The following is a 123,509-nucleotide window of genomic DNA, read 5'->3' as shown; positions in this document are numbered from 1 at the left end:
AAATTATCACGCAATGTTCACAATCACAACATATCTAAGTTATCACAGAAATAAATAATTTGAAAACATTGTACTATAAATACTACAAATAAGACATACATGGGAACTTGAAAACAAAAGGAAAAAAATATAATCACATGTAGATTGGCTTAAGGGAAATTTGAAAACACTTCAGCCAAGAGCAGCCAATTTTCCCATTACTGTATCCTTCAGTCAAGAAGTAATTATAACTTCAGCAAATTAAATCGTTACAGATGAAAGATTTCGGTTCTTGTTTTTCGAGAGAAAAAGATTTGAGTAAAACAAATCTCAGTCGTATCGAAACGATGACAAACGGGTTATTCTCTGAAAGCTGGTTTCTACATTAACTAATCTTATCGTCTGAGTCTTGAATAGAGATGTTTGCGTAAAAATGTTTTAAGAATTTTATTTTAGTTTCTAGATTGATTCAAACTTCAGATCAATATTACTTATCTTTAGTGTAGATTGTTAACACTGTTCTCTCTTATATATGTAAAAACGGCTCGTTTCTCAACCCAAACCAGCCGTTTTTACATATATATTTTTCTCTACAAGTTGGTTTTCTCGACATTACTGACTGTTCTCTTGTGCTCTTCAAAGAGATTGCTGTAATCATTTAACATGTAGTCCTGATCCTGAAGGACCTGACATGGCCAAGTGTTTAAGGGACTCGACTCGTAATCCGCGGGTTCGAATCCCTGTCACTCCAATCAGGCTCACCCTTTCAGCCTTGGGGGTGTCATAAAGTAATAGTCAATCCCACTATTAGTTTGTAAAAGAGTATCCCAACAGTTGGCGGTGAGTGTTGATGACTATCTGCCTTCCCTCTAGTCTCACATTGCTAAATTAGACAGCTAGGGCAGATAGCCCTAGTGTAGCTTTGCGCGAAATTCAAAAGCAAACAAAAAAACAAACCTAATCCTGAAAAAAATAAAGTATGTTATTCAATAGATATTGACATAGATTAAACAAAACTGGAGTTTCTTTGTAAACACTATGGAAAACCATGTTTTTTTTACAATTCTATATGTTTTGTACATGAAAGATATCTGACCTTTAGAGTAGTTGAGAAAAGTGTCGTCCACTGTATTAATAAAAAGAAACGTTAAATGTTTTAAGTAAATCATATCGATGATATAATTTTATATTTCTCAGGTACCCAGTGACTGATAGTTCGAAGTTTGTTTGTTTTGTTAAAAAATCTGTTTATGAGTTATATCTCTTTGAGAGATCCAGACGGATGGAACGTCGTGAGTTAAATGCTTTAGTTGTTTACGTTATGATGTTGGGAAGCAGACACGTATGTTTATGGAAAAGCTAACAGAACTGTTTTTTCAACTATTGTTTGTTTGTTTGAATTAAAGCACAAAGCTATCTGAGCTCTGCCCACCACTGGTATCGAAACCCGGTTTATAGCATTCTAAGTATAAAAACGCTGTGTACCCCGTGTTTGGTTACCAATTTAGAATAAAATCAAATCTGTAGCGATTAATTGACTACGAATAAAGTTACAAATAGAGAAATTTTAAAGTCCAATCTGACAGAAGGTTAAGGTAGAGGTTGTTTAACCATGCCACGACAGAGTATCTGTGATAATCTTAACGTGTCATTAGTTCAAACACACAGAAACTATAGCGCCACATGGTGGCACTAAATGAAATAATAATTAAAATGTTTTAACTGTAATAGCGCCTGAAACACAGAGAAAAATACACACAATATGTCACTGATAGTATAAACGATATCCTAATTTTTGATACTTGTGTATGTTGCACAGAACCTGGTTAATGTCACTCTATTTGTCGTTAGTTATGTACAAATGAATGTTGTAACTTGTTGTTGTTTTGAATTAAGCACAAAGCTACACAATGGGCTATCTGTGCTCTACCTACCACGGGTATCGAAACCCGGTTTTTTAGCGTTGTAAGTCCGCAGACATATCGTTGAGCCACTGGGGGGCTGAATGTTGTAACAGACTAAAACATTAAAGATCTCAGTGTGCGGACTCCAACAGTTGTGAAAGGTGTAAATATATTGTTAGGAACACGAGATTTGTAATTATGTAAGAGCGACTGAGCCCACCTGCCACCGTCTCCTAAATTTTAAATCAATGATCCAAAGCAGTCAGCAACAACTTACCATGCGCCACCTAGTTAATGGATTGACTGCTACTCTTATGACGTATGGATATGAAACTGACTCGCCAGCTTTGAAATTCAGAGCTTTACTATATATTTAGCACGTATTCCATTAGATTAGTGATTTTCAGGTTTTGCATATGTATGGGCTTTATTTTTTACAGTAGGTATCTGTGACTTGTTGGCGATAAATTTCAACAATAAACAAACAGCACACAGTTTACTTGTTTAAAATTACATATTAAAACAAGTCAAACGTATATAAAAATGTTCGTTATGTTATTGATTATTAAAAATTGTCTTTTTTTTGTCGAGTCCACACAAACTGTTTCAATTTTTTTAGGATATAATTTGATTAGACGAATCATTCTCTTCTGCTCTGTTATTACAATACAATCAGTGATAATTCACTTTGCAACTTGACACTATAAATCTTTATTTATCTTTTCTCTCTATCCAACTGTGTGACTTTTTCTAATCAACTCGAACTGCGTTTTGTACACGTATTTATAAACTGACACAGATCTAGAACGCTCCGCACACTATGCGATACCATAACGCAGTAATGCTCCTTTGAAAAAACAAACAAAAAACACGAGATGTTTTTAGTGTGTTTGTGTGTTTTATAGCAAAGCCACATCAGGCTATCTGCCACCGAAGGGAATCAAACCCCCTGATTTTAGCGTTGTAAATCTGTAGACTTACAGCTGTACTAGATAGGGGCAAGTTTTTAGTAACATGAGGCAATAACAATCAGTGATTATATACAAGAAAAGAACAGGAAATGAAAGATTCATATATAATTATATATCTTCTGTTTATCAACTTTAATTTGTTCACATGTTTTTGATAAGTTATTGTTTCTTTATTTTGAATTTCGCGCAAAGCTGCTCGAGGGCTATCTGCACTAGCCGTCCCTAATTTAGCAATGTAAGACTAGAGGAAAGGCAGCTAGTCATCACCACCCACCGCCAACTCTTGGATTACTCTTTTACCAACGAATAGTGGAATTGATTGTCACATTATAACGCCCCCACGGCTGAAAGGGCGAGCATGTTGGATTAGAACTCGCAACCCTTGGATTTCATCTTAACACGGTTGGCCATGCCTTTGATAAGTTATGTGTAATTTTTTCGTAGCTTTATATGACGAACAGTTCCTTTAAACATGTCATTTAATATTTTACGCCCTCCGCTCGTACAGCGGTATGTCTACAGATTTACAACGCTAAAACTTGGGGTCCGATTCCCCTCGGTGGGCTCAGCAGGTAGCCGATGTGGCTTTGCTGAAAGAAAACATACACACATAATATTTTACGCTACGGCTAATTCAACTTTTAGGACGTGTAGTAATCACAAGCATTCAAAGTGAATAGTTCTCATAAAACATTTAACTTTTCTTTCTCAGAACTGTGACATCAAATGCATTTCAAGGTGATTTTGTTTAAGTGCTGGTATAGTAGGATATACGAGGAGAATACATAGAGGGAATAGAGCAAAATTTAAAACCTTACAAAGAAAAATTCCCGAAACTTCTCTCAAGGAAGAAAAATGATTGAAAATTATGTCAATTGAACGAATGCAATTCCAAATACTGTTTATTAGTGTGTGATACTTATATATAAATAAATATACCAGCAACGACGAATAAACCTCTATTTTATATAATATATCATAATCGAAATCCCAGATGTCGCTTCTTAAAGTTAACTACTTTTTCTGTTTACGAACTTGTACATAAACAGTGTTGTTTCCGATATCTTTATGATCCATCCAGGAAATAACTTGAAACAGTTAAATTGACTGTGATCTTCCTGAACTTGAGTTATGATACTCATAATAAGAAAGACTAAGTAATCCATCCATTGTTATTTGTACCGTGTGCATAAACACATAACTTCATGTTCTAGTCTAGCTCATGTTACTGCTATTTCACGCCAGTTCTAAACGTAGGAAAATAAGTAATCCATCCATTGTTATTTGTACCGTGTACATAAACACATAACTTCATGTTCTAGTCTAGTTCATGTTACTGCTATTTCACGCCAGTTCTAAACGTAGGAAAAACTAGAAATACTTAAATAGAATAATTTTGAAAGTGAACACACTTCATATTGGAAAACAACTTTATTATATTCAAAATCACGACTTTATACTTGGGAAAATATTTTCTCATCACACTTTTAGCTGCTATGAATAACTAACTTCTAAGCTAACTTTCGGTATAACGGCTGCTATGAATATTCTAATTAGACTACACATATTAATCCATAATCATAATATATATAAACACATCTGAGCGTCTGCAAGGAAACAAAACTATAAACCATTGTAGTTTATGTTGTATTTTACCCACAACAAATAGGGTTATTCTTTCCAACGCTTCGCCGTTTCAACAACAAGTTTTATATTCTTATGTTACATGGTTAAATGGAGTTTCAGAAAAGCCTTTATTTCTCATCTTCCAGTTTAACTGGTATGTTCTGAAAACAAGTGAAATCAGTGAACTTCAACGACATAAATATCAGAGTTCGTATTTACGTATTATGATCCTGTGTCACATTAAATTATCATGTTTTTTTAATGTACTTGGGATAATTTCATCTGTTCTCAAAATGTCAAATAACAACAGAGAACATCTTGAAATAAAAACAAGACGTTTCCTGGACTTATGTGTCTACTCACCTGCTCTCAGTAACTTAAAGTGTAAACTACTTTAAACTGTCATGCAATAAACATTTATAAACTAAATAGCTAAACCACTACACACAGAACGTAAATAACATCACGAAACTCAATCATTACAGTGAATCAAGTTATGTTCATAAAATTAAACAAATAAAAAATATGTGACATATTATATTCGTCATTACCAAAAGTTCCATGATTATATATGGAGCAGTCACAAAATACAAAGTAATGAACAAACATTACCACACGGTACCGTCCAAGTAAGATGTAGAAAATAAGATTGTTCGTATGACGAGCCTGTTTCGCGAAATTCTTATTTTTTATTGAAATGACAAAATAACAATGATGTACTTCCAACTGTTACCTGATAACAATGATGAACTTCCAACTGTTACCTGACAACAATGATGAACTTCCAACTGTTACCTGTAAACAATGATGAACTTCCAACTGTTACCTGATAACAATGATGGACATACAACTGTTACCTGATAACAATGATGTATTTCCAACTGTTACCTGATAACAATGATGTACTTCCAACTGTTACCTGATAACAATAATGAACTTCCAACTGTTACCTGATAACAATGATGAACTTCCGACTGTTGCCTCATAATAATAATAATAAACTTCAAATTGTTACTTGACTACCATGATAAAAAAATAATCTTTGAAAGTTTCCAAAATCAGTATTTTATCCATAAAAGATAACGTTTTTAAATTAAGAGTTCCATGAAAAATATTTAACGTTTATCCATGAACGTCGTATTAATAATAAACAAAATCTTGAAATAATAGAAAAAAACATCTATATTACTTTAGAAATAGATGAAATAAAACTGAAAGGTATTTAACTAGTTTTTATACAAAATATTTGAATCTAATCACCAAAATTACTGCCAAACGCATGGAGTGATCGGATATCGATAAACTTAAGTTCAAACTTCAAAATATTTTAATGACATGGAAGATCATAGTTCCACAATTAACGTCTGTTTATGATGACGGCGGGAAAGATGTTTCAAACTTCAGGATAAGAAAGTTCAGCTTTTGGGACTCAAATAATTTAAGTTCTAAGAAACGTCGTGACAAGACATGATACACAAGACGATGAGTAAAAAGTAATTAAAAATGTTAACAAGATGATGAGTAATTATTATTAATCTCAAAGCTTTATAACGAGTTACTGGCTGTGAGTCATAAAAATGTACACACAACTTGATAGCAGTTTATTATAACTTACGTTATTGACCAAAAGGTGTGTTAACACTAAAAGTGACGTCTGTCATATGACCTCTTCTTGAGTTCAATTTTGTCATATTCACTTCACATTCCGTCTCCTTGACATTTCGAGAGGGACACTTCGTAAGATCATTAACTTTTCACATCAAGCATTTCATGGTATCTTTAGCGAATACGTTTGTTATTTAAATGCCACTGTTCCTGACTGTTGGTCACTATTAACCCTAAAGTAACTAATTGCTTCTCAAGCACAAACTCGCCGCTTCACATCTTGTTAATTGAGAACAGTAATAATGTTATATTATTATTTAAGAAAATTAGAAACAATTGTATTTGTTTAACCAGAATAAAAACGGACCGAAAAACCAACACGGGCAAGATATATTCTTCATATCTTCTAGTATTCTCTCTTGTATTCCTGTAGAGGACGCTTACTTTTCAATTTTATTTTTAAACTTGTCAAAAGTTTGGTCTTCGTCGTTGTGGCTCGCTACAAGTACCTGTAATCGTTCATAAACATGGTAATGATTGCCAAGTAATGCGATGTTAATAAAAACAGTAAACTAAACGATAGATATTTACATAGTCATCAGTATTTAATGTCACAAGATTAATTAATTTAGATTTTGTTTTTAATGCGACATCGACTTTAAGTCGGTGATATGTTAACCAAATAACTATTTATATTTTTATCAATTACTCGAAACATGAATTTTTATATTAGATGTACCACGACTTTTATATGATTGTTTGGTCTTCTAAGCAGATAGATAAATAGTGAACCGTTGGAACAAAAGATAAAAACAAAAATAATACAGTATTTATACGTACAATCCGCGAGCCGTTCCTCGAGCATCGAAATTTGTTCACTCAGTGAGTGAACTCTCTCCCAGGGGGAACCGTAGAAGGGATACGTGTACTCTTTGGTGTTGCCCTCCAGGGCTGAAGAATAACTTGGCGTTTCAGTACTTTTCTCGGTCATGCTCGACACTGCTTCAGCGATCTTCTGCACGCGATGTTCCAGGTCTGTCAGATTGTGTTGCGCTTGCATCTAGAAAATGAAACAAAATATATATATCAAAAAATTATCACATCGATAAAGAAAACATTAAATTAAACACAACATTAGCATCACACTGATAAAAATACATTCAGTTAAACACAACATTAGTATCACACAGATAAAAATACATTCAGTTAAACACAACATTAGCATCACACTGATAAAAATACATTCAGTTAAACACAACATTAGTATCACACAGATAAAAATACATTCAGTTAAACACAACATTAGCATCACACAGATAAAAATACATTCAGTTAAACACAACATTAGCATCACACAGATAAAAATACATTCAGTTAAACACAACATTAGCATCACACAGATAAAAATACAACATTAGCATCACACTGATAAAAAATACATTCAGTTAAACACAACATTAGTATCACACAGATAAAAATACATTCAGTTAAACACAACATTAGCATCACACCGATAAAGAAAACAATCATGTGTTTACTCTAGGTCTTTTATGGACAAATTATACCGCGTTTTACTTTAGGTTATAAGAGCCAATATTAACAGTTTGTATTTCAAGTTTTGGAATCTCAATATTACCTTGTTTTGTTTGTGAGAGCCACTATTACGATGTTTTACTTTATAAGTGTCAGTAATGACATGTATTTATCATAGTTTTTGAAAGCCAACATTACAATGTTATTAAACTACATAAACATTACTCTCATCATGTTTATATTTTCAATTCTATTGGATGTCGACAAAATTAGCAACAAAATATTATCTGAGATCTTAAATTACTCCTGTCTGTGAATATTTTATTGTATTATATTGTGATGTTGGGTTTCATTATTATTTTATTGTATTATATTGTGATGTTGGGTTTCATTATTATTTTATTGTATTATATTGTGATGTTGGGTTTCATTATTATTTTATTGTATTACATTGTGACGTTGGGTTTTATTATTATGTTATTGTATTATATTGTGATGTTGGGTTTCATTATTATTTTATTGTATTATATTGTGATGTTAAGTTTCATTATTATGTTTTTGTATTGTATTGTAATGTTGGGTTTCATTTCATATCTTATATTCAAAGCTAACAAGACATTTTAAGAACAATGATTCATTTTAAGTATCTGTTCATAGATATTATCTAGGTTTACTACGGATGTTCAGTGTAATAAAACAATGAGAAATGTAATAATTTAGCCTACTATCGCGAGTTAGAAGTCTATTCGAAATGTTTAGGTCTCTTCAGGTTTCATCCCTTCCACAGATTATCTGAATAGTGTAACAAATTTACTGTTATACGTTTATTTTAATACCTATGGTTGTTTCAGTATAGTTTACTTTCTCGCATGTAACATATACACTGCTGGCCAAAATGTTAAGGCCAATGAACATAAAGAAAAAATATGCATTTTGCATTGTTAGACTCAACCACTTATTTGAGTAGAGCTTTGAAAGATGAAAATAAGAAAAGGAAAAATAAAAATTAAAAAAGAATTAGCATTTGATAGAGAAAATGTAAACACTATGAAATTAGGTTAAATACTAACTGGTCAAAAGTTTAAGACAATACTGAAACAAAGCGTTAATCGCTAAACACGTAACAAAATTTAGTCATTTGTGTTCAAGTATTAGCGTTATCAACATCTCCCACTGAAATTTCTTATGTTACATGGCAGAAGCTAAAAAGTTGACAGAGTTTGAACGTGGCAGATTTGTCGAGCTGCAAGAAATGTCTCTCTCAGCGTGTCATCGATGGTGAGATTGGGTGTAAAAAAACTGCCGTTGCAAATTTCTTAAAGACACTGAGGGATATGGAACGAGAATTCTAAGTGGTCAGCTAAAGAAAATTTCGCCGGCGTTGAGCAGAAGGATTTGACGGGTTGTCCGGCAAGACACCAGCAGATCGTCGAACCAGATTAAGATCCTTACAAATGCAGAATGCAACTCAAGAACAATAAGACGGAATCTACGAGAAAAAGGCTTTAAAAATCGTAAACGTCTTTAAAGGCACCGCCTCCTTCCACACCACGAAATAGCTCGGTTAAACTTTGCTGAGAAGTTTCAAACATGGGACGTAGAAAAGTGAAGAAGGTTTTGTTCTCTGATGAGAAAAAAATTAACCTGGATGGTCCAGATGGCTTTCGACGACACTGGCACGATGAAGATGTCCCATTCTAGGGAACAATCGAGCTTCAGGTTATACAGTGGCGTGAAACAGAAGCTGGCTACATTGGCATGTTGAGAGCATCCTTATTCACTGAAGGCCCTCGCTTATGTGTAAATGACTGGATCTTTAGCAGGACAATGCTGCAATCCATAGTGCCCGCAGGACAAAGGACTTTTCATGACGAATAACGTGATTCTTTTGGACCATCCAGCGTGTTCGCCCGAACTGAAACCCACTGAAAATTTTGGGGTTGGATGGCAAGGGAACTCTATAGAAATGGACATCAATTCCAAACACTGCATGATCTTCGTGAAGCCATCTTCACCACTTGGAATAACATTCCAGCCAGCCTTGTGCAAACGCGTCTATCGACCATGCCAAAGCGAATGTTTGAAATTATTCGCAATAACGGCCGTGCAAGTCACTACTGAGATCTCTTGTTGGGCATTTCCTACCCTGTTTAGGACTTCTCGTTGATATGGTCCTAAACTTTTGACCAGCTAGTATTTATGCTAATTTCATAGTGTTGACGTTTTCCTATTACATGCTAAAAGTTTTTTATTTTTATTTTCCCTTTCCTTATTTTCATCTTTCGAAGCTCTATTCAAATAAGTGGTTGAGTCTAAGAACGCAAAATGCATATTATTTCTTTATGTTCATTGATCTTAAGATTTTGGCCAGCAGTGTATTGTTGGCTGTGCATTCCGTATGTCACGCCTGTTCTTTAATTTTGTAAATGATTCTTGAGAGTAACAATCAACAACATTTGTTTTACTAAAATGCACTAGAACATTGTTGAAACTTCGAGAAACTGGCATGTTTCATATAATAGCATTTAGTCGAGAGACAGTAATAGATGATTATTACTGGACAGTTAACGTAACTGTGCTATAATCCTCGGAAGTTATAATTATGATAAACGCCTATTAACCAGAAAACTACAGAGCTAGACCAAGGATTTACAGAAGTAGAACAATAAAAACCTTCAGTGAATTATTTCAGACGTTAGTGTTTCTACGAAGACATTAAATATCATCACTGAGAAAAGCCAGCTTGTTATGAAAAGCCAGCTACCGAGTCAAACTAGGTAGCTTTAACAAAATATGTGACAATATCAACTCAGCTACCGAGCCAAGCTAGGTAGCTTAAACAAGGTGTGTGACAATATCAACTCAGCTACCGAGCCAAGCTAGGTAGCTTTACCAAGGTTTGTTATAATATCAACTCACAATTAATGTACTCGTCGTGGACTTGGATCGTTAATAAAGTATACATTTCTAGACCGGATATAAGACCCAGTATTGTTTGTAAACATTTGTATACAAACCATTGTTTTTCTTTTTGTATATATATATATATATAATAAAGTATACAGTTCTAGACCGGATATAAGACCAAGTATTGTCTGTAAACATTTGTATACAAACCATTGTTTTTCTTTTTGTATATATATATATATATAATAAAGTATACAGTTCTAGACCGGATATAAGATCCAGTATTGTCTGTAAACATTTGTATACAAACCATTGTTTTTCTTTTTTGTATATATATATATAATAAAGTATACAGTTCTAGACCGGATATAAGACCCAGTATTGTCTGTAAACATTTGTATACAAACCATTGTTTTTCTTTTTGTATATATATATATATAATAAAGTATACAGTTCTAGACCGGATATAAGACCCAGTATTGTCTGTAAACATTTGTATACAAACCATTGTTTTTCTTTTTGTATATATATATATATAATAAAGTATACAGTTCTAGACCGGATATAAGACCCAGTATTGTCTGTAAACATTTGTATACAAACCATTGTTTTTAATTTTGTATATTAAAATACATTTGTGTCCAAAAGGAAACTTTATTGAAAAATATTAACATTTAATTAACTACTGAATTCAATCAAATTTCCAGTTATTTTAAATAGTAACATGTAAAATACGTGATATAATAAATCAGAAACTCGTTGTGCGCCAGTGGCATACAACGCTAAACACCAGGATTCGATACCCGTGGTGGACAGTGCACAGATAGCCCTGTGTGCTTGATTGAAAAACAACAACGCAGATTCGTTCGAAATAAATTACAATACGTTACAATATGGATCTAGTGGATTATTTTATTTTATTATTGTTACATGTGTTTGAATCTTTCCATTGGTCATTACTTGTCGTGAAATGTATTACACAAAACGTTAAATCACGTAAAATACTATGAAAAACAGCTTAAACTGAAGTGATGGTGAGCAGTATAATCTAGAATGAAACCAACAAAATTAACTGAAATTTCCAAACAAGAAATGCCTTAGTTTAAAACATGAAAAATATTAATTATTGAAATAACTTGGAACTCATAGAAGTCGACAAATGATAACAAAAAAGATTAGCTTATTGAAACAGGGAAATTATACATAAATCTCATAAATTGACTCGTCTGAAGAAAATGAAAGTGCCTAGGGATTGACACGTCATAATAAAATTGACACACCTAAACAGAAGTTATAGTCCTAGAGTTTGACACGTGATAATAAAACTGACACACCTAAACAGAAGGCGAAGTCCTAGAGTTTGACAAATACCAAATAAAATAGTGTGAAGCATGACCGAAATAAAACAAGAGGGAACCCTCAGTAGCCGCGGTACTTGAAATTCTTTCAGACAGTATTAAAGTAAACTAATGTATAAGACATAGGCATGGTGAAATAGAGCAACTTAAAGAGTTTGACATTCTAAGTCCAATATTGTAATCGGCCAAGGAATGAGGGAGCTATGAGTGAGTTAAAAAGTTTGCACTTGAGAAAGAAGACAACAAAAAGAAGTTGAGAGCCATTTTGCCGCAGCTGAAAAAGTACTGCCAGGCTTGGAAATGTTACTCAAACATTAAAATCTAATACATAAAGCAAATGTTTGTCTGTTTCTTTGCAAAAATCAGCATACTCAACGTTGTTACATGAAATGTGAAATTCTTATCCTTTATAATGATTAGGTATCTGTTTAGGTGATATCCCGAGCAACGCTGCGTAAGGGTGGTAGTAATAAATAAAGAACAGGACCTACCATAGTTTGACTAGTGAACTAAAAAATGAAGGGTGGGTCCCTACTCAAACTAAGAGGAAATCTAATTATTACTGTTCGTTATTAATGAGTAACTGTAATGATCTTTGTTATAACATTTCATACGTAAATGTAATGATCTTTGTTATTTTCCTTATAATAACATTTCATACGTAAATGTAATGATCTTTGTTATTTTCCTTATAATAACATTTCATACGTAAATGTAATGATCTCTGTTATTTTCCTTATAATAACATTTGATAGCATATTAAACTAAAATCAAGTCTAATTAGTATGGCCGATACAAATGTAAATATTTTATACAATATCAAACATTCACTTAATAAGTTGACAAGAACTCACTAAAGTTTATTTGTCCTTTTCTATTACGAACACACCAGACTTCAGAACCTGTAGATCATGTTACGATACTTTACTGACTTATTTTTACATATTTAGTGCACAAATATAGTCAACATGAGTCTATCAAAACTTGAAAAGCTCGAGAATGTATAGTTTCCACACTACTAGTAGACAAAACTTGAGTTTTTATTTAGTTTCTATTTGTTTCAAATCGATAAAGATTAACCTTGCATTATGGTATCACATATTTTAAATTTTGTTTTAAAGTTAAAAGTTTAAAGATATATCTGTAACGTTAAATTTACAATGCTTGAGTTTAACGGGTTGTTTAAAATATATGATAGAAAACACAACATAACAAAAATTTATTATGACAAAAATCTACGACATGAAGAATTACAATTCTCTTCTCTGAAACACAATGGTAAAAAAATATATGACATGAGGAACTATAATTCTGTTCTCTGAAACACAACGGTTAAAAGAAATTAAGAGGGTAAGAGGTAATGTTTAAAACACAACGTAATACTACGACTTGTTAATGAAGAGGTTAAGAGGTAATGTTTAAAACACAACGTAATGCTACGACTTGTTAATGAAGAGGTTAAGAGGTAATGTTTAAAACACAACGTAATACTACGACTTGTTAATGAAGAGGTTAAGAGGTAATGTTTAAAACACAACGTAATACTACGACTTGTTAATGAAGAGGTTAAGAGGTAATGTTTAAAACACAACGTAATACTACGACTTGTTAATGAAGAGGTTAAGAGGTAATGTTTAAAACACAACGTAATACTACGACTTGTTAATGAAGAGGTTAAGAGGTAATGTTTAAAACACAACGTAATACTACGACTTGTTAATGAAGAGGTTAAGAGGTAATATTTAAAACACAACGTAATACTACGACTTGTTAATGAAGAGGTTAAGAGGTAATATTTAAAACACAACGTAATACTACGACTTGTTAATGAAGAGGTTAAGAGGTAATATTTAAAACACAACGTAATACTACGACTTGTTAATGAAGAGGTTAAGAGGTAATGTTTAAAACACAACGTAATACTACGACTTTGTTAATGAAGAGGTTAAGAGGTAATGTTTAAAACACAACGTAATACTACGACTTGTTAATGAAGAGGTTAAGAGGTAATGTTTAAAACACAACGTAATACTACGACTTGTTAATGAAGAGGTTAAGAGGTAATGTTTAAAACACAACGTAATACTACGACTTGTTAATGAAGAGGTTAAGAGGTAATGTTTAAAACACAACGTAATACTACGACTTTTTTTAAAAGCACGAGTGTATAAATGTGCTGTTCTCGGAGTTTGATCATATTACTTGTTTAAATCCTTCCACATGGAGATATTATTCTGATGCACAAATGTTTGAAACCAAATTACCATCTGACAAAGTTTCTGGTTCTTTTTGACCAACTGATTCTAAAATCTTAAGAAATTCCAAGCAGTCCTCAATTTTCCTGTTATTGTCTTTCTATCATTTATGGGTAATCAAAGTATTTCTATCATTTGTGTATTATTAAAGTCGTTCAACAATTCTCGAGTTATCAAATTCTTTCTATTATTTGTGGAGAATCAAAGTATTTCTATCATTTGTGTATTATCAAAGTCGTTCAACAATTCCCGAGCTATCAAATTCTTTCTATCATTTATGGGTAATCAAAGTATTTCTATCATTTGTGTATTATCAAAGTCGTTCAACAATTCCCGAGCTATCAAATTCTTTCTATCATTTATGGGTAATCAAAGTATTTCTATCATTTGTGTATTATCAAAGTCGTTCAACAATTCCCGAGCTATCAAATTCTTTCTATCATTTATGGGTAATCAAAGTATTTCTATCATTTGTGTATTATCAAAGTCGTTCAACAATTCCCGAGTTATCAAATTCTTTCTATTATTTGTGGAGTATCAAAGTATTTCTATCATTTGTGTATTATCAAAGTCGTTCAACAATTCCCGAGTTATCAAATTCTTTCTATTATTTGTGGAGTATCAAAGTATTTCTATCATTTGTGTATTATCAAAGTCGTTCAACAATTCCCGAGCTATCAAATTCTTTCCATTATTTGTGGAGTATCAAAGTATTTCTATCATTTGTGTATTATCAAAGTCGTTCAACAATTCCCGAGCTATCAAATTCTTTCCATTATTTGTGGAGAATCAAAGTATTTCTATCATTTGTGTATTATTAAAGTCGTTCAACAATTCCCGAGTTATCAAATTCTTTCTATTATTTGTGGAGTATCAAAGTATTTCTATCATTCGTAAGCTATCAACGTTTACAGATTATGAGAGAAAATATCTAGCTTGGTAAGAAAACAACTTGTATTATTAATAAACAAACAACCTCTACCCCCAGGTTCGACTCACACTGACTTATCCCTTGGCCTGTTTTCTTTTTGTACAAGAGCCGCCTACCAACACTTGTTGTAACTGTAAGAACCATTTAAAGATTAGTCAATAAATACCCACAGATCTTCCTTCAATAACACGAAAAAGAACAACAAACACACATCAGTTACACATTACCCCGGACTTTGTAGGCCTTCAATCTGCAGTTGGTGAAGACCACTCTTATGTAAGTAAGCAACAGACACCCTTACTGTTAAAATTGTTTTAATTAGTATAATAAACCATCGCTTTGTTTTTCATATGTACGAAACTGTGAATGATATATTTTTATTTTATTCTTTTAGCATGACTTTCATGTACAAATGTGTTTGTGTTATTTTTCATCCATGTTAATATTAAATTTTAATTGTGTAATACAACTCAGTTTATATGTGTTTATATGTGTTTATTCTGCTCTTTACTTCTATCGCTGTTGTCGAAGGTATTAAACATCATCCGGAATTTACTTATTTTGCACGAGGAACATTTGGAGGGTCTCTAGCCTGATCCTGTTAAATATATGTCAGAACACAACGTTTGGGGTGTCCCTAGCTTGGTTCTGTTAATCATATCTCGGAACACAACGTTTGGAGTGTCTCTAGCCTGGTTCTCTTAATGATACGTCAAAGTACAACATTCGGAGCATCTCTAGCCTGGTTCTGTTTATGATATGTCAAAACACAATATTTGGAGCGTCTCCAGCCTGATCTTGTTAATGATACGTCAAAGCATAACGTTTTGGAGCGTCTCTAGCCTGATTCTGTTTATTATATGTCAGAGCACAACGTTTGGAGCGTCTCTAGCCTAATCCTGTTAATGATACGTTAGAGCACAACATTTGGAGCGTCTCTAGCCTGATCCTGTTAATGATATGTCAAAACACAACAATTGGAGCGTCTGTAGCCTGATTTTATTAATGATACGTCAAAGCACAACGTTTTGGAGCATCTCTAGCCTGATTCTGTTTATGATATGTCAGAACACAATGTTCAAAGTGTCTCTAGCCTAATCCTGTTAATGATACGTCAGAACACAACGTTTGGAGCGTCTCTAGCCTAATCCTGTTAATGATACGTCAGAGCACAACATTTAGAGCGTCTCTAGCCTCGTTCTTTTAATAATATGTCAGAACACAACGTTTGGAGTGTCTCTAGCCTGGTCCTGTTAAATATATGTCAGAACACAACGTTTGGGGTGTCCCTAGCTTGATTCTGTTAATCATATCTCGAAACACAACGTTTGAAGTGTCTCTAGCCTGGTTCTGTTAATGATACGTCAAAGCACACCATTTGGAGCGCCTCTAGTCTGGTTCTGTTTATGATATGTCAGAACACAACATTTGGAGCGTCTCCAGCATGATCCTGTTGATGATACGTCAGAGCACAACGTTTTAAGTGTCTCTAGCCTAATCCTGTTAATGATATGTCAAAACACAATGATTGGAGCATCTGTAGCCTGATCTTGTTAATGATAGTCAAAGCACAACGTTTGGAGTGTCTCCAGTTTGGTTCTGTTAATGATATGTCAGAGCAGAACATTTGGAGCGTCTCTAGCCTAATCTTGTTAATGATACGTCAGAGCAGAACGTTTTGGAGCGTCTCTAGCCTGATTCTGTTTATGATATGTCAGGGCACAACGTTTGTAGCGTCTCTAGCCTGATCCTGTTAATGATACGTCAGAGCACAACATTTTGGAGCGTCTCTAGCCTGATTCTGTTTATGCTATGTCAGGGCACAACGTTCGGAGCGTCTCTAACCTGATTCTGTTAATAATATGTCAGAACATAACGTTTGGAGCGTCTCTAGCCTGATCCTGTTAATGATACGTCAGAGCACAACATTTGGAGCGTTTCTAACCTGGTTCTTTTAATGATACGTCAGAGTTCAACGTTTGAAGTATCTTTAGCTTGGTTCTGTTAATAATATGTCAGAACACAACGTTTGGAGTGTCTCTAGCTTGGTTCTGTTAATGATACGTCAGAAAACAACGTTTGGAGCTTCTCTATACTGATCCTGTTAATAATATGTTAGAACACAACGTTTGGAATGTCTCTAGCCTTGTTCTGTTAATAAGATGTGAAACACAACGTTTGGAATGTCTCTGGTATTATCCTGTTAATGATACATCCCAGCAATTTCTTTTATCAAAGTATGGACATTTCGGTGTGCTTCGTTGTTATGAACTATTTGTTTTATCTTTAAAAGAACTTTTACGAGAACGTGTCAAGTTATTTGGCCAATGAAGATATGAAAAATGCAGAAGAAAGAAGTCAAAGCGGTTATTATGCATACACACGACAAAGGCTTGACCTCCTCAAAACAAACGCGAGGACATTCGTAGCTGCACTGGGGAAAAATGTTCCTTTCTGTCACGCAGTAAATAATCTGATGATGGAATGAGTGTATTCTCGAAATAGCATACTATACTTATAAATTAAAATTTAATGTGTTACTGCGACAACATGTTCAAACCTGAACACAGACTTTAATTTCCTCACATAAAACTGAACACAGACTTTAATTTCTGTTCATTTCAATAAACTATGACGAACTTTATAAGCACAAGAAACATGCAACTTTTAACATTTATTTTTCTGTAACACACCGACAGATGAAAACGGAATAATGACATTCTAAACCAAACTACTGTAAAAAATAACATGAGTAGGAGCTTAACAAATTTGAAAAAATCTGAAATCTTGTTTGAAAGAGACTTTAATCAGATTTCAGTCAGACTAGTCCAAGATCCAGAAGATATAAACTTGCTAATTTCTTTCAAAATAAACAAGTATATAATGGTATAAATGAAAAGGGACAGAGACTGAATTTTATGCCTACAGAGTTTAGAAGATGTAACAGTGGCAAATTTATTTGAATACATCACTTAAAGCTAAACAAGGTAAACCTGATGAGTTTAAAAACAAATGGAACATTTATTAACAGAAACTCTCCTCTTGTAGTACATCTAGTAAGGCATGTTTATTTTCTTGTAGCAAAGTCACATTGGGTTATCTGCTGTATCCATCGAGGGGAATCTAGCCCCTGATTTGAGCGTTATAAATCCGTAGACTTATCGCTGTATTAGCTGAGTGCTAATACACTCAAGGAAAGATATTTCGAGGATCATGGTTATATTTCTATTATAATGTATGCGAGTCTACTGAAAATAAAATCAGAAACTATTTTATGTTCTATCTTTTTCTAACAAATCAAATAAAACTTGGTACTTGAAACTTACTACACATATGAATTCATCTGAAAGCCCAATAGAAGAAAATTAAAAACAAAGACTTTACTTTTCCAGGATATTGCATAGAAGGTTATCTTTCTGTAATATTCCCAAGTCACCATAAATAAAATTACCTTTTCTAATACGACAATCCTCTGGTTCAGTTCCTGGTAGTCTTGTACAAACTTCTGATATTCAGGCACCGTGTGAAGATTCACTAAATAGACAAAAATATATCCTGAGAGGTTTCAGAGAAATACATATTGAAACGAAATATTGAGGAAAAAAATTGAAAACGTATTCTTTATAATAGTTTTGAATGAAGAATGAACTTTTTAAAAATAATTCAATATTAGTACAATTTATTTACTTAATTCCAGCTGGCTAAATCCATGAATTATCAACTGTTTCTTACACAATTTACTACCAGTGGAGTCCATATTTACATAATAACAAAACCATGGAATAGTAAGTTTTGTGGCACATAAATAGCTTAGAAAAATAAGATGTATTTAAAATAGTGATGTAGCGTGGGTTTCATTTAAAATAGTGATGTAGTGTGGGTTTCATTTAACATAATGATGTAGTGTGGATTTCATTTAAAATAGTGATATAGTGTGGGTTTCAATTAATTTAGTGATGTAGTGTGGGTTTCATTTAACATAATGATGTAGTCTGGGTTTCATTTAACATAGTGATGTAGTCTGGGTTTCATTTAACATATTGATGTAGTGTGGGTTTCATTTAATTTACTGATGTAGTGTGGGTTTCATTTAATATAGTGATGTAGTGTGGGATTCATTTAAAATAGTGATGTAGTCTGGGTTTCATTTAATATAGTGATGTAGTGTGGGTTTCATTTAATATAGTGATGTAGTGTAGGTTTCATTTAATATAGTGATGTAGTCTGGGTTTCATTTAATATAGTGATGTAGTATGGGTTTCATATAATATAGTGATGTAGTCTGGGTTTTATTTAATAGAGTGATGTAGTCTGGGTTTCATTTAATAGAGTGATGTAGTGTGAATTTCATTTAATATAGTGATGTAGTCTGGGTTTCATTTAATATAGTGATGTAGTATGGGTTTCATATAATATAGTGATGTAGTCTGGGTTTCATTTAATATAGTGATGTAGTCTGGGTTTCATTTAATAGAGTGATGTAATGTGGATTTCATTTAATATAGTGATGTAGTCTGGGTTTCATTTAATAGAGTGATGTAGTGTGGATTTCATTTAATATAGTGATGTAGTCTGGGTTTCATTTAATATAGTGATGTAGTGTGGGTTTCATTTAATATAGTGATGTAGTGTGGGTTTCATTTAACATAATGATGTAGTATGGGTTTCATTTAAAATAGTGATATAGTGTGGGTTTCATTTAATTTAGTGATGTAGTGTGGGTTTCATTTAACATAATGATGTAGTCTGGGTTTCATTTAATATAGTGATGTAGTGTGGGTTTCATTTAAAATAGTGATGTAGTTAATAAATTTAACTGTCTGTAACAACGATACAGTTTACAAAAGATGTTAATAAAAGTAACTGTCTGTAACAACGGTACAGTTTACAAAATATGTAAATAAATGTAATTGTCTGTAAGAACGGTACAGTTTACAAAATATATTAATAAATGTAACTGTCTGTAACAACGGTACAGTTTACAAAATATGTTAATAAATTTAACTGTCTGTAATAACGGTACAGTTTACAAAATATATTAATAAATGTAACTGTAACAACGGTACAGTTTACAGAATATATTAATAAATGTAACTGTCTGTAACAACGGTACAGTTTACAAAATATATTAATAAATGTAACTGTCTGTAATAACGGTAACACTAGTATGGTTATTACTGCGATTTTTTTCACATTTTCAGATTACTTTGAGAACGTCTTCGATGTAACGTTCGTGTATTAGATGAAAATACCAATTTTGACTTCTTGTCACATTTTATGTAGGATTGTACACTAAGTTATGAGTGGTATTTCACAAAGCCTTCGAATGATGTCTTTACAGGAAACAAAGAGACGTTACTTTTGCAGGATTTTCCGTCCTTCTGTAGGATAAATCCGTCGTGACACTCGCAGCTGTAACTGCCTGGAGTGTTAACACACTTGTGTTCACAGTTCCCGTTGTGTTTCAAACATTTATTCTCAACTATAGGAAAACAGAGAAGGAATCCAAAAGCTATACAAACATAAAACAATTAAACCTCACACACAAACACATTTCGCCGTTTTTAATGACTAATGTGTCGAGAAATATGCAGGATTTATTTTTAAAGATACCTCAAAGGTCTATAAATATTACGATGCACTATAATATACCATAGTGAAAACAGAGACTTTAAATCAACACGACTCAACTTTTATTATACCTAAATATCATCATAAGCATCAAATATTTATGTAATGTATTTTAGTTAAATCACAAAAACCTAATTATCAGTAGATGTTAACACACGAGGAAAACCAATAAACAAACTAAAAAAAATGCTCCCATAATATTCATGAATTTTAAATATTGTTTTATAATACGTGTATCATGACAGCTTTGTTGATTTCTTGCTTTTATAATACGCACATACTTATAAAACTTTCAAACTCAAAGTGCTGACGTAATACATTATAGCCACCTTGATTCTGTTCTCTACTTAGATGTGTGTCTATATTCTTTAAGTTTTCTGTAATTTAAATATTGCACGTGTGATTACTAGTGACAAGAAAAAAATACAATGAGAAAAAATAATGTAAATGTTTGTTTGTTTTGGAATTTCGCGCAAAGTTACACGAGGGTTATCTGCGCTACTTGTCTCTAATTTAGCGGTGTGAGACTAGAGGGAAGGCAGCTAGTCATCACCACCCACCGCCAACTCTTAGGCTTTTTTTTTTACCAATGAATAGTGGGATTGCCCATCACATCATAACGATCACACGACTGAGAGGGCGAGCATGTTTCGTATGACGGGTATTCGTACCAGTGACCCTCAGATTAAGAGTCGAGCGCTCTAACCACCAGGCCGTGTGAATGCATTTGTTTGGACGTGGATTTCGTGTTGTTGTTGTTTTTCAGTTAACACAAGCGTATGCTTGTAAAAAGCACATAACGTAGATAAGCAATGTCCTATGCTTGAAATACATGAGAGATGGACTTCATCAATTTAGTACTTAATTACTGGAAGAGTCTGAGATGTCATGAAGTTTGTTTTAAAAGACCTGGAAATTGTATTTCTCGTTGTGAATCCACAGACACTTCATGCGTAAGGGGGCTAAACTATCAGTTCGTCAGAGATCTCTACAATGCAAATATAACTGTTTTTAATTTGTAACAACTGAACTGGTGAAAAGTAGCCAGGCTGGAGCACTACCAAAGTTTTTCCATCTTCTTAAACCGATTAAATAGATCAACCGTCAATTTTATAACGCATATGTGGCTGGAATTTCAGAGCAAATTCAAAACAGTCATATTTTGAACGCCAGATCTTGCAATCCGCAGCCTCACAAGGCCATATCCAGCCCATTAAATGAAAGTATCGTTAATGTGAGCGTATTGAACATTTGTTTAAGAATTTAAAACATCTTTACGGTTTAAATAAATTATGTGACAAAATACCATAGTCTATATATGTAATAAATTATGTGACAAGATACCATAGTCTATATATGTAATAAATTATGTGACAAGATACCATAGTCTATATATGTAATAAATTATGTGACAAGATACCACAGTGTATATATATAATAAATTATGTGACAAGATACCACAGTGTATATATATAATAAATTATGTGACAAGATACCACAGTGTATATATGTGATCTTGAAAATGTTTCGTTTTTCTTGATGAATGAAGTTATTTTTGCAATATATAAATTAACAACCCTCCAATTAAGCTTCAGTTACCTTTTTCACAGGTTCGCCCGGTCCAGCCAGGCAGACAAGAGCACTGGTTTGGCCTCGAACAGGTTCCTCCATTTTTACAAGAATGTGAACAAATTGCTAATTAAAAAAAAAAAAAAAGTGTTAAAAGTGTAACCGGTTAGGAGTTTTTCCTTACGAAACATTTAATATTTCTGTTAGGTGTTAATATGCTACACAGAAAATTCAATACGACTTCTCGGTAATAAAAGGTACTAGCACAAACAGACAACTGCAATTAACCATCAGGAATTCTGAACTGGTAAATCTAAGGGCAGACAACCCCCTCTTCACCACTCCAACTCTTAGTTACTCCCGTCTCAATGTCTAGGGACATTATTCTTCTTCATTAACGACATACGAACTGTGGATGTATTCGTAGCAGGTTAACCATGAAGCTACACCCGGCCACTTGCAGAGCGTCGTCTAGTCTTGCCCAGTACATTTAACCGTATTTTCACAACTAATCTCTTCTATACTGACTTACTGATGTTGATTTATGTTGAAACATCAACTTGTAGTCACTAAATCATCCGTTTTCAAGAAGATAACAAACTATTTAAAAAAATAAACACAGATGGAACACGCAGTGGGTAAGTTAGAGACTCTCATGGGTCAAAGAAACAGCACGACGTTAGTATGATTACTTTGTCTATTTACAAACAGCACGACGTTAGAATGATTACTTTGTCTATTTACAAACAGCACGACGTTAGTATGATTACTTTGTCTATTTACAAACAGCACGACGTTAGTATAATAACTTTGTCTATTTACAAACAGCACGACGTTAGTATGATTACTTTGTCTATTTACAAACAGCACGACGTTAGTATGATTACTTTGTCTATTTACAAACAGCACGACGTTAGTATGATTACTTTGTCTATTTACAAACAGCACGACGTTGGTATGATTACTTTGTCTATTTACAAACAGCACGACGTTAGTATGATTACTTTGTCTATTTACAAACAGCACGACGTTAGTATGATTACTTTGTCTATTTACAAAGAGCACGACGTTAGTATGATTACTTTGTCTATTTACAAACAGCACGACGTTAGTATGATTACTTTGTCTATTTACAAACAGCACGACGTTAGTATGATTACTTTGTCTATTTACAAACAGCACGACGTTAGTATGATTACTTTGTCTATTTACAAACAGCACGACGTTAATATGATTACTTTGTCTATTTACAAACAGCACGACGTTAGTATGATAACTTTGTCTATTTACAAACAGCACGACGTTAGTATGATTACTTTGTCTATTTACAAACAGCACGACGTTAGTATGATTACTTTGTCTATTTACAAACAGCACGACGCTAGTATGATTACTTTGTCTATTTACAAACAGCACGACGCTAGTATGATTACTTTGTCTATTTACAAACAGCACGACGCTAGTATGATTACTTTGTCTATTTACAAACAGCACGACGTTAGTATGATTACTTTGTCTATTTACAAACAGCACGACGTTAGTATGATTACTTTGTCTATTTACAAACAGCACGACGTTAGTATGATTACTTTGTCTATTTACAAACAGCACGACGTTAGTATGATTACTTTGTCTATTTACAAACAGCACGACGTTAGTATGATTACTTTGTCTATTTACAAACAGCACGACGTTAGTATGATTACTTTGTCTATTTACAAACAGCACGACGTTAGTATGATTACTTTGTCTATTTACAAACAGCACGACGTTAGTATGATTACTTTGTCTATTTACAAACAGCACGACGTTAGTATGATTACTTTGTCTATTTACAAACAGCACGACGTTAGTATGATAACTTTGTCTATTTACAAACAGCACGACGTTAGTATGATTACTTTGTCTATTTACAAACAGCACGACGCTAGTATGATTACTTTGTCTATTTACAAACAGCACGACGTTAGTATGATTACTTTGTCTATTTACAAACAGCACGACGTTAGTATGATTACTTTGTCTATTTACAAACAGCACGACGTTAGTATGATTACTTTGTCTATTTACAAACAGCACGGCGTTAGTATGATTACTTTGTCTATTTATAATTATTTCAAGTTTTATTAATTATATTTATTTATCACACACACAAAACAGGAAATGTTTGGTTCCAATTACAAGACGTTCATCACGTACAGGTTTCTTGGAAAATCATGTTCTATAAGAACATCATAAGCAAGGGTGTTTCTTAGCATTGACCCACAAGGGTCCCTACTAGAAAAAAAACAACAAAAAACGTTAAAGTAAATAACTAGAAAATATTTTATTTAGGTTTCAAGCACTGCGTACTGAATATTTAACGAGGTGCTTGTCCATAATCCCATCATGTTTTTATGAGCACGCTGGAGTGAATATTTTTATAAAACCCCTGCAGTACTAAAGTTTACCTATCGTCTTTCACTGTGGTTAATTGCTTCCTAGGCCTTAGCAGTCCTGAGGTTTTGTTTTTACTTCCTGTATCCAGAAGAACTCCTAAACGTAGCTGAACCATATTATACAGTTTTAAATTCCAGTTTCTATTTTTAAAACTCAGTGATATTTGTTCCAAAGACAGAACCACAATGATTATAACATTTCGATGATATAATTAAATATATTTTACCTTCCATACATCCGTGTGCAGCAGGGCTTCTCCGAGTCCATCCTGGACAACATTCGTACGTTGTTTCAGTGCGAGGAACAGATTTGTAAACAGTACGATATGCAGTTTCATAAATTATACTGAAATAAAAACAGTTATACTAAAAAAAGTCTATACATGTAGTTTGTTTGTTTTAAATTTTGCACAAAGCTACACAACAGCTATCTGCGTTAGCCATCCCTAATTTAGCAGTGTAAGACTAGAGGGAAGGCAGTTAGTCATCACCACCCACCACCGACTCTTGGGATATTCTTTTACCAATGAATTGTGGGATTGATTATTACATTATAACGCCTCCAAGACTGAAAGGGTGAGCATGGTTGGTGTGACGGGTATTCAAACCCGCGATCCTCGGATTACGAATCGAGTGCCTTAACCACCTGGCCATGCCGAGCCCTAGACCTGTAGACAGTGTGATATGTCGGTTTGTAAACTATAGCAAACTTGAAACAAATACTCTGACATTTACACTGAAATAACAATGATTGCAGAATGAATATTTAAATCCATATTTCAAGCTGGTAACCTTATAATATTTATATTATTAATTACGTCCTAAATTAGAAACTTTACATCAGTTTCTCCATAATTCTTGCATATTTTAATTAACTTATTAATAAGATCAAAATTATTAAAAGGAAAAGTGATTTAAAATAGTGTTGAAACAAAGTTCCAGTAATCTATGATGTAATTTTTAGAATGCACTCACTAAGCCTTCACTACTTTGTTATTTAAAATAAACTCTGCACAATAATAATAACAAGATATGGCTGGAGTAAAATGCAAGGTTTTGTAATGTTTATGTTATTTAAGGTGATAGATAAGTCTCTTGTTACCCTTAAATTATATGTGTTTGTTACGTGTTTATAACATCAACAAGTGTATATGTACATAAATATCAAAATTAATAAAGTTGTTTTGAATTAAGCACAAAGCTACACATGGGTTATCTCTGCTCTGCTAACCACGGGTATCGAAACCTGGTTTTTAGCGTTTTAAGTCCGCAGACATACCGCTATGCCACTGGGGGACACTTAATAAATTAGTGAGTGACTCAGCTTCTCTCCCACATTGAACAATGTTTCCAAGTTACTGTGAGGCAGAGTTAAAATCAGTGTATCACAAAGTCTTCGGGTTAGAAAAAACAATTTCCTAACAAAGAATATTTTCTAAAAGTAAATACTCAACCAACTGTTCTCTGTATGTGTATATCTACTGTAACAGTTGTTATGGTGTACGCTCAGTGCATATCCTGTAACATTCTGAGAATATATATTTTTTTAATTTAGCGTAAAACTACACAACAGCTATTTGCATTAGCTGTACCTAATTTAGCAGTGTAAGACTAGAGGGAAGGCAGCAAGTAATCACCACCCACCGCCAACTGTTGGGTTTTTAGAATGCATTTTACCAACGAATAGCGGGATTGATCGTTACATTATAACTCTCCCACGGCTGAAAGGGCGAGTGTGTTTGATGTGACGGGGATTCGAACCCGCTACCCTCGGATTACGAGTCGAGGGCCCTAACCACCTGGCCATGCCAGGGCCCATTCTGTGGTAAGAAATCAACTATTATAGTGTTCTAATATAAATCTGGTTTATTACCAAGTGTGGTCCGTGGTAGGTCATGGATAAGTTTACTGACTTATAACACTAAAATCCATGGTTCGATTATCGGAGTGAACAGATAGTCAATTGTTTAGAGTTTCACTGGAAACCACGAAACAAACAACTGAACAAACCACGAAACAAACTGAAAAAACAGATATAACAACAACGTTCAGTAAACCTAGCGTGTTATCAATTAGTTCTCTTTCCGAACAAATACATGACATTTCTTCTTCTCTACAACTAATATACAGCTTTAAATTCTGATCTAGTTTTGTTTATGCATAACAGGTGTCAGGCAAGTAAAAGTCACTGAAACCTAATCAGTTGCGAAGAGTTGAACGTATTGTGAGCACAAAGCGAAGACTCGTATTTCACACACACACACACACATACATTTATATAGTTGTGACGTAATTTTTCTTTACAACTTCACGGGATTGTAGTGCACGCGATAGTCTACACGTCGTAATGATTATTACAGTCCTTCTATATATACACTCAGATTTTATAATTAAGCACCTCACTAAAGTTATGATACACTATTTGCTTGGTAAAATCACGAGACATATTTATAGTAAGTTTGGGCCAAAAATGTTCATATAGGAACATTTGTTATCCATTACTGCTCTTTTTAAATGCAAGCTATATTTAATAACACGTTATATCTGCACTCTATTTCCTGATTATATGAAAGTTAACACAAGACTTTTAACCACTGAATAGCCTACTTAACAAATGTATCACACAGAGATAGTGAAACCCTGACAAATGTATCACACAGAGATAGTGAAACCCTGACAAATGTAACAAACAGATATAGTGAAACCCTGACAAATGTAACAAACAGAGATAGTGAAACCCTGACAAATGTATCACACAGAGATAGTGAAACCCTGACAAATGTATCACACAGAGATAGTAAAACTCTGACAAATGTATCACACAGAGATAGTGAAACCCTAACAAATGTATCACACAGAGATAGTGAAACCCTGACAAATGTATCACACAGAGATAGTGAAACCCTGACAAATATATCACACAGAGATAATGAAACCCTGACAAATGTATCACACAGAGATAGTAAAACTCTGACAAATGTATCACACAGAGATAGTGAAACCCTGACAAATGTATCACACAGAGATAGTGAAACCCTGACAAATATATCACACAGAGATAATGAAACCCTGACAAATGTATCACACAGAGATAGTAAAACTCTGACAAATGTATCACACAGACATAGTAAAACTCTGACAAATGTATCACACAGAGATAGTAAAACCCTAACAAATGTATCACACAGAGATAGTAAAACTCTGACAAATGTATCACACAGAGATAGTGAAACCCTAACAAATGTATCACACAGAGATACTGAAACCCTGACAAATGTATCACACAGAGATAGTGAAACCCTGACAAATGTATCACACAGAGATACTGAAACCCTGACAAATGTATCACACAGAGATAATGAAACCCTGACAAATGTATCACACAGAGATAGTAAAACTCTGACAAATGTATCACACAGAGATAGTGAAACCCTGACAAATGTACCACACAGAGATAGTGAAACCCTGACAAATGTAACAAACAGAGATAGTGAAACCCTAACAAATGTATCACACAGAGATAATGAAACCCTGACAAATGTATCACACAGAGATAGTGAAACACTGACAAATGTATCACACAGAGATAGTGAAACACTGACAAATGTATCACACAGAGATAATAAAACTCTGACAAATGTATCACACAGAGATAGTGAAACCCTAACAAATGTATCACACAGAGATAGTGAAACCCTGACAAATATATCACACAGACATAGTAAAACTCTGACAAATGTATCACACAGAGATAGTAAAACCCTAACAAATGTATCACACAGAGATAGTGAAACCCTGACAAATGTATCACACAGAGATAGTAAAACTCTGACAAATGTATCACACAGAGATAGTGAAACCCTGACAAATGTATCACACAGAGATAGTGAAACACTGACAAATATATCACACAGAGATAGTGAAACCCTAACAAATGTATCACACAGAGATAGTGAAACCCTGACAAATGTATCACACAGAGATAGTGAAACACTGACAAATATATCACACAGAGATAGTGAAACCCTAACAAATGTATCACACAGAGATAGTGAAACCCTGACAAATGTAACAAACAGAGATAGTGAAACCCTGACAAATGTATCACACAGAGATAGTGAAACCCTGACAAATGTAACAAACAGAGATAGTGAAACCCTGACAAATGTAACAAACAGAGATAGTGAAAAACTGACAAATGCATCACACAGAGATAGTGAAACCCTGACAAATGTATCACACAGAGATAGTGAAACACTGACAATTGTATTACACAGAGATAGTGAAACTCTGACAAATGTATCACACAGAGATAGTGAAACCCTGACAAATGTATCACACAGAGATAGTGAAACCCTGACAAATGTATCACACAGAGATAGTGAAACCCTGACAAATGTATCACACAGAGATAGTAAAACTCTGACAAATGTATCACACAGAGATAGTGAAACCCTAACAAATGTATCACACAGAGATACTGAAACCCTGACAAATGTAACAAACAGAGATAGTGAAACCCTGACAAATGTATCACACAGATATAATAAAACACTGACAAATGTATCACACAGAGATAATGAAACCCTGACAAATGTATCACACAGAGATAGTAAAACTCTGACAAATGTATCACACAGAGATAGTGAAACCCTGACAAATGTACCACACAGAGATAGTGAAACCCTGACAAATGTAACAAACAGAGATAGTGAAACCCTAACAAATGTATCACACAGAGATAATGAAACCCTGACAAATGTATCACACAGAGATAGTGAAACACTGACAAATGTATCACACACAGATAGTGAAACACTGACAAATGTATCACACAGAGATAATAAAACTCTGACAAATGTATCACACAGAGATAGTGAAACCCTAACAAATGTATCACACAGAGATAGTGAAACCCTGACAAATATATCACACAGACATAGTAAAACTCTGACAAATGTATCACACAGAGATAGTAAAACCCTAACAAATGTATCACACAGAGATAGTGAAACCCTGACAAATGTATCACACAGAGATAGTAAAACTCTGACAAATGTATCACACAGAGATAGTGAAACCCTGACAAATGTATCACACAGAGATAGTGAAACACTGACAAATATATCACACAGAGATAGTGAAACCATAACAAATGTATCACACAGAGATAGTAAAACTCTGACAAATGTATCACACAGAGATAGTAAAACTTTGACAAATGTATCACACAGAGATAGTGAAACCCTAACAAATGTATCACACAGAGATAGTGAAACCCTGACAAATGTAACAAACAGAGATAGTGAAACCCTGACAAATGTACCACACAGAGATAGTGAAACCCTGACAAATGTAACAAACAGAGATAGTGAAACCCTGACAAATGTAACAAACAGAGATAGTGAAAAACTGACAAATGCATCACACAGAGATAGTGAAACCCTGACAAATGTATCACACAGAGATAGTGAAACACTGACAATTGTATTACACAGAGATAGTGAAACTCTGACAAATGTATCACACAGAGATAGTGAAACCCTGACAAATGTATCACACAGAGATAGTGAAACCCTGACAAATGTATCACACAGAGATAGTGAAACCCTGACAAATGTATCACACAGAGATAGTAAAACTCTGACAAATGTATCACACAGAGATAGTGAAACCCTAACAAATGTATCACACAGAGATAGTAAAACTCTGATAAATGTATCACACAGAGATAGTGAAACCCTAACAAATGTATCACACAGAGATAGTGAAACCCTGACAAATGTATCACACAAAGATAGTGAAACCCTGACAAATGTATCACACAGAGATAGTCAAACCCTAACAAATGTATCACACAGAGATAGTGAAACCCTGACAAATGTATCACACAGAGATAGTGAAACCCTGACAAATGTATCACACAGAGATAGTGAAACCCTGACAAATGTAACAAACAGACATAGTGAAAAACTGACAAATGTATCACACAGAGATAGTGAAACCCTGACAAATGTAACAAACAGAGATAGTGAAACCCTGACAAATGTAACAAACAGACATAGTGAAAAACTGACAAATGTATTACACACAGATAGTGAAACACTGACAAATGTATCACACAGAGATAATGAAACCCTGACAAATGTAACAAACAGAGATAGTGAAACCCTGACAAATGTATCACACAGAGATAGTGAAACACTGACAAATGTATCACACAGAGATAGTGAAACTCTGACAAATGTATCACACAGAGATAGTGAAACACTGACAAATGTATCACACAGAGATAGTGAAACCCTGACAAATGTATCACACAAAGATAGTGAAACCCTGACAAATGTATCACACAGAGATAGTGAAACCCTGACAAATGTATCACACAGAGATAGTGTGAAACTCATATTTAATGAGATAAATTTAGTTCCTTTTCCATTCTCACGGTTTCAACAGAACCGTTTAAATATATTTTGTTCTGTAACTGAAAACATTACTTAGAGCAGTAATAAATGGCATGACTTTTCACCATTTTAAACCAACTTTTGTGTTTATTAAATAATAAGGAAACAATAGTTAAGGTCTATTAATGAACGGCATAATTCTAGCTAGGTTGTAAGTAAAATATTCTGTTTATTAGACGAAAAGATCACAATATTTAAGTTCCAGTGATTAAAAGTACGAATTCTGACATAATAACTACCAGGTTGTAAGTAAAATATTCTATTTATTAGACGTATTTTAACATGTTAAAATCCCTTCATTAGAATACTATTTTTAACAAAAAATATTTCCCTCTATAGTTTTTTCAATTTAATTAGTGACACAATGCAAATCTTGTGAAAGTTACAAAACGTAGGAGTGTAAACTGGTCATTCAAGTCTACAAATGAAACGAGAATTTGTTGTTTTATCATTGGCTTCGAATCATGTTCATGGATGCGTATCAGGTCAGATAATTCATACATTAAATACGTACAATCTTATCTTGAAAATGCTGGTATTAACATCAGGTCAGATAATTCATACATTAAATACGTACATTCTTATCTTGACGATGCTGGTATTAACATCAGGTCAGATAATTCATACATTAAATACGTACAATCTTATCTTGAAAATGCTGGTATTAACATCAGGTCAGATAATTCATACATTAAATACGTACATTCTTATCTTGACGATGCTGGTATTAACATCAGGTCAGATAATTCTAACATTAAATACGTACATTCTTATCTTGAAGTTGCTGGTATTAACATCAGGTCAGATAATTCATACATTAAATACGTACATTCTTATCTTGAAGTTGCTGGTATTAACATCAGGTCAGATAATTCATACATTAAATACGTACATTCTTATCTTGAAGTTGCTGGTATTAACATCAGGTCAGATAATTCTAACATTAAATACGTACATTCTTATCTTGAAGTTGCTGGTATTAACATCAGGTCAGATAATTCATACATTAAATACGTACATTCTTATCTTGAAGTTGCTGGTATTAACATCAGGTCAGATAATTCATACATTAAATACGTACATTCTTATCTTGAAGTTGCTGGTATTAACATCAGGTCAGATAATTCATACATTAAATACGTACATTCTTATCTTGAAGTTGCTGGTATTAAGAATTGTTCACAATTATTTCTGCCATCTGGCAGTTTGTCATAGCAACAATACGTTAAGTATTATATTTTTAATTACTAAATGTATTTATTATCAGATTGTTGTTGTCATGGTTTATTCAGACTTGTTCTTATAGCTAGGTCAGTAGCTAACCGATAACATCTTAGGTCACTATTTCATGTAGCTTCATGGGTATAACTGTAACTTATTGATACAATGTATGTATAGTTGTCTTCGCAAACACACCTGTAAATTACCGATACAATGTGTGTACCTTGTAATGGTTGACTTCACAAACACAACTATAACTTACCGATATGATGTGTGTACCTTGTAAGGGTTGTCTTCACAAACACACCTGTAACTTACCGATATGATGTATGTACCTCGTAAGGGTTGTCTTCACAAACACACCTGTAACTTACCGATACGATGTGTGTACCTTGTAAGGGTTGTCTTCACAAACACACCTGTAACTTACCGATATGATGTATGTACCTTGTAAGGATTGTCTTCACAAACACACCTGTAACTTACCGATACGATGTGTGTACCTTGTAAGGGTTGTCTTCACAAACACACCTGTAACTTACCGATATGATGTGTGTACCTTGTAAGGGTTGTCTTCACAAACACACCTGTAACTTACCGATATGATGTGTGTACCTTGTAAGGGTTGTCTTCACAAACACACCTGTAACTTACCGATATGATGTATGTACCTCGTAAGGGTTGTCTTCACAAACACACCTGTAACTTACCGATATGATGTGTGTACCTTGTAAGGGTTGTCTTCACAAACACACCTGTAACTTATCGATATGATGTATGTGCCTTGTAAGGGTTGTCTTCACAAACACATCTGTAACTTACCGATATGATGTATGTACCTTGTAAGGGTTGTCTTCACAAACACAACTATAACTTACCGAGATGATGTACATATTTTGTAATGGTTGTCCTCACAAACACACCTGTAACTTACCGATATAACACACATATATTGTAATGGTTGCCCTCACAAACACTCCTGTAACTTACCGATACGATGTACATATTTTGTCAGAGTTGTCTTCACAGGCACGTCTGTAACTTTTGTAAGCAGGCTTATTATAGGATTCGCGCTGTTTTAACGGAGTGTTGACCACACTGTTACGGGCACACACGTGTCGCCTAAAAAAAAGTGTTAATACAATTAAATTTTCGTAATGAATAAGCTCAAAATAGAATGTTGAATAAGAATTACATGAAAATAAATATTTTAATACAAAAATCTCCCAAAGAGAAGATGTAGTTCCTTACTTAAAAATCTTAGGTAAAGAACTGTTCGCTATGTAGTCAACATTTCTAGTTATATGTCGGTCAACACTACTAAACAGACAGTCAACACTATTAAATAGACCGTCAACATTATTAAATATACAGTCAACACTACTAAACAGACAGTCAACACTGTTAAATATACAGTCAACACAACTAAAGAGACATTCAACAATATTAAATAAACAAACAACATTATTAAATAGACAGTCAACACTATTAAGTAGAGAGTCAACGCTATTAAATAGACAGTCAACACTATTAAGTAGAGAGTCAACGCTATTAAGTAGACAGTCAACACTATTAAGTAGACAGTTAACACTACTAAAAAGACAGTTAACACTACTAAACAGAAGTCAACACTACTAAAAAGACAGTTAATACTACTAAATAGACAGTTAACACTATTAAGTAGACAGTCAACACTACTAAATAGACAGTCAACACTACTAAAAAGACAGTTAACACTATTAAATAGACAGTCAACACTATTAAGTAGACAGTCAACACTACTGAACAGACAGTCAACATTTATTCATATCTCTCTCTCTCATTATATACTGGCTGGTAAAGAACTGTTGAAAACAAAGTAAACATTTTTATTTACGTTTTTCTCATTATATACTGGCTGGTAAAGAACTGTTGAAAACAAAGTAAACATTTTTATTTACGTTTTTCTCATTATATACTGGCTGGTAAAGAACTGTTGAAAACAAAGTAAACATTTTTATTTACGTTTTCTCATTATATACTGGCTGGTAAAGAACTGTTGAAAACAAAGTAAACATTTTATTTACGTTTTTCTCATTATATACTGGCTGGTAAAGAACTGTTGAAAACAAAGTAAACATTTTATTTACGTTTTTCTCATTATATATTGGTTGGTAAAGAACTGTTGAAAACAAAGTAAACATTTTATTTACGTTTTTCTCATTATATACTGGCTGGTAAAGAACTGTTGAAAACAAAGTAAACATTTTATTTACGTTTTTCTCATTATATACTGGTTGGTAAAGAACTGTTGAAAACAAAGTAAACATTTTATTTACGTTTTTCTCATTATATACTGGTTGGTAAAGAACTGTTGAAAACAAAGTAAACATTTTTATTTACGTTTTTCTCATTATATACTGGTTGGTAAAGAACTGTTGAAAACAAAGTAAACATTTTTATTTACGTTTTTCTCATTATATACTGGCTGGTAAAGAACTGTTGAAAACAAAGTAAACATTTTTATTTACGTTTTCTCATTATATACTGGCTGGTAAAGAACTGTTGAAAACAAAGTAAACATTTTATTTACGTTTTTCTCATTATATACTGGCTGGTAAAGAACTGTTGAAAACAAAGTAAACATTTTATTTACGTTTTTCTCATTATATACTGGTTGGTAAAGAACTGTTGAAAACAAAGTAAACATTTTATTTACGTTTTTCTCATTATATACTGGCTGGTAAAGAACTGTTGAAAACAAAGTAAACATTTTATTTACGTTTTCTCATTATATACTGGCTGGTAAAGAACTGTTGAAAACAAAGTAAACATTTTTATTTACGTTTTTCTCATTATATACTGGCTGGTAAAGAACTGTTGAAAACAAAGTAAACATTTTTATTTACGTTTTTCTCATTATATACTGGCTGGTAAAGAACTGTTGAAAACAAAGTAAACATTTTATTTACGTTTTCTCATTATATACTGGCTGGTAAAGAACTGTTGAAAACAAAGTAAACATTTTATTTACGTTTTCTCATTATATACTGGCTGGTAAAGAACTGTTGAAAACAAAGTAAACATTTTATTTACGTTTTTCTCATTATATACTGGCTGGTAAAGAACTGTTGAAAACAAAGTAAACATTTTATTTACGTTTTCTCATTATATACTGGCTGGTAAAGAACTGTTGAAAACAAAGTAAACATTTTATTTACGTTTTTCTCATTATATACTGGCTGGTAAAGAACTGTTGAAAACAAAGTAAACATTTTATTTACGTTTTTCTCATTATATACTGGCTGGTAAAGAACTGTTGAAAACAAAGTAAACATTTTATTTACGTTTTTCTCATTATATACTGGCTGGTAAAGAACTGTTGAAAACAAAGTAAACATTTTTATTTACGTTTTTCTCATTATATACTGGCTGGTAAAAAACTGTTGAAAACAAAGTAAACATTTTTATTTACGTTTTTCTCATTATATACTGGCTGGTAAAGAACTGTTGAAAACAAAGTAAACATTTTATTTACGTTTTTCTCATTATATACTGGTTGGTAAAGAACTGTTGAAAACAAAGTAAACATTTTTATTTACGTTTTTCTCATTATATACTGGCTGGTAAAGAACTGTTGAAAACAAAGTAAACATTTTTATTTACGTTTTTCTCATTATATACTGGCTGATAAAAACACACACCTTTCTTAAAGAGTCATGAAACAACTGTAACCCCCGTTTTCAATGAGATGTCAGTTTCATAAGGAACTGATTTTGCTTAATGTGTTTTCACAGTTGTCCTATTAATTTAATAACTATTTGTTGCCAATTTGTAACACAAAGAGATCAAAATAACATCACCTTCTTTAATTTTAAAACTTCACCAGCCTTTTATGGACTGAAATAAGTACCTTCTGAAACCCGATTCAGTTGCGTTGTTTTATAATCACTTCACTGTTGAAAAAACAAGTCAGTTAGGAGTCAACAAGATACCGACGGAAATAAATGAATTGTATAATTAAAGATCACTATAGTTTCTATGATTTAGAGTAAGTCATAAATTAAGTGATAAATTTGTTTGTTTTTTTAATTTCGCGAAAAGTTACATGAGGACTATCTGTGCTGGCCATACCTAATTTATCAGCTAGTCATCACCACCTACCGCTAACACTTGGGCTACACTTTTCCCAACGAATAGTGGGATTGATCGCACTAAAGGGCGAGCATGTTTGGTGCGACGGAGATTCGAACCCGCGACCCTCAGATTACGAGTTGAATGCCTTAACCCACCTGGCCAAGTGATATGTAAAAAGAAAGGTAGTCTTGAACTTGAAAGAGGAAATAAGCACGAAAAATAAAACTTCGTCCCCGCTGTTAACCCTTTTAGGTATACAACAAACTTCCCGCTGTTAACCCTTTTAGGTATACAACAAACTTTGAATTGTCTTATAACACGCGGAGTTTTAGACGCAAAGCGTTTTTTTCTTAATCCTTAATGTAAAATATCCGAAGCTTTAATGTTTCGTGATTTTAGTTACAAGCATACAAAAAACCAGGAAAGAAATTTAAGGTACTAGACACACGTAATGTATTACGTTATCATATACAAGATAAAATATAATCATATAAATAACGTGGCGACATATGTTTAGAAAGATTTAAACTTCCGTTAAGAAACAAAACTACGTGAACAGGATTGCTTTTTTTTAAATCAGAAATGGCGCTTATAGGGTTTTTTCGGTTATATTAAAAGTAATTCCAAACGTAAAGAGCTGTTTCGTGATTTAAACGAGCGTATTACGTGAAAATAAACTCATCGGGCTGCAGTGGTCTACAGTCACATATACATCGTGTCTAAGAAAGAATCCATCATATTCAGAGCAAGTATAGCTCATCTCATTAATCCATCCTCCAACTGTTATGTTTAGGGATAAGTACAACAGTGATTCCACTAAGCCTCGTTCTCTCTTTACTACATCCTCAAACTATGTTTAGGGATAAGTACAACAGTGATTCCACTAAGCTTCGTTCTCTCTTTACTACATCCTCAAACTATGTTTAGGGATAAGTACAACAGTGATTCCACTAAGCCTCGTTCTCTCTTTACTACATCCTCAAACTATGTTTAGGGATAAGTACAACAGTGATTCCACTAAGCCTCGTTCTCTCTTTACTACATCCTCAAACTATGTTTAGGGATAAGTACAACAGTGATCATCCTTAGCCTCATTGTTATTTCTTCTACAAACTGTGACCGTCACTAATAACTTTTCACAATAATGTTTTATTGTGGGGTAAATACGACGGTGACTTCCTTCCAAATAATGTGGTTTCCTTCTACCCTCCCCCACTCTACATATATTTGTGTATATATGGATGAATCAACATTTTCCCAAACTGTTTGTTTCTTAAAAATAAAATAAAAAATAAACCCTTTACTCTGCTTTATTGTTTCGAAGATGTCTTTGTTATATCAGCTTAAACAAAGATAGGAATGTACGTACATATGACTCACATGTACAGCTAATAACAAACAAAATCACTAAGAAGCTAAAACACTCACAGTTTAGAAAAGGTTTAAGTTTAACACAGTTCAAGTGAGCTACTCAGAAAAATAATATAAGCAAAGAAACAATGTTTAACCCGAAGAAAGAACAAGTTTTCTGTTGTTGTTGTTTTTTTTACAGTGGATTACATGCGACTCTTTAACAAGATATATTTATCTCCATTACATTATAGGTGTTCCTGAGTTTTTTGATAATATGTCAGCGCCCTCTTTTAGGTTTCCATGAAGATAATTACACGTTGTCCTCTTATTTGACAGCGATAAATGCCATTACTTAAATTTTGTTAAAATGAACCGCACTAACGATTACAAATGACACAACATATTTCGTTATGTACACGTGAGCCCCAGGGATAAAATGAGAGATGGATAAATGATAAGTTAAATAAAAATACGCTGGGGTGGAGACAATTTCCTAAAAAGCGCTGTTCCTTCATTATTTCTTTGTTGGAACTTTTATTAATTGTGATTACAACGGAGAAGGTTTCACTGCTCTCCTGGGCTGTATGACGTCAGACGTGACGAACATGTTCAGAACGTCTGTTTCACCACGTTACTAGGAAACATGGCTGCAAGAGCAGCAGACGATTGAGTGATAAAAATTGGTACAAATTTGAATGGTTTGTGAAAGCAAAACCATTTTATGCTCATTGATAAATCTCGTAACGTACATTATGATTTAAATTAAATATTTTATTTAAATATTGTTCAGTATATACTCATTGAGTGCCATCTTTGAGTGGCTTACTGGACTTAAAATCCGTTAAAATGTTTACAGCTCAGTAAATAAATCTATCGTTCGTCGAACTCAATTCTACTGATAGTAGGTTATCATGGACTACATAAGAGGTTATAGAATTCTAAAATCGTGATGAATTTATTAGGACTAATAAAAAATTTGTTTCCATAATAAGATATCCTATTCTACCAGTACTTACTGACCAATCACAGCACTCAACTCTTAATAAATTGCGGTCAAACTCCTTGTTTCGTGTACTCCAAGACTAATTTTTCTAGGTGTTTAGAAACCGGTTACCTACAAAGTTCGGTTCACTCGAACATGTGACGAAAGATTCAGTTCATTGAAGACACGAACTGTGCAATCTGCAAACACCTCTTTCGAGAAACTATTGCAAAAACAATGATACACTACAAAGAAAGTGCACATTTGAAACTTTGACGTACGGTACACAAATAAAGTGTGACTTTTGTTCAAATGTTATATGATTATTGAAAGCAAAATCAGGACGAATATTATAAATTATCATTAGAATAAAAACTTCCAGACCTTGAGAGCAATAAAATTCCAAAGTGTTATAAAAGTAACAGTAAAATGTCAAGGATTTATATTATTATAATGAAAATAAAATTGTGAATGTTTTATATTATTATTATCACAATAAATTTATCAAGGCTTTATATTATTATAAGGACAATAAAATTATCAAGGATTTATATTATTATAATGAAAATAAAATTATCAAGGATTTATATTATTATAATGAAAATAAAATTGTGAATGTTTTATATCATTATTATGACATAAATTTGTCAAGGCTTTATATTATTATAAGGACAATAAAATTATTAAGGATTTATATTAGTATAATGAAAATAAAATTGTGAATGTTTTATATTATTATTATGACAATAAATTTGTCAAGGATTATTATTATGACAATAAATTTACCGAGGTTTTCTACAAGTTTTAGCCATGTTGATTTGTTCAGACCTGCACTTCAGAAGGTGAGCATGACTTAGTGGGGCTGGTTTTAACAAATTACAAACATTTGAATTAACCACAAATAATACGATAACAATAGCTTCTATTTCACAAAGTGTGATTAGAATCTGTCACGTAGAACTCTGATAAAACTAGACACACCAACATCAGATTACACGTATTATGAAAGAACTATTTATCCTAGTAAATGAGTGACTTTCACACTATTGAAACGACAGCCATCTTTTTTTACACAACTGTTTTCACATAGTATCAGTTTATATCGCTGAATTTAATATATTTCTTTTGTCCAGTCAATCGACAATAATTTTTTGTTCTTATCATTATTATAATACGGAATACGAACATTAACCATTGGATTCACAGTATTTTACGTATTTTAACACGTATTTTAACACCTGTGGTATCTATTTTACTAATAGATTACAGTCACGTATAAATGCGAAGATTAACACGTATTTTACCACCTGTGGTAGGTTATACTAATAGATTACAGTCACGTATAAGTGCGAAGCTTAAAACGTATTTTACCACCTGTGGTAGGTTATACTAACAGATTACAGTCACGTATAAATGCGAAGCTTAACACGTATTTTACCACCTGTGGTAGGTTATACTAATAGATTACAGTCACGTATAAGTTTCAAGCTTAACACGTATTTTACCACCTGTGGTAGGTTATACTAATAGATTACAGTCACGCATAAATGCGAAGCTTAAGACGTATTTTACCACCTGTGGTAGTTTATACTAATAGATTACAGTCACGTATAAGTTTGAAGCTTAACACGTATTTTACCACCTGTGGTAGGTTATACTAATAGATTACAGTCACGTATAAATGCGAAGCTTAACACGTATTTTACCACCTGTGGTAGGTTATACTAATAGATTACAGTCACGTATAAGTGCGAAGCTTAACACGTATTTTACCACCTGTGGTAGGTTATACTAATAGATTACAGTCACGTATAAATGCGAAGCTTAACACGTATTTTACCACCTGTGGTAGGTTATACTAATAGATTACAGTCACGTATAAGTTTGAAGCTTAACACGTATTTTACCACCTGTGGTAGGTTATACTTATAGATTACAGTCACGTATAAATGCGAAGCTTAACACGTATTTTACCGCCTGTGGTAGTTTATACTAATAGATTACAGTCACGTATAAGTTTGAAGCTTAACACGTATTTTACCACCTGTGGTAGTTTATACTAATAAATTACAGTCACGTATAAGTTTGAAGCTTAACACGTATTTTACCACCTGTGGTAGGTTATACTAATAGATTACAGTCACGTATAAGTTTGAAGCTTAACACGTATTTTACCACCTGTGGTAGATTATACTAATAGATTACAGTCACGTATAAGTGCGAAGCTTAACACGTATTTTACCACCTGTGGTAGGTTATACTAATAGATTACAGTCACGTATAAATGCGAAGCTTAACACGTATTTTACCACCTGTGGTAGGTTATACTAATAGATTACAGTCACGTATAAATGCGAAGCTTAACACGTATTTTACCACCTGTGGTAGGTTATACTAATTGATTACAGTCACGTATAAATGCGAAGCTTAACACGTATTTTACCATCTGTGGTAGGTTATACTAACAGATTACAGTCACGTATAAATCCGAAGCTTAACACGTATTTTACCACCTGTGGTAGGTTATACTAATAGATTACAGTCACGTATAAGTTTGAAGCTTAACACGTATTTTACCACCTGTGGTAGGTTATACTAATAGATTACAGTCACGTATAAGTTTGAAGCTTAACACGTATTTTACCACCTGTAGTAGGTTATACTAATAGATTACAGTCACGCATAAATGCGAAGCTTAACACGTATTTTACCGCCTGTGGTAGATTATACTAATAGATTACAGTCACGTATAAGTGCGAAGCTTAACACGTATTTTACCACCTGTGGTAGGTTATACTAATAGATTACAGTCACGTATAAATGCGAAGCTTAACACGTATTTTACCACCTGTGGTAGGTTATACTAATAGATTACAGTCACGTATAAATGCGAAGCTTAACACGTATTTTACCACCTGTGGTAGGTTATACTAATTGATTACAGTCACGTATAAATGCGAAGCTTAACACGTATTTTACCATCTGTGGTAGGTTATACTAACAGATTACAGTCACGTATAAATCCGAAGCTTAACACGTATTTTACCACCTGTGGTAGGTTATACTAATAGATTACAGTCACGTATAAGTTTGAAGCTTAACACGTATTTTACCACCTGTAGTAGGTTATACTAATAGATTACAGTCACGCATAAATGCGAAGCTTAACACGTATTTTACCGCCTGTGGTAGTTTATACTAATAGATTACAGTCACGTATAAGTTTGAAGCTTAACACGTATTTTACCACCTGTGGTAGTTTATACTAATAGATTACAGTCACGTATAAGTTTGAAGCTTAACACGTATTTTACCACCTGTGGTAGTTTATACTAATAGATTACAGTCACGTATAAATGCGAAGCTTAACACGTATTTTACCACCTGTGGTAGGTTATACTAATAGATTACAGTCACGTATAAGTGCGAAGCTTAACACGTATTTTACCACCTGTGGTAGGTTATACTAATAGATTACAGTCACGTATAAATGCGAAGCTTAACACGTATTTTACCACCTGTGGTAGGTTATACTAATAGATTACAGTCACGTATAAATGCGAAGCTTAACACGTATTTTACCACCTGTGGTAGGTTATACTAATTGATTACAGTCACGTATAAATGCGAAGCTTAACACGTATTTTACCATCTGTGGTAGGTTATACTAACAGATTACAGTCACGTATAAATGCGAAGCTTAACACGTATTTTACCACCTGTGGTAGGTTATACTAATAGATTACAGTTACGTATAAGTTTGAAGCTTAACACGTATTTTACCACCTGTAGTAGGTTATACTAATAGATTACAGTCACGCATAAATGCGAAGCTTAACACGTATTTTACCGCCTGTGGTAGTTTATACTAATAGATTACAGTCACGTATAAGTTTGAAGCTTAACACGTATTTTACCACCTGTGGTAGTTTATACTAATAGATTACAGTCACGTATAAGTTTGAAGCTTAACACGTATTTTACCACCTGTGGTAGTTTATACTAATAGATTACAGTCACGTATAAGTTTGAAGCTTAACACGTATTTCACCACCTGTGGTAGTTTATACTAATAGATTACAGTCACGTATAAATGCGAAGCTTAACACGTATTTTACCACCTGTGGTAGGTTATACTAATAGATTACAGTCACGTATAAGTGCGAAGCTTAACACGTATTTTACCACCTGTGGTAGGTTATACTAATAGATTACAGTCACGTATAAATGCGAAGCTTAACACGTATTTTACCACCTGTGGTAGGTTATACTAATAGATTACAGTCACGTATAAGTTTGAAGCTTAACACGTATTTTACCACCTGTGGTAGGTTATACTAATAGATTACAGTCACGTATAAATGCGAAGCTTAACACGTATTTTACCGCCTGTGGTAGTTTATACTAATAGATTACAGTCACGTATAAGTTTGAAGCTTAACACGTATTTTACCACCTGTGGAAGTTTATACTAATAGATTACAGTCACGTATAAGTTTGAAGCTTAACACGTATTTTACCACCTGTGGTAGGTTATACTAATAGATTACAATCACGTATAAGTTTGAAGCTTAACACGTATTTTACCACCTGTGGTAGGTTATACTAATAGATTACAGTCACGCATAAATGCGAAGCTTAACACGTATTTTACCGCCTGTGGTAGTTTATACTAATAGATTACAGTCACGTATAAGTTTGAAGCTTAACACGTATTTTACCCCTGTGGTAGTTTATACTAATAGATTACAGTCACGTATAAGTTTGAAGCTTAACACGTATTTTACCACCTGTGGTAGGTTATACTAATAGATTACAGTCACGCATAAATGCGAAGCTTAACACGTATTTTACCGCCTGTGGTAGTTTATACTAATAGATTACAGTCACGTATAAGTTTGAAGCTTAACACGTATTTTACCACCTGTGGTAGGTTATACTAATAGATTACAATCACGTATAAGTTTGAAGCTTAACACGTATTTTACCACCTGTGGTAGGTTATACTAATAGATTACAGTCACGTATAAGTGCGAAGCTTAACACGTATTTTACCACCTGTGGTAGGTTATACTAATAGATTACAGTCACGTATAAATGCGAAGCTTAACACGTATTTTACCATCTGTGGTAGGTTATACTAATAGATTACAGTCACGTATAAGTTTGAAGCTTAACACGTATTTTACCACCTGTGGTAGGTTATACTAATAGATTACAGTCACGCATAAATGCGAAGCTTAACACGTATTTTACCGCCTGTGGTAGTTTATACTAATAGATTACAGTCACGTATAAGTTTGAAGCTTAACACGTATTTTACCACCTGTGGTAGTTTATACTAATAGATTACAGTCACGTATAAGTTTGAAGCTTAACACGTATTTTACCACCTGTGGTAGGTTATACTAATAGATTACAGTCACGTATAAGTTTGAAGCTTAACACGTATTTTACCACCTGTGGTAGGTTATACTAATAGATTACAGTCACGTATAAGTGCGAAGCTTAACACGTATTTTACCTCCTGTGGTAGGTTATACTAATAGATTACAGTCACGTATAAATGCGAAGCTTAACACGTATTTTACCACCTGTGGTAGGTTATACTAATAGATTACAGTCACGTATAAGTTTGAAGCTTAACACGTATTTTACCACCTGTGGTAGGTTATACTAATTGATTACAGTCACGTATAAATGCGAAGCTTAACACGTATTTTACCGCCTGTGGTAGTTTATACTAATAAATTACAGTCACGTATAAGTTTGAAGCTTAACACGTATTTTACCACCTGTGGTAGTTTATACTAATAGATTACAGTCACGTATAAGTTTGAAGCTTAACACGTATTTTACCACTTGTGGTAGTTTATACTAATAGATTACAGTCACGTATAAGTTTGAAGCTTAACACGTATGTTACCACCTGTGGTAGTTTATACTAATAGATTACAGTCACGTATAAGTTTGAAGCTTAACACGTATTTTACCACCTGTGGTAGGTTATACTAATAGATTACAGTCACGTATAAATGCGAAGCTTAACACGTATTTTACCACCTGTGGTAGGTTATACTAATAGATTACAGTCACGTATAAGTGCGAAGCTTAACACGTATTTTACCACCTGTGGTAGGTTATACTAATAGATTACAGTCACGTATAAATGCGAAGCTTAACACGTATTTTACCACCTGTGGTAGGTTATACTAATAGATTACAGTCACGTATAAGTTTGAAGCTTAACACGTATTTTACCACCTGTGGTAGGTTATACTAATAGATTACAGTCACGTATAAGTGCGAAGCTTAACACGTATTTTACCACCTGTGGTAGGTTATACTAATAGATTACAGTCACGTATAAGTTTGAAGCTTAACACGTATTTTACCACCTTTGGTAGGTTATACTAATTGATTACAGTCACGTATAAGTTTGAAGCTTAACACGTATTTTACCACCTGTGGTAGGTTATACTAATTGATTACAGTCACGTATAAGTTTGAAGCTTAACACGTATTTTACCACCTGTGGTAGGTTATACTAATTGATTACAGTCACGTATAAATGCGAAGCTTAACACGTATTTTACCACCTGTGGTAGGCTATAGTAATGTTCCTCCTTTTGTTACATTTGTCGTTATTTCCAGAATTTTAGAAAAAAACAATAAAAACAAGACCTACTGAAGAAGAGAGATTTCAGTTTATGATTTATAAACAGACTGATGAATCTGTTTCCATAAACAAACAAACATTATTAGTGTAGATTTCCTGAAACTAACAACCTAAGTTAAAAATGATGAATCAGTTTTGTTTTCTTTACGACGGTAGAATTCTGGCTATTTTTATTTCTATATAACATTAACTACGAGTACTGTTTTATTTTTATGTTTTTCACACGCACTTTTCGATACTCGATCTGTTTGTCCTTCGGAACAAATTTCTACACATTCTCTGAGCCACATTTTAAACTTATTTTGTTGCTGAGATTACTTGAAAACATGTGACGTAGTAAACAGTGACCCGACCTAACATCATTCGTCAGTAATACATCGGTAGGCCTAATACCGAGTTAATAAAGAAATACATCAATAAATGATAGATCCAGGTCAGTTGCATTGCCTTTTCACACACACCCATATGCTGAACTTATGCTACAATTGTGGAGATATTGATGGATAAGAATGCTAGTCCTGACGACAGATGTAAAAAGAAAGCTATAATTTTTCTACTTGTAAATATAAATCAAAGATATTTATTACGGCCGAATCAACTCATGGAACACATTGTGGTGTTATCAACAGCTAGCCCTTGTTCTTTATAGTGACTAACCTGTCTGATCATTGTATCTTTACAGTGACTAACTTGTCTGATCATTGTATCAACAGCTAGCCCTTGTTCTTTATAGTGACTAACCTGTCTGATCATTGTATCTTTACAGTGACTAACCTGTCTGATCATTGTAGCTTTATAGTGACTAACCTGTCTGATCATTGTATCAACAGCTAGCCCTTGTTCTTTATAGTGACTAACTTGTCTGATCATTGTAGCTTTATAGTGACTAATCTGTCTGATCATTGTATCTTTATAGTGACTAACCTGTCTGATCATTGTATCTTTATAGTGACTAACCTGTCTGATCATTGTATATTTATAGTGAATAACCTGTTTGATCATTGTATCTTTATAGTGACTAACCTGTCTGATCATTGTATCTTTATAGTGACTAATCTGAGTGAAAAGCAATATCTGAGTGTATTAATTTTATTTTTATATGATAAATACATACAAAACATTAAGTTACTAATTATTGACGTTAACGCACACATGCATAGAGTCAGGTAAATATGACAGTGTAGTGTACATTAATTTCTTTGTTTGGTATTATAAGTTGTTTATTAAACCGAACAAAGCGAGGAAATATGAGTCTTACGGCATTGGAAACTGTTTAGTTTCGGTTCAATTTTATTTGTTCTTCTGTTTTTCCCGACAGTAAGTTTCCTAATTTTGATGCATATTTACAGAGAGAGATTGAAGAGTACGGGGCTATGTCCTCTTGTTTCCCACACTACGATAGAAATATAAACAGAAGTAAAAGAGTACGGGGCTATGTCCTCTTGTTTCCCACACTACGATAGATATATAAACAGAAGTAAAAGAGTACGGGGCTATGTTCTCTTGTTTCCTACACTACGATAGATATATAAACAGAAGTAAAAGAGTACGGGGCTATGTCCTCTTGTTTCCCACACTACGATAGATATATAAACAGAAGTAAAAGAGTACGGGGCTATGTCCTCTTGTTTCCCACACTACGATAGATATATAAACAGAAGTAAAAGAGTACGGGGCTATGTCCTCTTGTTTCCTACACTACGATAGATATATAAACAGAAGTAAAAGAGTACGGGCTATGTCCTCTTGTTTCCCACACTACGATAGATATATAAACAGAAGTAAAAGAGTACGGGGCTATGTCCTCTTGTTTCCCACACTACGATAGATATATAAACAGAAGTAAAAGAGTACGGGGCTATGTCCTCTTGTTTCCCACACTACGATAGATATATAAACAGAAGTAAAAGAGTACGGGGCTATGTCCTCTTGTTTCCTACACTACGATAGATATATAAACAGAAGTAAAAGAGTACGGGGCTATGTTCTCTTGTTTCCCACACTACGATAGATATATAAACAGAAGTAAAAGAGTACGAGGCTATGTCCTCTTGTTTCCCACACTACGATAGATATATAAACAGAAGTAAAAGAGTACGGGGCTATGTCCTCTTGTTTCCCACACTACGATAGATATATAAACAGAAGTAAAAGAGTACGAGGCTATGTCCTCTTGTTTCCTACACTACGATAGATATATAAACAGAAGTAATTAACAAACCCGGAGTCTACCAACTATTATATTATCAAATCATATGTAAAATTGTCCTAAAATAATAAACTTCACATTGCTTTGAGTTGGGGTTGAAATACACGTGTTAATTCCGTGTTACCCAAGGATATCGCGTACAATAGTATAGAAAGGAAAAAAATATTTTCTTTTAAGGATTAAATATACATATTTGAATGATCTTCATACTTGATAGCTTAAATACAAGTATGGTTAATGTATATTAAAACAACTACTTGTCAATCTAATCAGAGTTCCTTCGAAAGGAAAAACAACACTTTGTCACATGTGAAACATCCGCTTTGTCGTGACATCCAGAAGTTGTCATTATGCTATTCAAAATACGTCATTGTCTTGAGAACTGAGAAACTGGTTTCTCCCGGTCCTCCATAGAATCACGTCAGCAACCCGCCATGTGACTCGAATACCCGGGTCTTTTATCTAAATTAGCGGAAGAAACACTCGTCATGGTATTAGCCTACAAAAAATTACAATAACTGTAAGAACGTGTAAGACGGCACGTAGCCTTTTCATACTTACAATCTCGATGCTGTGGTTTACTGCACTTTTACACCATAATAAGTCAAAAAGACAGCATTGCGTTTGAACATTACCACTGTTAGGTGTTTAGGAAAAAAAAAGACATTGATTTTAAGAAATATTGTGGGAAAATGCCACCTTGCTATATGTGTTCACGAGATTGTAACTAAATATTTTTAGGGACAATAAAAATTTGTCTTCCTTACTTTACGCCCCTTTGTTGTCTTCCTGGTCAACACTGACATTCAACTGTGACACGATCTGTTCTTTGAGTGATTTTCTAAGATTGTTGGCTCAGCACGTACGACTACACAAAACACCATTGAGACCAACAGTTTCATAAGGGTGAGATGCACAGTTTACCGGAAATATGGAAGTAACAACGTTTAAAATAAAATTACTGTAAGAACACGACGTTTGAATAAAACCAGATTTGTTTATATTTTCTTCTCACAGTGATTTCAATTCATTACATGAATTCAAACTCTTTTAAAAGCTTACTTTCATTTGGCGTAACTTCCAAACTTCCGTCTTAAAAATGACAAAGCATATCAAACCAACCACGACGTCATGGTAGATCCAATTCTGATTGGTATCGTTAAATTTTGAAATGTGCCGTATTTGTGATCATGCAGCACGCGCAAGTACACACATATTAATCAATTATTTAATATTACATACGCGTGTGTTTCTTACAGCAAAGTCACAACTGACTATCTGCTGAGTCCACCGCGGGGAATCGAACCCCTGATTTTAACGATGTAAATCCGTAGACCTACCGCTGTTCCAGCGGGGAACTTTTAATATTTCATAGTAATTCAAATATACACAGAATAAAAAGTAAGTCCACTGGGAGTTGAGATTATATTTACTATTGAGCTTAAGAGTAGTGCCAATTAACATCTGCTTTCAATCCACTGATAAAGAGGGTAATTTTACAGTTATAGTACCTGTTTGTGCTGTTAGGTGAAGCACGTTCCGTTACAACTTCAGAAAATAAACTCACTTAAACTAAGCTGTAAAATTAGAATTTACAGATTTATGTATTATCTACTCTTTACCGTACAGTGTTTCTATACGTAATTTACAGATTTATGTATTATCTACCCTTTACCGTACAGTGTTTCTATACATAATCTACAGATTTATGTATTATCTACTCTTTACCGTACTGTGTTTCTATACATAATTTACAGATTTATGTATTATCTACTCTTTACCGTGCAGTGTTTCTATGCATAATTTACAGATTTATGTATTATCTACTCTTTACCGTGCAGTGTTTCTATGCATAATTTACAGATTTATGTATTATTTACTCTTTACCGTGCAGTATTTCTATACATAATTTACAGATTTATGTATTATCTACTCTTTACCGTGCAGTGTTTCTATACATAATTTACAGATTTATTATCTACCTTTACCGTACAGTGTTTCTATACATAATTTACAGATTTATGTATTATCTACTCTTTACCGTGCAGTGTTTCTATGCATAATTTACAGATTTATGTATTATCTACTCTTTACCGTGCAGTGTTTCTATACATAATTTACAGATTTATGTATTATCTACTCTTTACCGTGCAGTGTTTCTATACATAATTTACAGATTTATGTATTATCTACTCTTTGCCGTGCAGTGTTTCTATACATAATTTACAGATTTATGTATTATCTACTCTTTACCGTACTGTGTTTTTATACATAATTTACACTTGTAATGGAATCAGAGATGAAAGGCTACTACTAAGTACTGAGGGAAGGCAGTTAGCCAACAGCACCCACGGCCATATCTCGGGCAACCCTTTTACCAACGAATAGTGAGATTGACTGTAGATTAATAGCGTTCTAACGGCTGATATGGCGAGCATGTGTGATATGAGAGTGAATCGAATCTCCGACCCTTACATTACGAGTCGAGCGCCATAGCCACCTGACCATTCTAGGCCTCATATAGGTGGCATCACAGTGAATAAATACTCTGATATTCGATACTGGTGACAAGTTCAATGGTGATGACAGCGACCATGAGAGAAGAGATAAGAACTGTAAGGTACAAAAATTCATCCTCACAATTGTATTTTTTTTCTTAAAGCAAAGCCACATCGGTTTATCTGTCGTGTTCACCGTACCCTGATTTTAGCGTTGTAAATCCAAAGACTGACCGCCGTCTAAGCGGGGAACGATGAGCCACAATCACTCTTGCTTTGCTAACTTATACCCATCCTGCTAAGAAATGATTTACACCTATACAATATTTTATAGTCTTTGATACTGCCATGGGTTAAGAGACTTGGGATATCACTATGGTATTGTTACAGCATCTGGGATCTGATCATGGTGAGACAAGTCATCGACGTAAATAGTTGCCCAGGCCACCTGTCGAATAATATACGGATAAAAACAACAGAATTATCCATTTAAGTTATTTCGACTTATTTTAAGCCATTTTTGGCATATTTTTCAAGATTCAAAACGTATTCACTGGTATTATCTTCACCATAGCTACAAAACACTGGACTTTGGGCTCGACGTACAAAATGGCGGATGCCCGTGTTAAGCTTCCCAGAGATCATGTGATCTGCAAAACTACACTAATACCACCTAATGGAAACTAAATAAATCTAAATTTTATGGGTCCAAAATTCCAGCAAATTTACATGTATAATTATGACAGTTAATTCACTTTAGAAAATTACGTTCATAATTAGCATATTGTGAACATTCCATGATGTAAACACATGTCGTAAAATATTTACAATTCTGGTAAATTGTAATTACTTTTAAACATATGTTGTTCATAACATTAGTCTTTATACTGAATTGATGGAATTTTTGGTTTTGTTTCTGTTCAAACTTCCTAGTTGCTGTCACAAAATTTAGCATCCTTGTTTCCGAACCTGATCATGGTTAGTTATCTACGAAAGTAGGTAGTATCACTGTTGGCCCTACTAAGTACAGCTCAGGAAGCATTTCAACAGTTCAATAATCGGCTCTTATCGAAGCACATACACAGTTCTAGAGCGATTTTGATTGCTATGGATACTTTAGACTTTGTGAAATCATGAGAAATCCAATAAGGTTTGGTTTGTTTTCAATTTCGCGCAGAGCTACACGAGGGCTATCTGCGCTAGCCGTTCCTAATTTACCAGTATAAAACTAGAAGGAAGGCAGCTAGTCATCACCACCCACCACTACTCTTTTACCGACGAATAGTGGGATTCATCATCACATATACCGCCCCTATGATTGAAAGGGCATGTTTGGTGCGATGGAGATTCAAACCTGTGACCCTCAAATTGCCTTCCAATAAGAAAAGGCTGTCTTAAATTGCTGTTTTGGCTGTTTGCACATTTACCTTGTATTTTATTAACTCAACATATGGAACTGTGTAGTAATACCACAATTAATTCCTCAAACCTAAAGTATGTGCCGTTAGGGTTGTTTTCATTTTCTAAACAAAACAAACAAACTTATGTATGAGTCATTTTTTGTACACATTATTTATGGTCACGTAACCTACATTCAGGAATACAAAGTTCCACAGTGTAATATTGGTGTCTTAAAAATTGTTTTTACAAGCAAGTGTTTCTTAACTTATTGTTTAACTCTTAACTGAAAATCTGATTATTATTGTTCTCTTAGTGCAAAGCTACACAAACACAATGGGTTATCTGCATTCTGTCCACCGTTGTGAATCGAACCCAGGATTTTAACATTGTAAATCAGTAAATTTACCGCTTATCTGCTTGGGAAACAACTGAAACTGAAATATAAAACCCGATTCACCTAGGTGATTGATATAACTTCTTAAGTAACGGAAGATAACTAATTGATAATTAATGGATGACTATATACAAATTTAATAAAAGTAATATATCATCTCCTTGAGCCATCAACGGGTTGATTTATTGAAAGTCCAAGGGATTTATCGTTTTTGAAATTGATTCACCGAACATGTTTTACGTTATCTTTATAATGAATATCACTAACGTACTCTTCATAGCTTCCTTTCTTTCCCTCTCTGCTAAGTCACCGTATTTTAACTTATTCAAGTTGTTCAAAAGTACGTTTAACCCTCTGAACTAAAACATTAACGTTATATTGGGTTTGCTAAGAAGCTTCTCCACTCCGATAGGATATGTAACCTTTAACCCTCTGAACTAAGACATTAACGTTGTGTTTGGTAAGAAGCTGCTCCACTCCGATTGGATAAGTAACCTTTAACCATATTTAAAACTTTTCTTGTCCTTCAATCAGACAATAGTAAAAGAAATACACCACACTTTAACAGTTAAACTGTAACTGAATAACACGTAAAACACGAGATGTTCTCTTTACGTTACTGACAGTTAGAGACAGACAGATGTAGGGTCCTTCTTCCTTTCCGCTGATGTATCATCTTACGTATTCCTAAGAGTTTTCAAGAGCCGCTTTCTAGTTTTGGGTTTTAAAGAAATAACCAAACATTAAAACTGAGACGATAGAATCTGTAAACTTGATTAAGACTTAGAAACGAAATATGGTGAATAGTTCATTATGGTGATCATAATTAAAGCTTTCGACTTTTTCATCTGCTTTCCTTATCTGATTGACAAGTGCCGCCTAGTGGAAGAGAACTCACCTATTTTCAGAGGTTGGCCTTGTACTGTTTCATACAAACATATTACAACTGTAAAAAATACATACCACTTAAGGCTCCCTTGAAGGCATACCAGATTTAAAAATCGACTTTTAAAAAGCGAAATTGTTACTATACAACCAGGACTTGAAACGGTGATAATATGGGTGAAAAAAATAGTTTCTAACAGATGATTAATATCAAAGAATAGGTAATAGGGCATTAGACTTGATAAATCAGATAATAAGTAATTATGTTTTAGATTTACAAGCCTGCGTGAAAGTCTTGTATCAATATACAAGAATAATTTAAAGCGTAACCAGTAGTTCTCTGACATAAAATGAGCTGCCATCTATAACGCTAAAGGTTTGTTCTTGGTCTAAGAAAATCAAAAGCAGTATTTCAATATAGTGTGAAAAGATAGAAATATTAAACAATGACAGGAAACTTAAATTGAAATCAGAGTCGTGTTACCAATGTTTAATGTGATGAACTAGTATTTTTAAAGCGTACCTAACAATCACAAACGATCATATATTGCAAAATGTTTCGTTTCTTTTCACGGAGTCGGGAACAGGGGATCCTGGTCCCTTATAAGTTTTGAGTGGGGATAAATGAATCTTTTGGGCCCACATATAAGAAAAAGTATTTCAAAGAAAGCGAAAGACAAGGACTAAAAACGTAGTGCAGCAGCTGAGTAATGTGTATCAAGCATGTTACACTCAACCACTGTTTCATCTCAACAGTAGTAATAGTGGCATGACTACGTACCATAGCTGAGTAATGTGTATCAAGCATGTTACACTCAACAGCAGTAATAGTGGCATGACTACGTACCATAGATGAGTAATGTGTATCAAGCATGTTACACTCAACAGTACTAATAGTGGCATGACTACGTACCATAGCTGAGTAATGTGTATCAAGCATGTTACACTCAACAGCAGTAATAGTGGCATGACTACGTACCATAGCTGAGTAATGTGTATCAAGCATGTTACACTCAACAGTAGTAATAGTGGCATGACTACGTACCATAGCTGAGTAATGTGTATCAAGCATGTTACACTCAACAGCAGTAATAGTGGCATGACTACGTACCATAGCTGAGTAATGTGTATCAAGCATGTTACACTCAACAGTAGTAATAGTGGCATGACTACGTACCAAAGCTGAGTTATGTGTATCAAGCATGTTTCATCTCAACAGTAGTAATAGTGGCATGACTATGTACCATAGCTGAGTAATGTGTATCAAGCATGTTACACTCAACAGTACTAATAGTGGCATGACTACGTACCATAGCTGAGTTATGTGTATCAAGCATGTTACACTCAACAGTAGTAATAGTGGCATGACTACGCACCATAGCTGAGTAATGTGTATCAAGCATGTTACACTCAATAGTAGTAATAGTGGCATGACTACGTACCATAGCTGAGTTATGTGTATCAAGCATGTTACACTCAACAGTAGTAATAGTGGCATGACTACGTACCATAGCTGAGTTATGTGTATCAAGCATGTTACACTCAACAGTAGTAATAGTGGCATGACTACGTACCATAGCTGAGTAATGTGTATCAAGTATGTTACACTCAACAGTAGTAATAGTGGCATGACTACGTACCATAGCTGAGTAATGTGTATCAAGCATGTTACACTCAACAGTAGTAATAGTGGCATGACTACGTACCATAGCTGAGTTATGTGTATCAAGCATGTTACACTCAACAGTAGTAATAGTGGCATGACTACGTACCATAGCTGAGTAATGTGTATCAAGTATGTTACACTCAATAGTAGTAATAGTGGCATGACTACGTACCATAGCTGAGTTATGTGTATCAAGTATGTTACACTCAACGGTAGTAATAGTAGCATGACTACGTACCATAGCTGAGTTATGTGTATCAAGCATGTTACACTCAACCACTGTTTCATCTCAACAGTAGTAATAGTGGCATGACTACGTACGATAGCTGAGTAATGTGTATCAAGCATGTTACACTCAACAGTTGTAATAGTGGCATGACTACGTACCATAGCTGAGTTATGTGTATCAAGCATGTTACACTCAACAGTAGTAATAGTGGCATGACTACGTACCATAGCTGAGTTATGTGTATCAAGCATGTTACACTCAACAGTAGTAATAGTGGCATGACTACGTACCAAAGAGTATTTTTATTTAGTCATCAAGTCTAAAGCTCATTAAATCTATAATTAAAAATAAAATTATTTTAATTATGTATTTGTCATCGTCACACTTTAACTATGATCTTACAAACCGTATAATTCGCTCCTGTAGAGACACTTCCAACAACGACCTCTACTAACGTTCGATTTTTTGTTTACTACCAATATTAACCTTTGAAAATTATTTACTTTTCTAGATGCAACTAATATTCTAATATACAGTAGATAAAAGTAGAATTCTACACATTTCTGTTAAACATTATTAAAACAGAAAAATTATAATCTAGCAATGTTTAGTTTTGTGCGTTAGACAACGTTTCCTTTTACCAAGTAATGAGGCGGTGATTGTTATCAGAGTTGGGTTCTGGTTACGTAGATCAGAGCAAAGAGATTAGATTGTTTGTTTAAGATTCAGGAAAATACTGAATGTTACAGAAAGTGACATACGATCCAGTATATGAAAGACATTCAATCATGTTTAGCTAAATCCTAACCAATAACTTGTACAGTCTCGTAACGCTGATGGGAAAACTGTTGACAAACAATAGTTCGTGTTGATATTGGTTAAACACAAACGTTCCTCTACTTTGGTCTTTGTGCCGTATATTAACACTAAAAATACAATCATTCATTGTTCGATAGATCAACATTGGAAAAATAATACTTTATAACGACTGTCACAGTTACAAAACAAACACAAAACAATGTTCACGTGAACCCAACCAACAGAAAGTGGACCTCAAATGTTTTATTTTTATATTTTAAAAAAACATATTTTCAAAGATTGCAGTAAAAGTTAAGTACAGCTCAAATTAATATAAAATCTGGAAAAATTTATTCCGTATCAGACGTATATATAAACACATAAAATATACATTCTCACCAAGTTATAACCAAAAACATTCTCTGAAGAAATGAGCATCTAATTACAGTTATTTCTCTCTGTAGTATTCTACAAGTGATATAATATAGCATAACGACATTTTTGTAATAAACATGATTCTGAAAAAAGAAACCAATGCATGTGGATGATTATTAATTAGATATGCTTCGTTTGGTTTGTTTTGAATTTCGTGCAAAGCTACTCAAGGGCTATCTGCGCTAGCCGTCCCTAATTTATCAGTGTAAGACTAGAGGGAAGGCAGCTAGTCAACACCACCCACCGGAAATACTTGGGCTACTCTTTTACCAACGAATAGTGGGACTCACCGTCACATTATAACGCCCCTACGGCTGAAAGGGCGAGCATGTTTGGTGTGACGGAGATTCGAACCAGCGACCCTCAGATTAAGAGTCGAGCGCCCCAGCTATCTGGCTATGCTGGGCCTCAGATATGCTTTCACATAAAGTTACGACTAAATACTTCTATTGTGAACTAAAACTTACCACTATTCCCCACTATGTATTTTATAACTGTCACTAGAATATAAGTTATTTATTTTTACCCATCTTAAGTGTGAATCATGAGTTTTATGACAGTTACAAAGACTGTTAACTCTTAAATTACCGACTTGATTTTATAGGGTTTGCTATCACTGAGACTCATATTGTATTATAATGAATATATTTATGCTTTCATCCTTTAACAACATCTAGTGTAAAAATATGAAACTAAAATATTGAATTAAATTACTTGTTTTATTACGTAAAACAAAATAATCAAAATTGTTAGTTTAGAAAGGGGAATAGGGATCGTTTAAAAAGTACAGAACTATTTAAAATGTAAAGATTATATTTTCAAACCTATAAGTAGGGACTCTGAAAAGTAAACATAATAGGCTGGAAATAGTGTAAATTGACAAAATAATGTAAGACACTATTTACAACTCAGTTTGTTTATTTTTTAGAGTCCTCAGTTGTAGGTTTGAAAATAGAATCTTTGTAATTTGAATCAACTTCTTTCTGTACTTATTTGACGTTCCATATTGTAAATTTGTAAATTTAAAATTTTTAATTATCTTGTTTCTTAAGTTTTTATGTTCATTTATGGAGAATAAGCTACATATGTAGAAATGCATTCAGTTGAATATTAAATGTTTTTCAACAATTTCCTGATGAATTAACTTTTATCCCTACACAACCATTATTTACTGAGCTCGAAGGTTTTGTGCCTGAAGGTTCGTGTAAACACGCGAAAAGAAGTAACAATATTACTACAATAAACCACCACTCACAAGGTTAGAGAAATCTATACTGGTAATCGTCTACTGTTAGAAAACTCACAGAACACCACGTAGAGTGTGTTTGTATATGTTATTCTTGTAGCAAAGATACATCTGGCTATTTGCTTTGTCTACCGAGAGGAATTGAACCCGTAATTTTAGCGTTGTAAATTCGAAGACTCATTGCTGTTCCACTGAGGGACAGCACGTGGAGGCGAAGTACAGCAGTGAGCTCGAGAAATGATGAATCCTCAACGTGACATTTTCCAATTAATGCGCTAAAAATTGCACAAATTATTTTCCAGTCAATGCTCGTTAGGAAAACACCAGATTTGATTTACAGAGCAGAAAGTAAGGACTTCGTGAAATTCTTTAGGACGAAAAAGCAGAGTCACGTGAATTAACTTTAAAAGTACCCCAAGACATGCTCAATATTGTATTCACTAAAATAATTGTCATCGTTCTTTTCTGTAGCGACTTGTGAAACTATAATCGATAATAATAAGGCGAGAGATATTGTTATAAGTACACACGTTGTTTACTTTAATAAAACGAAGCATTTCTGACTAATATAACGATAACGGTGTTCAAAATTATTCAACATTTCTGCGAAGCTTGGATAACTTTCAAAAGTTTATATTGGTAGGGAAGAATAAGTTGAAAAATTTTAGAGGGCATAAACCTCGACATTTAAGTATCAACCTTAAAATACCCTACAACCTTCGCAGGAGTTTGTTTAACAGCTGTGCATAGATTTTGGTGCAGTATATCTAATCGTTTATGCTGCGGACTTCCGTGCTTGGATGAAGTTAAAGAGAAACTTGACCAGTAGCGATGAAAAACTGATAAAATCTCTCCTCGTCTTTCAAGAATCAACATAAAAATAGTTCTATGACCTGTAGAGGAACTTATTAGGCTTGAATAAAATATTCACATCAATTTGTTTCTGTAGGCTTGTGAAACACTAATAGTAATAATATGAAGAAGGAAGGGGTGAATTGATGGAAGTTCTTGAGTTTCCTTTCTAGAACAAAACTGCTTTTAAAGACAGTTTCTGCCCATATGTTATATCAGAATTTTTTTGAAATTCCCAGGCGATCCCTAATTTTAACCCTTTTTCACGATGATTGATTATCGTTGATGTTTCGGGCAGTAAGTCCAGCGCATGTCTTATATACATATATGGTCAAACTTTTAGTATAAGATATTTCATGATTTACCTGAGGTTTTTAATAGTGGCTTCGCTGGTGCTACACATAACTTATCATTCAGACAAGGTGGAAAGCTACGGCACACATAGAATAAAGCTGATTTCTTTATTTCTAAACACTGAATTGTTATCCCTTCCACTTATTTCTCAACATTTTTAACGTTCATTAGAATTTACAAAATGTGGAAATAAGAAGCGGTATTTAAAAACGAGACAGAGCGAAAACGAAAGTATTATGGAAGACAGTTAAAAGGTGTCTCATACTGTCTACAGAGTTATGATGCTCAGGGTATCATACTGTCTACACAGATAGTGTGGTCAGTGTCTCATACTGTTTACAGAGATATGATGGTCAGTGTCTCATACAGTCTACAGAGATATGATGGTCAGTGTCTCATACAGTCTACAGAGATATGATGGTCAGTATCTCATACTGTCTGCACAGATATGATGGTCAGTGTCTCATGCTGTCTACACAGATATGATGGTCAGTGTCTCATACTGTCTACAGAGATATGATGGTCAGTATCTCATACTGTCTACAGATATGAAGGTCAGTGTCTCATACTGTCTACACAGATAAGATGGTCAGTGTCTCATACTGTCTACAGAAATATAATGGTCAGTGCCTCATACTGTCCACACAGATATGATGGCCAGTGTCTCATACTGTCTACAGAGATATGATGGTCAGTGTCTCATACTGTCTACACAGATATGATGGTCAGTGTCTCATACTGTCTACACAGATAAAATGGTCATTGTCTTATACTGTCTACACAAATATGATAACCAGTGTATCATACTGTCTAAAGAAATATGATGGTCAGTGCCTCATACTGTCTACAGAGATATGATGGTCAGTATCTCATACTGTCTACAGATATGAAGGTCAGTGTCTCATACTGTCTACACAGATAAGATGGTCATTGTCTCATACTGTCGACGCAGATATGATAACCAGTGTCTCATACTGTCTAAAGAGATATGATGGTCAGAGTATCATACTGGCTACAGAGATATGATGGTCAGTGTCTCATACTGTCTACAGATATGATGGTCAGTGTCTCATACTGTCTACAGAGATATGATGGTCAGTGTCTCATACTGTCTACAGAGATATGATGGTCAGAGTATCATACTGTCTACAGTGATACGATGGTCATAGATCATACTGTCTACAGAGATATGATGGTCAGAGTATCATACTGTCTACAGAGATACGATGGTCATAGATCATACTGTCTACAGAGATATGATGGTCAGAGTATCATACTGTCTACAGAGATATGATGGTCAGAGTATCATACTGTCAACAGATATGATGGTCAGTGTCTCATACTGTCTACAGAGATATGATGGTCAGAGTATCATAGTGTCTACAGAGATATGATGATCAGAGTATCATACTGTCTACAGTGATACGATGGTCATAGATCATACTGTCTACAGAGATATGATGGTCAGAGTATTATACTGTCTACAGAGATATGATGGTCAGTGTCTCATACTATCTACAGAGATATGATGGTCAGTGTCTCATACTGTCTACAGAGATATGATGGTCAGTGTCTCATACTGTCTACAGATATGATGGTCAGTGTCTCATACTGTCTACACAGATATGACGGTCAGTGTCTCATACTGTCTACAGAAATATAATGGTCAGTGCCTTATACTGTCCACACAGATATGATGGCCAGTGTCTCATACTGTCTACAGAGATATGATGGTCAGTGTCTCATACTGTCTACACAGATATGATGGTCAGTGTCTCATACTGTCTACACAGATAAAATGGTCATTGTCTCATACTGTCTACACAAATATGATAACCAGTGTATCATACTGTCTAAAGAAATATGATGGTCAGTGCCTCATACTGTCTACAGAGATATGATGGTCAGTATCTCATACTGTCTACAGATATGAAGGTCACTGTCTCATACTGTATACAGATATGATGGTCAGTGTCTCATACTGTCTACACAGATATGATGGTCAGTGTCTCATACTGTCTACACAGATAAGATGGTCATTGTCTCATACTGTCTACGCAGATATGATAACCAGTGTCTCATACTGTCTAAAGAGATATGATGGTCAGAGTATCATACTGGCTACAGAGATATGATGGTCAGTGTCTCATACTGTCTACAGAGATATGATGGTCAGTGTCTCATACTGTCTACAGAGATATGATGGTCAGAGTATCATACTGTCTACAGTGATACGATGGTCATAGATCATACTGTCTACAGAGATATGATGGTCAGAGTATTATACTGTCTACAGAGATATGATGGTCAGTGTCTCATACTATCTACAGAGATATGATGGTCAGTGTCTCATACTGTCTACAGAGATATGATGGTCAGTGTCTCATACTGTCTACAAAGATACGATGGTCAGTGTCTCATACTGGCTACAGAGATATGATGGTCAGTGTCTCATACTGTCTACAGAGATATGATGATCAGTGTCTCATACTATCTACAGAGATATGATGGTCAGTGTCTAATACTGTCTACACAGATATGATGGGCAGTGTCTCATGCTGTCTATAGAGATATGATGGTCAGTGTCTCATACTGTCTACACAGATATGATGGTCAGTGTCTCATACTGTCTACAGATATGATGGTCAGTGTCTCATACTGTCTACAGAGATATGATGGTCAGTGTCTCATACTGTCTACAGAGATATGATGGTCAGAGTATCATACTGTCTACAGAGATATGATGGTCAGAGTATCATACTGTCAACAGATATGATGGTCAGTGTCTCATACTGTCTACAGAGATATGATGGTCAGTGTCTCATACTATCTACAGAGATATGATGGTCAGTGTCTAATACTGTCTACACAGATATGATGGCCAGTGTCTCATACTGTCTACAGAGATATGATGATCAGTGTCTCATACTATCTACAGAGATATGATGGTCAGTGTCTAATACTGTCTACACAGATATGATGACCAGTGTCTCATGCTGTCTATAGAGATATGATGGTCAGTGTCTCATACTGTCTACACAGATATGATGGTCAGTGTCTCATACTGTCTACAGAGATATGATGGTCAGAGTATCATACTGTCTACAGAGATATGATGGTCAGAGTATCATACTGTCAACAGATATGATGGTCAGTGTCTCATACTGTCTACAGAGATATGATGGTCAGAGTATCATAGTGTCTACAGAGATATGATGATCAGAGTATCATACTGTCTACAGTGATACGATGGTCATAGATCATACTATCTACAGAGATATGATGGTCAGTGTCTCATACTGTCTACAGAGATATGATGGTCAGTGTCTCATACTGTCTACAGATATGATGGTCAGTGTCTCATACTGTCTACACAGATATGACGGTCAGTGTCTCATACTGTCTACAGAAATATAATGGTCAGTGCCTCATACTGTCCACACAGATATGATGGCCAGTGTCTCATACTGTCTACAGAGATATGATGGTCAGTGTCTCATACTGTCTACACAGATATGATGGTCAGTGTCTCATACTGTCTACACAGATAAAATGGTCATTGTCTCACACTGTCTACACAAATATGATAACCAGTGTATCATACTGTCTAAAGAAATATGATGGTCAGTGCCTCATACTGTCTACAGAGATATGATGGTCAGTATCTCATACTGTCTACAGATATGAAGGTCACTGTCTCATACTGTATACAGATATGATGGTCAGTGTCTCATACTGTCTACACAGATATGATGGTCAGTGTCTCATACTGTCTACACAGATAAGATGGTCATTGTCTCATACTGTCTACGCAGATATGATAACCAGTGTCTCATACTGTCTAAAGAGATATGATGGTCAGAGTATCATACTGGCTACAGAGATATGATGGTCAGTGTCTCATACTGTCTACAGATATGATGGTCAGTGTCTCATACTGTCTACAGAGATATGATGGTCAGTGTCTCATACTGTCTACAGATATGATGGTCAGTGTCTCATACTGTCTACACAGATATGATGGTCAGAGTATCATACTGTCTACAGTGATACGATGGTCATAGATCATACTGTCTACAGAGATATGATGGTCAGAGTATTATACTGTTTACAGAGATATGATGGTCAGTGTCTCATACTATCTACAGAGATATGATGGTCAGTGTCTCATACTGTCTACAGAGATATGATGGTCAGTGTCTCATACTGTCTACAGAGATATGATGGTCAGTGTCTCATACTGTCTACAGATATGATGGTCAGTGTCTCATACTGTCTACAGAGATATGATGGTCAGTGTCTCATACTGTCTACAGAGATATGATGATCAGTGTCTCATACTATCTACAGAGATATGATGGTCAGTGTCTAATACTGTCTACACAGATATGATGGCCAGTGTCTCATGCTGTCTATAGAGATATGATGGTCAGTGTCTCATACTGTCTACACAGATATGATGGTCAGTGTCTCATACTGTCTACAGATATGATGGTCAGTGTCTCATACTGTCTACAGAGATATGATGGTCAGTGTCTCATACTGTCTACAGAGATATGATGGTCAGAGTATCATACTGTCTACAGAGATATGATGGTCAGAGTATCATACTGTCAACAGATATGATGGTCAGTGTCTCATACTGTCTACAGAGATATGATGGTCAGAGTATCATAGTGTCTACAGAGATATGATGATCAGAGTATCATACTGTCTACAGTGATACGATGGTCATAGATCATACTGTCTACAGAGATATGATGGTCAGAGTATTATACTGTCTACAAAGATATGATGGTCAGAGTATTTTACTGTCTACAGAGATATGATGGTCAGTGTCCCATACTGTCTACAGAGATATGATGGTCAGTGTCTCATACTGTCTACAGAGATATGATGGTCAGTGTCTCATACTGTCTACAGAGATATGATGGTCAGTGTCTCATACTGTCTACAGATATGATGGTCAGTGTCTCATACTGTCTACAAAGATACGATGGTCAGTGTCTCATACTGTCTACGGATATGATGGTCAGTGTCTCATACTGTCTACAAAGATACGATGGTCAGTGTCTCATACTGTCTACAGATATGACGGTCAGTGTCTCATACTATCTACAGATATGATGGTCAGAGTATCATTCTGTTTACAGATATGATGGTCAGTGTCTCATACTGTCTACAGAGATATGATGGTCAGTGTCTCATACTGTCTACAGTGATATGATGGTCAGAGTATCATACTGTCTACAGAGATATGATGGTCAGTGGCTCATACTATCTACAGAGATATGATGGTCAGTGTCTCATACTGTCTACAGAGATATGATGGTCAGAGTATCATACTGGCTACAGAGATATGATGGTCAGTGTCTCATACTATCTACAGAGATATGATGGTCAGTGTCTAATACTGTCTACACAGATATGATGGCCAGTGTCTCATGCTGTCTATAGAGATATGATGGTCAGTGTCTCATACTGTCTGCACAGATATGATGGTCAGTGTCTCATGCTGTCTACACAGATATGATGGTCAGTGTCTCATACTGTCCACACAGATATGATGGTCAGTGTCTCATACTGTCTATACAGATATGATGGTCAGTGTCTCATACTCTCTACAGAGATATGATGGTCACTGTCTCATACTGTTTACAGAAATATGATGGTCAGTATCTCATACTGTCTACACAGATATCATGATCAGTGTCTCATTCTGCCTACACAGATATGATTGTCAGTGTCTCATACTGTCTACAGAGATATGATGGTCAGTGTCTCATAGTGTCTACACAGATATGATGATCAGTGTCTCATACTGTCTACAGATATGATGGTCAGAGTTTCATACTGTCTACAGAGGTATAATGGTCAGTGTCTCATACTGTCCACACAGATATGATGGTCAGTGTCTCATACTGTTTACAGAAATATGATGGTCAGTATCTCATACTGTCTACATAGATATCATGATCAGTGTCTCATTCTGCCTACACAGATATGATTGTCAGTGTCTCATACTGTCTACAGATATTATGATCAGTGTCTCATACTGTTTACAGATATGATGATCAGTGTCTCATACTGTCTGCACAGATACCATGGTCAGTGTCTTATACTGTCTACACAGATATAATGGTCAGTGTTTGATATTGTCTACACAGATATGATGGCCATAAAATCCAAATGGAATCTAATACAACGTGACTATAGAACCATATACGAGAAACAGTTCATCGATAATTTTAAGATGATTTAGTGAAACCAAAATATAAACATTATTTGACTAGGATAAAGATTAAACTTACTAGTTCAACACAAAGTTTGTGAATGATTTTATGAATAAATAAACTGCTTAATTTTGAGATTATTTATTGTGAAGCCTAAATGTCTCGATTGATTGGTTTGAATTTCGTGAATACCTACATGAAGTCTATCTGTTCTAGTCGTCCCTAAAGTTACTAGTGTGAGACTAGATGGAAGGCAGCTAATCGACACAACCCACCGTCACACTATAATAACCCCTTGGCTGAAAGGACGAGCACTTTCGGTGACAGGGGTGCGAACCCGTATCTCTCAGTTGTGTGAGTCGAGCGCTTTAACCACGAGGCCATGCCAAGCCCAAAAGTCTGCATAATGAAGTATGAAACATGGTAACATTGTAAATATTCTAGCATGATTCAGGTAGAAACAAATGAACAAGGAATAAACCAGACAGAAACGAAAATGAGATTTGGTTAACGACCGAACGATACGAGGCCTCACACTTGAACAAATACCACTATGTAACACAGATTTTGTTCCTAGGTAGTATGTGTTATTTCTTAATTGCTTATGTTGTAAAAGTACAGAAAATGGCCATTATTCCCTTTAAACTTTGCTTTTGTGACCTGAATAACGAAATTTAGAAATTAACATATTTTATATGTAAAAATGGGCACATTTGCACATTTTCATTTACATAAGATCTGAATAAAACAACATATGAATCAAGATTTACATGCATTTATACTGAAGTTATACAAAAATGTTTAGAAGTGAGTAGTTTTTCGAGATTTGCGACTGTAATGTAAATCACTTTCACGTATCAGACCCCAAATATTGTTTCCCATCATGTTTTCGTTATACGCTCCCAGATCACAAAAGCAAAGTTTGAAGAGAAAATAGGTCTTTTCCATTTACTTTAGGCATAAGCAATAACCTAGATGTTAGGTACTTCTTTGAACTAGATGTTAGGTATTTCTTTAAACTAGGTGTTACGTATTTCTTTGAACTAGATGTTAGGTATTTCTTTGAACTAGATGTTAGGTATTTCTTTGAACTAGGTATTAGGTATTTCTTTGAGCTAGGTGTTAGGTATTTCTTTGAACTAGGTGCTAAGTATTTCTTTGAACTAAACTTTAGGTATTTCTTTGAACTAGGTTTTAGGTATTTGTTTGAACTAGTTGTTACGCATTTCTTTGAACTAGATGTTAGGTACTTCTTTGAACTAGGTGTTAGGTATTTCTTTGAACTAGATGTCAGGTATTTCTTTGAACTAGGTGTTAGGTATTTCTTTGAACTAGATGTCAGGTATTTCTTTGAACTAGGTGTTAGGTATTTCTTTGAACTAGGTATTAGGTATTTCGTACACTAACCGTTCAAAATAATTTTCACACGAGATTACTTTCGAAACATCAGGTATTTCTAAAGTCACTTTCACTGTTCATGTGACTGTGCGGAAAAAAACAGTGTGAAATTTGGTGCGAAAACCACCCTGATCGAGCAGAAGACAACATACACAGTGGTTCTATCATGATAAAGACAACATACACAGTGGTTCTATCAGGATAAAGACAACATACACAGTGGTTCTCTCATGATAAAGACAACATACACAGCGGTTCTATTATGATAAAGACAACAGCTTTGGAGCGTTATTTGTATGTGTACGCTGTCTTCCGTACGATCAGCTGGATCTGCACTCCGAAGTTCACAGCTTCCCGAATGTAGTCGTCTAAACAGCGGGGGTGACTTGAAACACTCGTCGAATGTTAACCTACCCGAGACGATGTCTGTGGGGTCTTGAATGATGAGCAGCCAGGGTCTGTTGGGCCTCACGTGTTTTTTCTAACGCTTCTCTATAAGAAACCAAACTGTTAGCCCGAGCATTGGACTGTAGAGGCATTACCATCACCAACACAAACGACACAGCCAGGACCATCAAAGCCTTCTCACACCACTTCCAAGGCTGTAAAATGCTTTTGGTTTTCTGCATGATATGTCGAACTGAGAGAAACCCAACTTAGTTCTTTCCACGGATTACAAACAATCTAAAAACACAAGAAAACGAAGAAGAGTTCTCTGAGAATCCATGTTAGAGTAAAGGTTTATTTACCATGTCAGAGTAAAGGTTTATTTCCTATGTTAGAGCAAAGGTTTATTTACTATGTTAGAGTACAGGTTTATTTACTGTGTTAGAGTAAAGGTTTATTTACTATGTTAGAGTACAGGTTTATTTTCTATGTTAGAGTAAAGGTTTATTTACTATGTTAGAGTAAAGGTTTATTTACTATGTTAGAGTAAAGGTTTATTTACTATATTAGAGTACAAGTTTATTTACTATTAGAGTAAAGGTTTATTTACTACGTTAGACTACAGGTTTATTTACTATGTTAGAGTAAAGGTTTATTTATTGACATAAAATATTTATTTATTACTAATATTTCTAATTCAGTTCACGGTTACAAGAAGTTATAAAAGGCAACTTTTAACGCTATCACCAGTTGGCTGACTTCAAACTCACTGGTGTCAAATTGGAGTTTCGTCTCACACCTGGACTGTTTACTCTGAAGCAGTTTTGTTAAGCGGTTTATTAAATTATTACAGTAAGTAGTTGTTGTCTAAATTTACACATAATAAATAACTTTGTTCTGCGTTAATTACAAAGTCAGCTCGGGAAAGTTCTTAATTAAAATACAGGAAATTGCTTCCACTTCAAACTTTTGATAAAGAGGATTGTTTTTGTTGTTGTTTTTTATTTTCGCGCAATGCTACACGAGGACTATCTGCGTGTGTTTTCTTATGGCAAAACCACATCGGGCTATCTGTTGAGTCCACTGAGGAGAATCAAACCCCTCATTTCAGCGTTGTAAATCCTTAGACTTATCGCTGTACTAACGGGGGACGACTATCTGCACTAGCTGTCCTTAATTTAGCAGCGTAATACTAGAGGGAAGGCAGCTAGTCATCCCACCCACCGCCAACTCTCGGCCTACTATTTTACCAAAGAATAGTGGGCTTGTCTGTCAATTTATAATGCCCCAACGCATTAAAGTTCGAGCATGTTTAGTGTGACGGGGATTCGAACCCATTAGTGTGTGGGTTTGTTTTAGTTTTAAACCATAAAATTAATTATTTTCAGTTTACATTTATTACACTCAGAAGTTAATACTGCTTAATTTTAACATGCAAATTAAGTAGTGACGTAATTTAGTAATACGAAATACGATCACAATTACAATATTTTATAAAACAATCGATAATGTTATTACCCACCAGGTGGCGAGTAAGGATAGATGTCTAAAGAGAGTAGTGTAGCTGGAAGGACGTTTGTTGGTCATTCTTGTTGTTTGTAACTGAACACAAAGCTAATTAAAGGGCTCTCACTGCTTTGTCCACCACGGGTATCGAAACCCGGTTTTTAGCACTGTAAGTCCGCAGACATACCGTTGTGCCACTGGGAAGCGATCGTTCTTGTATCGATTTAGCATAGTTACATATATAAAAATGCAATCAAAGTTCATAACCACGAATCATAAACACAGACAGAACATACCTTTCAAAACTGGTAATTGCTTATCTTTATATAAACATAATATCATGCATTTAAATACGAAATAAAATCAATAAAATCCTTTGGAAAAAAATTCTCCAATTAAGAAGTTGAAGGCGCAGAAATAAATGAAAGGTCTATTGTTTCAACTTCGTTTACGATTGGACTGTAAAATAGCACTACATACGTTCAAGTGAGAAATTGGTTTCGTGGATTTGAGTTTTCTTTGTTTCAGTTTTAAAATATTTTTGAATTTTAGTTTAGATTTTCATTGAACTAATAATATTATTCACGTACGTAGATTTTCAGATATCAATAGCCGAGTTCTCCGTCTACAGGTGAGAAACTTGTCAATGCTTTTTACTGTGTTGTTCGGTTACAGTCACACAAAGAGTTGGAAGAAATCCATTTCAAGAATAATATAAAGTGTGTAGTGAAAAAGAGAATAAACGTAAATGTTCTAACGTTCTAATTGTTTTACCTCGGAACACTTACTGTTTTATCTCTCTGTACCAACTGTTTAATAGCACTCTTTTAACTGTTCGTCTGTGTTCTCAAGACGGCTGGTATGGTATTAAAATTTTAACTACAATAAAGTACAGAACAAAGTTTTGATCTGCTTAGGTTATCTTCAGGTTAACAAAGAGAGTTTGCAACTAGCCGTCGTCGGGCACGTGTCTTAGGGACGAGATTGTAAACAGGTACGTGATTTTAGAGGGGGCGCTGCAGGTAGATGTTTATTAATTAGTAAGAGTTTAAAAGTGTTCCTTTATATTGGTTTAATTTTGGTTTTAGTTGCTGCATAGGTAGGGCTTATTTGATTTTGCATTTGTTTATATTTGTGTCTGGGCGTTTTCTATGGTTATGTTGTGTTTATTTGATTTGCAGTGTTCAAAAACGTGTGAAGGTGTTTTCTTTGTGTTCTTTGAATCTAGTTTCCATTTTTCTTTTTGTTTCTCCAACACAGAAGTCGTGGAAGTAGTTGCATTATGTTTTATGAATTATGTCAGTGTTGTGTTTGTCAGAGTAGTTTTAACAGTATGGACATTTTCTAAATACGTAACGTCAACCGGCTCCTTTTCAAGGAATCTTTTAACTTTAAATCTATTCTTAATTAACTAAATCATCAAGTCTTAATGAACAGTTTTGATGTGATCTCTCTCTTCACAGAAGTCCTAACGACTGAAGCCTGCAAGACAGCTTTAGAACTTTATATTCAAGAATTCAATCCATTGATAAACATCCGCAACAACCAATTAGCAACACTTATAGAATCTACTACCACCAAAATAACTTTATTTTTAATGACCAAAACTACTAACAAATGAATGGCTTAAGTATGCGGAGTTCCGTGTTACCAGTTGAAGCAAACATTTTCAGACTGAATCTCAAGCGATCAATGCAGCCTTACACCCACTACTATACCTGTACAGGTATGTTGATGATACAATTGTTGGGTTCACAGAACAAACACTTAATATTATCAACCACAGCAACTGTATTCACCCCAACATTAATTTCATCTGTGAATAGGAAAAAACTAACTAAATAGCATTTCTTAACCTCAAGATAATCAGAACCGATACACAAATCAAAACAGAAATCCACAGAAAAATCCCCAATACTGGATTAAACATTCCCTTGGACTCAGCATACAAAACAAAACAAAAACTCAAGATATTAATAAACCAAATAAACACAGTCACAAAACTATGTTCACCTGATAAAAGTAACGATGAAATCAACAAAATAAAACAACACTTCATTAACAATAACAAATTTTCTCAAAACCGTGAAACAAATATGCGCACACATCTAGACCAACAACAATTAAACAAGAATAAATCCCAAGATACAACAAACTACAAAACCTTACACTGCTGTATACCTTATGTTCCTAACATCAGCAAAAAAACAACCAACATTTTGAAAAAACTGATAACAAAACACAACATTCCAGTAAACACCAAATTTATTCAAGAACCAAGTACAAAACTAAAGTCCGTACTATGTAAAAACTACACTGACAAACACAACACAAACATAATTTATAAAATACAATGCAACAACTGCCACAACTTTTATATTTGAGAAACAAACAGAAAAATGGAAACTAGATTCAAAGAAAAAAAAACATCTTCACACGTTTTTGAACACTGCAAATCAAATAAACACAACATAACCATATAAAACACCCAGATATAAAGTAGGGAAACAAATATAAACAAATGCAAAAACAAAAGAAGCCCTACGTATACAGCAACTAAAACCAAAATTAAACAAATATAAAGGAACACCTTTATACCTATATCAATTACTAACCTAACATCTAACTGCACCCTACAATCCCGTACTCGTTTATAGTCTTGTCCCAAAGAGATGTACTTTGCAACGGTCAGTTGCAAATTCTCTCTTTGTTAACCTGAAGATGACCTAAGATGGTCGAAACATGGTTCTCTACTTATCAGTAAAAGTGTTAATACCCATATCAGCCACAATTTTACTTCAAGTGTTTCTCGTCACCAAGAATTACTGTTCTTCTGTATCAATAGTTTTATCTCTCTGTATTAACTGTTTTATAACACGATTACTGTTCTTCTGTATCAATAGTTTTATCTCTCTGTATTAACTGTTTTATAACACTACTGTCTGTTCTTCTGTATCAATAGTTTTATCTCTCTGTATTAACTGTTTTATAACACGATTACTGTTCTTCTGTATCAATAGTTTTATCTCTCTATATTAACTGTTTTATAAAACAACTGTCTGTTCTTCTGTATCAATAGTTTTATCTCTCTGTATTAACTGTTTTATAACACTACTTTCTGTTCTTCTGTATCAATAGTTTTATCTCTCTGTATTAACTGTTTTATAACACTACTGTCTGTTCTTCTGTATCAATAGTTTTATCCCTCTGTATTAACTGTTTTATAACACTACTGTCTGTTCTTCTGTATCAATAGTTTTATCTCTCTGTATTAACTGTTTTATAACACGATTACTGTTCTTCTGTATCAATAGTTTTATCTCTATATTAACTGTTTTATAAAACAACTGTCTGTTCTTCTGTATCAATAGTTTTATCTCTCTGTATTAACTGTTTTATAACACAACTGTCTGTTCTTCTGTATCAATAGTTTTATCTCTCTGTATTAACTGTTTTATAACACTACTGTCTGTTCTTCTGTATCAATAGTTTTATCTCTCTGTATTAACTGTTTTATAACACTACTGTCTGTTCTTCTGTATCAATAGTTTTATCTCTCTGTATTAACTGTTTTATAACACTACTGTCTGTTCTTCTGTATCAATAGTTTTATCTCTCTGTATTAACTGTTTTATAACACTACTTTCTGTTCTTCTGTATCAATAGTTTTATCTCTCTGTATTAACTGTTTTATAACACTACTGTCTGTTCTTCTGTATCAATAGTTTTATCTCTCTGTATTAATTGTTTTATAACACTACTGTCTGTTCTTCTGTATCAATAGTTTTATCTCTCTGTATTAACTGTTTTATAAAACAACTGTCTGTTCTTCTGTATCAATAGTTTTATCTCTCTGTATTAACTGTTTTATAACACAACTGTCTGTTCTTCTGTATCAATAGTTTTATCTCTCTGTATTAACTGTTTTATAACACTACTGTCTGTTCTTCTGTATCAATAGTTTTATCTCTCTGTATTAACTGTTTTATAACACTACTGTCTGTTCTGTCTGTTCTTCTGTATCAATAGTTTTATCTCTCTGTATTAACTGTTTTATAACACTACTTTCTGTTCTTCTGTATCAATAGTTTTATCTCTCTGTATTAACTGTTTTATAACACTATTAACTGTTCTTCTGTATCAATAGTTTTATCTCTCTGCCATTGTTGTTTGGATACATATTACTGAATGTTTTAATTAACATGTATATATTACTGAAGTATGTATATATTACTGAATGTTTCAGTTCGTACTGAAGTATGTATATATTACTGAATGTTTCAGTTCGTACTGAAGTAACATGTATATATTACTGAATGTTTCAGTTCGTACTGATGTAACATGTATATATCACTGAATGTTTCAGTTCGTACTGAAGTATGTATATATTACTGAATGTTTCAGTTCGTACTGAAGTAACATGTATATATTACTGAATGTTTCAGTTCGTACTGAAGTATGTATATATTACTGAATGTTTCAGTTCAGTTCGTACTGAAGTATGTATATATTACTGAAGTATGTATATATTACTGAATGTTTCAGTTCGTACTGAAGTAAGTATATTCACACTAATATTGGTTCTAGTACTTGATTTTATACATCATTTAAAGCTCCCTGAAAATAATAGTGTTTTGATTATTAGTATTACCGTTACGACACCTACAATACCATATGTAATTAATTTTAGAATAAATAAAAACACTTTAAACCTTGAAATCATTGCTTGTTTGGTTTTGAATTTTGCGCAAAGTTATACGAGGGCTATCTGCGCTAACCATTCCTAAATTAGAGGTGTAAGACTAGAGGTAAGGCAACTAGTCATCACCACCGACCGCCAATTCTTGAGCTACTCTTTTACCAATGAATAGTGGGATTGACCGTACCATTATAACGTTCCCACGGCTATAAGGGCTAGTATGTTTGGTGTGACGGGGAATAAAACCCGCGACCCTCAAATTGAGAGTCGAGTATCGTAACCACCTGACTATGCCGGGACGCCTTGAGAGAAAACAAATGACTTAGCATTACTGAAGCTGTGACTTGCGTTAACACGTCCAGACACAAGAGTGTTGTCGCATTGCATCAGAAAGTTGTAGCTCAAGTGCACCAAAAAGGTTTTATTTCAGATATTCGTGCGCAGCTTCACAATGGCTTTCCGTGTTGCACGTTCGTAAGTTTGAAATTGTACACTTGAGGAAGCGCATCTGCCGCCACCGGCAACGTTTGGCTACACTAATTCAATAATTGGATGTGATCATCACTCTTATAACGCACTCACGGCTCCAAAGCGCGAAACGTGAATTTTTGAGCTAAGTGCCAGATTTATCACAAGGGATTGTCCCATAAAAGGTCAGTATTCGTAAATTATTCTCATGTATCAACAATATTAATCATGTAACTGCCAAAAGTCCCCAGGCTTAAAACGTACTGCTATAAACAGGAGAGCGGGCCGCCCCTATCCACCATTTTGTATCACAGTCCATGACACAAATTCCAGGAACTTATAAGAGAAATAAATATAGAATGTACAATAATAGCAACTTTAATCAACATTTTAGTTTGGCGTCACCTTCACGTATTTTACTGCAGACCTTCTATCACTGTTGAGCTCTCACACTTACGACATAAGATAAAAAAAATACAAACCTGAAACAATCCCCAAATCCGTATCATTCGTTCGGTTAGTTATCCATTTAAAACATAGCTTTTAGAAGTTCGTTTGACTTTTAGGACCAAGCTTTATAGAAATTGGATTTTTCCATTTTTTTTCACTACAATTTGTGACAGAAGAGCATTTCTTATTTGTTTATACATATTAAACTGTGTAATTCGTGAAAAAAAAAGTCTGTTTACACACTATTTTACTTCGCCGGGTAAACACTTTTTTAGGCAGACTACAAACTAGTTCTTCTACTTATAAACAACTTAGAGTTAGCCATCAGTAGGTCGAAAGTCAAGGCTGTTCCCCATAAAAAAAAATACGTGGATTCTTTTAAAATGATGTATTATCGAATGACCTATGAACCAGGGTTCCCTTTAAGCTGCGCAGCCGCACAACAACCAATGAAGTTCCGCGCACATTCTCAGTAACAACCCTTTCAGTTGATAGGCCTAAAACTCAACTATCCATCTGGTAGCGTTGCAAAGCGGCCTAATGATCCAATAGGGTCGATGGTAGAAAACACTCCCGTCCTTTAAAATAGAAAGAAACTGGAAGCGCACATCCGCATATTGCCTTCATACTGGTGCACATGAAAAAACTTCATTCCAAACATGGAAGGAACAACAGTTAAACTAGTTCTGCATTATAACAAACATTATAAATTGAATACAAAATATTAGTGTTTAACTGTGAGTTGGTCTTTAGCAATAGAGCAGACTTTTCTCGGCTTTGGCCTTACACACACGGTCTAGTGGTTATGCGACTCGCAAACTCAAGTTCGCGGATTCGAATCCTCATCACACTAAACATGCTCAGTCTTTCAGTTATGGAGGCATTATAAAGTTACAATCAATCCCACTATGCGTTAGTAAAAGAGTAGCCAAAGAGTTGGCGATTGGTGGTGATAACTAGCTGCCTTCTCTCTAGTCTTATATTGCTAAACTTGGGGCGGCTAGCACAAATAGCCATCGTGTAGCTTTGCTCGAAATTCAGAACAAACAAACAATAGGACACTCGATTCTCGACTGAAATACAAGAGTAGTGTTTCAGTGACCTCCCATCCACTCAAATTATGAATATTAATTAGCCTACTGCTAACAGTTAGTTTTGAATATGTATCGTAATATTAACTTTTTACGTCAAGTGCTGAATATGAAAATTATTTCTAAACTATGACCTATGACTTTCAACCACACTGATGAACAACAGGTGTCGTGCTACGTTAGGTAAACGTACCACAGCTAAATTTTACGGACGTATTAAAAACACGTAAACTAGTAGGCCTAGACTACTTTCCGTATGGTTGGTTCTACTTTTAAAATAAAATTACTGTTATTACCTACAGGAAGTAAATGCAAACATCAGTTATTTGAGAGACATTTTAGTCTTAACAGGAAACACCTGTACTAAAACGAGGAAGATTGTTATTATTTATTTACTTTACAGGCATTGCAAAAATTAAACATGTCACATTGACAGGAATATAGAACACTACAATAACAGAACAACGTCTGTATTTTAACAGATTTCTGTCTTCAGTTAAAGGCCTATTTGTTTGTAATGCTTCACCAGCTTGCGGTATTTAAACTGTCACAAATATTTAGCTGTCAAGTTATTAATTTCGTCGTGTTGCTTGAAACATTTCTACTTAAACATGTATCGTCCGTAGTCATTATAATGCACAGTTTTATTACATGGCCTAACAATTCTATGAGCTGGAATAAAATTAGAACATTTAACGTGCAGAAGGTTTCTGTTCTTTTCTAATTTAAAAAAAAATGTGCGCGTGTTTTCGTAATTATTACCAGAAATGGTATGTTAATAATTCACATTCGTTTAATCCTAACGAATATATATATCTATATTACAACCGGGCCTATTTGTTGTAGGACGTAGGCTTATTTATTTTTATTTTTTTTAAACGAGGCTTAGATGTAAGAATGTTTTAACGTTTAAACTTTTATCATATATTTGCATCACTCAGTCACTATCGCTTTATTTAAGGTTACTTAAAAAGAGAATAAGCATGTTCAGTCATATTAATTATATGAACTAGTGAATGAAAACAAAGCAAAATTAGTTTATAAAATGTCTGACACACTCACTATCCAGAACCGTGAGGCCTTCCATTAGTTACCATTGCTCGTTAGGCTAGTGAGGGTACGACATACATAGTAATGTGGGCGTTGAACATATCATTAATAATGGTGTAAAATAAAAGTAATTTTAATGCCTTTTATTTACAAACTGGTATGGATTAATAGCACAAATTATATTTTTTGTTATTAAGGAAAATATCAAAGTAACAAAACTCTTTCAGACAATGACACAACACTGTACATTGGACTTTAAAAAACTTTTCACGAGTTGTTTCACCCTAGAACTATCAGTGGATGTTTATATAGATTCAACTGGGCTTATGAACACATTTGATTTTTCTGAGTTATGTGTACATCAAATGACTAGTGGGTCCATGTGTTTTGTTTTTTATTATAGGTTGTTTAATATGTCGGCCACAAATAAACTTGAAACAAATATACCATCAATATTGAAGCTAATTCCATTAATTTATTTCTGCGTAATATACAAAAAAAAAAAGTTTTGTTTTGGTTTTGAAGTAAATCGAATGTTGCATCAAACAAAATCAAAATATTAGAAATATACTCAAATATTATCATCAGAGATACTTCAAGCAAAAAGTCGGTGATACCAAGGTAGATATACCAATACCACGAGCTAATTAAACCTACATTAAAATAGCCTACAGTCTTCATGAAAGAAAAACCAATTTGAAATTACACGTTTTTTGTATTGTTTTTAAGCTAAGAATTATTACTGGTGTAAGAGAGATAATTTATCTAAATCACGTGACACATTGATGCTGCTTTGGTTGGTTGGTTAGTTTCCAAATTTCGCGCAAAGCTACACGAGAGCTATCTCTGCTAGAAGTATCTAATTTAGTAGTGTAAGACGAGAGGAAAGTCAGCTAGTCAATATCACTCACCGCCAACTCTTGGACTACTATATACCAACGAATAGCGGGATTGCCTATTACATAATAGCGCCCATACGGATGAAAAGGCATGTACTGAAAGGAGATTCAAACCCGCGACCCTCAGATTGCTAGTCGAATATCCTAACAACTAGACTATGCAGTTTGGGTAAACTTTATATTTTGTTACAACACATAAGAAAGTTTTATGTCTTTTCAATACTTAGTTCTCATTTATAAAAACAATTTTACCAAAATATTAGACAGAAGCTCTTTTATTCTATTTAAATCAAACTTACAAAATGCTTTTGCACAACAGATTATAGCATTAAAGGATTATTATTTTAACACATATATCCTAAACACTGTTCAGTCGAACCTAGTTTTCTGGAAGCTCATATATTTGAATGAAGTAAACACCCCCATAAAAAAGTTTGACGTTCCACATTTAGACAAAGAATACTGAACAGTTGAGAGGGTTAACGCTCCCGACACAGCTGTTACGCCAGTGCACCAAGCGTAGAGTAGCACCTGTTGTCGAACTCTTTATTTTAATTTAAAACTGTATGTAAAATTTAATATCTTATGTTTGTCTTAACTTCTCGAGTGGAATGCAGAATCTTGAGATGTTTCAAAAGATAATTTCTCTTTGAATGTCAGCTACTGCTTCATAACACAGTCGATAAGTTCAACAGGCATATCACTTAACTTTGAATGTCAGCTACTGCTTCATTACACAGTCGATAAGTTCAACAGGCACATCACTTAACTTTGAATGTCAGCTACTGCTTCATAACACAGTCGATAAGTTCAACAGGCACATCACTTAACTTTGAATGTCAGCTACTGCTTCATTACACAGTCGATAAGTTCAACAGGCACATCACTTAACTTTGAATGTCAGCTACTGCTTCATTACACAGTCGATAAGTTCAACAGGCATATCACTTAACTTTAAATGTCAGCTACTGCTTCATAACACAGTCGATAAGTTCAACAGGCATATCACTTAACTTTGAATGTCAGCTACTGCTTCATAACACAGTCGATAAGTTCAAGAGGCATATAACTTAACTTTGAATGTCAGCTATTGCTTCATAACACAGTCGATAAGTTCAACAGGCATATCACTTAACTTTAAATGTCAGCTATTGCTTCATTACACAGTCGATAAGTTCAACAGGCATATCACTTAACTTTGAATGTCAGCTACTGCTTCATTACACAGTCGATAAGTTCAACAGGCATATCACTTAACTTTGAATGTCAGCTACTGCTTCATAACACAGTCGATAAGTTCAACAGGCATATCACTTAACTTTGAATGTCAGCTACTGCTTCATTACACAGTCGATAAGTTCAACAGGCATATCACTTAACTTTAAATGTCAGCTACTGCTTCATAACACAGTCGATAAGTTCAACAGGAATATCACTTAACTTTTAATGTCAGCTACTGCTTCATAACACAGTCGATAAGTTCAACAGGCATATCACTTAACTTTGAATGTCAGCTACTGCTTCATAACACAGTCGGTATGTTCAACAGGCATATCACTTAACTTTAAATGTCAGCTTTGCTTCATAACACAGTCGATAAGTTCAACAGGCATATCACTTAACTTTGAATGTCAGCTACTGCTTCATAACACAGTCGATAAGTTCAACAGGCATATCACTTAACTTTAAATGTCAGCTACTGCTTCATAACACAGTCGATAAGTTCAACAGGCATATCACTTAACTTTGAATGTCAGCTACTGCTTCATTACACAGTCGATAAGTTCAACAGGCATATCACTTAACTTTAAATGTCAGCTACTGCTTCATAACACAGTCGATAAGTTCAACAGGCATATCACTTAACTTTGAATGTCAGCTACTGCTTCATAACACAGTCGATAAGTTCAACAGGCATATAACTTAACTTTGAATGTCAGCTACTGCTTCATAACACAGTGGGTATGTTCAACAGGCTTATCACTTAACTTTGGATGTCAGCTACTGCTTCATAACACAGTCGATAAGTTCAACAGGCATATCACTTAACTTTGAATGTCAGCTACTGCTTCATTACACAGTCGATAAGTTCAACAGGCATATCACTTAACTTTGAATGTCAGCTACTGCTTCATAACACTGTCGATAAGTTCAACAGGCATATACTTAACTTTGAATGTCAGCTACTGCTTTATTACACAGTCGATAAGTTCAACAGGCATATCACTTAACTTTGAATGTCAGCTACTGCTTCATAACACTGTCGATAAGTTCAACAGGCATATCACTTAACTTTGAATGTCAGCTACTGCTTTATTACACAGTCGATAAGTTCAACAGGCATATCACTTAACTTTGAATGTCAGCTACTGCTTCATAACACTGTCGATAAGTTCAACAGGCATATCACTTAACTTTGAATGTCAGCTACTGCTTCATAACACAGTGGGTAAGTTCAACAGGCATATCACTAACTTTGAATGTCAGCTACTGCTTCATAACACAGTGGGTATGTTCAACAGGCATATCACTTAACTTTAAATGTCAGCTACTGCTTCATAACACAGTCGATAAGTTAAACAGGCTTATCACTTAACTGATTATGTCCCAGGACATTAAAACCCTGTCGAAAACTGTGTATGTAGTGCTAAGCACTACGTACAAAGTGAGCCAAGCTTTCTATACATACATACACATATATATATCATTTGTGTACCATATGTTACTCATTAATTAAAAGGATAAAACCTTCTAGCACAAAAAATGTTAGAGTAAATCTGCAAGTTCTCTGTCCTAGTCTTTTCTATTTCATACGTGTAATTAAACGGTTATATATATATAATCATTATTATGATTTTTTGTTTGTTTTCCCATTTCCAGCAAACCTACACGAGGGCTATTTGCTCTAGCCGTCTCTAATTTAACAGTGCAAGACTAGAGGGAAAGCAACTAGTTATCATATCTACAACCAACTCTTGGACTACTCTTTTACCAAGGAATAGCGGGATTGACCGTCACGTTATAAAGCCCCATAACTAAAAGGATAAGCCTATTTGGTGTGACGGGGATTCGAACCCGCGATCTTCAGATTACAAATCGAGTACCCCTAACTACCTAGCCAATTATTCTGATGTGAGTGTCTTATTAGTTTATTTCACACATGTTAAAAGTTGTGTAAAATGTGTAATTACACCATGTAACACAATTTTTACTTTTTCTTGTTCCTGGACAGAAAGTGTTATTTCCCAATTGTTTATGCCTAAAGTAAATGGAAAAGACCTATTTTTCTCTTCAAACTTTGTTTTTGTGATCTCGGAGCGTATAACGAAAACATGATAGGAGACTATATTTGGGGTCTGATACGTGAAAGTGATTTACGTTGCAGTCGCAAATCTCGAAAACTACTCACTTCTAAACATTTTGTTCAACTTTAGTATAAATACATGTATATCTCAATTCATATGTTGTTTTATTCAGACCTTATGTAAATGAAAATGTACAAATTTGCCTGTTTTACATAGAAAATAGATTAATTTCTAAATTTCATTATCCAGGTCACAAAAGCAAAGTTTGAAGGGAATAATGGCCATTTTCTTTACTTTTACAACATAAGCAATTAAGAAATAACACATACTATCTAGGAACAAAATTTGTGTTACATAGTGTTATTAATTTAAAGTCAAACGTTTCGAATATTAGAACATCATCAATTAGAATACTATATAAACATATAAACATCATCACTTAGAATACTATATAAACATATAAACATCATCACTTAGAATAATATATAAACATATAAACATCATCAATTAGAAGAATACTATATAAACATATAAACAGGATAAAAACTAAACAGTATAACATTAGCGAAGAAACAGATTAACGGATAACCTTAGCACTCGTCTGATGTGATAGCTTGGCGCTAAGAAAGAATTTTCTTTGGTTTTAGAGCTTCACACTGAGCTACTTGTACTGAGCCCACCTCGAGTATTTAAGCCAGACTTTCAGCTTTAAAAGCCCTCAGCGTTAATGGGGAGTAAGATATTACAAATATGCTATGTACATGAAGAACACAAACATTGATGACAATTGAATAATTGATTATTTGGAATTAATCACAAAGCCACACAATGGGCTAACTGTGCTCTGCCCACTTCGGTTATCGAAACCGGGCATGTAACGGTGTAAGTCAGCAGACATACAGCTATACCATCGGCGAGTCATCAATGGCCAACAGTTTGTCAACAAAGAGCCAGTTGGCAACTTACGTTCATGGACCTCACTCCCTGCACAGCCTTTGTTTCTTTTTTGCATTTACATTTTACTCAGTAAACAATTTTATACCAAATTCAATGCTTTTAAAATGTTGCAAAATTCCTAACTTAAAAATACGAGGAAGCTATTAAAACAACATCGCTTCAATTATGTTAGAGAGGGGGAGGTTGAGACAGACATCCGGAGTATACTTTTTTTTAAAGCATCTTGGCCGGACAGACACAGTGTAATAATTATTTTTTCAATGAAAGTAAGTAGCCCAGGAACTTTTGAAAACTTGGACCTTTAAGTAACTTCTTCCTCTATCTTCTGATTAGTCCTACTCTCTGTATTGTAAACCATACATAAATTAATAAAATAAAACAAATGCATTTTAACCCTTAAATGGCGGCCATCATCAGTTGATGCTGCTATCTACAACATTTCTGCTGTTTAAGGATTAAAACAATGATGTCGAGAAATAGAACTCAGTATCTATGGTTAAGATTGATTTGATGAGTATGTAAACTGGTGGATCTGCAACCTGAGGGTCGCGAGTTGGAATCCCTGTCACACGAAACATGCTCGCCCTTTCAGCCGTGTTTCAGTCAATCTCACTTGGGAAAAATAGTAGCCTAAGAGTTGGCGGTGTATGATAATGATTAGCTGCCATCCCTCTAGTCTTACACAGCTAAATTATGGACAGCTAACGCAGATAACTCTTTTGTAGTTGTGCGCGAAATTCCAAACAAACAAACAATGTCAACTGGTTCACTATTATGCATTACTTTCGTTTCCACACAACGACTAATTCTATTATTTTATAACTGGCAAAAAGAAAAGAAAAATTAACAAATCGATAAGTGTGTTGGATTATTCATTAGAACAAACCACCATTACAATAATTCGCTTGCATTGTATTAAGCGAAATCACATTGTTCTTTTAATTTACTACTGTACGTCTTAATATCACTGTTTTCTTATACAATCCATATTGTGACAAAAGAACCGAGACTGATGCAGTTTTAGGACCAACCCTATAATGTAATGTAGCAGCTAACTTGTTTTTAAATGCAATGTTAAATACACTGCCACCTATTTACTTTCATTAAATCATGTAAGTATTGTGTAACATTTTTAGTTTTAATTAGAACTGTTATATGTTTCAAGATGTTATATGTATTTTAATTTAATATGTCTAAAATAGCACCAAACCTATTTAATATATAGTTAGTTGGAAAAAATATCTTTCTAACAAAGAAAGTGGTCCGGCATGGCCAGGAGGGTAAAGCACTCGACTCCTAATCTGATGGCCGCGGGTTCGAATCCCCGTCACACCAAACATGCTCGCCCCTTCAGCCGTCGGAGCGTTATAATGTGACAGTCAATACCACTATTCGTTGGTAAATGAGTAACCCAAGAGTTGGCGGTTGGTGGTGATGACTAGATACCTTCCCTTTATTCTTACATTGCTAAATTAGGGACGACTAGCGCAGATAACCCTCGTGTAGCTTTGCACGAAATGTAAAACAAACCAAATCAAACAAAGACAGCATACTTTCTCAAGATGACAATCATAGAGAAAACATTTGAAAAATTATTTATGGATTATAAGTTTGCAGTGACCAAAATATTACAAAGCTTGGTTGTTTTTCCTCCAAAAAATTTAAAAGTTTAATAATAATAAGTCAGGTTTCGATACTCGTGGTTTGCTCAACAAGGATAATCTAAAGAATAGTTTTGTGCTTAACAACAAACAAACAGCCACCATTAACAACAAAGTGTTCACAACATATTCTAGGTTTTTTTTTAAACTTTCCGGCTTATTTATTTGTGTGTCTGCGTATCACATTTCATCAGAACTCCAACAAATTCTGGGAAATGTTATGCAACATCTATACTTTAAGGGTTAAGTAACTCTTTAGTAAGACGAAGTTTGTATTTATTGTTCTTCAGCCACGTATGCTATATGTGACACAGTACGGTTTTACATTAAATTAGTAGAATAAACTAACTGATGTTTATTAACATATGGTTTTAAATTGAGTAAACACCTCGTGATTTAAGTACTAAACTAATTAATGTTTCTACCCGTAATTTTTCGATTGGGTGTGGGTTGAAAAGACTAAAATGTATCTATATATAAACCTCTTTTAATGACTACTACTCGGATTAAAGCTATCTTACTATATGACTCTAAACGACATGTTTTATATGATACTAGCAAGAAACTTCTGGATAAACACATTGTCCTTGTCGTATCTATAGTGTCTTTCTTCAAGAACCCTCAAAGAGAAACAAATTTAAACATATGATCTCTTGAGATGAATTACTTGGTAAAAAATATTTAGCTGAATAGTTTGTTCGATATAAGCAACAGCTAAAGGTGAGAGTGGGAACAGAACAATGAACGTTAAGGGTTAATCAAAGAAACAATCCTTGGAACAGAAAACAAGTTATGAAACTTAAATCCTAGCTAAGGATACGAAGAAAAAATATCTACACCACAGCGCCACATGAGCGAAAATAACACCAACTATAGTGAACCAGTTTCTTTAATAATTAACTCAAGGAAATTCTTCGATGGAGGAGTGAGTTTTGGTCTTTTAAACCATTTTAACTAATGTTTTTGGTTATGATGCAAATATAGAAATATATACATATATATATTAACAATGGGGTAACTGTTTACTTTGGTAATTTTGCAAATAAATAAATATTTATAATGGTGTAACTATTTACCTTGATAACCCCAGTTGACGGTTCAGTTAAGCCTAAATTGAATACTATCCAGTTTACAGTACAAAATATATATACGTTTTCTGAGACAGTTGTTTTAGTGGACCGTTTTTCAAAACAGTTTAATACGTGTTTAATATACAATAAAGAATTTATGAAAAATATCAGCCTAAATTCCAATGATTCACGAATAATTAAGAAACCATAAAGTAGTTTATGATGAATGTTTTTGAACTCTTGTAGAAACAGCTGAGTCTAAGACAATGTCATCTGATCTTTAAGATATTTACATACAAGAATAAGACGCGAGTGCCATACACGTTCCATTATAAACTAACAGAAGTCTTGAGTGAATACGAGACTCAACACAATGTGTTTAGACTATGAGAATTATGGTCCTACACTGAGGTGACGCATCACTTGTGTTTACACTATAAAAAGATAAATGTATTCCATATTCACTACTAATGTCATGAAGATATCCTGGTGGGCTATAATGACCGGTTACTATTTATGTCATGAAGATATCCTGGTGGGCTATAATGACCGGTTACTATTTATGTCATGAAGATATCCTGGTGGGCTATAATGACCGGTTTACTATTAATGTCATGAAGATATCCTGGTGGGCTATAATGACCGGTTTACTATTAATGTCATGAAGATATCCTGGTGGGCTATAATGACCGGTTTACTATTTATGTCATGAAGATATCCTGGTGGGCTATAATGACCGGTTTACTATTAATGTCATGAAGATATCCTGGTGTGTTATAATGACCGGTTCACTATTTATGTCATGAAGATATCCTGGTGGGCTATAATGACCGGTTTACTATTAATGTCACGAAGTTATCCTGGTGGGCTATAATGACCGGTTTACTATTAATGTCATGAAGTTATCCTGGTGTGTTATAATGACCGGTTTACTATTAATGTCATGAAGATATCCTGGTGTGTTTTTACGACCCGTTTTGCTTATGAATGACGTGTTTTTTCTTCTTATTTATAATGATGTCAGCAAGTTTCTATTGATGAAACTGATGACAAACACTTACAAGTGCTTCTAATTATGACGTGAACATTTTTTGGTCATAAATGTTCATTGTTTGTTTAGAGTATTCGGGCTAAGCTATCTGCTCACAGTGTTTCATAAATTAGAAGGAAGGCATCAACTACCATGGACTTTTGGACTACTGGTTTATGACTGATTTAACAGTCACTCTTACTGTACAAACGTTTCCAATATGTCGAGTGAATGTTTGTGGTAACGAGGATATTATTATTTAACCAAAGAGTTGCACCACGCCCAACCCATAATATAACGGGTACTTGAAATAACCACAGACATGGAACAGAGTTACTATATAAGGTATTCGAACGAGAATGTGTGTGTGCGTGTGCCACTCGTTACTTTGTTTGTGTTGTGTTTTGTTTCAAATTAAAATAAGTTATTTGAAGCTTTAACAATGATTGAAGGACAAAGTACTATAATTTTGTTGTTTTTTTAACAATGTAATATGTTATTTGGGACTGATTGAAGGGCAAAGTACTAGAAACTGGGTTGATAGACCCTCATTTTAACTTTTCTAAGAAGGTCCTCCAGAACTAGTGTAGAAAACTCACTCATATCAGGTGTCCCATTTATCAAGAAACAAGTCCACAGTAAAGCTTATTTATTAAAATATAAAAAGTTCTCTAGCATGACACTGCTAACTGATGTTCCAAAACACTGATAATTAGGCATCACACTGCTAACTGATGTTCCAAAACACTGATAATTAGGCATGACACTGCTAACTGATGTTCCAAGACACTGATAATAGTAAAGCTTATTTATTAAAATATAAAAAGTTCTCTAGCATGACACTGCTAACTGATGTTCCAAGACACTGATAATTAGGCATGGCACTGCTAACTGATGTTCCAAGACACTGATAATAGTAAAGCTTATTTATTAAAATATAAAAAGTTCTCTAGCATGACACTGCTAACTGATGTTCCAAGACACTGATAATAGTAAAGCTTATTTATTAAAATATAAAAAGTTCTCTAGCATGACACTGCTAACTGATGTTCCAAAACACTGATAATTAGGCATGACACTGCTAACTGATGTTTCAAGACACTGATAATAGTAAAGCTTATTTATTAAAATATAAAAAGTTCTCTAGCATGACACTGCTAACTGATGTTCCAAGACACTGATAATTAGGCATGACACTGCTAACTGATGTTCCAAGACACTGATAATAGTAAAGCTTATTTATTAAAATATAAAAAGTTCTCTAGCATGACACTGCTAACTGATGTTCCAAGACACTGATAATTAAGCATGACACTGCTAACTGATGTTCCAAAACACTGATAATTAGGTATTTAGCTGGATGAAAGGGTAGAGAAGGAGAGAAATACGTTAAAAGATAACTGAATGGTAACCAATAGATGTTATAATAAATGAATGGTAGTAGGATGGGTGAATAGTCAAGATTGATAGATGTAATCGTGTTGTGCGAGGAAGTTTGTTGTTTTTTTTGCCCTTAAGTAATATGTTCTTGTAGACAAAACACAAAATAGATGTTAGCTGAAAGTTGTATTTTAATGCTAGGTATGGCTTTTGATAACTGAGAAAAACATTACAGTTTGCCATTCTTATGATATTTGTAAAGTAGGGCAAAAACATAAATGAACAAAAATTTACACTAGGGATTGTAGTTGTTAGTAAAATATGGTTTTGAATTCAAAATCACTAGGGATTGTAGTTGTTAGTAAAATATGGTTTTGAATTCAAAATCACTAGGGATTGTGGTTGTTAGTAAAATATGGTTTTGAATTCAAAATCACTAGGGATTGTAGTTGTTAGTAAAATATGGTTTTGAATTCAAAATCACTGGAGATTGTAGTTGTTAGTAAAATATGGTTTTGAATTCAAAATCACTGGAGATTGTAGTTGTTAGTAAAATATGGTTTTGAATTCAAAATCACTGGAGATTTTAGTTGTTAGTAAAATATGGTTTTGAATTCAAAATCACTAGGGATTGTAGTTGTTAGTAAAATATGGTTTTGAATTCAAAATCACTGGAGATTGTAGTTGTTAGTAAAATATGGTTTTGAATTCAAAATCACTAGGGATTGTAGTTGTTAGTAAAATATGGTTTTGAATTCAAAATCACTGGAGATTGTAGTTGTTAGTAAAATATGGTTTTGAATTCAAAATCACTAGGGATTGTAGTTGTTAGTAAAATATGGTTTAGAAGATGAAACCTATTTCAAGAAATCATTTACGTTTATATTAACGTAAATAAAGCACGTGATAAAACAAAGTAAAATTGTCATATTTGTATTTATCGGTTCACAAATTTAAAATCGGGTTTCATTAGTTAACAGAGTGCAGATAGCCCATTGTGTAGTTTGGCGCCAAGAAAAAACAAACAAACATCGGTTGAACTAATATCAAAATGTTGAAATCTAAAGGTTTGATCAAGAGGAACGTTTGTCAGAGCCATTTTAGTGGCTATTGTAATCTGTGAATACAAGATTTTACTGTATTATAAAGTTTACTATCACAGTTTCTTACGGGAATTGAAAATACACTTTCTGAAATGAAATGTAACAGGGGTTAGTTGACGGCTTTATCAAATAGTTTAAAACACTGTACGACGTTTCTCAAGTAAACAGGATCACAAAATTCAAACCATCTATCAATGTGCCTAAAACCTCTAGCGCTTTATAGGAGCAGTCTCTTCTTTATCAGAAGCGCGAGCCAGCCACGTTTGGTAAGTGATCGAACTTTGGGATCTTTCTTGGACACTACAACCATTTTGTGAAGATCATGGTGCTGTTTTACTTCAATCTCTTTATACAAAAAGTAAAATAAAAATATTTTATCAAAACACGACATTGTATAGCAAAAAAGATATTCAGTACAAATTAAAATTGTATCTCAGGACAGCTCAGTACGAATTAATACGTAATGTGGTATAATAATTCATTCTTGTCAATGGTCTTAATCCTGTCTGCTTTATGAAGACATTAACGAATCCTCCAGATGGTATACAGTACTTTACATTAAAATATACAGCTTACCTCGGTTAATCTGTCTGTACATTGGGATTATTAAAGGAACACAATTCTCGTCTTCTCGTAAATTAAATGCACTAAAGTAACATACTTAGAAGTAAGTGAAATGTTTATGACAGACTGAGTTCATACCGTTCACTAACTGTTGTAAAGCCAAGTAGAAGCGGTTATCACACACTGTCACCCTACCGAACGTGACGCGAAGTAGTGACTGACCTCAAATTCTCACGAGAAGCACGTGGTTGTCTGCACGCACTCTATCTCATTCACTGAATAAGCACGTGACTTCAGGCAGGTGCAGCAGAAATCATGGGCTCGACCACTGACGAGACCCATTGGCTCCTGCCGGCTCTTTTTAATTATCTTTTTGTTGTTTTTCTGTTTTAGTTGGCCTGCTAACTTACGTCCATTTTCATACTTCATTCAACTGGGCAATGTGTCTGACAGCGTAAGTCTGTGAAGCTTTTAACAGGAAATGTTTCGAAATTTTATTTTGTGTTTTGAAAATGTTATACTTTGGATATAAAACTTCTGAATTTAGTTTTTTTATTTTTTAAGTTCTTTAATTACAAATACCGGCATTACAAGTTGCATAGGTAGGATATTAATATCTTTTGTTTGTTTCTTACTCTGATTGCACGATCAAAATGCGGTATACAAAACATAACACACGAGCATGAGATATATCAAGGAGAGTGTGAAACACCTTTCTGTTGCTTCATTTGTTTAATCCAAGGTGTATATATACACATTCTTATGAAACCTTAAGAGTGTGACCAGAATTAGTCGGTGTGGTAGTTATAGGCTGTCTAACAATGTCACAATGATGTAGAGACAGAAACAAGGTATATATATATACATTCTTATGAAACTTTAAGAGTGTGACCAGAATTAGTCGGTGTGGTAGTTATAGGCTGTCTAACAATGTCACAATGATGTAGAGACAGAAACAAGGTATATATATATACTTTCTTATGAAACCTTAAGAGTGTGACCAGAATTAGTCGGTGTGGTAGTTATAGGCTGTCTAACAATGTCACAATGATGTAGAGACAGAAACAAGGTATATATATACATTCTTATGAAACCTTAAGAGTGTGACCAGAATTAGTCGGTGTGGTAGTTATAGGCTGTCTAACAATGTCACAATGATGTAGAGACAGAAACAAGGTATATATATACATTCTTATGAAACCTTAAGAGTGTGACCAGAATTAGTCGGTGTGGTAGTTATAGGCTGTCTAACAATGTCACAATGATGTAGAGACAGAAACAAGGTATATATATATACTTTCTTATGAAACCTTAAGAGTGTGACCAGAATTAGTCGGTGTGGTAGTTATAGGCTGTCTAACAATGTCACAATGATGTAGAGACAGAAACAAGAAAGTAAGGACATAAGGTTTGATTTCAATGTTGATATTGTCGAAATGTCATGTAAAAATGTGGAGAGTAAGCTCAAATGAATTGATATACAAAAAGACTAAGGAAAATTTATAATTAAGATAACCGTGTTAACTCAGTTGGAACAATGTGAAGATATTCGGGGTTGATAAGGCTAAGAAAGTTGTTGTCTGAAGCGCTCACACTGAGGCTGTGCTAACAGTTGCCAAAATAACTGTGACAACAATGAAATGAAGGTTGGTTGTTAACGCAGTGATAACAATAACAGGCCTTTGGTAGCAGACATTCAAAGGTACTCTGATATTTTAGTAATAATGCAGGCAGCATCGGTAACTCTGTTGGTTCATTGGTTAAACGTAAGAATACTTGTCTCTGGTGTCATACTGGCATTGTTTCTGTGATAAGGAAAATATAAATTAACTTACGACGTAATTCTGTAGAAATGTTTATAGTTTTATTGGTAAATATTAGAGGACGCTGCTGCATTTCTAGATTTAAAAACGTCTTATAAATGTGACAAGATTTTCTGTCGCTGGTACTGAAGTGAACGACATTGTAATTAAATTGTACTTGTGTATACCTGTAATCAACACAGAATTATTCACCAACCTATAAGAGTTACTGAAACATACAACCTACACAATTCTTCTCTGCATCAAATATATTTAGCTGTGGCATAGCGAGTTTTATAGTGGTTTTGATTTTTTTTTCAACTACAAACTATTAACCTATAGCTCCATCTCTTGATCGATTTGAGATGTAATTAAGTCAGGGCCATTGAGCACTCCCTCTTGTTTAAAGGAACATCTTTAGTAATTAAATTAATTCCAATGTTTCTGAATTTATATTTGACATATTTGGTCTTCCTACAAATAAAACAAAATCCACAAGAGAGTAATGTGGTTATATTCAGTACATTACGCTATTCTACAGATGTAAAACCGGGTACAAACACTTAACGTTACTAAAACAAGTCTGTGTCCAGTAAATGTTTTGGTTACAAAGTGGTTACTTACGTGAAGAGTAAATAGTCTGGCGTAACAGAAAGCTGGCATTATTTTGTTTTCTCACGTGCTGCAGCCGTGTTAACGAAATGCTTGGGTGCTCTGTTATAGGTTTCCATTCCTTGTGGGTGTTACACAGGAGGTGTTTATTCGTGTCTTGATCATACCGTTGTCTTTATGAGCCAGTCACTCGCACGTTGTCTCCACGTGTACATCACTGCCCTGTCGCCTCAGGTATTAAGGGAAATGTACTCGACATAAACAAACAACCATAACAAGTTTCATCTGTCAAAGTGATAATTTTGTTTCTTCTTTAAACGACGGAAAACTCACCTCTCCTTCACTCGCTTAATCACTCATTTTTCTTCTTAGCGTACAACATTTCAAAGCTATCTTTGCTTTAGTATAGTTTTTCGGAAGTTATTGAATTGAAAATACAAGAAAAATAATATTTATTTTTTTTAAATTTCGCACAAAGCTACATGAAGATTATCTGCGTTAGCCGTCCTAATTTAGCAGTGAAAAATTAGAGGGCTGGTAATTAGTCATCACCACCCTCCGCCAACTCTTGAGTTATTCTTTTATAAGTGAATAGTGGGATTGACTGTTACATTATAACGCCACCATGGCTTAAAGGGCGAGCATATTAGGTTGGACAGAGGTTCGAACCCGTAACTCACAGATTCTGAGACAAGGTTCCTAACCACCAAGTAAAGAAGACTGATGCTTCGATTATTTATTAACCTTGGTTTTATATAAAAACAACAACATCAAGGTACACTTACGAAACATTTTCATATTTTGCTAACCAATCAAATTCCGGTCTTCACCCTTATACTCCTTGAAACACTCGAACCCCACGTAAACATCACGTGCTGTCTTGAAAGCTTTACGAAATAGGAATGTTTTCGACCTTCGGTTCGCAATAAACATTCATGCAATATGAGCTACGTATTTCCTAGAAAAATGGCTTCCGTACTTATTTTGTTTTACCCGCAGAATAAATGAAAATAAAGCGTGCACAAGTAAAGAAAACCTCTTCCAATAAGGAAGTGAAAATATACATGACATCAAACTTTCAAAAACATTACAGTAGGGATGGAACTGAAGTGAAAATAGACATGACATCAAACCTTCAAAAACATTACAGTAGGGATGGAACTGAAGTGAAAATAGACATGACATCAAACTTTCAAAAAACATTACAGTAGGGATGGAACTGAAGTGAAAATAGACATGACATCAAACCTTCAAAAACATTACAGTAGGGATGGAACTGAAGTGAAAATAGACATGACATCAAACCTTCAAAAACATTACAGTAGGGATGGAACTGAAGTGAAAATAGACATGACATCAAACCTTCAAAAACATTACAGTAGGGATGGAACTGATATCAGTATATACATAATAACACAAGAAACATCACAGTAGGGATGGAATTGACATCAATCATACATAATAACACAAGAAACATCGTAGCAGGGATGGAATTGATATCAGTCATACATATTAACACAAAGACATCATAGTAGGGATGAAATTGATATTAGTCATACATAATAACACAAAGACATCATAGTAGGGATGGAATTGATATCAGTCATACATAATAACACAAAGACATCATAGTAGGGATCGAATTGATATCAGTCATACATAATAACACAAAAACATCATAGTAGGGATGGAATTGACATCAATCATACATAATAACACAAGAAACATCGTAGTAGGGATGGAATTAATATCAGTCATACATATTAACAAAAAGACATCATAGTAGGGATGAAATTGATATCAGTCATACATAATAACACAAAGACATCATAGTAAAGATGGAATTGATATCAGTCATACATAATAACACAAAAACATCATAGTAGGGATGGAATTGACATCAGTATATACAAATTAACACAAATACATCATAATAGGGATGGAATTGACATCAGTCATACATAATAACACAAAAACATCATAATAGGGATGGAATTGACATCAGTCATACATAATAACAAAAAACATCAGAGTAGGGATCGAATTGACATCAGTCATACATAATAACACAAAAACATCATAATAGGGATGAAATTGACATCAGTCATACATAATAACAAAGACATCATAGTAGGGATGGAATTGACATCAGTCATACATAAAAACACAAAAAGACATCATAGTAGGGATCGAATTGACATCAGTCATACATAATAACACAAAAACATCATAATAGGGATGAAATTGACATCAGTCATACATAATAACAAAAACATCACAGTAGGGATCGAATTGACATCAGTCATACATAATAACACAAATACATTATATTAGGGATGGAATTGACATCAGTCATACATAATAACACAAAAACATCATAGTAGGGATGGAATTGACATCAGTCATACATAATAACACAAATACATCATAATAGGGATGGAATTGACATCAGTATATACATAATAACACAAATACATTATAATAGGGATGGAATTGACATCAGTCATACATAATAACACAAAAACATCATAGTAGGGATGGAATTGACATCAGCCATAAATAATAGCACAAAAACATCATAGTAGGGATGGAATTGACATCAACCATACATAATAACATAAAAACATCATAATAGGGATGGAATTGATATCAGTCATACATAATAACATAAAAACATCATAGTAGGGATGGAACTAAAGTGAAAATAGACATGACATCAAACCTTCAAAAACATTACAGTAGAGATGAAACTGAAGTGAAAATAGACATGACATCAAACCTTCAAAAACATTACAGTAGGGATGGAACTGAAGTGAAAATAGACATGACATCAAACCTTCAAAAACATTACAGTAGGGATGGAACTGATATCAGTCATACATAATAACACAAATACATCATAGTAGGGATGGAATTGACATCAGTCATACATAATAACACAAATACATCATAGTAGGGATGGAATTGATATCAGTCATACATAATAACACAAGAAACATCACAGTAGGGATGGAATTGATATCAGTCATACATAATAACACAAAGACATCATAGTAGGGATGGAATTGATATCAGTCATACATAAAAACACAAGAAACATCATAGTAGGGATGGAATTGACATCAGTCATACATAATAACACAAAAATATCATAGTAGGGATGGAATTGACATCAGTCATACATAATAACAAAAACATCACAGTAAGGATGGAATTGACATCAGTATATACATAATAACACAAATACATTATAATAAAGATGGAATTGACATCAGTCATACATAATAACACAAAAACATCATAGTAGGGATGGAATTGACATCAGTCATACATAATAACACAAATACATCATAATAGGGATGGAATTGACATCAGTATATACATAATAACACAAATACATTATAATAGGGATGGAATTGACATCAGTCATACATAATAACACAAAAACATCATAGTAGGGATGGAATTGACATCAGCCATACATAATAACACAAAAACATCATAGTAGGGAAGGAATTGACATCAGCCATACATAATAACATAAAAACATCATAATAGGGATGGAATTGATATCAGTCATACATAATAACATAAAAACATCATAGTAGGGATGGAACTAAAGTGAAAATAGACATGACATCAAACCTTCAAAAACATTACAGTAGGGATGGAACTGAAGTGAAAATAGACATGACATCAAACCTTCAAAAACATTACAGTAGAGATGAAACTGAAGTGAAAATAGACATGACATCAAACCTTCAAAAACATTACAGTAGGGATGGAACTGAAGTGAAAATAGACATGACATCAATCCTTCAAAAACATTACAGTAGGGATGGAACTGATATCAGTCATACATAATAACACAAATACATCATAGTAGGGATGGAATTGACATCAGTCATACATAATAACACAAATACATCATAGTAGGGATGGAATTGATATAAGTCATACATACTAACACAAGAAACATCACAGTAGGGATGGAATTGATATCAGTCATACAAAATAACACAAAGACATCATAGTAGGGATGGAATTGATATCAGTCATACATAATAACACAAGAAACATCATAGTAGGGATGGAATTGACATCAGTCATACATAATAACACAAAAATATCATAGTAGGGATGGAATTGACATCAGTCATACATAATAACAAAAAGGCATCATAGTAGGGATGGAATTGATATCAGTCATACATAATAACACAAAGACATCATGGTAGGGATCGAATTGATATCAGTCATACATAATAACACAAAGACATCATTGTAGGGATGGAATTGACATCAGTCATACATAATAACACAAGAAACATCATAGTAGGGATGGAATTGACATCAGTCATACATAATAACACAAAAACATCATAGTAGGGATGGAATTGACATCAGTCATACATAATAACAAAAAGACATCATAGTAGGGATGGAATTGATATCAGTCATACATAATAACACAAAAACATCATAGTAGGGATGGAATTGACATCAGTCATACATAATAACACAAATACATCATAGTAGGGATGGAATTGATATCAGTCATACATAATAACACAAAGACATCATAGTAGGAATGAAATTGATATCAGTCATACATAATGACACAAAAAACATCATAGTAGGTATGGAATTGACATCAGTATATACATAATAACACAAATACATTATAATAGGGATGGAATTGACATCAGTCATACATAATAACACAAAAACATCATAGTAGAGATGGAATTGACATCAGCCATACATAATAACACAAAAACATCATAGTAGGGATGGAATTGACATCAGCCATACATAATAACATAAAAACATCATAATAGGGATGGAATTGATATCAGTCATACATAATAACATAAAAACATCATAGTAGGGATGGAACTAAAGTGAAAATAGACATGACATCAAACCTTCAAAAACATTACAGTATTGATGAAACTGAAGTGAAAATAGACATGACATCAAACCTTCAAAAACATTACAGTAGGGATGGAACTGAAGTGAAAATAGACATGACATCAAACCTTCAAAAACATTACAGTAGGGATGGAACTGATATCAGTCATACATAATAACACAAATACATCATAGTAGGGATGGAATTGACATCAGTCATACATAATAACACAAATACATCATAGTAGGGATGGAATTGATATCAGTCATACATAATAACACAAGAAACATCACAGTAGGGATGGAATTGACATCAGTCATACATAATAACAAAAACATCACAGTAGGGATGGAATTGACATCAGTCATACATAATAACAAAAACATCACAGTAGGGATGGAATTGACATCAGTCATACATAATACCACAAAGACATCATAGTAGGGATGGAATTGACATCAGTCATACATAAAAACACAAATACATCATAGTAGGGATGGAATTGACATCAGTCATACATAATAACACAAATACATCATAGTAGGGATCGAAATGACATCAGTCATACATAATAACACAAAGACATCATAGTAGGGATGGAATTGACATCAGTCATACATAATAACAAAGACATCATAGTAGGGATGGAATTGACATCAGTCATACATAAAAACACAAAAAGACATCATAGTAGGGATCGAATTGACATCAGTCATACATAATAACACAAAAACATCATAATAGGGATGAAATTGACATCAGTCATACATAATAACAAAACATCACAGTAGGGATCGAATTGACATCAGTCATACATAATAACACAAATACATTATATTAGGGATGGAATTGACATCAGTCATACATAATAACACAAAAACATCATAGTAGGGATGGAATTGACATCAGTCATACATAATAAAGCAAATACATCATAATAGGGATGGAATTGACATCAGTATATACATAATAACACAAATACATCATAATAGGGATGGAATTGACATCAGTATATACATAATAACACAAAAACATCATAGTAGGGATGGAATTGACATCAGCCATACATAATAACACAAAAACATCATAGTAGGGATGGAATTGACATCAGCCATACATAATAACATAAAAACATCATAATAGGGATGGAATTGATATCAGTCATACATAATAACATAAAAACATCATAGTAGGGATGGAACTAAAGTGAAAATAGACATGACATCAAACCTTCAAAAACATTACAGTAGAGATGAAACTGAAGTGAAAATAGACATGACATCAAACCTTCAAAAACATTACAGTAGAGATGGAACTGAAGTGAAAATAGACATGACATCAAACCTTCAAAAACATTACAGTAGGGATGGAACTGATATCAGTCATACATAATAACACAAATACATCATAGTAGGGATGGAATTGACATCAGTCATATATAATAACACAAATACATCATAGTAGGGATGGAATTGATATCAGTCATACATAATAACACAAGAAACATCACAGTAAGGATGGAATTGATATCAGTCATACATAATAACACAAAGACATCATAGTAGGGATGGAATTGATATCAGTCATACATAATAACACAAGAAACATCATAGTAGGGATGGAATTGACATCAGTCATACATAATAACACAAAAATATCATAGTAGGGATGGAATTGACATCAGTCATACATAATAACACAAAGACATCATAGTAGGGATGGAATTGATATCAGTCATACATAATAACACAAAGACATCATGGTAGGGATCGAATTGACATCAGTCATACATAATAACACAAAAACATCATAATAGGGATGAAATTGACATCAGTCATACATAATAACAAAAACATCACAGTAGGGATGGAATTGACATCAGTATATACATAATAACACAAATACATTATAATAGGGATGGAATTGACATCAGTCATACATAATAACACAAAAACATCATAGTAGGGATGGAATTGACATCAGTCATACATAATAACACAAATACATCATAATAGGGATGGAATTGACATCAGTATATACATAATAACACAAATACATTATAATAGGGATGGAATTGACATCAGTCATACATAATAACAAAAACATCACAGTAGGGATGGAATTGACATCAGTATATACATTATAACACAAATACATTATAATAGGGATGGAATTGACATCAGTCATACATAATAACACAAAAACATCATAGTAGGGATGGAATTGACATCAGTCATACATAATAACACAAATACATCATAATAGGGATGGAATTGACATCAGTCATACATAATAACACAAAAACATCATAGTAGGGATGGAATTGACATCAGCCATACATAATAACACAAAAACATCATAGTAGGGATGGAATTGACATCAACCATACATAATAACATAAAAACATCATAATAGGGATGGAATTGATATCAGTCATACATAATAACATAAAAACATCATAGTAGGGATGGAACTAAAGTGAAAATAGACATGACATCAAACCTTCAAAAACATTACAGTAGGGATGGAACTGAAGTGAAAATAGACATGACATCAAACCTTCAAAAACATTACAGTAGAGATGAAACTGAAGTGAAAATAGACATGAAATCAAACCTTCAAAAACATTACAGTAGGGATGGAACTGAAGTGAAAATAGACATGACATCAAACCTTCAAAAACATTACAGTAGGGATGGAACTGATATCAGTCATACATAATAACACAAATACATCATAGTAGGGATGGAATTGACATCAGTCATACATAATAACACAAATACATCATAGTAGGGATGGAATTGATATCAGTCATACATAATAACACAAGAAACATCACAGTAGAGATGGAATTGATATCAGTCATACATAATAACACAAAGACATCATAGTAGGGATGGAATTGATATCAGTCATACATAATAACACAAGAAACATCGTAGTAGGGATGGAATTGACATCAGGCATACATAATAACACAAATACATCATAATAGGGATGGAATTGACATCAGTCATACATAATAACATAAAAACATCATAGTAGGGATGGAACTGACATCAGTCATACATAATAACACAAAAACATCATAGTAGGGATCGAATTGACATCAGTCATACATAATAACACAAAGACATCATAGTAGGGATGGAATTGACATCAGTCATACATAAAAACACATAAAAGACATCATAGTAGGGATCGAATTGACATCAGTCATACATAATAACACAAATACATCATAGTAGGGATGGAATTGATATCAGTCATACATAATAACACAAGAAACATCACAGTAGGGATGGAATTGATATCAGTCATACATAATAACACAAAGACATCATAGTAGGGATGGAATTGATATCAGTCATACATAATAACACAAGAAACATCATAGTAGGGATGGAATTGACATCAGTCATACATAATAACACAAAAATATCATAGTAGGGATGGAATTGACATCAGCCATACATAATAACACAAAAACATCATAGTAGGGATGGAATTGACATCAGCCATACATAATAACATAAAAACATCATAATAGGGATGGAATTGATATCAGTCATACATAATAACATAAAAACATCATAGTAGGGATGGAACTAAAGTGAAAATAGACATGACATCAAACCTTCAAAAACATTACAGTAGAGATGAAACTGAAGTGAAAATAGACATGACATCAAACCTTCAAAAACATTACAGTAGGGATGGAACTGAAGTGAAAATAGACATGACATCAAACCTTCAAAAACATTACAGTAGGGATGGAACTGATATCAGTCATACATAATAACACAAATACATCATAGTAGGGATGGAATTGACATCAGTCATACATAATAACACAAATACATCATAGTATGGATGAAATTGATATCAGTCATACATAATAACACAAGAAACATCACAGTAGGGATGGAATTGATATCAGTCATATATAATAACACAAAGACATCATAGTAGGGATGGAATTGATATCAGTCATACATAATAACACAAGAAACATCATAGTAGGGATGGAATTGACATCAGTCATACATAATAACACAAAAATATCATAGTAGGGATGGAATTGACATCAGTCATACATAATAACACAAAGACATCATAGTAGGGATGGAATTGATATCAGTCATACATAATAACACAAAGACATCATGGTAGGGATCGAATTGATATCAGTCATACATAATAACACAAAGACATCATTGTAGGGTTGGAATTGACATCAGTCATACATAATAACACAAAAAGACATCATAGTAGGGATCGAATTGACATCAGTCATACATATTAACACAAAAACATCATAATAGGGATGAAATTGACATCAGTCATACATAATAACAAAAACATCACAGTAGGGATGGAATTGACATCAGTATATACATAATAACACAAATACATTATAATAGGGATGGAATTGACATCAGTCATACATAATAACACAAAAACATCATAATAGGGATGGAATTGACATCAGTCATACATAATAACACAAAAACATCATAGTAGGGATGGAATTAACATCAGCCATACATAATAACACAAAAACATCATAGTAGGGGTGGAATTGACATCAGCCATACATAATAACATAAAAACATCATAATAGGGATGGAATTGATATCAGTCATACATAATAACATAAAAACATCATAGTAGGGATGGAACTAAAGTGAAAATAGACATGACATCAAACCTTCAAAAACATTACAGTAGAGATGAAACTGAAGTGAAAATAGACATGACATCATACCTTCAAAAACATTACAGTAGGGATGGAACTGAAGTGAAAATAGACATGACATCAAACCTTCAAAAACATTACAGTAGGGATGGAACTGACATCAGTCATACATAATAACACAAAAACATCACAGTAGGGATGGAATTGACGTCAGTCATACATAATAACACAAAGACATCATAGTAGGGATGGAATTGACATCAGTCATACATAAAAACACAAAAAACATCACAGTAGAGATGGAATTGATATCAGTCATACATAATAACACAAAGACATCATAGTAGGGATGGAATTGATATCAGTCATACATAATAACACAAAAACATCATAGTAGGGATGGGATTAACATCAGCCATACATAATAACATAAAAACATCATAATAGGGATGGAATTGATATCAGTCATACATAATAACACAAAAACATCATAATAGGGATGGAATTGACATCAGTCATACATAATAACAAAAAAACATCACAGTAGGGATGGAATTGACATCAGCCATACATAATAACACAAAAACATCATAGTAGGGATGGGATTAACATCAGCCATACATAATAACATAAAAACATCATAATAGGGATGGAATTGATATCAGTCATACATAATAACATAAAAACATCATAGTAGGGATGGAATTGGCATCAGTCATAATAACACAGACGCACAATGTTAACAGAGAAAAGTAAGATAAATTAATCTCAGTTGTGGTTTAATAGTAATATATAATGATATATGTTAATTCTTACGTCTCGTATTGTATATTAGTTGTGGTTTAACAGTTACTTATATTGATATGTGTTAATTCTTACCTCTGGCATTGTATATCAGTTGTGGTTAACTGATATATATATTGATATATGTTAATTCTTACCTCTGGCATTGTATATCAGTTGCGGTTTGATAGTTATATATATTGATATGTTAATTCTTACCTCTGGTATTGTATCAGCCACGGGGAAGTTATAAGTTACGGTCAATCCAACTGTTCGTTGGTAAAGGAGGAAAAAATATCCCAAGAGTTGGCGGTGGGTGGTGATGAATATCTGCCTTCTCTCCACTCTTACTCTGCTAAATTAGAAACGGCTAGCGCACATAGCCCTCGTGTAGCTATGCGCGAAATTAAGAGCAAACAAACAAACAAACAAGTTAGAACCAAAACTCACCATTCAACACGTCACTTCCCGTGTAGTACGGTAAAGAGAAAGTACACAGAACGTCAATACCAGAACTATCACATGTAGACACGTGTTTTACATCAATAGATACACTGAACTAGTGAAATGATATTACATCAATAGATACACTGAACTAGTGAAATGATATTACATCAATAGATACACTGAACTAGTGAAATGATATTACATCAATAGATACTCTGAACTAGTGAAATGATATTACATCAATAGATACACTGAACTAATGAAATTATATTATATCAATAGATACAATGAACTAGTGAAATGATATTACATCAATAGATACACTGAACTAGTGAAATGATATTACATCAATAGATATACTGAACTAGTGAAATGATATTACATCAATAGATACACTGAACTAGTGAAATGATATTACATCAACAGATACACTGAACCAGTGAAATGATATTACATCAATAGATACACTGAACTAGTGAAATGATATTACATCATTAGATACACTGAACTAGTGAAATGATATCACATCAATAGATACACTGAGCTAGTGAAATGATATTACATCAATAGATACACTGAACTAGGGAATGATATTACATCAATAGATACAGTGAACTAATGAAATGATATTACATCAATAGATACAGTGAACTAATGAAATGATATTACATCATTAGATACTCTGAACAAGTGAAATGATATTACATCAATAGATACACTGAACTAGTGAAATGATATTACATCAATAGATACACTGAACACAGGACGATCCGTTGAAACTCAGAATTCTAGCTCCTTTGTTCTCTTTAAAACTTATGCTATGAAACTGTAAGAACAAACCTCATATTCAACGTGTATCTTATGGAAACAATATTGTGTTTAAGTTGATATGTATTTTAAAATATATAATATTTGTTACTTACTCTATAGATTCTAATGACCGTTGAATAAACATTTAAATTATAAGGTTTTGGTTGATTGATTATTAACTTTCGCTATCATTATGTCAGATAAATGCTTTGTAGTTTGCCTCGTGATTTCATTGAACATTATCCGAGACATTTAAAATAATGCTAAATGCATTTACTGTAAACACATTAATATTTTTTCTTAGAGCATACAACAGCGAATGTCACATTTTAGCACGTGACTAGAAAGAAACATTATGGTCAAAGTTATGCGTTTTCCGCTTCTGAGGTCAGTGTTGATTTCGTTTTTTTCTTCTCCCTCACTCCTTTATAGGCAGTTAAACTCCGACCCATAGCTTGAAAGCAACCAGTTTCCAAAGTATTACCCTCAGTTTCTCGTTAAAAGTATCAGTAGAAAAATTCAATAGGACTGTCATATAAACACTGATTTGTGGCGTGTGTTAGAAACGGGCTTTTCTTTACTAGATGGTTACATCGTAACTCGTATACTCATAAACATAACCAGAAATGGAACCATATTTTATAGGTTGACATGGTTATATGGCAATCCTAAAGCTTACCTTTTTAACCTCTACTCAGTTTTGAACTTGGGAGTTTATAATGCTAAAATTGTAGGTTCGATCCTGCAATGAACCCAGCACAGATAACCGGTTGTGCAGCAAAGTTGATAAATAGCTCAGACGTTTTGAAAAACAAGAAATAAAAATAACTAGTTGATGTGTCACCGAACCGAAAACCAATCTAAATATTTTATTTCTCAAGAATGTTTGTTAAACTGATTTAACAATAACAAACGTTAATACAAACAATATGACGACTTAGGTTGTTCCAAAGAAAGGAATAAGCTTTTTATAAATAATTCTATAAGGAAGGACAGAAACTGTAGGGAAAAACAGAAACTGCAGGGAAGGACAGAAACTGTAGGGAAGAACAGAAAATGTAGGGTAAAATAGAAACTGTAAGGAAAAACAGAAACTGTAGGGAAGAACAGGCTCTGTAGGAAAGAACAGAAACTGTAGGGAAGAACAGAAACTGTAGGGAAGAACAGAAACTGTAAGGAAAAACAGAAACTGTAGGGAAGAACAGAAACTGTAGGGAAGAACAGAAACTGTAAGGAAAAACAGAAACTGTAGGGAAGAACAGAAACTGTAGGGAAGAACAGAAACTCTTCCTATATTTAATTATTCTGTCTCAAAGTAGTCATATGACAGGATGAAGTTAGGTAATGCAAATACATATATACATACTTACACATATACAAACATACATATATACACATTTATATACAAAAATACATACATATATATGTATATATCACTTAATTTTTATAATGTTCATCAATATATGTTTTTATCCACTCGTCAAACAAGAATGAAGGTTGTATCAATATACTCTACTGTTAATATTGGTTGTGTCAATATACTCTACTGTTTGAACGTTGTATCAATATACTCTACTGTTAATATTGGTTGTTGTTGTTTCCTCCTAACCTGTGTTTTTTCGCTCATTGCAATTATTGTATACGTCATATGTCTATTGTAACTTTATGTACACTTGAACATTATCGTCATGTCTATTGTAACTTTATGTACACTTTAACATTATCGTCACGTATATTGTAACTTTATGTACACTTTAACATTATCGTCACGTATATTGTAACTTTATGTACACTTTAACATTATCGTCATGTATATTGTAACTTTATGTACACTTTAACATTATCGTCACGTATATTGTAACTTTATGTACACTTTAACATTATCGTCATGTATATTGTAACTTTATGTACACTTTAACATTATCGTCATGTATATTGTAACTTTATGTACACTTTAACATTATCGTCACGTATATTGTAACTTTATGTACACTTTAACATTATCGTCATGTATATTGTAACTTTATGTACACTTTAACATTATCGTCACGTATATTGTAACTTTATGTACACTTTAACATTATCGTCACGTATATTGTAACTTTATGTACACTTTAACATTATCGTCACGTATATTGTAACTTTATGTACAGTTTAACATTATCGTCACGTATATTGTAACTTTATGTACAGTTTAACATTATCGTCACGTATATTGTAACTTTATGTACAGTTTAACATTATCGTCACGTATATTGTAACTTTATGTACAGTTTAACATTATCGTCACGTATATTGTAACTTTATGTACAGTTTAACATTATCGTCATGTATATTGTAACTTTATGTACAGTTTAACATTATCGTTATGTATATTGTAACTTTACGTACAGTTTAACATTATCGTCATGTATATTGTAACTTTATGTACAGTTTAACATTATCGTCATGTATATTGTAACTTTATGTACAGTTTAACATTATCGTCATGTATATTGTAACTTTATGTACAGTTTAACATTATCGTCATGTATATTGTAACTTTATGTACACTTGAACATTATCGTCATGTATATTGTAACTTTATGTACACTTGAACATTATCGTCGTGGACAGAACATAAGACAATGAACAAGTGTTAGACATACTGACAATATCGTGGACAGAACATAAGACAACGAACAAGTGTTAGACATACTGACAATATCATTGACAGAACATAAGACAATAAACAAGTGTTAGAAACGATGAAAAATAAGAAAACAGTGTTGTTATTCATCAAGAAATCAGCGTGCGACAAATTTGGATTAAAATAAATGGATGACAGAGAATGTTGGTAAAAGGAATGGAGTAATAAGAAGAGATGGACCAATACAAATGTGGATGGATAAAATCAAATAGTAACTATCTTATAATGATGGAAAACAGAGAATATTGGGACTTATGACAGTCAATCTGATTCATGCAAATGACAGAGAATAATGAAGCTTATGACAGTTAACCTGCTTCCAGTACATGACAGACAATAATGGAGCTTATGACAATTAACCTGCTTCTAGTGGATGACAGAGAATAATGGAGCTTATGACAATTAACCTGCTTCCAGTGATGACAGAGAATAATGGAGCTTATGACAATTAACCTGCTTTCAGTAGATGACAGAGAATAATGGAGCTTATGACAATTAACCTGCTTCCAGTAGATGACAGAGAATAATGGAGCTTATGACAATTAACCTGCTTTCAGTAGATGACAGAGAATAATGGAGCTTATGACAATTAACCTGCTTCCAGTAAATGACAGAATAATGGAGCTTATGACAGTTAACCTGCTTCCAGTAGATGACAGAGAATAATGGAGCTTATGATAATTAACCTGCTTCTAGTGGATGACAGAGAATAATGGAGCTTATGACAATTAACCTGCTTCCAGTAGATGACAGAGAATAATGGAGCTTATGACAATTAACCTGCTTTCAGTAGATGACAGAGAATAATGGAGCTTATGACAATTAACCTCCTTCCAGTAGATGACAGAGAATAATGGAGCTTATGACAATTAACCTGCTTTCAGTAGATGACACAGAATAATGGAGCTTATGATAATTAACCTGCTTCCAGTAAATGACAGAATAATGGAGCTTATGACCGTTAACCTGCTTCCACTAGATGACACAGAATAATGGAGCTTATGACAGTTAACCTGCTTCCACTAGATGACAGAGAATAATGGAGCTTATGACAATTAACCTGCTTCCAGTAGATTACAGAAAAATGGAGCTTATGACAATTAACCTGCTTCCAGTGGATGACAGAGAATAATGGAGCTTATGACAATTAACCTGCTTCCAGTAGATGACAGAGAATAATGGAGCTTATGACAATTAACCTGCTTTCAGTAGATGACAGAGAATAATGGAGCTTATGACAATTAACCTCCTTCCAGTAGATGACAGAGAATAATGGAGCTTATGACAATTAACCTGCTTTCAGTAGATGACAGAGAATAATGGAGCTTATGACAATTAACCTGCTTCCAGTAGATGACAGAGAATAATGGAGCTTATGACAATTAACCTGCTTCCAGTAAATGACAGAATAATGGAGCTTATGACAGTTAACCTGCTTCCACTAGATGACAGAGAATAATGGAGCTTATGACAATTAACCTGCTTTCAGTAAATGACAGAGAATAATGGAGCTTATGACAATTAACCTGCTTCCAGTAGATGACAGAGAATAATGGAGCTTATGACAGTTAACCTGCTTCCAGTAGATGACAGAGAATAATGGAGCTTATGATAATTAACCTGCTTTCAGTAGATGACAGAGAATAATGGAGCTTATGACAATTAACCTGCTTCCAGTAGATGACAGAGAATAATGGAGCTTATGACAATTAACCTGCTTCCAGTAAATGACAGAATAATGGAGCTTATGACAGTTAACCTGCTTCCACTAGATGACACAGAATAATGGAGCTTATGACAGTTAACCTGCTTCCACTAGATGACAGAGAATAATGGAGCTTATGAAAATTAACCTGCTTCCAGTAGATTACAGAAAAATGGAGCTTATGACAATTAACCTGCTTCCAGTAGATGACAGATAATAATGGAGCTTATGACAGTTAACCTGCTTTCAGTAGATGACAGAGAATAATGGAGCTTATGACAGTATCATCCTTCCAGTAGATGACACATGTTATCGGGTCTGTGAACATTATTTGGTTTTTACAACATAAAATCAAAATGAAAATCTAGTGGTTGTGATTATATTTGGATAAGTACTTTTCAGCTTAAGCAAGCTGTTTAAAGACCTAACAGGTTTGTTCTTCTAAGTTTGGAATTGAAACCACTCAACTTGGTAACAATACTTTAAATTCAGAAACGTTTCGAATTTTTATTGGTACTTTTTAATATATATATATAGCATGAGCCATACTATCTTATCTATATGACTGACGTTACTAGGCAGTCTTACTTTAAGGCAGAATCACTTGTGTTATGAGGTATTATATTCCATATGTCAACAACAACACAAATAACCGACCTGTACAAACTAAAGACAGCTCAACGTAACAGCAACGGATTGTGAAACTGTCAGTGAGAAGAATACAAAACTAAAATATAACAAATAATAAAACTTATGGAAGTATTACTTTGTATATTGTAACGTTTTTTGTAACAAATAATAAAACTTATGGAAGTTTTACTTTGTATATTGTAACGTTTATTGTAACAAATAATAAAACTTATGGAAGTTTAACTTTGTATATTGTAACGTTTATTGGCTTCTTTCGTTAAGATTTTATTCAAATACATAACGGTCAAATTCTACTATTTTAGGCTTCTCTTGTCAGATAAAGAAGTGTAATTTGATTGGCATTCTTACATGGCACACACTTCTCGAGCGTGTGTTGTACGTTTTACCAACAAAGGGACACAAACTTCAAACCCTATGAGTAAGTTAGCGACTGGACCACACTCATACCTAATGTATCTTAATGTTGTTAGTCTGATTGTAGGAATCCTTAAAACAAGTTCTTAGATCATTTATATTGAAAACTGTTTAATTTTCGTGTATGATTATAAATAAACATACTTATGAGAACAAGAGCAAAACGAAATTTTTCCTTAAGATCAAACGAACTATGTGGACCAGAAAGTTGTCCTTGTTTTGTTTTTCATGCTAAACTTAAATTGTTCTGTTTTGTTTTCTTTTAAAAGTGTAATTATAATCAACCATTTCAGCTAATTATCTCTGTTTCTTCTTGTTTCACCCACTTTTATTCACAATTTATTTAAAATTTGTAATCCTAGACGGTAATAAAAGTTACTTTCAATCTATAATTACACATTTACATTTTTTGGTTTGTCATACTAATCATCACAAGAACATTAACTAAACCCTATCCTGTCCTCTCTTATTGTGGTAGCAAACTTACACGTGTAATATCTCGATTACTAAATGTGAATACCTAGCTAGTTAAAAGTAACTGAACATTTGGAAACAGTAAATTCAATGGAATACTTAGTTCAATTTTACCTCTCCCAGTGCAAGAGTAAATTGTTCCGAACGTTCAAATCCACAGGTTGCGAACAACATTGATTTCTATAACATAACCATACGCTGCTAACAACTAAGTTTCCAATAGTTTCAGTAGGGTATTACTGCCTACAGAAATAAAATGTGTTTTAGTTGATTCTATTACATCGAATTGACTGAAGAAAACCACCAGTAAACCGTCAATACTTATCTAGGACTATAGAATACAATTCTCAGACGTACGAACGTAACAATACGTCATTTACACTGTATACGTCATACTCAGAGCCGACGAATCCTTTCTCTAAATACCAGGACTCATAATGTCAGGTAGGTTATGATATCCATAACAGTTGTCAAGGAGCTATTTGTTTGTTTGTTTTTCAATTTCGTGCAAAGCTACTCTAGGGCTATCTGCGCTAGCTGTCCCTAATTTAGCAATGTAAGACTAGAGGGAAGGCACCTAGTCATCACCACCCACCGCCAACACTTGGGCTACTCTTTTACCAACGAATAATTGGATTGACCGTTACATTATAACGCCCCTACGGCTGAAAAGGCGAGCATGTTTGGCGCGACAGGGATGCGAACCCGCGACCCTCGGATTACAAGTCGCACGCGTTAACACGCTTGGCCATGCCTGGCCCCGGGGCTATTTGTACTGCTAACTTCATGAATAGTAACTGCTGGGCCCCGGGACTATTTGTACTGCTAACTTCATGAATAGTAACTGTTATGGTGTGAAATATATTAATTAATTATATTGCATTTATTGGTGATTTTATTTCAAGAATTATGGTAAGGATTAATACAGCAACATTATTTGTTTATTATTATTTTATTTGAATTAACTTTAAGACCATTCAGCGGAACTGACGATTCAGGAAGATGATGTTCTTGTTCTAGAAGTGAGTCAAGCAAGAATCATTAAAGAAAGTTACGTGTGTTGAGATGGGTGTAACAATAACTAAAGAAAGTTACATGTGTTGAGATGGATGTAACAATAACTAAAGAAAGTTACATGTGTTGAGATGGGTGTAACAATAACTGAAGAAAGTTACATGTGTTGAGATGGGTGTAACAATAACTAAAGAAAGTTACATGTGTTGAGATGGGTGTAACAATAACTGAAGAAAGTTAGATGTGTTGAGATGGGTGTAACAATAACTAAAGAAAGTTACATGTGTTGAGATGGATGTAACAATAACTGAAGAAAGTTACATGTGTTGAGATGGGTGTAACAATAACTGAAGAAAGTTAGATGTGTTGAGATGGGTGTAACAATAACTAAAGAAAGTTACATGTGTTGAGATGGATGTAACAATAACTGAAGAAAGTTACATGTGTTGAGATGGGTGTAACAATAACCAAAGAAAGTTACATGTGTTGAGATGGGTGTAACAATAACCAAAGAAAGTTACATGTGTTGAGATGGGTGTAACAATAACCAAAGAAAGTTACATGTGTTGAGATGGGTGTAACAATAACTGAATAAAGTTACATGTGTTGAGATGGGTGTAACAATAACTAAAGAAAGTTACATGTGTTGAGATGGGTGTAACAATAACTAAAGAAAGTTACATGTGTTGAGATGGGTGTAACAATAACCAAAGAAAGTTACATGTGTTGAGATGGGTGTAACAATAACTGAAGAAAGTTACATGTGTTGAGATGGGTGTAACAATAACCAAAGAAAGTTACATGTGTTGAGATGGGTGTAACAATAACTAAAGAAAGTTACATGTGTTGAGATGGGTGTAACAATAACTAAAGAAAGTTACATGTGTTGAGATGGGTGTAACAATAACTGAATAAAGTTACATGTGTTGAGATGGGTGTAACAATAACTAAAGAAAGTTACATGTGTTGAGATGGGTGTAACAATAACTAAAGAAAGTTACATGTGTTGAGATGGGTGTAACAATAACTAAAGAAAGTTACATGTGTTGAGATGGGTGTAACAATAACTGAAGAAAGTTACATGTGTTGAGATGGGTGTAACAATAACTAAAGAAAGTTACATGTGTTGAGATGGGTGTAACAATAACTAAAGAAAGTTACATGTGTTGAGATGGGTGTAACAATAACTAAAGAAAGTTACATGTGTTGAGATGGGTGTAACAATAACTAAAGAAAGTTAGATATGTTGAGATGGGTGTAACAATAACTGAAGAAAGTTACATGTGTTGAGATGGGTGTAACAATAACTAAAGAAAGTTAGATATGTCTTAACAATCATTGAATAAAGTTACATACGTCTCAGCACATAATGAAAAAGTTGCATGCGTCGCAACAATCTTTAAAGAAGGTAACATATGTCTTAACACATAATGAAAAAAATGGCATACGTCTTAACACAGGTTCAGCAAAATAAAAATTACTGGCCACAAAATAAAAACAAATTACTTTTTCATTTTTCCATGAAATCATTCAGCTAGGAAGTAAAATCTATTTAGAACTGTTTTGATACATATTTGTACTACACAACATCAGTTCTGTTATCTTACTTTTACGGATTTCTCACGCTCTAGATAAATATGTACAAACAGAAATAAAAATAAAACTCGATGTTGTTCAAAACTTGAAACAGTGCTGTTGTGTAAGATAATATGAACTTTAGTTTCCATGTATTTATAATTATACTATATTATATTAAACACTTTTAACAGTGCTGTTGTGTAAGATAATATGAACTTTAGTTTCCATGTATTTATAATTATACTATACTATATTAAACACTGTTAACAGTGCTGCTGCTTCAGACAGAGCACATTTTTTGCCCATGTTTATGTTACGGTATGTTTAGAATGATTACTTCTGGAGATGAAACTTAACCCAGTTTGCCATCTCGAGGGCTCCATTGAGGTGACTCGTTTTAGGTAAAGGGCGCGTGAAAATGACCACAGGAAATCGGTTAATTAAAAAGGAAAACATATATTTATACTTTGGAATCTATGCAACCAGAAACGACCAATCTTTACGATATTCAACACGCACATAGTTTAGGATAGTTAATGATTTAGAAACATAATCGTCGCCAAGTCGCTCAGCGAGTCTGACTAGTTTGTGTACTTACTTTATCAGTTCTACGAATCTATACTTGCGGCTTGTTAATATAAAGACGACGGGAATCCAGAAATCTTCCTGGATCTGTTTTTGATTTGGTTGACGCTAGATGACAAAACTATTCCTACTGTTCTGTCTATACAGAGAAATCATCATAGAACTTGGCAGCTGTGGTTAAGAGTTTAATATATAACACGTTAATGTTCAGTTTTCTCTCCCTCAAGGAAGAGTTGGATACATTAAAACCTGTGTCTTCTAAAAGTGAAAAGAACACTTTTATACAAACCACAACATTTAACTTTTCATATGTCAGTTACAAAACAAAACTAAAACTTACATGCTGCAAAACAAAACTAAAACTTACATGTTCGCCGAAAATTATAATTATTGGCTTTCTCCTGCTCTTACTCGTAGTAAGAAAATTAGAGCCATCTGGTGCTTACATTAGAAACTTCCCTTATGCGTTCAACAATTGTGGTTAAAGGAACTTCATTAGATAAACGTCTCTGGGTGATCAATCACAAAATGACGTAATTTTTAGCTAAATTACGTGTTTCCGCGAAGCTTGAGTGCACGACATATTAGAGCTAATTAGATTGTCTCCGTATGGTGACGTAAAATTTTACCAACTCCTAACATTACTTACCCCTAATTTCTCTTTGTTCCAGATGTAACTAAGCTGAAAAAAACAACACAAGAAAAGTAAAATGAGAGAAAAAATGAATTATACACCAATGGCCTCGGTAAAAATGATTTTCTTTGAGACACACTGTTTGGTACTGATAAGGCAGTGTGATTGCTATCTTTGTTTTACATACAGTTACAAAGGAGGGCATTTCTGTAAAACCGTCACTAATTCTACATTGATAGACTAAATAAAGCAATTAAACAAAGGCGACCACCGCCGAATAATGAGACACATTAGTCGAATAACGGGACTTGTTACTTTTAAAACACATCCACAGCCTCAAATAATGGAACAGAAGTTTCGATAGATCTTCGTCTGAGTAATTCGAGACGTTAACCACTAAGCCACGCCCGACCTAACGACCTGTTTCAAAGGTGTATCGCAAAGAAAATGTCCCTTTATCGAAACTCTAACTGTAGCGTTGTAAATCCGAAGACTGACCGCAGTCCCAGAGGGTGACTTATTAAAAGAAAAGTGTTACTTAAATTACTTTATTATAGTTACGAAAGACACAAAAAGTTCAACTTCTCTGTTTGGCCTCCGCTGGTACAGCGGTAAGTCTATGGATCTACAACGCTAAAATCAGCGGTTTGATCCCCTCGGTGAGCTCAGCAGACAGCCCGATGTGGCTTTGTTATAACAAAACACACACAGACTTCTGTTCTACACACTACAGTAAAGTTTCACTGAAAATACAAATAGCGTTTGAAGCTAAGTTTTATAAGAGTTTAGTATTGATTCTCGTCACACTAAACATGCTCGTCCTTTCAGTCGTGGAAGTATTATTATACAATGTTCAGTGACATTATTCATTGGCAAAAGAGTAGCCTAAATGTTGGCGGTGGGTGGTGATGAGTAGCTGTCTTTTCTCTAGCCTCACACTGCTAAATTAGGAACGGCTGGCATAGATAAACCTCGTATTACTTTGCGCGAAATTTAAAAACAAAGAAACTTAGTGTTGAAAACATTAACGATAAGATAGGTTATATGTTCAAGCACGTAAATTTCTCTTTTTGGAGCGTCCGAGTGGCATAGCGATATGTCTGCGGACTCACAACTGTAGAAACTGGGTTTCGATACCCATTGTGGGCAGAACATAGATATCCCATTGTGTAGCTGTGTGCTTAACCTAAATAAGCGATCCTTTTTAGAATTTTGGCGAAAAGATAAACAAGGGCTGTCTGTGCTCTGCTTACCATTAGTTCGAAACCCAGGTTTTAGCACTATAAATTTACAGATTTACAGCTGAGCCAATGGTAGATCTTTCCGAAATGATATACAAGAGGAAAGGCAGTTAATGAACAGCACACGACGTTAATTCATTGGCTGCTATTATCTCCCAAATAACTGTCACTTTTATATCGCACCTACAGATTCAAAGTACACATGGTCACAAATCACACACGATATGTCGTATTTATTCATTTTGAAAATTGAGAACATTTTAAAAGTTCAAGAAATTTCTTTTCAAGATTTTTCTCAATTCCTTTCAATATACTTATTATTCTGGTCCATAATTTCTTTGTAACATTTTTGCAAAAAATAACCTTTCTAAGACAAAACACTTCAATTAACCATCATTTTTATTCATTGTTATATGGTCTGGACATGGTTGATGTCAGATTTCTGGTGTTATATGGTCTGGACATGGTTGATGTCAGATGTCTGGTGTTTTTTGGTCTGGACATGGTTGATGTCAGATTTCTGGTGTTATATGGTCTGGACATGGCTGATGTCAGATTTCTGGTGTTTTTGGTCTGGACATGGCTGATGTCAGATTGCCAGTGTTATATGGTACCGGTTTGGAACTTTAATTTGCTTTTAATAGCTCTGTGTACTTGTGTTCTACAAGTTTCTAGCAGTGTTACCGCCAACTCTTGAGCTACTCTTTTATGAACGAATAGTGGGATTGACCATCACAATATAATGTTCCACGGTTGAAAGACAAGCACATGTTCGTTGTGACGGGACTAAGACACTAACTATCCACAATACATGATTAAGTGAGAGGTTAGGCTTTTAATTTCAGATTTTACAACAAACCAACCTATGAAATTATTCAGTGACAAAAGTAGTAACAAATATTAATTATACTTATACACGCGCCTTGATGCCCTTTAGGTTCTAAAGTGACAATTTGAGGTTTTCCAGCTTTCTAGTTAACCCTAACGTAATACTAACCTATTGACCAGTTGATGTGAACGAGATGACGTAACTCCAGCAACGTCATTCGTAAGGAATTCATCTATTGGCCATGTTTGACTTCACGAGGGGTAAACATGATTAATTTAATTTCTGTTTACTCACACACACTTATTCTCTTTAATTTTAAACACATATATGATAAATATTTAAATAACTCAAAAGGTATGCGTTCTTTCATCTTCTGGATTTTTTAAAGATGTATGACAAACAATTCATTTTTTTCCAACACATACATATACGTGTAAGACTGGATAGAAGACCACTAAATACCGCACTTGAATAGGGTCATAAATCTATAACGTTTAAATGAAACATGTTATTAAGAAAGGTCAGGGAAACACGAGCTGCTAAATGTTTGTATGAAATGGTTTCTAAAGAATAAAAAATTCAGACAAAATGGAATGTGAAGTAATAACTAAGCTCCCACTGATCGCGGTCTGCGTTTCTTAAGATGGTAACTGGCAAAATTGTAAAGTTATTCGAAACGGATTTTTCATTCTCACAGTTATGTTCTGTATTCTTCACAACTCTTCTTCTCCGTTTCGTTTTGACTTCAAAACGCGAGTCGTAACGACAAGTATAAGAAAGTTAATATTTACATTGTTTTAGTACGAGGTTCCACAATGGGCTATCTAGTCTCTGTGTAATAAATGGAATCGAACCTTAGATTTTAGCTTTGTACTTCCGCAAACGTACATTGAGACTTTCTCTTCACGAAAGTGTAATAATAATAATAATAATAACAATAATAATAATAAATAATAAAGATGTAAAATAAATAATAAAGAAATATTGTGTCTTTAATTCTGAGTAATTGTTCAATCAATATTATAAAACTCAAAAAACAGTGCTGAGATTTCATGAATAAAATATGTTTTAAAAAATCTTAAATGTTTTAAATTAAATTGTATTTATGAGAAGATGTTTTATTTTTGAAGCATTTTATGAAGTATCATTTACACTTTTTATATCAGAACATTTTAGCTCAGTTCTTTTACCAGTTAGCGCTACCTGGTGTCTATAATTACAGGCATATATTTTTTGAGAAAAATAATACTGATATAGTTAAGTAAATTAAATTAAAACAAAATTAAAAGGAAAGGCATTGTTAACAAACACGTCCCTCACTAGTACACAAGTAAGTATACGGATTTCCAAACCTATAATCAGGGGGTTGGATTCTCCTCGGTGGACTCAGCAGATAGCGCCAGGTGACTTGGCTATAAATGAAAACTCACTCACTCGTAGAGAAACAGCAAATCCAAACATATGACCAATTGTTATAACCAAAAACAAGGTAGCTCGTACGCTGGGAACGTTTTCAACAGTGCAGTGTATTTAGTTTTGTTTTGGGTTATGAAAAATAGATGTACATATATATAATGTGAACTGATTAACAAAAATCTACTGTATACAGAAAATCAATTGTAAATTTGAGTTATCCAGACAAAAATCTGATTCGTGATGGAACAATACTCCTGAGTGAGCAAGTTAAAATAAACGTGGTGATATATCCGTTAGTTTTAACACATATACGTGTTTACGCTGCTGCGAGGACCCACGTATTTTGTTGAAGAAATAAATATTGTTATGCACATAACACTACTTCCCTCACTTTCACAAGTTTATTTTTATAGTACTAAATACGGCTCCGTCAAGTACGTTATTTCTATAACATTGCAACCCCAGGTTTATCAAATAGGTGTTGTAGTCTATTTCATTAACTTTCTGTATATCACTGTGACGTAAATTACAAGACTGAACTTTGTATGAAGTGATTACAGGAGGAGAAATACGTTGATACTTACGTTCAAAGTAAATAGTCATTTGTATCTCACCCAAGAAAGTTAGTCAAAGACTAACATCATTTAATACCCTGTTAACCTGAAGATGACCTAAGAAGGTCGAAACGTTGTTCTCTGATTCATTGGCAAAAGTGTTAATACCCATACCAATCATTCTGAGATATATTTTTATTTTAAGTTGGTTTCTCGTCATTTGGAATTTAATTCCTGAGTAAACTGTACCAGCGTTATATATATATAACGAATATATATATATATATATATGCGATAAAACAAAATGTAAAAAATCATGTATTGAAGTAAAAATGTATCTGAGGACGGCCGGTATGAATACTAACACTTACTTACAAAGCAACATAGTTCTCTGCGTTATAAGTAAATTTGGTTCGTTTTGAATTTTGCGCAAATCAACACGAGGGCTATCTGCGCGAGCCGTCCCTAATTTAGTAGTGTAAGACTAGCGGGAAGGCAGCTAGTTATCACCGCCTACCGCCAACCGTTTGGCTACTTTTTAACCAACGAATAGTGGGATCGACCTTCACATTTTAACGCCTCCACGGTTCAAAGGGAGAGTATGTTTGGTGTGACGAGGATTCGAACTCGCAACCCTCGGATTACGTCAGTAGTAAGTGTTAATACCCATACCAGCTAGTTTGTTCAATAATAAGTGTTAATACCCATACCAGCTAGTTTGTTCAGCCAACTCAGACTTTACTGATTTCCCACTGACTTATTTCTGACTCGTATTTTATTAAGACCAAAGAACAAAAGAAACAAAACAAAAACGAGTTGGTTTTAAAAACTGTTTTTCTTTATGTATTTCGCCACTGTTTTGTTTCAGTTAAAAGTTCGACAATGTGGAAATTCTACCAACTATTTATAGACGACTAATAGGACGACAAACATGTTCAGTAACAAACATTTAATCCTAGAACGTTTCGGAACATACCTACTCCATCTGCAGTAAGTTATATTATACATGGTAAAATATTAGGTACAGAAATATTATACATTCTATAACAGTAATTAAAATACATAATGAAAATGTGAAATAAATTGAGAGAAAATCAGATAAACAGAGAATAGAAAATATATAATGATATTATAGAAGTTTTTGGAACAGACTTAATTGTAATGAGGTTATGTTGTTATTTAAAGTTAGGAGTTCATAAACTTTATTTAACTAAAAGTTCATTATTTGAAGATCTGGATGATATCAATTTGAAATTCATAATTCAGACTGGTTGGCTGGTGTTTTGACCATATGTGTGAATCATTGAGTCTGGTGAATATTTTGTTACCAGTTATGTTTGATATTCCCATACGTTCGTAGCTGTAACTGGTGTATAGTTTTGTTACTGTTGTTGTCATTGTTATTTAATCGTAATGTTGACTTGTGTAAGTATAAAATAAGCCTATCAAAATATCTTATTCAGGTAGCATAAAACAGAATATCAAATAATCAACTGTACCTCGCGTGCTTTTTTATCGTACTAATTCACCAGAAAGACAGTCCGTAGTACCAAAGTACTCTCTGACTGTTACTAATTGTCACGAAGCCTGATTCGTCCACATTTTACCATGGATAAACTCGATACAAGCTGCTATAAACCCAGTAAATGTACCTTTCTCTTCCCACTGTCCCAGATTTATAAAAATGATAACGTTACCTAGCAACACAGAATTTAAAATATAATAAATTAGCAGATGCTTATTGAAACAATTCAGCATTAATTTTCCTGAAAATAGTGATGAGTAGATATAAAATGTGTAGTAAATATAATCCCTTGGAGCAGAATATGTATCCAATATGATTGTCTAGTGGGCCCTTTACAACCGTCTTTTGTCTTTCCATGTGTTACTTCAGTAAGGAAAGTTGAATTTCGTTTGTTTTTAAGTAGACGAGACAGACTGTAATACATTGCTGGCAAACATTTTGTTGTTTTTTCTTTTATGCAATGGGTGCATCTAGTGCAATAGAGCGCTCAGCTTCGCTAAGTAGCCTCGGTGATAGTTTTGCTGGACACCGCCGTTCCTTATTATTGAACTGAGCGCAAGAAAAACTCGGTATCGAAATAAGCACTTTTTGGCAGTTGTTATTTCTATTAGTATAAAAGTGGAGATTTTCAGCTGAAGTTAAACTGATTTATTCAACACAGTACAATAAAATCATACGTGTACCAAACAGCAACATGAAATATAAATATACATAGACTGAACACCAATAAATATATATATTTAAACACGTTCCTCTCTCTCTACGTTTTACCGTTTATTCTTTTATCTTCAAAATAGTTCTTTCTATCAATCGACAAAACAAGTCCATAAAAGAAACATCTTGTACTCATAATAAGTTTTCATCATATTGATCGTTCAGTACATATGAAGACCGATGGATCATTGTTGATTCCGGTATGAAATTTTAGGAATAAAAAAAACGAATACTTTACCTGTAGTGTACTTTTGAAAAAAAACAACATTCTGATGTACAACGTTTCGCTATGATTAACTGTTCAGAGTATACATAGTGTGGCAAACAGACATCTGATTATTGTGTATATAATAGGATATAATACAAAATTTGTTAGTTTATAACTTCCACACGAAACAAGCCAACGGGCTGCAAACCAGGAACCACAGGATTCAAAGGCCGAGCATGCTAATACAAGGTCACACTTGGCCCAAGGATATAATGAAGAAATTGGTGACCGCACTCTTTTCTCATAGTTTCATAACCATCCCATCATGTTATTTTCGTTTTCTCTCCTGGTGATTTCTTCACCCTTAATAAAACGGAAAGAAACGATAACCAGCGAGGTCTTGACCCGATGCTGATGTAACGTTATGAGATAATTAAGTGAGAAGATTTTTTAATACTATATCCCTGTATTAGATCAAAAGCTGATACCTACCCTCATTAATCACTCCCTTAAGAAACGAAACCTGCCAGGATTTCTGAGTTCTCTCTCCGTAGGGAGTGTTTATAGTTGGAACGCACACTAGTTAACAGAGCCATCTGCTGGAAGAACATTCCAATTTGTTTCGCAAACAAGAAAGTGTCGTTGTATATTTACTTTAACATAACCCTTAGACTTTTATGCACGTGGTATAATTCATCTCGTCAATTGGCTGTTAAAGTTATTCACCATAAATTGGACTTTACGATAACAGGGAACGCTACACACGTCTTTCTCTTACAAATGATCGGTAATGAATTCGTAAAAATTATGGAAAGTTTATTAGAAATAAACATTAAAAAAAAAAGAACATTATCTGGTGTAGATAAACGACCAGTTCACGTGTTTTGTTTGTTAATTCGCTAAACGACCGTATCCTAGCGTGATTATTCAGAACTATTTTTTCTCTTTTTGTTTTTTAATCACGACTGTATAAGTCTGTACACAATGTAAATGTATAGTACACGAGAAGTGTAATAGATTAAAAAGTTCTCACAACCGTTACATATGTTCTGTTTATAGTTCTAGTAAAATAATGTGTTAATATCCGTTGTGTAACCACAATGAGACATTCATTTCGACGAGAAGGGAAGGCCATCAGTACTGACTTATTTTCAAGATAAATAGAGTTGGTGTGTTTGTACCATGTATTACTAGTACAGCTGTTACTATGGTGTACGGTGACATTAACAATGTAAAGGGTTAACTGTTCAGTACAATGTATTACTAGTACAGCTGTTACTATGGTGTACGCTGACATTAACAATGTAATGGGTTAACTGTTCAGTACAATGTATTACTAGTACAGCTGTTACTATGGTGTACGGTGACATTAACAATGTAAAGGGTTAACTGTTCAGTACAATGTATTACTAGTACAGCTGTTACTATGGTGTACGGTGACATTAACAATGTAAAGGGTTAACTTTTCAGTACAATGTATTACTAGTATAGCTGTTACTATGGTGTACACTAACATTAACAATGTAAAAGGTTAACTTTTCAGTACAATGTATTACTAGTATAGCTGTTACTATGGTGTACACTAACATTAACAATGTAAAAGGTTAACTTTTCAGTACAATGTATTACTAGTACAGCTGTTACTATGGTGTACACTAACATTAACAATGTAAAAGGTTAACTTTTCAGTACAATGTATTACTAGTATAGCTGTCAATATGGTGTACACTAACATTAACAATGTAATGAGTTAACTGTTCAGTACAATGTATTACTAGTATAGCTGTCACTATGGTGTACGCTGACATTAACAATGTAAAAGATTAAATGTTTCATTATGTATTTTCGTCACGAAAATGTGAATTTCAGTCATAGTTTGTTGGTTTGTTTTTTAATTTTGCACATAGCTATACGAGGGCTGTTTGCGATAGCCGTCTCTAATTTGTAAGTGTGAAACTACAGGGAAAGCATCTAATCATCACCACCCACCGACACTCTTTTCTTGACGAATAGTGGGATTGACCGTCACATATACCGCCTCTACGCCTGAAAATACGAGAATGTTTAGTGGGACGGGTATTTGAGCCTGGGATTCTTAAATTAGCGCCACCTGGTCATGCCGGATCCTGAATGTTTTAAATCGATTCCCTAATATTAAAACGTAAAGAATAAGATATTGAAATATTCTACTTTCTATTATTAAGCTCCAAACAAGGAATTAATGAACTGCTGAGTTATAAGGCTAAAATCCATTTCGACTTTATTTATAATTTTGTGTTTGACAAAAGCAGAAAACAGACAATTAAGTAAATGTTTCCGGTTAATATTCAGTGGAACTACTTGGTAATAATGTAGGTTTTGTTACTATATGTTTCTTTGGTTTTTTTTAGGTGAAAAAGTCGTAACTCGGAAAGGAGAGACGAAGATGAAAGCAGAGTTAACCATGTTGATATTTTTAAGTGTTTATTGAAAACCAAAACATTCGAATCTAGAAGTGACTATGAACAAACTGTCCCATCCAGAATGAGTTAAATTCAAACAATCTGCAGTATAATAACGTTATATATATATGTATTTAACATTCAACATTAATATTTATTTTCTAATGTATATATTTAGTCCTTTAAAAACTTTGTTACCATCTCAATGAATTATACAATCAGTTACCCCATTGATGGACTATACAATCAGTTACCCCATTGATGGACTATACAATCAGTTACTGTCTAAATGAACTTTACAATCAGTTACTGTCTAAATGAACTTTACAATCAGTTGCCACATTGATGGACTATACAATTGTTTACTGCCTCCATGAACTATACAGTCAGTTACCCCATTGATGGACTATACAATCAGTTACTGTCTAAATGAACTTTACAATCAGTTACTGTCTAAATGAACTTTACAATCAGTTGCCACATTGATGGACTATACAATTGTTTACTGCCTCCATGAACTATACAGTCAGTTACTTCCTCTACACAGTCGTTAATAAATGGAAGACTAACGACAATAAGGTATAGTTCTGAGAAAATAGTGAAGACGAGACAGTCATCCTTCTTTATTTTCCACCATGGCACTCAGGACAGTTGGCATCAATCTCGGCAAACCTCCCACAAAATAATAAAATTATTACTGTCTTGTGGATCATTGTCAACCCTTTAAAAACAAAATGAGATGGAAAACATGAAGGGAACAAACAGATAAATCAATAGCCGTAAAAGATTGACTAGGTACATGACAATAAGTAAAAGAACTGGTGTTGAAGAAAGAAAGATTGTGATCTGAAAACATACGCTCCACAGGGTGACTCCTGTCATCAATATCAGCACCACTCTAAAGTGGACTGTGTCCACTTAAGTCTTCCAAGATGAAAAAGAGAGACTGCTGTCCTATAAGAGCATCAAGGTTTGAATGATAGTAGCTCTTTCCTGGAGACGAGTAGAAAGTAGTAATGATATGATCCACGGATATATGGGCAGTTACAGCCTCCAAGGGCTTATTGAGATTGCAGAAAAGGAGGATACATACTGGTCAATCACATTTTCACGAGTTCGTCCAGTTCACAACCTGTCATAAAGAAAGATTGCCTAAAGGTGACAGTATCAGCAGTTTGAGGAATGTTTTCTGTAAGAAGAGACAAGTGAAATGATAGAATTTGATCAAGACCTTAATGTTACCCAAATTATAATGAAAACCTCGACAGTTACTCCGTATTAAAGTGGCCAAAATTTTGGTGATGGAGGATTAAATGAAAACCTTTCTATTTGTAATCACGACTCTTTCGTTTTAGAAAGAGTTATTTCAATCTTCATAGAATTTTCACTGGCTCATTGGTCAGATATCTATCATAAGAAGGAGACTATAGTGACTAAAAACGTGTTAGAATAATGGTTGTACATCTTGGGGCCAAGAAAATTGACCCGAGCAGTCACAAGAAGAAATGTTTCTCGGAAAGATTTGTCTGCGTTCTTCCTGTGTCAGTGTAATGGAGAACAGCGATGAAACAACTTCAGGATAAGAAATGTTGTTTTCAGTACTTTGTATCTTCTTTCCATCCTCCCACTTTGAGCAAGATGGAAAGTAAGATGGTTTGAAACCATCACAACTGGTGCAGTAAGGATTCACTTGACATTCGTTGGCTCCATGACCTTTGCCACCGCAACGAACACACATCACAGAACTACGAGTAGGTGTCTTTGAATATCTGAACCACTGACACTGGAAACAGTTGAGACAGTAAGGAATACAAGGCTGTACCTTGCAGTTTACATAATCTACCTTGATGTTGGCAGGCGGAAGTGTCGAGGTGAATGTAAATTGGTTGGCAGCATAATGCCTTCTTTAAAAGCGTAGACATGTAACAAAACACAAGCTTCTTGGCTTTAGAAACTAGTGAAGATCTATGATTCAGGATGTTTCGTAAATCTCTTCAGCAATCATTCTTCAGGAGGAATTCAAAGTAGCATGGGGAGTAATCACAATAGGTATATCCTTAATGGTCTTGGAATCCAGGAGGATTCTACTATGTTTTGGTGAAATGTTTGAACCAAAATGTTTTCAAAATGTAGTTTCTCTGACTCTGGAGAGCCAGCAAGATTTTAATCGCTTATGAATTACAAAGAGAGAAATTTGTCATAAAAGTTTGTCGATAAAAATGCAAAATGAAAATACGAGGTACAGCTGCTGTTAAATGTTGTCCAAAAATACGAGGTACAGCTGCTGTTAAATGTTGTCCAAAAATACGAGGTACAGCTGCTGTTAAATGTTGTCCAAACGTAACTGTTTTCCTATAAATGTTTTTTTTGTTTTTGATTACTTACTGAAGGATCCTTCAAAAATAGAAAAACTTTAGTGGCCACTGACCTCACACACCTTGAAGTTCTACAAAGAGATGCACTACAGTACTAAAGCAGAGCATAGTAGACATGCTAGGGTTTCATGGGCACTATACCTAACTAAATACTACTATCAGAAACAACACCCTTGAGAATATTCAGCACTGGTACTTGACCCTGGGGTAGCCACCTCAAGGCCATCTGTCTACAGGACTTGAAGGCTAAAGTGCTGTTGACACAAATTGACCAATCAATGACAACCCTTAACTACCAGCATCCTCTCCTGCTCACGGGTCACCAGACAGGACAAACACTTATGTGGATGTTCAGATCCTAGAGAAAGTAAACTGAAAATATAGAATCCATCCTGGGAGGTCCCCTCACCACGTATAGGAATCCACCTCAAGAGAATGATCAAAGGGAGACACAAAAGTGTATCATCCACGATTAGTATAAAAAAAATTAAGAGTAAAAAAAAATTGTCCACCAGTAATGAGTGAAAAAAATCAAAGGAAAACGGAAAACTCTCACCAGAGTGCGTAATGGTGTTGTTTTGTTGTTGTTGTTGTTAACTACCCACGAGCGAGTATTGAAACCAATGTTTAACGTTGAAAGTTCAAGGCTTTCTG

General features: G+C 34.0%; 1 protein-coding gene across 7 annotated transcripts; it reads right to left on the bottom strand.

Annotated features, from left to right (window-relative positions):
- Positions 1-4,266: 4,266 nt before the first annotated feature.
- On the bottom strand, positions 4,267-111,394 carry LOC143245336 (epidermal growth factor-like protein 8). 7 transcript variants are annotated; one of them, XR_013025576.1, is made up of 10 exons: positions 87,753-87,982; positions 66,535-66,804; positions 33,383-33,514; positions 24,935-25,053; positions 22,300-22,395; positions 20,429-20,551; positions 18,521-18,603; positions 15,138-15,200; positions 12,738-12,785; positions 7,008-7,145 (listed from the first exon to the last, which is right to left on the bottom strand). XR_013025576.1 is itself a non-coding variant. In XM_076491570.1 (9 exons), the coding sequence occupies exons 2-9, from the start codon at positions 66,747-66,749 to the stop codon at positions 6,554-6,556; spliced, it is 1,029 nt and encodes a 342-aa protein (XP_076347685.1). In that variant the 5' UTR covers positions 66,750-66,804; positions 111,286-111,394; the 3' UTR covers positions 4,267-6,553. The 7 variants fall into 7 exon arrangements, 6 of the variants coding, with proteins under 6 accessions (XP_076347685.1, XP_076347683.1, XP_076347684.1 ...); XM_076491570.1 differs by lacking the exons at positions 12,738-12,785; positions 15,138-15,200; positions 87,753-87,982 and adding exons at positions 4,267-6,594; positions 111,286-111,394 and having other exon boundaries at positions 6,926-7,145; XM_076491568.1 differs by lacking the exons at positions 12,738-12,785; positions 15,138-15,200; positions 87,753-87,982 and adding exons at positions 4,267-6,594; positions 90,167-90,574 and having other exon boundaries at positions 6,926-7,145.
- Between the last annotated feature and the right edge of the window lie 12,115 nt (positions 111,395-123,509).

This window comes from Tachypleus tridentatus, chromosome 2, assembly GCF_004210375.1.
Source record: "Tachypleus tridentatus isolate NWPU-2018 chromosome 2, ASM421037v1, whole genome shotgun sequence".
In the NCBI taxonomy this organism is placed as follows: domain Eukaryota; kingdom Metazoa; phylum Arthropoda; class Merostomata; order Xiphosura; family Limulidae; genus Tachypleus; species Tachypleus tridentatus.
Note: the sequence above shows the minus strand (reverse complement) of the source record. Positions and strands in the feature narration are given on the sequence as shown.

Bases quoted from the DNA above. Each gene is read 5' to 3' on its own strand.
- LOC143245336 (XM_076491570.1), bottom strand. From the start codon at position 66,749: ATGCAGAAAACCAAAAGCATTTTACAGCCTTGGAAGTGGTGTGAGAAG. The intron at 20,552-22,299 runs GTAACTGAAGCT...GTTTTCCTATAG, and splicing joins CGGGCGAACCTGTGAAAAAG to TTGAGAATAAATGTTTGAAA. The intron at 7,146-18,520 runs GTAATTTTATTT...TTCATTTTCTAG, and splicing joins GGATTGTCGTATTAGAAAAG to ATGCAAGCGCAACACAATCT.